The sequence below is a fragment of the Peromyscus maniculatus genome, chromosome 12 (assembly GCF_049852395.1).
Source record: "Peromyscus maniculatus bairdii isolate BWxNUB_F1_BW_parent chromosome 12, HU_Pman_BW_mat_3.1, whole genome shotgun sequence".
In the NCBI taxonomy this organism is placed as follows: Eukaryota; Metazoa; Chordata; class Mammalia; order Rodentia; family Cricetidae; genus Peromyscus; species Peromyscus maniculatus.
This window is the reverse complement of record NC_134863.1, coordinates 28,794,739-28,938,917: the sequence shown is the minus strand read 5'-3', so window position 1 is coordinate 28,938,917 and position 144,179 is coordinate 28,794,739. Positions and strand designations below refer to the sequence as shown.

Genomic DNA, 144,179 nt, shown 5'->3' with positions numbered 1-144,179 from the left:
AGCGGTGGTGCATGCCTTTAATCCCAGCACTCAGGAGGCAGATTTCTGTGAGTTCGAGGCCAGCCTGGTCTACAGAGCAAGATTCAGGACAGGCACCAAAACCCAGAGAAATCCTGTCCCCAAAAACCAAAAAAAAATAAATAAATAAAAAGGACATTATGAAATGTGGGACTGTAAAGTTCAGACTGTCTCAGTGTTGGATTCTGGAATAAACAAATAAACAAATGGAGACTGACCTTGGGGGCAAGATGGTTAGAGCCTGTACCCACAGGCTGCGGTGGGAAGAAGCAACTCTCATAGAGGAACAGGTTCTAACTCTATTTTCTCTTGTATCCAGCACGCACAATAAATGCTAATACACACTTAATTTTTGAAGTTGTGTATTCAATAAATTCAATAAACATATAAGCAGTGATATACCAAATACAGGCATTATAAAGTTTTCTTTAAAATAAATGTTTGTTTAGAATAAAATGCTGTCACAAAAACCAGAATTGGGTCTAATAACACAATTTAATAAAATGAGGCACAATGTTTAAGGCAAAATTCATGAAGAAGGTATTTAAAGTTAATCTAAGATCATATTTTTTCATGTCCTTTGGAGGAGGAGGCACAAGAATTTAAATAGTTTAAACATTCTTTTTAGAATATTAGCCATTATAAGGTAACATAAATTTGATACAATAGGACTATCTTTTTCAGAAAACAAACTCCATTATTAATTCATATTTCTGAGTTACATTTTAATTATGTATCTACTTATACATATATTTCTAATACACAAGACTTTAGGTACTGAAAATTAAAGAAGTTAGAACATACATAATAATTTGACCAAAGTAACATCTTTCAGCATCTTTTGTTGGTATTTGAAGCCCCCAACTTTATGAAAAGTTAAGGATGGTTATGCAGAAAGTCTTTCCCATTATGTTCTGTTTCTAACGAATACCAAGTGGGCTCAAAAATGCAACAAACCTCAACATAAGTCTGCTAGGACTGTGAGAAAGTGACTACTGGGTCAACACTGTTTCTCGGGAACACCAGTGCTGAGCACGTGAACTGTGAGAACAGGGGCCTCGACCATCCCTGTACACAACACCAACCTAGTTACGGTTCCAATAACAGCAATGCCAACCTCCTCCTAGTTTCTTTCCCCAGCTTAAGTTTTGAATAATACAATTTTATTCAATTTATTCATGGTCAAAAGAATAAAGTATGTTCTAGTGAATGCAGACAGTTAATAACCTTCACTAAACTACTACTAGATTTTATACATACATAATACACACGAGACTGAAGAGTATGCCAATGACTGAGGCTGACTGATGCTAAATAAAAGCCTAGCAGCACCCATCAAAACCACCTTCTAACGTGTTCAACTTTGAGTTAGTGGAATGCTTCTGAATCCAATCCTTAGTAAATATCGATCAAGAAAAATGCAGTAAGAATGGTGGCACTTATACATATTAAACTATCCCCACTTCGGTCTGTAAGGAAAACTGGTGATAAAACATGCTAAACCTCAGTGACAATATTTTCCTAAGATGATATAAATATGACAGCAGTGGAACTTCTGCTGTCCTTTGTGGGAGCATATACATCTAAATAAAATACTATATAAAAGGTACACCTTTCTACTGGGGGCAGGGTGGTGGTGGTGCTTGATCCTTGGTTTCAGTGGGCTCTGATCTCCTGGCACAGTATGATTAAGATTCCCTCCCCAGAAGCCCTACACACACAGTGGGCCCTGTTGTGGGCAAAGGAATCCCTCAGGATCAGTTTTTCTTTTCAAGTTAATACAGAAGATCACACAGCCATCACCGACAATTTACCATATAATATACGTTCTTTCCCATAGTTCGGGTTAAATGGAAGACTTAAGGCACTTACTTTCAGACCACAAAGGATATCACTACCCACTATACTACCAAAAAGATCACACTATGATGAAAATATCAAACTGCATGCTACTGAACTAATGTTATATAACATGAAGTGCTTAATATACAGACAGTGAAGGCTAACTAAATACTTTTCTAAGCAACGGAACAGAACTATGTGCTACATGTCACACTGCCTAAAGCCTACACAGTACCCTTCACCAGGGTTACATGCCTAGTCTAAGTCAAAAACACAGTACTTTGGACTAAATGGAGAGCATTATTTATAATAAAATCTCTACTTTTATATGAAAGGCAAGTCATTTAGGTAAAAATTAGGCACTTCAAAACTAAATGCAGCTAAATAATTTTACACATATACTTTTACTAGTAAAGTTGTATCTACAAGCACTCACATGGAAACTCACATGGTTTTTTTATGTAAATAGCCACTACTAAATACTTGATTTGCACTAAAAAAAAAAAACCCCACACAAAACAAAAAAGTAAACATTCACCAAGGCTACCTGCTGTATTATAAACCAGACCAATGAAGAAATACTTTCCAACTCTGGGAAAAGCAAGGCTGAAACAGCTTGCTGGCTCTGCTTTACCGGGAGCAAATGGAACAGCCTCCAGCAGCGGGGACCGACAGAATAACAACAATAACAGTAATAAACTTAGTGATAAGGTTTCTTGGTGGCAGCAGTAGGCCATTTTGCAAGTCAATTTTAAAACAATTCCTTATTACTCTACAGGTCTTTGTTGGCTCAGGGATTTCCCTGGTACCTATGACTTCTCTTTCCCTATCCTTTGCTGCTTTTCAAGATTTGTTTTACATTGTAGCAAAGGGCCTCTTCTTGAGTCTTTTTAAACCCAGTATTTCCAATGTCTGTTAGAACTGTGGTGTCTGCAGGAACATGTTGCACTATTGAGGGCTGCCTTTTATTTTTATTTGCATCACCCCCAAACATCTCATATTTGAAGTCAACTTACAATGTATGTTTATTTTTAATATTGGCAACAAAATTTTAACATGGAGATTTTTAGGCCAAGAGGCACCTTTGGCACATTTCCATGTAAAATACTGAGCTGGGCTCATGGTTTACACTTGTGATCCCAGCAGCTGGGAAGCTGAGGCAAGAGCATTACAAGCAGGCCAGACTGGGCTACATAGTGTGTTCAAGGCTAGCCTAGGCTACACAGCCAGGCCCTGTCTTAGAAAACAAAACAGCTGTATTATGAAAATTAGCTCTTGCTGATTCTGAAACTCTAAGAGTTCATTAGCTGGATATACATGGGGCTTATAACTAGCGAGACAGACTACCACTCAAAATATATTCACTGACTTCAGAAGATGATCATATTTCTAGATGGCCAATTCCTATCTCACCAAGTGAATGTCTATAATCGGTTTTTAAAAAAAGAAAAATAATGAAAAAGAAAGAAGAAAATTTTTAAGCAATCACTGGCAATAAAGGATAAGGCCAAAGATGAGCAAAAAAGGAAAAACAAAAAGGTCAAACAGCTACAAAAGATTTCACTGAAAGCTATACATGCTCTGCTTGGACTGTAGCTTGCTCAGCATGCACAAAGGCCTTGGGATCTATCCCTATAATCCCTACCCCTGCCAAAAAGACAGCTGCACACTGATCTGGTATACTGTTCAGAGTTTAACTATACACATAAAAAACCCACAATAAACACTTTGTTGAAAGAACACCATAGGATACATCTATATGCCACAGGCTGGAATATTTACATTTATGAAAGATGAAACAGTATACCTTCTTTCTAGAAGGCTGGAAAGAGTATGTATGGTTAGATGCTCTATTTACAAGGCTATTTACAACAAGTAATTCCTAAAGGGCTACTCAAGCTATTACTTAGGTCAAGATGATTATTACAAGTATTTAAACCAGAAGAATGTGGTCCCATCAATTTGAATGTTTTCCGTGAAAACATTCTGTTATTTAACTAAAGTTATCTAATTTACAGTTTACAAAGCATTTACAGTATGACACTTGGGTACGGCCCAGGCATCTGTGCCTTTCCTAATCTTGAAGTCTACAGCTTACAGTTGTTCACTAGGTAAAATATAAACTTTGTAACTTCTATTATACAATTATGTTAGCAGTAGAAACATCACTTCTATAAACACAGGATGAAAATTTCTAAATCAAAAAAGAAAAAATAATCTTACTACACTATTCCGAGGGAAAGGTAAGGGGACTCACTATAGCAGCGTTTCACAACTGCAGCCACGAAACTCTCGTGTTTCATGACGTAACACACACACACAAACCCTGAATTACCCTATAATCTACTAATATAGTTGACTAAAATAATCTACTAAAATAAAAATGATATATACAGGAAACCTAACATGCGAACATTCTCAGCACACAGTTGGCCTCTAACAAAGCACTCTTGAAGAGATCACCTGACACCCTAATGCAATCTGAAACTACCTTTAGCACTTACCAAGCAGCCTTCACGCTATTACAGGTTGCTTACTTAATCATCAGTAGTGAGAGTTAAAGATTTTCTAGTGTCAATTTAGAATTTTAATATTAGCTTTTATCGCATAATCAACTAGTTAGTAAAATTTGTTAATGTTCAATGATAATAATTTGTTACTATTTTTCTCCCACACCTTAAGGATGCCAGTTTCATTAGTGTTTTCTTTTCTGTTTTCTCGATAACCTCTTTCTCCATGTTCAATGGTTACACCAACTTTGTGAACTAGTCTATTGTGGATGACCATCATGAACTCTACTTCTGACTCCCTTCAACTGTCATGCTATCTAGTTGTCGTTTGTCTTTCAAATGCAGAGACAGTTTTGGTTTAGTATACAACAAGCAAAGATGACACATTTGACAGTTAAAACCCACCCCACCCTAACCCACCCCCACTATGAGACAAGTTTTCATGTATATAGCCCAGGCTGGCCTCAACTTCACTATGGCGCCTAGGCTAACTTTGAACTCCTGACCTTCTGCTTCTACCTCCCAAGTGCTGGTGTGGAGGTGTGCACAACCATGTCCAACTTTTCCTCATTTAGTCCATTATTATAAAGCAGCTTTTCTCAGATTACTTGTCGTCTAGATTTTTCTGTCAAGAACGATGATTCTATCTTTTGGCGAATAGATGGATCTGACTGTATAGCCTTGCTTATACAAGATCACTACAGTTAACAAAATGAAGTTAAGATAGCCATGGAAGCAGGTGGTGGCCAACACTTTAATGCCAGCACCAGGAGGTGGAGGCAAGTAGATCTCGGAGTTCCCGGCCAGCCCATTCTACATCACAAGTCCCAGGCCTGCAGGACTCAGGGACTATCTATAGGGTTTACTTAGTCTGTGAAAGCATATTTCCAAGTGTTTTGCTTGCATAGTGTCAGGTTGTAGGCTGCTCTAAAGTCATTTCTAGACTAAGCTTCCACATCCTTGCTAGGCTTAAGGCACTGTAACACATTACATCACAGCTAGACTGCATAAGGTTAGTAACAATCACACCAAACAAGAGCTAAGATTTAAACAGTCCATTGGAAAGTGATAGTCCTTACTGTACCAGTTAGTTGGTCAGAAAGGCTCAAGTCAGCGGTGACACAGGGGAAGGCCCAGTCTATCATGGCAGAGTGTTCAACACAAACCAGGACAACTCTGGTAAGTACAACTGTCATCAAGTCTTACTTTAGTCAACCCAACTGCCCCAAGTGACACCACTCCAGGCTGATGATGACTGCTCTTCAAGGTGTACCATTCTGCTAGTGTTTCATCAAAGACTTCAGTGAAAATTGTGACCAACCAGCTGAACTGAATTGTGAACTGCCATTCAGAATAAATTACACTCAAAGAATCTAAACGTGGAACTGGACTCAATCTTGCTGAACAGATAGATGGAATGCAAAACCTTTTACATCACTGCAACTCTTACATGGACATTCAAGATGAAAACACTAAGGTTTCCAATCAACTTCAAGCTCCATTTTCTTTTTAAGTATCTTTGTGTAGTGTTTAGTATTTCTCAAGACCCACTGCCGCTCAACCTAGAAGAACTTTCTGCATTCTGTGTGCAGCAACACTGGCTTCATCTTCCGAGTCGGACTCACTCTGGGATGTGGAGCTGTGGGATGCAGAAGTACAGGGGGAAGAGCATTCTGGAGAACACAAGTAGTGCATCAGGGGGAGGCGATACTTCCCACAGAAGTCCACAAACTTAATCTGCCTGACACAGCAGTCAAAATAGACGCCTAGAAAGAAGAACATGAGAGTCAGTGAAAGGAAAGAGCCATAGTTTTTTCTAAAACAAAACCAAACCAGAACAGAACGAAACAACCCTTCCCAGCCTTCTGGAGAAGCTTGACCTGCTCCTTCTGCCTCCACCTCTCCCAAGGGCTTAGGATTAACACATGTGCACCGCCACCGGGGAGCAAAGCTGATGAGACAAAATGCCATCTTACATTTATGCAGGCTCTAAATCTGGGATTAAGTTGATGATCTCATTCAGCGCATACAAAATCAAATACACTTTGGTAGACTCAAACTGGTAATTCCCTTACTTGGTTCTTAATTCAGTGCTCCTGAACTACGCTTCTTCAGTGAAGCAGAGCTACAGCCAGAGCTGAGAGGAAAGCAAAGGTCACTGTGTTCCCAGACTCTAGCTGGTCCTTTAGCGATACCTTATACATCCCAGTCCATCCCTATGGCTGCAGTATAACCAAACTGTGAAGATCTGTGCCCATTGTCTCTATAAAGAGAAATCTCAAACTTCAAACCTAAGTTTCCCAATTACTCTCTATCACACGATGGATAGACCAAAACCAAGTGATATGGTCTAATCAAAGGAAAAATTCCCACTGATAAGATCCCCTCGATAATCTTTTTACTTATCTATTGACTATTTAAAGGCAGGATCTTACTGTGTAGCCTTGGCTGGCCTGGAACTCTCTGTGTAGACCAGGATGGCCTCCAGCTCACAGAGCTCCACTTGCCTGTGCCTTCTGAATACCAGATAAAGGCATGTGCCACCAAGCCTGGATTTTCCCTAACCCTTTATGGTTTACTACTCTGAACAACTTAGAAAGTAGATGCATTCAATAGGTTTATAATAAATCCTCATAACTACGTTAACTTCCTGTAGTACTAGTCATCTCTAAGCTTTCAAACTATACAAAGAGAAAATGTCTCATAAATGAGATGGTTTTTAACTTACATTTCAATAAGGAACCTGGGGTGGTGGTGGTAGGAAAGCATGTAAAATGATTGATTTTTATTTTATTGATTTATCGATGTTATCTGAAAATTTAAACTTATAATTTTTAAGGCATTCCTAAGATAAACAGCTCTTTAGAATCCTAAAGAAGTCCATAAAAACCCCAGTGAAGAGAAGAGAGTACTTTTCTCTTTAGAGGCCCATTTCTAAGAGGACGGATTCTGGGCACACTGGATTTCACAGGAAGCAATGATGTGAATGCTGATTCTTACACGTCTTCATACCCTAGTTTCAAGAGTCCCCTGCCACTGCCAAAGCTACTTCACAACAGAGGCCCACAAAGACAGCAACCCTTGCTTCTGAGCAGAGGTGGCCAAACCAGCTCAGAGAATGCTTTCCTTATTTATTTATTTATTTATTTATTTATTTATTTATTTATTTATTTATTTATTTATTTATTTATATTTTTATTTGTTTTTTGAGACAGGGTTTCTCTGTGTAGTTTTGGAGCCTTTCCTGGAACTCACTCTGTAGACCAGGCTGGCCTTGAACTCACAGAGATCCACCTGCCTCTGCCTCCGGAGTACCGGGATTAAAGGCGTGCACCACTACTGCCCGGCTGTTTTTCTTTTTAAACCCAGTCTTTTTTAATCTTGCAACAATCTTTGAGAAATGTAACTTTTGTTTTCCTCTTATACCTGTAAAATAATCTTAAGACAAGATGATACTTTCTGGGAAGTATCTTACCTGGCTTTGATAACATTATGCAACATTTTCTAGGTATTTACACTCATCCTCACACTAGTTCCTTTCTATACTCATTAAAAATGGACTTATTTGGGGGCTGGAGAGATGGCTCAGCGGTTAAGAACATTGGCTGCTCTTCCAGAGGACCCGAGTTCAAATCCCAGCACCCATATGGCAGCTCACAAATGTCTGTAACTCCTGTTCCAGGGGATCTGACACCTTCACACCAATGTACATAAAATAAAGTTAAATAGATTAAAAAAAAAAAAAAGGACTTATTTAAAAGTAGTATTTGTCTCCAAATGTCCTAAATGCAAATCTTGAACCATGGATTTAAAGAATATCAAGTTCTTTTGTACATCCAGAAACGGGCACATACTCAGTCTGCTCACACACATCTTTGAGCATACCCTAACTCTATCTCATACAATGAATAGTGAACCTTCGCATAAACATGAAAGATGGTCAAACATTTAAAAACTCTTTGAAGAAATTAGAACCATTTATGCTCTTTGTGTTTCTTTTCATTTTGTCATCTTGCTTCCAACAGAATGTTCCAAGACAGGATGAGATTTCCTGGGTATTTTCCTTGTGTTTGAAGCCAACTTTATAGTATGAAAATAATTTTTAAGAAGGAAGGAGGCTCAGGGGTTAAAATGTCTTATTTCCTAGTAACCACTTTTGTGTGAAAGAAGCTTCAGCTAATTTAAACAGCCCAACATCCAAGTTTAAAAACAGCTAAGTGAGGGACGAGACCAACACGAGACTCACTTACCACCACACTTTGGGTTTGGGCAATTACTGGCTGACCCCAAGTATCTAAGAAGATTCCCAGGAAGATCATAAGGAGTGTAAGAAATACTTCGGATCTTAATGGTCCTTGCAGCTAATTCCAGAAGAGTTGGAGGGTCATATGTTAAATCTCTAACAAAACGAACAACCAATGGATTTCCTCGCAAACTCAGCTCTTCCAGATGAATGAGGTTGAGGATCTCTCGAGGCAGATATGTCAGCAAGTTATTGTGGAGACTGAGGGAACGAAGTGAATGCAACCTGGATCCAACACAACACAGAAGCCAAAGGCAACCAGTAAGTAAAACCGCTTAAGAAGTTCCGTTCACATACATTTCTGTATGGACACAAACACGGCTATGTGTGCACATACAGGCTCTGAGCTTCCATATGAGTGAACAACCAACCAGCTCAGAACACAGTTTTGTAAATGCTATCACAGACTTTCCCTCTGGGATCTTAAGAGTACTTAAAACATTTACAAAGTATTCTGATGTCCTAGCTGAGATAAATGATCGATTTAAAGACACTTGAGGGCTTATTTTATCACTTACAAACCTAAAAAAGATTTTACAGGTAAAAGAGGAAAACAAAAGACTGTGCTTAACATCAAATACACATTGCCAAGTTCCACAAGACCCAAGGAAAAGCTATGCCAAATTACTACTCTTTTTATTTTTAAAACAAGGAGCAAGGTGAGGGGCTGGGTCAGTCAGGAAAGGCTCTGCCTTTCGTAAGGACCTGAGTTCAATCCCCAGCATCAATGTGAAAACACCAGCAAAAACTGTCAAACAGTCTTTTGTTTTCCTCTTTCACCTGTAAAATCTTTTTTAGGTTTGTAAGTGATAAAATAAGCCCTCAAGTGTCTTTAAATCGATCATTTATCTCAGCTAGGACATCAGAATACTTTGTGTGGTGCATACTTGTAACCCCAGAGGTAGGTAGGTTCCTGGGGGCCTTCTGGCCAGCAAGTCTAGCCTAATCGGGGAACTTCAGGACACTAACAGACCCCTACCTCCAAGGAAATGAATGACATCCAGGTCATTCTCTGGTCTCCACACAAGCATGCATACCTGCACCTACCTGCATATGCGCGCGTGCACACACACACACACACACACCCCAAGTTGAGCAAATACACTTAAACCAGAACACTTAAAAGTAAAATTAAAAATTACTCCTCAACAGACTTGATCGTGACTGCTAAGCACAGAAGCCTGCGTCTATGAGCCGAGACTACTTACTGTGAAAGCTGAGGAGGCACACTTTGGATTTTGTTGTCACACAACACCAAGTAATTCAGAGAAGGTAGATTTGCTAATTCTGGTGGGATTTCTTTAATGAAGTTTCCTCCAAGGTATAAACATTCTAAACTGCAAAAGCAAATTTTTAAAAAGTAAATAAATACAAGTTGGTCAAGATACTTCACTGTCACTACTAAAATGGACACATTTCATCTACTCATTCACCAAATGTCTTACTCAGGATTGCTATAAGCTAGCCAGTGGTCCTCAACCTTCCTAATGCTGTGGCCCTTTAATACAGTACCTCATGTTTTGGTAACCCCCAACCATAAATTATTTTCATTGATAAGTCATAACTGTAATTTTGCTATTATCAATCGTAAGGTAAATATCTGATATGCAATTGGTCTTACACTAGCCCTGTGAAAGGGTCGTTTGATTAAAGGGGTGGCAACCCACAGGTTGAGAAATACTATGCTAGGCAGTCTCCAGAAAGAGAATGCAATCCCCGGGGAGCTTATACCTTATCTTGCCAGACAAGACAGACACTGTATGATTAAACTAGCAAAGCAAGAGGCACTGACTGACAAAGACTAGGAAGGGTCACAGCAGCTCTTGTTGGAAAAGCTTCCCCAGAGTAGTGCGAATCCAGTTGAGCTACGAACTTAGCCCTTAGAGAAAAAAGAGAATATTTCCAGGTACAGGAGGGGCTTTAAAGACTCAACAGGTACACCCGTTAATAAAAGAGAATTTTTACCCAGACAAGGCTGGAGACACCAGATCACAGGCAGCCTGAGATTCCGTGCTGGCATGTTTGTATTGATGCAAGCACTAATGGCAATGGGAAAACCAATCATCCTGTCCACCCTCCAGAAAGGGCAGAAAACCATATACGACGAACTTTCTACGGTTTTTTTCTTTACTCTTAATAAAACAAGTACATTCTTCGGAGGCAATCTGAGTAAATTATGTAACACCAACCATTAGCATGAAGTTAAACGTTCTAGGTGATTCTGTTTACTTAACAAAATAACATCTTAGATGCAATACCATTCTCTGGTGACTTTAGAAAGGCTCCAAAGGGTTTTTGCAGGGAGGAGGTAGTCAGCTCTTACAATAGTCATAAAAATAAACAGAATGTACACACACAATGTATCTGGAACTTTCCCACTTTCTATTGGTTTTGCTATTCTGCTCAGAACTATCATTCTTTCAAAGACGTTTAAATAAAACAAGTAAATAACAAAACAACAGCTCTAAAGCGGCTACCACACTGTTATCCAAGACAGGAATTATCTGGAGGGCATTTCATTTTTTGCATGTATGTGTGTGCACATATGCAATGTGTGTGGAAGCCAGAGTGGACCGAGTCTTCCTCCACTGAGCCCAGAGCATGCAGATCCGCCTGCTCATCAGTCATCTTTGGCGACCCCATTTCCACCTCAAACCAGACCCCCTTGCCACACTTTAATTTGTTGGAAATAATTTGATGGTGTGAAAAGGTACTATTCTGCACTTCCCACCCACAGAGCTGCAGTTTTGTAATTAGTGAAATTCAGTATGTCTTTCTGCATTTCTGGTCATTCACATATCCTCAGAGCAGTTCCTGTTTGTACCATCTGCCCATTTTCTCACGGGTTAGACAATTTCTGACTTTGTGGAGAGCTTGGCTGTTAAGTATGTGTTCTGCATAGCTTTGCTCCTCTGTGACCTCCTTTTGCTTGTTTTATATGTATTACAAGAATTCATGCTGACTTTGTAGAGGAGCAATTCACAGTATAAGTTCTGTCATCTGCCTTCTTACTGGATGCTAGTCTCCTACAGAACCATGGCCATGTTCCCTTCAGGTCTGTCACTTCTGCTCCCAATACACAAAAGCTACACGGCACAAACATCCAGGTTTCTGACTCCTAAAACTTCCTGTTAGAGTGTTACGAAGCATTTCTTTGTTCCTTTAAATCCATCTTGCTTTGAAATCCACTCCCCCTGATTATCAATACTGCTTCCAGCTTTTGTTGTAGCTGTTAGCATTTATTTCATTCAATTCTACCACTTATTGGCATAAAAATCAGGGCCAGTTACTGGATGCTTATTAAGGATAGCATAGAATTATAAAGCACATAAAATACCCAGTCAACAAATATGAACACCTACCATGTGCCAGGCACTATTTCAGGGACTACACTGTCAATTGGTTGTTGATGAGGCAAGTCTCTTAGGGCAGATAATACTCCAAGGAAAATGGAGTCAATCAGGTTGTAATGGGAGATGACTACATGGGTGGCCAGGAAAGCTTTCCCTTAAGAGATTCTGAAGTGTGAGCAGAGCTGAGTGAGCTGCTGTGAGCCCCAGATGGAAGGTGGTCAATGCAGGGCGAAGCTGTGGCACAGCTGGTGTGGGCAGACCAGACTGAGGTGGAAATGAAGTGCTCAGAGCTTGGTAGTCAACAGGTAATCCGGGAAGGTCAGATCAAAAGCCTCACAAGGACTTTGGATTTTATCCTAGGTATGGTGGGTGGGTTTTAATATTTAATTTTATGTGTTTATGTAATGCATATGTGCTCAGAGAAGTCAGAAGTCACTGGAGCTGGAGTTACAAGCAGTTCTGAGCCACGTGACCTGGGTGATAAGAATCTAACTCCAACCCTTTCCAAGAAGACTCTAAACGGAGCCATCTCTCCAGTCTCTGGTAAATGGGTTTTACATGAAAGCTAGTTGCATCATCTCACTCAGTTTCGAAGAATCACAATTGGCTGGATGAGTGTGTATGACTGGAACCCAGTGTAATTCAGTTGAGAAGCAGTATCTTTTCACTTTTAACTTACTAGTGTTTTTAAGTCCTCTCATGTACAAACGGGGAACAACTTGATTGCTGCTATGTTAGGGTGTAGGTTCTACAATGGTCTATTTCAGGATACTGTCTCCTTTCAGTCCTGCCTTTTGTCACTGGCAGTTTTTCTTTCTTTCATCATTTCCTCTACTGTTCTGAGCATATATGATCCTTCTATTTGCTGGCAGACGTCCTCCAATCTCCTTCCACATCTGGCCTCAGTACCTCTCATAGTCACTGTGACTGCTGCTCCTTGGTGGCTGACCTGTTTCTTTCTAGCAGCCCTATGGTCATCTGTAGTGGCCCCCACGTGTTCACACTGTGAGAATGCTTGGTTCCCAGCTGGTGCTGCTATTCTGACGGTTCTGGAAACTTTGGGAGGGAGGTGGGGCCTAGCTGAAGGAAGTGGGTCACTAGTGGCAGACCTCCGAAGGCTAGACTCCTCCTCTGGTTCTTGCCATTTACCATGTAATAGCCAACCTCTACCACACATTCCACTGTGAGCTGAGCTGACACTGTCTGCAACTGTGGGTCAGTTCTTTGTCAAGCTGCTTGTGTCAGGAATTTTGTTCCAGTGAAGCAAAAACCATCATCAAGTAAGTAAGTAAGTACCAGTCAGGAAGACATACAGAATGAGTAAGGTAGATAAAAGGTGGACCAGACAGCAGAGAGCAAGGCGGGAATCAGGGACTGGGTATTACCTTCAAAGCCCATTCAGGTTTTGGATGGGGCAATTTGAGATTTCATCATGATACTCAGAATGAGCTGCAACTTAAAAATTATGAAATGTTTATTTCTAGAATTCTGCATGTAATATTTCTGGGCCACAGTTGATTGTAACTGGAAGCCAGTAAAGAAAATCATGAATAGATTTGAGAGGCTACTGTATACTTTTCCCAAGAATTTTAATTGTGTTTTTCATAAATGTCCATTTCAAAACTCCCCTTACTGTTCCACTGAAAAGTTTCTTCCATTCCTTCCGAGTTAGGAAACACACTTCAAGTCCTTTACTGGTAGCCATCCATCAGATATTTTCGGAGGTATAATCGCTCCCATCTATTAAATTCCATCTGCTTTTTATAAGCTTGCCTTCATTTGCTATGTGGTGATTCTAACAGTTAACCTGAATCCAAAGTTGTCCTTTAACTGTATCAATGGTATTCTCTTCCCTATTTCTGATTATGTAAAGCTTTTCAAGCTTGCATTTCTCTCTAGACATATTGTAATGCTTGGAAGAGTCAAGCAGATAGGTATTCTGTAGTGTTTATAGTTTTCCTTCCTAAGATTGCTCTGTAGAGAAAATACTACAACAACCCAACCATCTAAACAAAGAACCACTTTGGTGCTAAGGCTCAACTTTTCTAGCAGTAAATGTCTAAGTATTGATGAAGAACAAAGTCCTAGGCAGTGGCTTTGTGTCTACCAAGTATGGCTTAAGTGAATGCTCTGATTCTCAGAAAACCCTACTTTTCAATGGCAGAGCTACTGGAAAAGAACCAAGTACTGAGCAGAGCACAGAGGTGCACGTCTTTAATCCAGCATACTGGGGCAGCAGCAGGCAGACCTCTGTGAGTCCCAGGTAGCCAGGGCTACATAGTGAGACTATGTCTCAAAACAAAACACAACAATAAAACAGTGTTCGGAGTTCAGACAACAAAACTATCCTAGAAGAGTACAAGAACACTATTGGGGAGAAAAGTTTACCAAACTTGGAAGTTTTTAATACTGGATTCCACAGTGAAATGGCAACATGCTCCAGGGCTAGGGTAAGTATGTCCTATTTACTTGGGGCAGTGTTAGGAACTGAATGCTGTCTTCCCAGGTTTGAAACCCTAACCCTTAAGTGGTGTCATTAGGAGGTGGCTGTCTCTGGCGATTGGTTATCACAAAAGCTCTACATGTAGGCTGGGGAATGATGCACACAGAATAGATGCCATCCACCAGTGGCTATTATGACTTTGACAGAGAAGGATCTGAAATTCTAATATATAACCAGGCCTATGATTTTGAAACGATGTACTCATCAATTCTCTTTTGCAACTCATAGATATCACTAATCAGGTCATGGTCAGAATACAAAACTTACACTGTCAGAATTATTTCTCACTTTCAAACTCATATAATCTCCAAAGTTCTAGGGACTTGAAATCTTTCAATGGTTTATGAGAATTAAGCTTCTAAGCAAACTGTTCCAAACATGCTTTCCTGTAGTTAGAAAGGCAACTGCTGAATTTAAAGCCAATTGTAGTGTTTAAAAGTTCTTGGGGGCTGAGGAGATGGCTCAGCAGTTAAGAGCACTGGCTGCTCTTCCAGAGGTCCTGGGTTCAATTGCCAACACCCACAGAACAGCTATCTATTAACTCTAGTTTCAGGGACCTGACATCTTCACAAAGACATACATGTAGGCAAAACACCAATGCACATAAAAGTAAATAAATTATTGATATATATATTATTATATATTATTGATATATATGTATATATAATATGTATAAAAGTTTTTACATCTGTCAGCCTTGACCTATTCCATTAGAACAACTTCCCATGTTGACATATGCAGAAAACAGGAAAACAATGCAACAAACTTATGGAATGAATTTTTCTTTCTTTCTTTCTTTCTGTTGAATACTAATATACCAATCCTGAGTTTGTCCCTGAATGGTTTATCATCTTTTCAATTATTAGGGATAGTGAAGTGGGTATCTTTTCTCTGTTGAGGGTGAATGACTCACTGGAAAAACACACTGGGCACCCCCATGCCTACGGTCCCTTTAGCCAGTTATATATAGGAAATGCTCTTTGCTTCTTCAGTAAAATAAAGATACACTAAATGTAATTAGAGATATATATTAGCTCCATATTGTATGGCTGGTTAAAGAAAAACTGAATTGAAGTGAAAAAGAAATGTACAGAGTTAGAAAACAAAAGAGAAACACACACACCAAGATTCATACATTAAAAAAAAAAAACACCAAAAACAAACCCAGGCTTCTTGAAGTCACATCCCTGTGTTGTCATAGATCTTCATATGCTATCACCTTCAACAAGTAGATACAAAAGTAGCTACAGAAAGGGAGGGACCAACACACAGTGACACTGTAGGAAGATGATCTCTTCCTAGTTACTCATTTCTCAATCCAGCTGACCAGCACTGACTGTCCCAACACAGCAAACACTTCACTTTAGTGGCCTTCAACTCAAAATATCCAATTGCCCTGATGTAGTTTTTAAGGGACTCTCAAACTTCCCTCTGCAACTTCCCAAGCCAGGCCTCTATTGTCTGCACTGCTCTCGGGTTTATCTTCTTAGTTTCTAAAACAGCTCACTAAGTCCTGAATATTCAACGGGTTTTCTAGTTCCAAGTTCCAAAGTCCTTCCACAGTTCTCCAAAAAAACCCAAGTCAGGTCTGTCACAGCAATACCCATGATCCTGGTACCAATTTCCATCTTAAGTAGGGTGTCTATGGCTGTGATAAACATAATCAAAAGTAACTTAGAGAAGTAACAGTCCATCACTGAGGAAGTCAGGGCAAGAACTTGGAGACAAGAACTGAAGCAGAGCCATTGAGGGATGCTGCTCACTGGCTTGCTCTCCATGGCTGGCTCAGCCTGCTTTCTCTCTCTCTCTCTCTCTCTCTCTCTCTCTCTCTCTCTCTCTCTCTCTCTCTCTCTCTCTCTCTTTTTTTTCCTTCCTTTCTTTCTTTTCTTTAGGCTTTTTAAGACAGGGTTTCTCTGTGTAGCTCTGGCTGTCTTAGAAATCATCTGTAGACCAGGCTGGCCTTGAACTCAGAGATCTACCTGCCTCTGCCTTCTGAGTGCTGGGATTAAAGGTGTGCACCACCACCTGGTCTCTTTCTTTCTTTTTAGTAGGCTGGTATTATAACATTTATTAAAATAATGCTACGGGTTAGTAGAAACAGCAAAGAACCCAATTTAGTTGGCTTTCTTGTAGCATCCAGGACCACTATCCCAGGAGTGGCATTACCCAGGGAGCTGGGCCCTCCCACATCAATCATCAATTAAGAAAATGCAATCTTGTGGGGGTATTCTCTCAATTGAGATTCCCTCTTCCCAAATGATTCTAGCTTGTATCAAGTTGACATAAAACTAGCCAGCAGAGGCCGGGCGGTGGTGGCTCACGCCTTTAATCCCAGCACTCGGGAGGCAGAGCCAGGCGGATCTCTGTGAGTTCGAGGCCAGCCTGGACTACCAAGTGAGTTCCAGGAAAGGCGCAAATCTACACAGAGAAACCCTGTCTCGAAAAACCAAAAAAAAAAAAAAAAAAAAACTAGCCAGCAGAATACCCCAACTAGAACATACTGGGGAATAGGTGCTCATGAATGTTTTTCTTTTTGAGTTGTGGTCAATGGTGTCTTAGAGACCCCTAAATATTACAGGCTATTGTCATTGCTTTTGACTGTCCTCCAGATCTTGATGGTAAGACCATACTGCTGAGGACAGTATATACTTGAACCATAAAACATGCAGAAATCAAATGGGTACTGACCTGGGAGCTTCATCTCTACTGGCTGGCTGGAAAGTGTTATGTTCGATACCAGAAGAGAAAAGTAATCATCAAACTCACCAAGCTGTGAACCCTGCAAGCTCCAGTAACTGGACTGGCAAGACATGCCCACTGCAGTAGTGGTATGAACGTTACAAACAGGAAGAGCATTGTAAGCAACTTCCAAAAATGACAGAGACAGCTGCCTGCCACGTGATAGGATTAAGGGCTTTCACTGCCTGATTTTTGTTTATGACTGGCTATGTCCTCTGATCTCCAGGCAAACTTTATTAACATACAAATAAAATATCACCACACCCACCAGTAGCTGAGGAATTAGACATTTGATGGCCGCTGGGAGGGAAAGGGTCAGTTTTCTTTAATGGTGTAACCCCCAGTAGGCCAACCACACTCCAGGCCAGGCCCCACAACCAAGAGTAGCAGGGTAACATGAACAGGGAACTTGGTGGGTTTAAAAGAAAAACAAAACCAAACCATCAAAAAACAAAACAAAAAGAGAGAGAAACTTAATTGCATGTGTAGGTAGTATTGAACCTAGTGTGTGTGTGTGTGTGTGTGTGTGTGTGTGTGTGTGTGTGTGTGTGTGTGTGTCTATCATCAAAATACATGGTATGAAATTAAAGGAGATCAGCACAGGGAATCTGACACCCACAAATTCAGTGTAAGGTTTTAACTGGGGAAAGTATTTTACTTAAATGTTAGCACATTTTCCTACTTGGTGAGTTACCTCATTCCTAGGATAACCACTGTAGACTAGCTTTAACATTCCAGGGGTTATTTTTAGCTTTTCTTCTGTCACAATCCTCATATCTTTATCTTTGAAAACCACATTAAACAGACACCAAGCAAAGGTCACTAAAAAAGAGGACACTGCTTTTTTAAAAAGATGGGAAAGGGACCCACAAAACTCACTTGGCTCAGATTCAGTCTCCAAATAGCATCCAGGATGCCCTACAACCCATTTCCTGAGTGTGGTGCTCAGCAAGTAAAAAACCAAGCTCTTCCTCAATTAACGTCATTAGAAGAAGAACCAAGGTGTGAGCCACTCCCACAGCACTGTAAACAAAAACAAGCCCGCCTACACAACGCAAAAACCTTACACTTGTTTTCTGAAGAAGCTCATCTTTAACAACAGAATTTGTATTCCTATGATGGCCTGATATATTCCAGGGGAATGAAGTCAGTCATAAAATAAACAAGACTTCCAGCACCCATTTACTTGGTTTTTAAAGTCATCTTAAAGAAACTTTTTTTTTTTAAAGTTTCAAAATTTTGCCACTAAGGGAGGAACCCAGAAGCAGAATGAAGACACATTTAAGACCCAGAAAAACCTGAGAGGCCGATGGCACATAAGCCAAGATCTGTTACTCCTTCCTGGAATGGTGACAGGCAGAGAAAGGGGGAGTTTTTGTGGACCATATGTCCTGTGTAATTTTTAAAATTATTCTTCTTAACTGTTCTTTAAAAGGACAGAATCTTCTTCATGTGCCAAAATATTCGAGTTGGCTCAAGAAGTGGCTCTTGCCTAGCATGTGGAGGGTCATGTGGTCTCCCCTCAGCACCAGAAGGAGAGGAGCAGGGCTGCATACCACAGCACACAGGACAGGTTTACCGCGGAGAGAATTTACAGATCTGAGGAACACCACCGCTCCATTTTGCAGCCTTTCAGAATAGTTAGCCGTCCTGAGAACTGAACCACCGAGCTCTCAGTGTGGCCAGGACTTTGCTCCAAGCAACTCATTCATATGAAATCTCGGCTTCCTCATCCGTGAAAAGAAGGGACTGAACTAGGTCATGGTCAAAGCTGCTTCTTTCTTTCTCTAGAACAATTCTGCATGACCCTTTGGCCCACATCCAACTAGAATTCATTCTCTAAACCTCTGCTGATTCCTATCAGTAGAGAAATACAGCACAAGACTGAACAACAAAAAACCCACAATTTCTCAAGTCAAAGCCACAATGACTAACTGACCACCTTGAGTGGCAGCTGTCAGGCCAGAAGATCAGGTCAACCAGGTGTAAGTGACCTGAACCAGTCCTCTGGATCACATATGCCAACGCAACAGAAGCTAGAGACTCAGGGCTGGCTGTCCAGCCACTGTGGGAAACCTATGGATTTGGTATCAGAGACCTCAGAAGTCAAACCCAGTTCCACTACTTAACGGGTTTGTGATCTTGAGACTTCGCCTCTCTGAGCCTTTGTTTCTTCCTCTGGAAACAGAATCTCATCTTAGACTCACAGAGAATGTTAGAACGCCTATGACAGGGCCCACCCACCGCACTGCATAGTTTGAAGTTTTCCATACATGGAATTTTGCCTACTTCTTTTTCCATGTGGAGATAACACTCTCCCTGGGTTCCTCTTAATAGGCTGGAATTGAAATGAAAAGCTTGAATTACATAATATCACAATTAAAGCCTGTCAAATTAACATAAGCCTCTCCTTAACTGCCCTACACCCTATCTTTTCCTAGGACTCCTGTCATAGACTACCATCATTTCTGTTCTACCACAATGACCTCCTCAGCAGCCTCAAAATTCCCCCACCTCTTCAGCCTCTCCCCACTCCCCAGGGACAAGACATGTGTGCACTCAGAATGCAACTCACACTCTGCGGAAGCCTTCAGGCTGTAATGCAGCCTGAGTGGCCCCAGTTTTTTATCTGTCCTTTTCTAGTACAATGCTCATTGTTCATCAGTTGGCAATTATTCTCCTCCTTGCTTCTGGCTTTCACATGCACTCTTTACTTGGATTGATCCCGATGGCTCACACTAATTAGTCTTCACTGTTACTTCCTTCCAAAGCCTGACTCAAATAACACTTACTCCAGGACCAAACCAGGTCAAGTCCCTGTTATTCTGTCTCAAGGTGTTCCCACATCCCAGGATTTATTTCTTTCTACGCACTGTAATTTAATAAGGAAATCTATAAATCTTTAGCATTTCTACCCTTTGCCAATATAATTTGTTAGATCCACATGGGCAGGACATGCTTACCAAGTCTCCCCAGAACCTAAGAAATGGACACATCAAGCACTCTGTAAACATCTATCAAGAAGCAAATTAAGGGACACGGTGGGTGGCCTGCCTAAGGCTGAGATGTTAATTTTTATTCTCAGGTCAATGTTTTCCCTGTTAACTCAAAGGTTCTTTCCTGCTCCACATTCTTTTATCCTGACTTATCCAATAAAAGAGCTGAAAATATTTAACAAATTAACAAATGGAAGATTCTTCGTTGTTGCTGTTTTACTTCCAACTCCCCTGGCGGGCACCCTAGGGAACTTTCAAAACCTTTTCTGTAGCTCCTCATTACATAATTCTACATTGCTGAATGACCTACTAGGTGAGACAGACAATCCCTGTAAGGAAGAAATTACAGTCAATAAAATAAATACAATGGTGTGAGTGAGACACAGAGAAAGTCCTCTGGCTGTTAATTGTCCAGGGGACAGTAAAGAAAGGAGTCACAAGCTGGGTGGTGACAGGCAGAGGCAGGGAGATCTCTGCGTTCGAGGCCAGCCTGGTCTAGAGTGAGTTCCAGGACAGTCAGGGCTACACAGTGAAACTCTGTCTCGAAAAACCAAGAAAAAGAAAGAGGGGTAGAGGGAAATCACAGAACCAACTCCTAAGATAAGATTTTGACGTGTGAGTAAGTTCCCCAGGGTCTTCCCCTGTGAAGAGGCTTTGCCCCCACCCAATCCGATCCACATTTAGCTAGCGACAAACTGCCTTTTCTACACGGTGGGGGAAGTGCAAAGCTCATTAACTCCACAAATGGTGCTCCGAGTAACGCAGGAGAGAAGAGGGAGCTGGAAATAGAAAAACAAGGGAGTAGGTCAGAGCACCTCCTACGTCACGTTAAAGGGCCCACTTTGATGCAAAGGCGTGGAAAGCCAGGAAGAAATGGACCACCTCCGTTAATGGGTGTCCACCCCGCTTCTCTAGACTCAAGAAATAAGGCGAAGCCGGATTTCGAGGCGCACACCTTTAATCTCAGAACTTGGGGGGGGGGGGGTAGAGGCAGGTAGATCTCTGTGAGTTCGAGGCCAGCCTGATCTACACCATGAATTTCAGAGCTCACTGTGTGTGTGTGTGTGTGTGTGTGTGTGTGTGTGTGTGTGTGTGTGTGTGTGTGTGTGTGTGTGTGTCGGGGGGGAGGCACGACTCGACAAAAAGAATGCAGCGAAACTGCTTCGAAAATCTGCGCAGGCCAAACCCAATGCAAACGCCATGATCCACTCCACCTTAGTTGTTCGCTGCCACTGGCGATGGCCGTGCAGTCCTTTGGTGCCACGGAGCTCTCGGGCCACCGCCCTGCTCTCCACCCCCGTCCCCCCATCTTCCCCCCCCGCCCCGCCCCGCGTCCCGCAGCCTCTCACCTCTGCAAGTTCTCGATCTCGGCGGGGATGCTCTGCAGCTGGTTGCCGCCCAGGCTGAGGGTCTGCAGCGCCCGCAGCTCCAGCAGCGAGGGGGGCACCTCCTGGAAGCAGTTGCCGCTGAGGTTGAGCACCTGGAGGCTGCGGCAGAGCGGCGACTGGGCCAGGCCCTTGGGCAGCGAGCCCGGGCCGCCGAGTCGGTTGTTCCTGGCCAGCAGCGTGCGCAGGCCGCTCAGCGTCAGCAGCTCGGGCCCCAGCGCCGTGAGCGCGTTCCCGCTGACGTCCAGGAGCTGGAGGTGCGGGAAGCCGCTGCCCAGCGCCCGCGGCAGCGACGTCAGCCGGTTGTAGGGCAGCAGCAGGCGCAGCAGCGCCTCCCGCGAGCCCCGCCGCTCCTCGGCGCGCGCCTCCAGTTCCGACTCCAGCGCCTCGGCCGAGACGCTGAGGCGGGACCAGTTGAGTTCGGCATCTCCGAGGGCGGCCTCCTCCATCCCGCCCGAATCCCAGGCCGCCGCCGCCGCCGCCGCCGCCTCCGCCAGCGGACGCCGCGGCGCGCCCCGGCACCTCCAAGCGAGCGCTGCGTCGGAAGTGGCGCGCACGGCCCGGGGGCGGCCGGCCGCTCACCCCGCGCGCCGGCCCCCGAGTCACGCGATGCCCAAGCGCCGGGTGCGCGCGCCGCTCGGGGGGGGGTGGGGCGGGCTCCGGCTCACGTGGCGTGCGGCGCGGTGTCCGCTGGGAGCGAGCCGAGGCCAGGCGAGCCTTCCCGGCTCCCGTCGGAGGGAGCCGTCCTGGCTCCGGGGCGGGCTCGGCCTCGTCGGGGGCTCCGGGTGCAGGGCGAGCGGAAGCCCGTGGCGCTCTGCAGCCAGCGCGCTACTGCGCGTCCTTTATAGCCGGGCGGCCCCGCGGCCTTGGCCGGCCTGAGTAAACAGCTCCGGGGCTTGACGACCCCGCCCGAGGGCGTGCGCGTCACCGGGCGCCGCCTCCTTTGTTCTCGCTGGAGAGCGGGCCCCCACATCGGCTGGATCGGGAGAGCGCAGCCATGACAGGGACGGAACCCGAGAATGTAAAGGCTGCGGGAGGACCGGCCTGGTGGCGCACGCCCCTGGTCCCTGGACTGAAATGTAGAGTCGGGTGTGTTGAGTTCGAGGCCGGCCCGCCCTGCATAGCGAGTCCCAGGCCAGCCAGGGAACAAAGCCCTCTTCCAAGCTAAGGCCCCAATCAGAAATGAGCTGGATTGCAACTGCCCCATCTGGAAAACATGCATCAGGACCTTCCCTACTTGCCCTTCAGGATTTTTTTTTCTTTTGTCTGTTAAAGCAGCATTGTAAAAGAAATGTGTGTCGAATAAGAACTTAACCCACTTCAATTACAGAATCACTCGCGTGGGCTTTAGTCTGATCTTGTGGTTGGGGATGAGTCTGGGGACTGGATTGAAGAGGTCTCTGGATTCGAGCTAGTTTACACTGAGCTCTCTTTGAGAAAGCACTCAGAGTCCACTGCAAGTGAGAACCAGAATTTAACTGGGAAACTCGTGACTCAGGCTCGGATTTAGTAATTCCGGTTCATGCATTTTCATCCTTATCCCAATTTCAATCTTTTCTGAAATTACACTTTGTAATTTTAATGGAAATGAGGAAAATACTTAGTTTTGTTTCTTACTGAGCTTAAATACAAGAAAAACCAATGGCATTAAATTGCTTTCCTCCTAAAAAGAAAAAAAAAAAAAAACAGCTTGTCATCAGTCATGTAGGTGAGAGACTTTATGCTTCTTCACAGTTAAGCTTTTACAATTGAGTTGTCATAGGATATAGTCTGTCAGTTTAACAATCTATGGGTGTTTTTTTTTTTTTTTTTTTAAAGTCTGTGTTGGGCATAGGGAGGCAGGAGGATCTCTGAGTACGAGGCCAGTCTGGTCTACATAGTTTCAGAACTGCCAGGATAACATGGAGAGACTGTATTGAAAAATAAAATTTGTGCCACACCTTTAATCCCAGCACTCAGGAGGCAGAGGCAGGCAGATCTCTGAGAACAGCCTGGTCTACAGAGTGAGTTCCAGGACAGTCAAGGCTACACAAAGAAACTCTGCCTTGAAAAAATGAAAATAAAATCTGCAAGTGTCTTGTAGACATCTGATGTGAAAGTTTCTTTTTTAAAATGGACCTTATTTCAGATCAAACTAACATTCTAGAAGGAACTCTACCTTAATCATCAAAAATACTTAATGCAATTCATGCTTTAAAAATGTGTATCCTTGATCAAACAAACAGCAATGTTTGTTTGAGTTTGATCAAGGATACACATTTTTAATGTGTAAATGTAAAAAAATGTGGTTCAGGAAAAGAGCTAAGATTACCCATGAGGTAATGGGGCAAAGACGACCTCAATAGTAGAAGTTGAAGCTGCGTATAAAGTTTTGAATGGGACAGAAACTAAATTCTTCTAAATAAACAGTGAAGGACAGAGGGTAGAAAATGGAGCTTTAGCAAAGAAATGTGCAAACTGACAAAATTTTAAGGATATACTGCTTGCAGAACTGAGGTATGACCCATTTTAATAAATATTTGAACTATTGATCTATTTGTTGGATTTAGGATAAATGTAAACATCTTTGGCCAGAAACTATCTTCTAAAAGTTGAACATGGTGTTTTTGAAGCTACACCAGGCAAATTATAAATCTTAGTGGAAACGGTATAGCTCTTCAATCAGAACAGGCTCCCACATAGAGAAAAGCTCTTTATTTCTTTTGTGTACACACCCTATATTCAACTCCCTACCATTGCAAGTATGATTTCTTTTATGATTATTTTTATGTAAATGTACTATGTAACGGGTTTCTTCACGACTTTTTCATACTTGTATATCATTGTATTTTGCTCCTTCAATCCACCATCACCTTCCCTTGCCCCCCCACAACCCTTTCTTCCCTCCAAACTCTCCCCTCTGCTTTCATGTTATGTATGCACGTGTTCTGCATTTGAGGGTGTGCAATATGTCTCTTCCCCTTCCCCTCCCCTTCAGAACAAACCTTCCTTCCACTCAGTCCCTTTTCTACACACACACACACACACACACACACACACACACACTCACACACATCTATCTATATATGTATCTTATCTACATATGGAGAGAGATTGATTTTAAAATACAGATTCATGTATGAGAGAAAACATGGGACGTTTGTCTTTCTGAGTCTGGTTTATTTCCTTTTACACGAAGCTCACCAGTCTTCCCTACTTTTGTTGTTGTTGTTTTGTGGTTTTGTATTTTTTTTTTCAAGACAGGATTTCTGTGTGTAACACTCCTGGCTGTCATGGAACTCACAGAGATCTGCCTGCCTCTGCCTCCTAAATGCCGGGATTAAAGGTGTTTGCCACCGTACCTGGCTAGGCTACCCATTTTTACAGGTGTAATTTTTTTAAACTTATTTTTATTTTGTGTTCATTGGTGTTTTACCTGCATGTATGTCTGTGTGAGGATGTCACTTGGAACTGGAGTCACAGACAGTTGTGAGCTGCCATGTGGATGCTGGGAACTGAACCTGGGTCCCTTGGAAGAGCAACCAAAGCTCTAAACTGCTGAGTTATTTCTCCACTCGCCAGGTGTAATTTCTTTCAGATAATTTTCACTGATTGGACTAGTGTGTCTGACTTACCTGGTTGATTCTTGTTTTTAATAGATTGGAAGGTCCCTGAGAAGAGCGTCTTCATTTATGAGTATCTCTCCAGCCCCCACAGTGCCTAAGCTTTTGAGTAGCGGTATATTTATAAATATTTTTAGTTGAAAGAGGACTGACATTAAAAATCCGCACTTATCAAGAACTTGACATTTAATTTGATTTTCCACATCACATCTAGATAAATTACATTTCGAACAACTTGTAAGTTTGATGTAATTTATTAAAGTGGGGAGCTTTTGTCCCCTCTTTAAAGGGGAGGAAATGTAAATGGAGAAATAAAGAGTAAATGCCTTCTATGACATAGAGAGTGACAAGCATGGTTGAAATTTAGCATTACGTCTGTGTGACTCCAAAGTCCGTGACCTTTAAATTACGACACACTGAATCATTGAACCTAGTCTAGTGTGCCCTTTTTTCCTATTCAGAATGATAAGATTGTTCAAACAGTGAGTAGACAGGATTTCAAAAGGTATCTACCCATTTGTGGCATTTCAAAAAATATTGTGATTATTAGAGTTATAGGGCATTTGTTGAGGGTGGAGATTTTGTGGGCGTCAAACACACAGCTAGAGTGGACCACTTAGCTGAAAACAAAGTTTGAGGTGATGTGCTTTTGCTCTGTGCCCATACTTCAGGACCACAGGCCTGGTGAGTACTGAGCCAGACAAGCCCATCTCTAGACTGCCTGGAAACTTGTCATTTGTACAACAGTGCCCCAGTGAAGAGACTCACAAGTGTGTAGCTGTGTGTATGTGCAAAGACTTGCTGAGGTCTAGGGTTATTGTTGCCTGTCAGATGAAGGTCCAATGCTCAGATGGACGCACAGGGTTTTGAACTATTTCCATGGCAGAATCTTTTTCCACTTTGGCTTATCTACATACCCCTAGGATGGATTAAAGTTCTTTCATCTTCTTATCACTGTGGTTCAAGTCTTAAAAAAAATCAGTAACTTGGAGTCAGGCATGCTGGTACATGACTTTAGTCCCAGCACTCAGGAGATAGAGACATGTGGATCTGTGTGCATGTGGGGCAGCCTGGTTTACATATTGAGTTCTAGGTCAGCCAGGGCTATGTGGTTATCCTGTCTCAACAAACAAACAAACAAACAAACAAACAAACAAAAAACCCAGATCACTAACTCCCTATCTGAGGCAAAATTAAAGGTAGACTTTAGTGATTCTTTTCCTTTTTTAATATTATTTTTAGTATGTATACAAAAAATGGATTTCTTCATAATATTGTGCATATCATTGTACTTTGCTGTAAGGTGTAATGTGCCAGGTACTGTCCTATGAGCTTTGTGATCAATATTTTACTTAATCCCATCTCCAAACTATTAAGTAGATAGCATTATCCCCATTTTACATACAATAAAAATCAAGATATGGGAGAATTAATTAATTTTCCAAGTCACACGAAATGATGGAGCTGGGTGCCAACACAGAAGAACTTAATTATAGTGATCATATTTTTTGTTAAACATTCAGTCACTGCCCGGCTTAGTTACTTTTCTGTTGCTGTGATAAAACACCATGACCAAGGCAACTTATAGGGAAAAACTGATTTGGCTTATAGTTTCAGAGGGATAAGAGAACATGTTGGCAGAGCAGAGGTAGCAGTTGGTAAGCAGCCAGAGCCAAGAGCTCACATCTCAGGGACTCCCAACAGAAAACGTAAAGAGCGCACTGGAAAGGCTGCATGACCTTTGAAGCCTCCAAACCCACCTGTTGCAGGATATTCGATCACACTGTGATACCCTGAGACTGTGTTAATAAAGTTAACCTTGAATAAGGGGGCAGAGCCAGTGACTAGCTGACCGGAATTAGCCATAGAGAAGTCAAGAATACGGATAGAGAAGATGCGCAGGAAGGAGTAGGGAGACGCTTGGAGATTTTGTGTTCTTTTCCATCTGGGAAATGTGGAGAGAAGGTCAGCTGGTTGTTCCCCTGCCACTTCTTTGATCTCTCAGGTTCTCACCCCAGTATCTGACTCCCAAGTCTTTATTGGTCATATTAACAATTTAATAAACAAATTAAATAAACACAACACTCACCCCTGGTGACATACTTCCTTCAGCAAAACCACAGTTCCTAAGCCTACCCAAATAATGTCACCAACTGGAGACCAAGTATTTAGATGCCTGATATTATGGGGGAATATCTCATTCAAAATACCACACTGCCTTTAAGGGACTTCCTGTGTATGAATAGAAAGAAAGCACGGATCATTGAAAATTTCAATTTTAGAAGGGAAGAATGTATGTATCACTCAAGCACATGAAAAGGTGATACACATTAGTCATTTGGGAAATATGAACAAAAGCCACAGCCAGCTACTCATGTGTTGTTTTCTGTCAGTTTAGTGGCTACACCTGAATCTACTGATATTTTAACTACCATCTACAAACCCTGTGACCCCACAGACAGCGCCCTGCAGCTCAGGCCTTGGCCTGGTGGGATTTCTGGTCTCACTGGCACCAGCTCTGCCTCAGCTGCCAAATATAGTTTTTAACTAAGTCTCTATCATTCCATTTACCAAAAAAGACTCAGGAGTCAGATGTTGGGGTGAAAACCTGCTAGCTCAGAGAAACTGAGAAGCAACCAATTGACCTTTCTTTTTGCTTGGAAACCCAGCAAGAGAGGGTCTCTTCAGCCATCCAAACCAAAAAAGACCCCCCAAACTCCAAGTCCCTCCCTACTCCTTTCTGTGTGTCTCTCTATCCATCTTCTTAGTTTCTCCATACTCTCTATGACTAATTCCTGTCAACTAGTTGCTGGCTCTGCTCCCTGATCCAAGGTTGATTTTATTAACATAGTCTCAGTTTTCACAGTGCGATCATATATCCTACAATACTCATGCCCACCTAGAAAAGCTAAAATAAAATGGTGATTAATGTTGGTGCATATGTGAAGAATAGCCATTAACCCTCACAGGCTGATGGTGGGGTGGAAAATGGTGTAGTCACTTTGGAAACCCGTCTGGATGGTCTGAAAAGGTTTAAAACTGGGGTTGTCATATGATTTAGTAATCCCTCTCTCAGGTCCATACCAAAGAGAAAATGAAAAAGTCATCACAAGCATGTACACACAAATGTTTGTAATAGCATTGTTCATCACAGTCAGGGTGGGGGAGAGACAGATGGAATTAACCCTAAATCCCTAAACTGATAGAAGGTAGATAAAATGTGGTAGATCCATACAGTGGAACACTGTTCAGGAATACAAATAAAAGAAATGCCAATATATGTTACATGGATGACTCTTGAAGACATTATGCTAATCTTTCTGTGAAAGAAACCAGTCATAAATGAACAGGTAGTATTTAGTCCTATATGACTCCTATCTGAAGGCCTCCTACAACTGTCTACATGAAAAGAAAAGTTTCACAAAGGTTTACCTTCCTCTCACGGGGGGGGGGGGGATATAAGAAATGTGGAAGTATTCTGTTTGGTGTTTGGTTTTGGGTTTGTTCATTTTGTTTGTTGTTTTGTTTTTCCCCGAAAAAGACCTCGGTGTCCTGTCTCTGTCTTTATTGATCACTGAAATCAGCTTTGGAAATCATAAACCTGTACCCAGCCAGCCACACACACACACACACACACACACACACACACACACACACACACACACACACACTGCAGTGGTCATGTTAATAGGCAGTCTGATCTATGGAAGTTGGAGGCCAGCCTGGCCTACAGAGCTAGTTCCAGGACAGCAAGAGCTGCTACACAAAAAAGCACTGTCTCGAAGGAAAAAAAAAAAAGTTTAAATTAAATAAATAGACATCAACACAAATAGAATTCACCTGGGATGGGATCAGATGAAAGCAACAGACAGGACAGAAATGCTGGTGAGGGAAGTCATTAAAACTCCTTTTTAAGTAATTGATGTATTCTTATTTTATGTGCATTGGTGTTTTGCCTGCATGTATGTCTGTGTGAGGGTCCCCTGGAACTGGAGTTACAGACAGTTGTGAGCTGCCATGTGGGTACTGGGGATTGAACCCGGGTCCTCTGGAAGAACAGTCAGTGAGTGCTCCTCATGTTATTTGCCCTGCTATAAAGAGTCTGTTGACTGACAGGTGAGCTCACTCCCATCCTGGTTCATAGTTCTGAGGGTCAGGATGCAGTCAACCCAGTTAAGATGAGATAGTAGTTTATGTGCTGTGTGGATGGGAAAGGAAAGAGATGTCTTAATAAAGAACTCCCCACTACTGAATATGAGTCTATAGGTTAATGGATGAGGCTTCATAGGACACAAACCATCTTACCAACAAGAGGAGGAACCCGAGGACGAACTCTCCTTTGCTCACTCTTCTCTGGACCCTCATTCTCTGTGCCACAGTAAGTGTAAAAGTCTGCCACTCTGCTATTGTCCCACTTACAGTCTTTGTTATAATATAATAGAAAATGTCACCTGTTCAGGAATAAGCAATGAAAACACTAGAATTGCAATCCCACCATCCAGAAATAATCCGTTATTATATGATACATTTATTTTCTTCCTCCATGAGCGCACATTTCCCCTCACAAGGCTGACATTGTATATCATGTTATCATGTGCATATAAAGTTTCATACTTTTATTTTTTTCACCAAAATTATATAGTAAGCATTTGCCGCATGCTATTTTATTAGTCTTCAAAATTTTGATTAATAAAATGAGTGCAGAATACTTTCCCAGCAGAGGTTTTGAGCTTTCTTTTTGTTCTTGACATAACACCTTGAAAGACGTTTTAAGCTAACAATTCTGACTGTACAGATATCGTCTCACAGTTCTGTACTGAGCATCTGTGGCAACAGGTTGGTAATAGCAGTAGCTCCCAGCCGTCTCCCTGAGGACTGCCGCCCAACTATCCCTTCAAAGACGTGCTGGCTCTGCCTCACTTGCTTCGGAGCTGGCTGATCAAAGAAACCAGCTGGCATACAGGTAAATGCGTTGCCTGAGGAGACTACTTGGGAGGAATTGCTGGCCAGTCAAGCGACTCACAGCGTGACTGAAGTGTTGAGGTGTCTCTGCCAACTGTGTCTTGTTCCTTCACGCTCACATCGCCACAGCCATGCTTCACAGACTTCTCTGTGGTTTTTCCGCAAATCAGACACCAAGAAGGTACAACCCCTAGAGGCAAGGCCTGGCGACGTGACTGGAATTTTCTGTTTTAGGATAATTTGCTCTCATTATTATTGGTGCATAGATCTCTTGCTTTGTTTTGAGTTTTGGGGGGGGAGGTTGCTGTTTTATTTTTTTCCCCTTTATGCAGTGAAACTTTGTAAAAATCTTAAGCCAGATGCATTTCATTCTATTAATGAATACTTATTGGATCTAAAATATATGGGCTACTTTGATGGATATTTAGAATAAGAGGAGTGCCTAGTCCTGTTCTTGAGGAATGAGCAGCCCAGTAGAGCTGTAGTTAAATGTGAATGTAAACAGCTGTAAGACAAAGCTGATAAGCTGAGGGTGACTTTCATATTCTTGTCTATTACAATGATTTGTACATTAAGCCTGTGTTACTGTTAGGACCATTGAAAACAAGCTTTATTAATTGTGTAAGAGGATCACACACCAGTGCAAAAAGCAGAGGAGTGGAAATTCTGTCTAACTGGAGCTGAAAGGGATCAGGAAAGCCTTGCAGTTTCTGTCTCTCCTAATGATGAAAAGCTTTCGTATCCAAAAGAGTTGACAAAATTCTGTGAGTTATAAAAAAACACATGTTGTATTTTTAGAACCTTTTTTCCATGTCATTTGCTTATCCCTTTTCTCTGTTAACTACAATAGCCCTAGTGGCTGTTACTGGTCAGATTACCCCTTCCATTTTTATTAATTTAGGTCTGGGTTTGAAATATCTTGCTGTATCTTCCCATGGAGAGGTATTTGACACACAGTTATACTTATAATGTATCATAAGTAGCCCTGGGGGGTAGTGGTGGGATTTTCCCCTGCTTAACAAAAAACAGGAAGTAAGGAGGCAAGAACATATACTGAGAGGGAATCTTTATCCTGCCTTTCGTTGAAATAGAAAGAGATAAAGATTATGTGAAAAAATAACTGCCTATAATGTGATTTGTGCAATAAAATTATGCTTAGGGTGATACAGAAAGAATGATTACCTGGCTGTAAGGTGAGAAGAACTTCAAGAGGGCTGCCTTAAACTGTGTATGCAGGGGGATGAGGTCAGGAATGGTACAGGCAATGATGGGGGTGGGGTGGGGTGGGGTGAGGTGGGGTGGCACCATGATGTAGGGATATATTAGTGGAATTTAAGTGTGGAGAACTAGCCATGGCAGTGGTGGAGCACACCTTTAATCCCAGCCCTCCAGAGGCAGAGGCCAGGCTAGTCTATAGAGTGAGTTCCAGGACAGCCAGGGCTACCCAGAGAGACCCTGTCCTGAAAAAACAAAACAAAACAAAAAACAAACCAAAACCAAGACAAAAAGAAATAAGGCCAAGTGGGAGGTTGGGTTCAGTTTGAGTGTTGTGTCTTTATCTGCATACAGACGTACTTCTGTGTTAGAAGTCCTTGAAGCGGCGGAGTTGTCACTCAGGAGACACTGGCACATGGAGTACAGGTTATGGGAGCCTCTGTCAGCCGAGGGTACCTCTGCTAGGTCTGGAGGGTAGAGGCGGTGCTGATGAAGAACTGTGCCCCCCCCCACAATACACACACACACACACACACACACACACACACACACACACACACACACACACGGCTGTGGCTATGGGACCCAGATTATCTCTTATCTGAAGCAAATTTCTGCCTTTTTGCTTCCACAGAATGGCTTTCTTTCTGATGTGGGCCAACCTGCTTCTACTTCTTCATGGTGCAGGTGAGTCGTTCTTCAGAAACGTTGTATTTCGGGAACCATTCTGGAGACAGTGAGGACAATGATGGAGAGATAAGGAACAAAATCAAGCAAGCAGGCCACCAAACATCACGACCAATCAAGCAAATGATTTAACCTCCTCAAAGCTCAGTCTTGTTATTTATTAAATGTGAAAAGCAAATACTGTATTTGCATTACAAAACACGAACTATGTGGGAGAACATAACATACATTTTGTAACATTAATTCTATGTCCTAATGAGAAACCCCTCCCTCGAGTTTAGGTTTGTCCATTTGAAGCCGTAGTCACATGACCAACTTGACACCTATGTTCATTGCAAACTTCCTGACAGAAAAAGAAAAGACCTCCAGAACCCCCACCTTCAAGTGACTTTGAAAAGTACCAAATTTTAAGCTGGGCGGTGGTAGCGCACATCTTTAATCCCAGCACTCGGGAGGCAGAGGCAGGCGGATCTCTGTGAGTTCAAGGCCAGCCTAGGCTACAGAGTGAGTTCCAGGAAAGGCACAAAGCTACACAGAGAAAACAGAGAAACCCTGTCTCGAAAAACCAAAAAAAAAAAAACAAACAAACAAACAAAAAAAAAAAAAAGAAAAGAAAAAGAAAAAAGAAAGAAAGAAAAGAAAAGTACCAAATTTTATAATTTCAGAGTATTTGAAATCAGTCCTGTCCTAAAAATTCTGGATGGTCACACCACACAATTTTTTAAATTTAACTTTCTTGTACTCAAGTCTGCAACACTGTCAGTGGTGCATCAGGTGCAGATTTTGAAATTGTTAATCTAATTGAGCTAACATGGGGCATGTGATAGAAAGTTTCTAAAAAGGTACTGTGCAGGCCAACCCTGCAATATAACTCCTCCACTCAGAGACCAAAGACAGTCCTCGGGGACACGCCGTCTCACAGGAGCCCACAGCGGTTCTCAGAGCTGGCGGGCAGCCGCAGTGTGAGAGTGTCCTTAGACCTCAGAGACAACTCAGAAGTTAGTGCAAGTCTGGTTCACTGGGTGATATTTCTTGGCTCTTTTCACTTGATGAGTGAGGGGTGTGTGTGTGTGTGTGTGTGTGTGTGTGTGTGTGTGTGTGTGTAGGTAAAGGGACAAAGTCACTCACATTAAAAGTGCTACCAAAAACATTAAAAAGAATGAGTGTGAAGGTAGTTGAGAATGAGGAAGGGACATCACTTAGGAAGGTCCATCTAATAATATTTTATAACAATATCATCAACCTGGTATGATGGGTCACGTGCTATATAGCAGGGCATTAGACAACCATCATATTTCTGTATACTTTTCAAAGAATTTTTCTACATTTTTAGCCTTTTGGTGTGTTTTTGTCCTAGGCTTTTAGACCTGGGGGAGCTAAAGACACAACAGTTAGAGACAATAGTTTGAAAAAGACAAAGGACGCATTTACACATGGCCTTGTGCAGCCAGGCCAATTAGACACTGGGGACCTCCATCCTCAGCCGATCCTGTCTCTTAGATTCCAGAGTGGGAAGCCTTTTCTTCTAAGACCGTAAATGGTACAGCTGTAGCAAGAGCTCAGAGTTTGAACCCTAGATGATATAATCAATGATCCAGCAAAGAATAAAATTTTCCTATAGTCTATTATATAAATATAACACGTTCCTATGAGAGAGACTGGGATGAGTGCAGCTGCACACATCTGTGCTCCCCCCCACCCCACGCGCCCGCGCCCCCCCCCCCCCCCCCCCCCCCCCCGTGTCCCTCTGGAAGATGACTGAGTCGTGTCACATAAAAACAGTCACTAAAATCCCAAGGTGTTTCACAACCACCTGGAGCAGGTGGTGTCCTAATTATATAGACAGAAATAAATGCAGAGAGATGAAGTTGCCTGAAGCCACATGATTAGTATGGGGTTACTTAGCACTAGAGCTTGGATTTGTAATTTTTCAGACCAGGACTTTAGAAACCACTATTGGAAATGTGCGAATCCATCCTTCTAAACATGGCGTAAACATGTGCTATCCCTTCTATATTGCCTTTCTCTGTACTCATTCATCCGTTTCCTCGGTAATTGATTTGTCAACTTTAGAAAGAATGACTACTATTATCTGAAAGAGCACATTTCAGATGGAGAGCTTCGGAACCAGAATCCTGAGACTCAACAGAATCTACTACCGCCCACAAAGTGACCTGTGTCCCTGAACAGCCCACCTCCTGGTGTTAGATAGTATCTGCGTAATGTAGTCTGCAGATTAAGGTTAAAACCAGGAAAGAAAGGTCTTACAATATGTTTAGCATATTGTAAACACAAAATAAATATAAACTGATAAAGTCAGGGCTCTTTAGCATGAACACAACACGCATCACACACACACACACACACACACACACACACACACACACACACACACACACACACAATTAGGGGAGGTGTCTCAAGAAAGCCAGAGGTATGATTCTGATCTGAATCCAAAGACCTGAGACCCAAGAGGAGCCCATGTCTCACCTCAGGTATGAAGGCATGAAAAAGATTGCCCAAGCATTTGGGCAGGCATTCTTAATACTGGTAGGACAGCCGGCTGTTTAGGTTCTGTTCTAGACTCGGATAGAATGGGGACCACTCACCTTAGGGAGGGTAACTGCTTTACTCAAGACTGCCCTTTCAGTTAACCTAATACAAAAGCCCCCATAGACACCCATAGTAACGTTTTACCAAATAGCTGACAGCCCCATCAGCAGCCATCAGGTCCCTGCGAGCTGGCATGGGCAGACTGAGTCGTCTGTCCTCTCGGATGTCCTCTACTGGATGTCTGGCTGGCTGCATTTTGCTGATGGCTTAGAAGCTTCCTTGTCCACTTAATGTGATACCCAGACTTGCTCTTAGTGCTTAACTTATTTTTCTTCCATTTTGTCAGAGCTTATTTTTATATCAAGCCACACTCTTACTGAGACCCCCCACTCACCAATTCTTCCTCCTTTTTGGAGAGAGACAGAGACACAGACAGACAGACAACAAACAGATGAGGTGGGGGGGGGCAAGCAAGTTGAAATCCTACTGTTACAGTCTTCAACTGTTGCTGGTAGCATAGGTAGGATAGGTTAGTTTACTGAAAGATTTTCACGCATAAACCGTCTCTCTGCCATGCCAATGTGCCTTTCCCGGATTACTGAAGCAGAGAGTAAGGAACGTCGTCAAGATTGCCGCGACATTGAGGTTCTGGGAGTGATGCCCGCTCTGTCAGTCAACTATGTTTACAGAGAGGCTGAGCTGGCCACCGACCGAAGAGATGGAAAGGTTATGGTGCCCAGTGCATGTGACAGTTTTCTTTCGCCGGTGTGACTCTGGCAAGCACCGCGTGGGTTTGGAGCCAACGCCTGCGCAACCCAGCTTCCTGCCAGGTCCACTCTGACAGGACTCACTTTGCTGTGTCATTCTGTGCCTAGCCGAACGCAGGGGCGGGCGGGGCACACGTCGCAAGCCGCACACTCCCTGCACATCTTTAGGCTCCTTTCCCCAGCCTTCTAGTGATTTTATACATGACCAGCCCCCTCCAGTAAATCCTTCTCTGACTCACCTGCTGTTGTCCCTTACCCGATGCAGTGGTCATTGGCTTGTGTGTGTGTGTGTGTGTGTGTGTGGTTTTTCGAGGCAGGGTTTCTCTGTGTAGTTTTTGGTGCCTGTCCCAGATCTCACAATGTAGACCAGGCTGGCCTCGAACTCTCAGAGATCCGCCTGGCTTTGCCTCCCGAGTGCTGGGATTAAAGGCGTGCGCCACCACCGCCGCCTGGTCATTGGCTTTTACTAACTCTATTTCTTCTTTGACAATCCAGTGTCCACAGAAGAGGTTCGGGCCCACCCGTTCACTGATGTGACCCTGGACTGCGAGTTCTCCTTTATAGAAAGCACAGAAAACCTCGAGTTTTACTGGGAGAGAGAAGACATAATAGAGGAATATGAGGTGGAAGACCGTGACTTTTATCGCTTTTTTAGGTACTATGACTTCTTTCAAGTGTTCACAAAGGTGGTTTACCAGTTTTACGATAATGCGGAGCAACTTGAAGACCAGAATGCCTTGTATGAGGGAAGAGTCTCTGTGGATCAGAGTGAAATCTCGGAGGGGATTCTGTCCCTTCTGCTACGAAACGTGGATTTCATGGACGAAGCTTTGTACAAGTGCTCAGCTGTCGCCCCCAGCGGTAGAGGGGAGAGTACCGTTAAGCTCATAGTGGAAGGTAAAGGGACGTCGTGGACGAACTTGGTTTCATGTTTGACCTCTGTTCATAATATGCTCTAAATTTTCTCTCTGGGTGCTCTCATTTTCCTAACCCAAATGACTTTATTCCTATTATAAGAGTAGTGGAATATCAATTTACTTCAGTTAAAATTGTTTCTCTGAACAAGAGGTGCCATGTCTGTCCCAGGATGCATCACTCACTCGTTAATTTGAATGAACTGAAGGGCAGCCAAAGCTGCGCTGGTTGAATCCCAAATGTTACACATTGTAACTATCCCCCTACACACACACACACACACACACACACACACACACACACACACACCCCTGATACAATAGTCCCACAGGAAAACGCTAAGGTCAGACATAGTTTAATGTGAATGGGGCTGAACTGGGAATCAGGCGGCTGGAGTTGTACATCTGGATGACGCTGGGCAATCCATTAGCTTCGCTAGGCTCCACTCTTCTCACTGTAAAGCATAGGTTTCAGGGCTGGAGAGATGGCCCCTTAGTTAAAGCACTGGTTCAATTCCCAGTACCTACTTGGTGGCTCGCAATCATCTGTAACTCCAGTTCCAGGGATCGAACCACTCTTCTGGCCTCCATGAGCACAGGGCATGTACATGGTACATAGATATATGTGTAGGCAACACACACATATAAAATAAAAAAAATCTAAAAATATAAAAAAACAGTTTGAAAAACATTGATAGGGTTGAATCCATATTCCCCCAGTATTGCATCCTTACCCTCCAGTGTTGCATGGAAAACTATGTCCCTTTGACAGAGAGCCCAGGGGGCTGAGTCCTCCCTCCAGGGTAAGAGTTGAAAGAGATGGAAGGTGATGAGAATTGTTTCTCACTTTTTTTTTTTTTTTTTTTGAGACAGGATCTTTCTATGTAGACCAGTCTGGGCTTGAACTCACAGCAATCTTCCTGCCTTAGTCTTCTGAGTGGTGGAAATTACAGGCATGTACCACTTCCCAGTTGTATTACTCTGCTATGATTCCCCCACCTATGTACAAAGTAGGCCTGGCTGTGCTTAGCCTCCGAGATCAGATGAGATTGGGTTCGTTCAGAGTGGTGTGGTCACAGACTCTTCTGTGATTCTCAGTTGGGGCATCTGAGGTCAGTGGAGAATCTGGAGTGAGCCCACACCAAGAAGAAAAGATTCCCCCAAATAAAGACAGCATCAGTAGGGGCCTAGGTGTCAGGAGAGTCCCGTTTTTCTCTCACTGTGCTTGGGCCAAAATTTTAGCTACAGTGAACCTGGGAACATGTTTTCTCCATCAGGGTTAGCATAAACACCAAGAGCTTGAGCCTCCTGGGACTGAAACCAAAAAGGAACTAATTATTATTATTATTATTATTATTATTATTATTATTTTCCAACCAGATTCTGAAATGCCCCAGGTGAAGTTTGAGAAGATTGATGAAGAAGATGTGGTCACATGCACGTCTAAGGGCTGGTATCTCACCCCCAATGTGACCTGGTTAGACCGGGGAGAAAGGGACCTTAGCAACCACAGCACAGTGGAGGTCTTGGAGGAGCAGATGAATGGCTTGTACAGAGTGTACTCCGTCCTCAGATACCCAGTCAAGTTAAATGAAAAATATGTCTGCCACATTACAGAGACAAATGAAAACAACCGGCCCATCAGATCCATCCGGCGGTACCCAAGTAAGTGTAGCTCCCAGGGGGAGAGTGACATCGGACCGCTCTTCACCACACAGAAGCCACCACTCATTAATATTTACTGAACGCCAAATGTAGCAGGCACTTCGGAGCACTTTGGGGATTTAAAGATGCGTCAGGAACAGGAGCTTGTAGCCTGGGGTCAGAAACGGGAGTGAGATGAAGTCTCCCTGGGTTTGAAAGAAGACTAGGCTTCAGGGAAATGACAGCTCTTGTCCAGACAGAGATGGTTGCCCCTCCCAATGAGGCTCCTCTTCCTCTGCTTCCTGGGGTGACAGGCTGAGCGGTCATCGCACCCATCTGTGGGCTGCTTACCATGTGCCTGGAACTTTACATATGTGCTGTGTGTGTGTCCATGTGTCTGTGTGTGCATGTGTGTTTGGGGTGCCTGTGTGCATGTGCAAGTATGGAGGCCAGAGGTTGATGTTAGTATTCGTCCTCGGTCGCTTCTTCACTTTATTTTTTGAGATAGGTTTTCTCACTGAATCTGGAGCTCACCGATTCAGCTACACCGACTGAGCACCAAGCCCCAGGCATCTGCCTGGCTCTGCTCCCCCAGGGCTGGGATCACACCTGGGCACTGCTGCACAAAGTCTTTATTTAGATGCTGGAGACCCACACTCAGGCCTTCGTGCCCATACAGCCATCTCCCTAGCCCACACTGCTATTTTTAAGTCCTTAACCTAGCCCTGCCAGATAATTGCTATTACTGTCCCTTTCTATATGAAGAAATTAGAACATTAAATAATTTGACCAAAATCTTTTTTTTTTTTTTTTTTTTTTTTGGTTTTTCGAGACAGGGTTTCTCTGTGTAGCTTTGCGCCTTTCCTGGAACTCACTTGGTAGCCCAGGCTGGCCTCGAACTCACAAAGATCCTCCTGGCTCTGCCTCCCGAGTGCTGGGATTAAAGGCGTGCGCCACCACAGCCCGGCAATTTGACCAAAATCTTGACTAATGAATACATACTTTAAATTTTTGGTAACCAATAATATCATCTATATCTGAAATTTATTGATATTACTTATCAAATTTAACTAGATGCCCTATATTTTGTCTGATAAAATATAGTAATAGAAACATTTAGTGAGAGCAGGAAAAGTTGATGCTCAGGGGTGATAGAGATGGAGCATCCATACCTTTGGAAGAAGAAAAAGGAGATATGATAAGACTCTTTGCCTGGTTTAGAATGCAGGCAATTGTGCAGGGTAGTGATTGCCCAGGCCAGCAACACTGTCCCCTCAGGGAACTTGAGGATAGGTTGGTTCTCGGGTCCCCTTGTGACCTCTGCAAAGTAAATCCTGGGGGAGACTCAGGGCTGAGTTTTGATATGGCCTCAAGGCGATTCTGACCCACGCTCAAGTCCAAGAAGCCCTGGTATAGGATGTAAGCTGTGGTGGGTGGTAAAGACACCCAGAGCACCTCTGTCCTCCCATGCAGGGGGCGGGGGGGGGGGGGGATAGGGTGTGGTCTCCTCAGAGCGCTGTCTATGAGGTGAGGGAGGCAGAGCTCCTGCTGCCTTCTCTCAGTCCAGCAGAACAGGACAAACCAGACAGACTCATGCATTTAAATTTCCCACATGAGCTGTTTTCCTTCAAAGGGAAAAGGGGGAGAGGGGTGCTCACTTATCTGCCAGACTTCTAAGTCTTTCCCACATTCGGATGAGCTTGGTGTCTGTGAGCGTTACCGTGGGCCTCAGACTTCCTTCTGAGAACACTAGGATGCATTATCAATGAGTGGGCTTCAAAAGAAATACTCTTGTTTTTATCCTCTGACATTTCAACACCCTTAAAATGTCCCAGAACTATCTAAAAAGTCCTTGTATTTGACTTCTCTCTCTACCCTCATCTATGTATTTATAGGAGACCCCTGAGATCCGGCATCGGCCTGTGTCCCCAGCTCCAAGCTGCCGTGTCTCATGGCATAGCATCACTCACTGCTCTGGGCTTACCACGTCCTGTGGCTTTCAGAATGGATCTGGTTTTTTTGTTTTGTTCGTGGTGCCAAGCCTTTGTGCAGACTCTGCCTCTCTTGGGATACCTCTCTTCTCTTGATCTGCCTCATGCACTCCTGTCCATTTCCCAAGACTTGGCTCATATTCTCTTCTGCTCCTTTCTATTTGTTCAATATTTTGTTTTGTTCATTTGCACATCAAATATTGGTTGAGCTGCATATCCTCTTTGTAGGTGCTAGATAACACCAGTGAATATAATGAGTTCTTACATTCGAAACTTTCCTACTGTTAGTGGGAAAGAGATACACAGTAAACAGATCATTAAAATGTGTTATATGTCACCATACGAACCCATTTATATGAAATTCAATACCTGGAGGGCAGGAGGGCAATGGAAAAAAATTCATCTGTGTTGTGTGAAGTCTGAAGAGTGGTATTCCTTGGAGTGGGGAAGATTTCTAGGGTACAGATATCATTCCACTTATTGGTGTGGGTGCTGGTTATGTGGTAGTATTCAGTTTGTAAGAGATTTACATTTACAATGGTGCTGGACACTTACATACTTTTCTATATGTGTTTTTCAATATAAAGGAAAAGGTGTATAATATATGGTGACTAGTCACATAAAGGAAACAAAACATTGGAAGCAGATCAGGAAGAACGGAGTAGGGAGGGAGAGTTGTAACATTAGACTGTCCGTAGACAGCCTCACTTCCATGCTAAGTTTCAACAAAGGCTTGAACAGAGATGTGGAAGCCAGGCCCAGAGGTAGGCAGGCATGGTGGGTTTGAGGGGCAGCAAGGAGGCCGGGGTCGGAATGGAAAGAATGCAGGGCTTAAGATGAGAGGCGGCTAGCATTGTGTCGTTTCTAGTGGAGCACTGTAAGGATTTCTGGATTTTCCTCATCCTGTGAGGAAGATGCAGAGCCCCTGGTGGCCTGACACGGAGGAGTGAAGTGGTCTGGCCGGCATTTCACAAAGCTCTATCCTGTTACTCTTGAGGGCAGACGCAGAGAGGCAAGGGGGACCAGGGGGACCAGTTGGACTGTTAGGATGATCCAGGTGAGAGAAGAGGGTGTCTTGACCCCAGGTGTTAGGAGTGGAAAGAAACAAAAAGAGACTGGGTCATGTTTGCATTTCTGGAGGTAGAGGGAACAGAGTTTGTTGAAAGATGAAGTGAAGGGTGTAAGGGAAGGAGGAGTCCGTGCTCACTAAGATTTTCTCTCAGGAAGAGAATGGGTAAATTCGTATCTGTCTAGGAAGTCCTGGTGTTTCTTTTGGGGGCATCTTTAGTTAGAGAAGCCCATGTGAGCCATTGGAGGGGAATGCTGAGTATGTAGTCACACATTCAAGTAAGAGAAAGAGGCAGCCTCAGAAGCAAAACCTGGGGGCTGTGAACTAGAGATGGGATTTGAAATGCTCAGACCATGTGTGCTCACCATGGAAATAGAATGTAAAAACATTAAAAAAAAAATAGAATGTTCAGGTGCTGAAGCTTGGGTCCCTTTTTTCTGCCCTTTACTCTCTCCACATCCTTTGTGGGTGAGGAAAATGAAGGGAACACAGTAAAGGAGGAAAAGCCATGATGAGTGAAATAAAGTGGAAACCAAGAGAATGTCATAACCAGAAAACCAAGGAAAAGCATTTCAGAGAGCAAGGAATGTTTAACTATGAGAATACGACCGAGGAATCAAAAAAGATGAAGATGGAGAATAGATTATTTGAGAGAGGAGAAATTAACTAGGAGTCAGCTCATGAGCTGAGTGTAAAGTTAGCCATGCCAGTGTTGGGAAAGATAAAGCAAGCAACTAGGAGAGACTAACTAAAGAAATAGGACAGTTTTTTATTTTTAAGCACTAAAAGCACTTTGAAATTCATGATCATTACATTAAAATGAGGAAACCAGGCACCACTGTGTGTTTTTCTCCAATCTCAGTTATTTGAGTGTCGACGACACACAGTGGTAATAAAGTTGGGTCAACCAGATGTTAGAGTTCTGGATGCTGCGTGACAGATGGAGACAGGTGGGTGTGGAGTGGTAGTATAACGGTCAGCAGTGGAATTTAAGATGAGCTGGGAAAGATGAAGGATGGAAGTGCAAGGGCAGAGAAAAGGTGGTAGGAGGGCTGGGCTTGTATCTTGGTGGTAGAGCAATCGCCCAGCAGTCATGCGGCCCTGGGTTCTACCCCTAATATCTCCCTCAAAGTGGTAGAGTCACTGGATTCTAGGTCATGGCGGCATTCAAAAACTCTTCAAGCTGGGGGACTTGAGACGGTGAATTGGAAAGATGCAGGCAATGATTGGAGAGTAAGACCCTTGACATTGAGAAAGGGGAGAAGTCGTAGTTAACCCTGGGGAGGGTGACTGAAACAAGATGTAGGCAAAGATCTTACAGGAGAGGAGGTTAAGGCTCACGTGGACGGCGTACACATGGGATAACAGCATTGACTCCAAGAAGAGGGACATCAGGAGGTCGTACCATGGAAGGGTAGTGGGTAGTAAAGTTGAATGACATTCAATTCTAAGCTCGAAGTTCGTAGAGAGATAGGAGGAGGAATGTTCCAGTCTGCAGTCTTTCCTTATCTGGGATGATTTTCCCCCAGAGCATTCTGGAATGTGATGTGAGTTGCTGACCTATGACATCAGCTTCCTGGCCATCTGCCCCAGTCCCACACACCTAACAGACAAAGGAAGGCCGCCCTGAGGCTCGGGTCTATTTTGCTCTTTTTTTTTTTTCTTTTTTTTTTTTTTTAGTATTATTATTATTTTTTTTTCGAGACAGGGTTTCTCTGTGTAGTTTTGGTGCCTGTCCTGGATCTCGTTCTGTAGACCAGGCTGGCCTTGAACTCAGAGATCTACCTGGCTATGCCTCACAAATGCTGGGATTAAAGGCATGTGCACCACCACCAAAGCTGAGGACCGAATCCAGGGCCTTGCGCTTGCTAGGCAAGCACTCTACCACTGAGCTAAATCCCCAACCCTCTTTTCTCTTTTTATCTCTGAAAGTTGATAGGAAATACTATTTTTTCCCTTCCTGTTTCCTTTTTTCTTCTCTAATTGTTCTCTAAAAATATTTGTTGAGTGAATGAATAAATGAGCTAGTAAAACCAAATTTCATCTTCTAAATGGACAGCAATCAAGAAAATACTTTTAGAGTATCTTTAGAGTCCCTTTAGAGGGCTGCCATTCTTAGAGGAACAAAGAATTCATGGCTACAGCTTTTCCTTCTTGTGCGGCTCTAAGAACGCATTGCAGCTGAACTGCTTCCAATACAAAACTAACTTATCTTTCTCTGTCCACCCCTCCCTTTTTCCTTCAGAGAAAAGGTTCGGTGAATATGAATATTGAGAGATCTGAATGCTCTCTGCCCAAGAACCTGCTGTGCCTTCAGTCAGTGGAGTTGCTGGTTTCTCTTGTGAGTGATGTTCATTTTGTCCTGGACACTTACTGATCATAAACCAAAAACAGGAAACAAGGAGTCAACCAGTCCAGATTGTTACATATTAACAGAGTCTTGCCTCTTGATCTCTGCTTCTCTCTTTTGTTTAAAAGATTTGTTTTATTTAATCTCATTCTCCCAACGTGTTAAATTCTGAGTCAGTTTCCGAAGTCTTCAGTGCAAAATGAAAGGAGATTAAAATCCTGGTGGACTGAGTGTCATGTGTCAGTTTCGTGTGTACTTCGGTGTTGAATGACTTGGTGAGTTCAGAGCAGAGGGAATATGTTTCCTCTATGTCAGGTTTTTGTTTCCTTTTGGGGATGGTGTTATTTGGGTCCCTGGCCAGCCAAGAAGAGCCTAAGAGGTACCTTCCCCCAAATTATCATGAATATGTTTGCTAAAGTCCTTTTATGCATTACTGCGCAAAGGCTGTAGAAATATCAGACATTCAAAGGTGAGGCTAACTCTTTTCTGTTTGTCTAGTGACTTTTATTTTCATTATTCTTATTTAGACACACATTTGCTGATTTAGTCCTCAAAAATAACTAACTGAATAAATAGTTACATACTACTATTATGCCAACTTAAAGTGGAAATGGAGACACAGGAAGCTGAAAGAACTTCCAGAAGCCTAAGATGTAGGAGAAGCAGGAAACCCAATGGAAGAGGGGGAGGAAGGATTGTAGGAGCCAGAGGAGTTGAGGACACCAGGAGAACCTAGCCCACAGAATCAACTAAGCAGGGCTCATATGGGCTCACAGAGACTGAAATGGCAGTCACAGAGCCTGCATGAGGCAGTGCTAGATCCTCTGCACATATGTTATGTTGTATAGCTTGGTTTTTTTGCGAGTCTCAACAGTGGGACTAGGGTGTCTCTAACTCTTTCGACTACTCTTGAGACCCTTTTCCTCCTATGAGGTTGCCTCATCCAGCCTTGATATGAGGGTCTGTACCTAGTCTTATTGTAACTTATGTCATGTTCAACTGATATCCCTGAGAGGCCCACTCTTTTCTGAATTAAAAATAAAATGAATCTTTAAAAAAAAATGGCTAAGTAGGGGCAAGTGAGATGGTTCAGCAAGTACAAGTCCTTGTCATGGAAGCCTAGAAGCCTGAGTTCATTCTTGGGACCCACAGAAAGATGGGAGAAGAGAACAGACCCTATTAAAGTTGTCTTCTGACCTCCACACATGCGCTATGGCACGCATGCCCACACATGTACATAGTATGCATACACACGTAGTAGGTAGCTGTTCCAGTTTTGACCTGGAAGTACTACCCCAGTAAGGTTTCTGGTAACTGCCACGCCTACCTATGTCCTGCCCCTGGGGCGGGGCCAAGACAGGAGCCCTTAAGACCTGAGATCCGGATGTGCCAGGCTGTTGATTCCTGGTGATCCTGGATGCTGGAAGACAGACCTGTTCAGAGTTCTCCAGAGAACCCCGCTGGACCACACCTCACTTCTCCTGGATCCTGTAACCAACTCCTGTACTGGCTGTAAGTTACCCCAAAATAAACCTCCTTTTTAAGTACATGGAATTGCCTTGATAAATCCCCACATTATACACATACTAATAATATTGATAGTAATTATTATTTTATTAAAAGAATGATTAAATGAAGCTCGTGACTTTGTTTACTAACTTATGAAATACAGAAATGACAAAAAACGATGTCAGAGACGGCTCAGCAGGTAAAGGCACAGAACCCACACCGTGGAACAAGAAAACAGACTTTCATAAGTTGTCCCCTAACATCTGCCATGTGGCATGGCTCCCCACCACGTGTTCACCAAAAAATAAATAAATACAAAAAGATACTTAAACAGTACAAAACAGTCATCCCAATGAAATACACCAGGGGTTACAAGAAGAGAGAGAAAATTAAGAAAGGCATTTGTGAAAGATAAAGAATACAGAAAAAACCCTGTTATCTCGACACTTTGGAAGCTGAGGCAGAATTGTGAGGTTGCAGCCAGCCTGGGTTGCAGGGTAAGACTCTCTCTCTCTCTCTCTCTCTCTCTCTCTCTCTCTCTCTCTCTCTCTCTCTCTCACACACACACACACACACACACACACACACACACACACACACACACACATTTCATAATCTGGATACGGACCTAGAGAAAGAATTTTAGAGCAAGCACAGCTGCCTCAGCTTCTTTGAAAAGGAAATTCCGAAAGTTTGTGTATTTAAAACTAGGTCAAGAACTGGGAAGATAAAGTCCCCTTTCTTCTGTAGGCAAAATTTTCTTCTCGCACATTCTTCATTCTCTTGACAATTTGTCCATGTTTCTGGGTTAAATAACACATTCTTACCTCACTCCCTAGCTTGCTGTTCTTATTTGTCCTGGCAATGCATTCTTTTTACAGATCTGCATAGTTTCAAGTTTCTATTAGTTTTCCAGTTTTTATTTTTATTTTTAATTAATTAATTAATTAATTAATTTATTTATTTATTTATTTTGGTTTTTCGAGACAAGGTTTCTCTGTGTAGCTTTGCACCTTTCCTGGAGCTCACTTGGTAGCCCAGGCTGGCCTCGAACTCACAGAGATCTGCCTGGCTCTGCCTCCTGAGTGCTGGGATTAAAGGCGTGTGCCACCACTGCCCGGCCAGTTTTCCAGTTTTTATTATCTGACCACAGTAGGTAAGACCTATTCATCCCAATGCTGAGCACCAGGGTGTATTTTCCTCTTTGTTTGATCTGTTTGTCAGCAGAGTTGTGCTATTCCACTTGATACACGGATGGTGATGCTTCCGTGCCAGCTTTGACCTCCCAGTAAGTTTCAGAGGTTTGTTTTCCTATCTGGATTCTCTACATGGGATGTTCTTAAGTATAAATCCGATGAACTGCATGATGTTTCTGTGAATGCTTTCTGTTGATGAGGCTAGGAGGATGCAGGAAAAACATATCTAGCATTTCTCAAGAGGTATTTTTCCTGATAGTCAGGAAGCTGAGACAGGAATATCTGGAGTTCAAAGGCAGCCTAGGCTATACAATGAGACTCTATCTCTAACAACAAAGAGTACAGGAATTTAGTAATTCGTCATAAGCCTGCCCAATTCAGCAATGTCCTCTCTCGATACATTTTCCACGGCTGCCATCTCGTCTCTAGCACCAGATCTAGATGGGCAGCCTAGATCTCCTAGCACCTTCATATCCAACTTCAAGATGTGTCCATCAGGACATCAAGACAACTCAGATTCAGCATACGGGAGATTCCCATGACTTCTGTCCCCAGCCAAGTGTCTCAGAAAATGGCACTGTAGTCTACCTAGTTGTTCCGGTAGGAACCTTGAAATCATTCTTAGCCATTACTTCTATTCCCATACCCATTTACTAGCCAAGAACCAATTCCTACCGAGGGTATTACCTTAAACTTCTGTTAACCCCGAGGCCATTACCATAGTTCAAATCACTATAATGTCTTCCTTCATTTCTGTAGTTTCCTGACTGATCTGCTGGGCCTTGCCTCCTCCTACCTCTGCTATCCCTAATAGAAAAGCTGAAGCTGGCCACGCCCTCCTCCGACCATTCACCTCCATTAGTTTTCTGCTGTCCACAAGATACATGCTGGCTGTACAAACATCTACGCCACAGGGCCAGCCATGACTACTTTTCCCTTTGGCAGTTCACTGTCTGCCGAGGCCGTAACATGTTTGCTTCATTTGGCTTACACGGCAGAATTGTTCTTTCCTTTCTACAGGAAAGGATAGCTTGTCACCACAATGAAGAACACCAAATACTTAGCATTCAGCATTCAGGACTTTTACATTTTCTGTATACTATGTATTTCATTTTGTTCTCATAACAACTCTATAAAATACAGATGGTTATTATCTCCGTTTTACAAATGAAGAAACTTAAAGCCCATCTGTTTGATGTAGTATAATAATTGAGTACAGAGGGTGGGATTCAGAGCCGGGTCTGAACCTGTAACTCCTCTTGCTTCTCTGTTTTCATGTCTCCATACATGCTGCTCCCTCTGAGCAGACTCTAGGAAAATCCCACATGCGCAGAGTTCAGCCTGTGGTTTGTGGTGGGTTTCTTTTCTTTTTCCCATCTTTTGAGACGGGCTCTCACCCTGTAGCACAGTTTGGCCTTAATTTTGTAATCCTCCTGCCCCATCCTCCAGTGTTCTGATGTGTTGGGGTCCTAGGCAGGAAGAAAAGGAATGGACAAAGGGCCTCTATAGCTTCCAGGGGACCACCGGAAGTATGTCAGGATCAGTGGGCCAGAGTTTAGCCTTTGCGGATAATATTCTCTAGTGCCAATGACAGAATCATTGGTGGCCTTTGATGTAGACAGCAAATGCTTCATGTATCTGGACAAGGTCTGGGGTCTCCTTTGATGTAAAAACTCTACTGCCGTAGAAACAAAGTTCTCTTTTACAACCAGACTAAGCCCAAAGATGAGAAGGAAATGACACTTGAGGACAGGATAAAGAAATGGGAAGAACAGTTGTTCCCCAAAGCCCCACCCCTTGGGGCAGTTGCTCATGACCTTCACTGCTGGTTCTGCCTGCTTTCTTTCCTCTCAGAGATGGCAACCTTCAACCTCCTCCTCTTGCAGCTGCCAAGGTCAACAGCTGTCTGCTCTGTTGCTCAGGACACTGTCCCTCTGACTCTGAGAAACTGTCCTTGAGCGCTTCACTCTGTTCATTAATAAAACTAATCTGTGTATATGAAAATGACTAGGACTCCGTGTGGTCATGCTGATTCCTTCAGTGCCCACCCCCTTCCCTCCCTGCATCTCCCCAGCACTGTGGTAGAGGCATTCATTCACCACTGTGTCAAACCTCAGACTTGGGTTTAGAAAACTCCGCAGAGCTGATTGCTGTTTCCCAAACAAAATGTGTTTGTCTTTTATCTTTGTTACAATGCGCTCACGAGATAACACAGCCTGCTGACAGAGTTCCCTAGGAGAAGGAGCTGGTTTTGATTATACTGGTCGTTCTTACTCCTTTCTCAGAGCCTGATACCAGGGACTACAGAAACATTCGCTCAATTCTACACTTCCTTTATCTGTTTATAGACTTCCCAATTCCCATCTGTTAGCGATGCACGTATCCACCTTTCTCTTCTACAGAATTCAAATGATGTCTATGGACCTAGAGCTCTTCCCAACAGGAATCCAACACTCCTCCTTCTATATCAGAATCATTGTAGGATCCACTTCCTGGGTAGCTGGATGTGCAAACGTGTAGGGAGAACAATTCAGGTGGGTTTTAAGGACTGGGCACACACACAGCGTGAGAAGCACCCACTGTTTCCGCTTCTACTTCCTTGTGCCCTTAGAGTCTTTACATGGTCTTTCCATGCTGCCAGAAACACTCTCCTCTTCCTTAACTCCTGTCGCTTCCTGTCACTTCTTAGGGTGTGTATACACCGTGTTCTCTCTCTCTCCCCTTCATCCCGTCAGACTGACACTCCTCTTCCGTTAACCGTCACCCATCTAATCTTTTCCGGTTCCTTTCTGTACATTCTCTCCCAATGAGGCCTGCCTTGACCCTACTCAAAGTCTGAAGCCCAGATGCTCTGGCATCCCACATTCTCTCAATCTCCCTTATCACTTCCTAATGTATGGAGTCTACTTTTTATTATGCCTGCTATCCAGCGCTCCTTACTAGAGTATGTATGGGCGTCACAAAACAGATCATTACACCCCCCTCCCCCGACACACTGGTTCCTGATGCATCCAAGCACTTAAAACAGACACTTGGAAAATGTTTGGACCATGATAAAGACACACAAAGTAATCACTAAGTGAACATAGATGGTATCGATCTTAGCCTCTACTTTATCTCACGAAAGAACTAGAAATCACTATTCATGAGTCATGAAACAGAGCAGATCTGAGAATGACATCACTCACTTCAGATCCTCTCCTGAGCTTCTCATATTCTGTTCTGGAATGTTCCTGAGACTGCAATTCTAAATTAAGTTTATGCACGTCCCAATTCTGGTAATGACTGCATCACACCACGTTCTGATTTCCCTCCTGGGAGCATTTTCTGTGTTCATTCCGAGGGCTTTTGAGTTATCTTGTGTTTGTTTTCTCTTCTTGGGCTTCTCCAGTGGCACACATCTTAAACTTCTTTTGTTTTAACAACAACGGGAAAGATGGATATGTTGGCTTATACACGCAGTGAAGTTTGTGACAAGACAAAGAATAGCCCACATAATGTCAAAGCAGGAAAAAATAATTGCTAGTGCTAGGACACATAGAGATGCACAAAGGAGATTTATTTGCCCCAAAGGGATGAAGAGCAGGAAATAAGAAACAAAGACAGGAGGCAGAGGACAAGGGAGAAGGGGACGGGAGCAAAGGAGAGGGGAAGGAGTATTTGTCTCAGAGGGGGACAGAGGACTCCTCTGGATAGAGAGGAGACAGATGTGACCCATAGACAAATGGCCGTTCATAAAGGTAAAAGGGGAAATCCTGTGTTAGGATGAGGTGTTTGATTTTTGATTGGGCATGTTAATTAGGGCAGCCAAAGGGGCCTTTCTGATTGCTGGACTTCATTTGATAGCTGGACCTTGGTAGCCAGCCTTAGGAGGAGGAAGCGTCCAAATAAGGGACTTGACCTTGGTGGTGGTGGGGTGGCTTTAGGAATGTAATCTAATGGTTTTTAGTAAGGAAGAGGGAATGGGGGTGGGGGAGAAGGGCACGGCCCGCCATTGCCGTATTTACCATGGCCCAGCCTGTTCGAGGTCCTTCATTTTCAGTGGGAATGTGTATTGTATGACCTCTTTGAAGGCCGTTACAAGCATGTGTATGAATGCACATGTTCGCTAAGATGGTGATTTGATCTGTTATATTTTCTTTGAGAGACTGTAAGAAATATTTTTATCAGGCACACATATCTAATTGACAGGAAGTCTCCTTTATTTAGACAGCAACATTTTACCTGCTACATCACACCACGGAATTGTGGGGACCGGATGAGGTCCTGAGTTAGTGAATGCGTGCTGTTGACATGAGCATGGCCATGACAAGGATGCCAAATGTGGATACTCTGTGCAGAAAGTATCTACCGCGGCTTCTTCCTCCTCCCAGATAACTACGGCCTGAGACTCCCCTGCCAAGGCTAGCTAACTGCCTCCTCCTTCAACTGTATACAATAAACGCGCCTCCTCATTCAGACACTCTGAGTTTCTGGACAGCTAGTGCATCTCCATCAGAGTGCACAGCCCACTCCACTGAAGCATTTCTGTATGTATTTCTTCATTCCATGACACTCTATACAGGTCAATCCCAATTCCATGCAGGATTTGGCAAGTGGTGCCTCAACAGGAACCTCGATATGGGGCACTTACATTGGTCAGGCAAGGGCCCGTGAGAAGGGCACAGATAAAGGTAAGGAGAAGGCATTTTTTATGTGTTGGGTTTAAAACATGGGACAAGCATGATCTGGAGAGAGGCAACTACAAGTTAGTACTTTGAAGGAGATTTTTGAGGAAGCATGGAAGTAAGGTGTTGCTGGAGACTTACTTGTTCATACGGCCATTCCACTGTGCCAATAAAGCCACCTTGAATCAAAGGATGGAGTCAGCGATTGGCTGACTGGGATCAGCCATAGAGTTGCTGGAGGCCTGAGGAGAGACAGAGGAAACAGGAAATACAAGATGGAAGAAAGGTAACCGTGTGGTAGACTATAGATTTAAAAATATGGGTTAATTTAAGTTATAAGAGCTAGTGGGACAAGCCTAAGCTAAGGCCGAATTTCATAATTAGTAATAAGTCTCTGTCGTTATCTGTGGGCTGGCAGCCAACAGGAAACTACTACTACAATACGGTGAAGATATTTCAACTCCATCCATTCTCAAATGATGCTCAGGAGATACATTCTTGGTTTTCAGAAGAAGGGGACAGTAAGTTGGGCTATGTAAAAAAAAAAAAAAAGCAGCAGAAAAATTAAGGAAATTTAAATACAGCTGAAGCCTCTGAGTGCATTCCCATGTTTTTTTTTGTTTTGTTTTTGTTTTTTGAGACAGAGTTTCTATGTGTAGCTTTGTGCCTTTCCTGGATCTCACTCTGTAGCCCAGGCTGGCCTCGAACTCACAGAGATCTGCCTGCTTCTGTCTCCCGAGTGCTGGGATTAAAGGAGTGAGCCACCACTGCCCAGCGCATTCCCATGTTTGACTTTTGGTTTATGGAGTTTTAAGCTCTGGTTATGAAGGACTGACTGACCCTCTGTCCCTGAGAGACAGCCACAGAGAGTGACAGTGCCACAGCAGCGGCTCTCACCATGCCACCCGGACCCGCAGAGACAGAGACGCAACTTTGATTCACATGTCCTGCTTGCCCTGACCTGCCCGACACCTCAGATGCTGATCCTGGGGACGGTGATTACAAGGACGGGGTTACCCAACCCACAGCATGATTTCACCTTGGGTCTGGGCCACCGAGAGCTTTCAGGGAATGTAGTCTCGCTCCTTTACAGCAGCCTTGTCTTGGGGGAAGACACTACCCGTTTTAACTACTTTCCCATGTTTGTGTGATCTGACCCACAAAGTCCAAACCAAATGGTGCATTATCAGGAGACTCTGCTTTTCAGATCCTTAAAGGAAATCAAACACGTCTGTACAGCCTATGGGCCGATGGCTCCATGTGCACACGGATTTATTCAGAGTCTCCTGGGTGACAATACCTGGCCTTCTTCTGATTGGCTCAGCGTGGCAAAATATTACCTCAACTCAGGGGATTACCTGTTATTCAAGACTGGGTTTGCAGAATTATGTCAGGGCCAGGTGCAGTGTAATCCAGTTCATGGAGCAGACATGCTCCGTACAGGACCTTCGGAAGGGACTAGCAACCAATCACACTATCCTTTGCAAGCTTACCGACAAATTAACATGGCTGCCTCAAGGGCATGGAGAGAGAGATGGAGAGAGACAGAGAGAGACAAACAGACAGACAGAGACAGAGACAGACAGAGATAGACAGAGAGACAGAGACAGAGAGAGACAGAGACAGATAGAGAGACAGAGACAGAGAGAGACAGAGACAGAGAAAGATTGCCCACTAAATGAAAAACAAAACAAAACAAAAACCAACCTGGTGAGACTCACCAAAGCCTAGAATTGCACTAAGACTTTTGGCCTGGCTCTTACAAACCAACGGCGAACCCAGAGGCAGGAACGGTGCTTCCCCAAACAGCTGGCTTTTGAAAATGCTAGCAGGATTTGAAGGAGGTACTTAAGGGTTTGAATAAGCACTTACATTTAGGAGAGAGAGGTTAGACTATGTACAGACATGGATCCTCGCCATCTTCAAGGCACGGCTCTGACAAGCAGCCTCCAGAGAGGTGTGTTGCTGTGGGAGAACCTCACTGGCTTTCAAGTTTTTCCTGTTTTTGAGCAGAATGACCCGATTAACCTAGGCTAGAGATGGAGGCTTTTTTGTTCTTTCTTTTAGTCCGTTCTGGACACCACATAGAACTCCTGCTGGGTTAGAAGTTGAGCTGCATCAGGAGAATTTAATAGCTAAGAAATGGGGAGACCTGGGGAACAGATGAAGTTCCTGAGTCGATGTGTACTGTTGACATGAGGCCACATCAAGGACACCTATGCCTCAGACCTATGAGAGTGTCCAGGCCTTTCCCTGGTCCATGTGTAGATGTTGACAGTATGTACAGAGAGTGTCAACCACAGCTTCTTCCTCCCAGATGACTGTAGCCTGGGATTGCTTCCCTAGCAGAGACCCTCTGCCAACGTTAGCTAACCTGCCTCCTCCTTCAGCTGTATATAATAAACACACTGAGTTTTCAGGATGCTTGTGCACCTTCATCAGAGTGCATGGCCCATCCCACCTCAGCTTTTCTGTTTATGCGTCTGTATGTCTACATTCCCTGTCACTCCAGCCAGGTCAATCCCAAAGCTATGCAATTTTAAACCTCTGATATGACATATTGTATGTTGTAAATATCTGCACTTACTTACTGGGCCAAGGTCACCTGATATGGCCTCGAGGAATTAAATTAGGCCATTTGGAGGGCCCATAGCAAAACTTAAGCTGTGGCAATTATATTGAGAGTGATCAGACTTCTTATACATTACCAGAAACATATAATGGCAATTGCCAGGATCAATACAGGTATAGTTGCCAGGATACAGTGAAGTTTGCAAGCCATACAGGGTACACAAGATTAATGTCTAAGATCAATTGTCCTGCCAAGCTTCCATGCCTCTATGACTACCGAGGGAACATACAGAGAAACATAAAGCAGCCTGAATGATTCACTGCCTGAGGGAGTGTGTCTGTCTCCCAGGAAATGGAAGGCACATTGTGCCCCTGAAGCCATGGACGCTAACCTGAAAAACCTATGATGCATGACTCTCAAGGCAGCTCGTCCAGGCCAACCCCATGGTTCCCTGCACTATGCATGTATGAATATTGAAGAATTCTTTGAAAAAGAGACTCATCAACTATAATGCAGTCTTCTGAAGGGCAGGATTGGTGAAGATGGGGGTGCATGATGAAAATGGGAGACAGGTACTGCTTATGTGTCTTAAAACCGGAGTGAAGTACATACACCATCTAGGCCACCTACTATTCGGTCTGCTTGGAAATGGTCATCCCAACAGGACGTGTGTGTCATGTATTTAACGTTATCCCACTCACCTCTGACCATGCTTCCATGTTCCCCATGTCACTTCCCCAAATTGATTTGGGTTCTCGTGTAGGTTTCCCTGTAGTCACCGTTTCAATCTCATAAGACTCATGGTGACCTTAGAAGATTTTAGAGGGTAATAGTTTGGGGGGGCGGGGGGGAAGCACTTGCTTGGTATGCAAAAGACCCAAAAGGAAACGAAAGAAGAAGATGAGGTGGATGCACTGTGTTGGGTCTCAAACAAAAAACTGAGCATGGTGACAAAAGCCTGTAATCCCAGCACTTGGGTAGCAGAGGAAGGAAGAAGATCATTGCAAGTTGGGAACTAGCCTGCTCTACACAGCAAGTTTGAGGCCAGCATGCGTTATATAGCTAGAATCCTTAAAATCATTTCATTTAACCTTTCCCCAGTTACAGAATGCTTTCTGCTATAGTCTGGATATGCTCATCCTTCAGTTCACAAGTTCAAACCTAATGTTGAGTTCTCTACCATCATGAATAATATTTAATGTTCCTATTAAAGAGGCCCAATGGGGCTTAATCATCCCATCTACTCTCTGAGGACACAGCCAGAAAGCACCATTTTTGAGAGAAAGAGAAAGCCCTCAACAGACACCACATTTACTAGTGCCTTCATTTTAGACTTCCCAACCCACAGGTTATGAACAATAAATTGTTTTAATTACTCAGTACAAGCTATTATATTATAGTAGCCTGAAAAGGTCAAGAAACTATGGTGTGTTCTTTCCTCAGCATTGAAATAGTCCTTCCTGGTGGGAGAAAGGAAACTCACAAGGTACAGGAAGTTCATGCAACTTACAAGATTGAGGATGTTCACCAAACTACCAGATTCAAGTCCACTAATCCCTAGCCCCAGGTTATTTAAGTGGTTCATGATTACAGGGAGAGAAGATAATTTCTGTGATGTTATAATGTCAGTTGCATTAATGTCCTAGTAAGGTTTCTGTTGCTGTGATAAAACACCATTACCAAACAACTTGGGCATGAAAGGGTTTATTTCAGCTTATGGTTGCAATCCATTATGAAGGGACATCAGGGCAGGATCCGTAGCAGAGGCCATGGAAGAATGCTGCTTTACTGGCTTGCTCCCCCTGCCTTGCTCAGTTTGTTTTCTTAGAACCTAGGACCATCTGCCCAGGGATGACATCACCCACAAGAAGCACCAATCGAGAAAGTGCCCCACAGCCTTGCCTAAAGGCCAACCTGATGGGGGCATTTTCTCAATTGAAATCCCCTCTTCTCAGATGACCTAGTTTGTATCAAGTTGGGAGAAAAGAAAACCAGGACAACAGGGAACTCCTGTGTAGCTAGAGTTTTCCTGCCTTGCCCACAGTCAGGACAAATCTCTGTCTCCCGCCAGTCCCACAGCCGCTCAGACCCAACCAAGTAAACACAGAGACTTATTTTGCTTACAAACTGTATGGCCATGGCAGGCTTCTTGCTAACTGTTCTTACATCTTAAATTAACCCGTTTCTATAAATCTATACCTTGCCACACAGCTCGTGGCTTACCGGTACTTTACATCTTCCTTGTCCGGGTGGCTGCTGCAGGCAGTGACTCCTTCTGCCTTCCTCTTCTTTTATTTCTCCTCTCTGTTAGTCCCGCCTATACTTCCTGCCTAGCCACAGCCAATCAGGTTTTATTTATTGACCAATCAGAGCAACTTGACATACAGACCATCCCCCAGCACAGCCAAGTGCAGACCATCTCAGACACCTGCACTCAGGCCCATGGTCCTAATCATCCTCTATGCTGACCTGCTGGGTAAAGCCATGAGGAACCCAAGAACAGGCTCCTACAGGACATACAGAACACCCACAGCACTCCCCCCCCCCCTTTTTTTTTTCCAAAAAGGAAGGTTTTAACCTTAACAAAGTAAAATTACATATAATTTGGGAATTTGGGCATAGCTTCTCTTACTACTTTCTGCTGGAGGGCGGGGGCGCTGTATCTTATGGGGATACAAAGAAAATTTTAGGATTATGGAATAGTCCATGAGGCTGTATTGTCTGAGCCAGTTGCCTTGAATCTGATCTGGACGCTGGATCATCTGGGCCATGGTGTCATCAGAGACCTTTCAGGGGGTCTTGGCTGGTCAAACCTGATGTATCTTAATCTGGAACAAATCCATAGCCTCTTGCTTTCTGTGAAAACAAAAGCAGAGTCTCCTTTCCAAAGTAACACATCCTTATATCCAAATTTTTTTTTTTTTTTTTTTTTTTGGTTTTTCGAGACAGGGTTTCTCTGTGTAGCTTTGCGCCTTTCCTGGAGCTCACTTGGTAGCCCAGGCTGGCCTCGAACTCACAGAGATCTGCCTGGCTCTGCCTCCCGAGTGCTGGGATTAAAGGCGTGCGCCACCACCGCCCGGCCTTATATCCGAATTTTGAAGTCAAGTTATCTTTAATATATACATATTGGTTTAACTCAACATCTTTTTTTTTGTTTTGTTTTTTTGTTTTTTTTTTTGTTTTTTCGAGACAGGGTTTCTCTGTGTAGCTTTGTGCCTTTCCTGGAACTCACTTGGTAGACCAGGCTGGCCTCGAACTCACAGAGATCCACCTGGCTCTGCCTCCCGAGTGCTGGGATTAAAGGCGTGCGCCACCACCGCCCGGCACTCAACATCTTTTACGATCAAATGTTTTTCTGCAGTTAAAAATCCCAAAGACATTATAATCCAGACTCTCCATCTTTACATGGCTTATTTTTTATATTACTTTTACTTTCTCTTTAAAGACTTTATTTTTTTTAAACTTTCTATTTCTTTATATAACTGTCTATGTTCCTTTTCCTCTCTCTTCCAAGCCTATGTACATTTTTACACACATTGTAAAGCATTTAAAGTCTTGTTCCATCTGAATCTGTCTTATTGCTTTAAACTGCAGCATTTATAAGCTGAAATGGCACTATGGCTGCCGGCTCCGCCCACCTCAGCTTCCCAACATGGCGGTGTTACGTTTACCGCCAGCTCTGGGAGCCATCGTGGGTCTATGCTTTTATCCAAACAGCGTGTAGCCCAGAAACCTCCTTTTTTTGTTTTCTCCTAGCAAAGGCTAAATCCACCACGCAGCTTAAGTGTGCCACTTGCAGAGGCTTCATTCCCGCCATACGGCAGGTCCAGCGCACATGCTAGGAACGCACCAGTAGCTCAAACCAGCAAGCTGCCGCTCATTTGAGAGACACAATTAGGAAGCTGTTTTTATCTCCGTTTTAGAATCTTTTCTCAGGTTTTAGGTGGAAACTCTTGCCCCACGTTGGGCGCCACTCCTGTGAACCAGCTTTGGTACTTCATCACACATGCTGTGGTGTGCTCTCTGGTGATGCAGCTGTAAGAACATAGCCTCTTACCCACGTTCCTGTAACCCCCCAAAACTTACTGGTTTACCTATCAAGATTTGAGAAGATTTTTTTAAATCTGTTATTTGAAGTGAAGAGATTTTGTCTCCACAGGAAAAGTCACACAACGAGAACCCAAGATAAGTTTGGGCACAGCAGTTTCATGACTGCTGCTATGCATAAGACAAGCAAGTGAGTTGATCTGCCTAAGGGAGGAGCTTCCATACACAACACCAACATGGCCTCCTTTCCACCTCTTATGGGATCGTGTGCCTCTTTGCCAGAGTGGCAGTTGTGTGGCCCCTGCTGTGGATGAGAAGACATGCATCTGAGGCTGAGCTGAGGATGGAGCACCTGCAGGGGAAATCTTAGTGTGATCCTCTTCCTGGATGTAGTATGGGATGTAGCATGTGACTACAGGAATGCCCCCTAAAATGGCTGATTGTGGGAGCCCAGCTCCCACATTTTACGACATGGTACTCTTGAGGAGAGAGGGATAAGAGATATTAGATAGAAGGATAGAAGGGAGAGAAACAGATAGAAACACAGGATAGCCTTGGGAGGGCCTGGATTATTATCCACCGGCCCCTTCTGTCTCTTCTAGAGGGCTATTTATAGGAATACCAAGGGGTGCAGCACAGACCTCCCCCTAGCTCAGCCAAGTGTAGATAGACCCTTCCAATCACATTGTAACCACGCATATAATCAAGCAATCATCTAATGCAGCCCTGCAGGATGAAGCAAGCTCAGACCTCACTAGGAAACCTTTATGGGCCTCCACAGCTGATAGACGAAGGGATATATTGCAAGCCCTGAAAAGTGGTACTCATCTATATAGGCAGGCTATGGCAGGACATACATGACCCCAGCTGTGGGTGAGAAGACATGTACCTGAGGCTGAGCTATCTGCCAGAAAGAACTTGCCCTCGTAAGGAAGGCACAAGAGAAAGGAAATCAGCAAGGACTATTGCAGATGCTGTTCTCTGCAACAGCCATGGATGAGGCAGGAAAGGTAAGAGAAGGGAGGATGAAATGGAGGTGTTGTCTTTGTTCTTATAGCCAATGGGGCCTGAGAGAGAGAGAGAGAGAGAGAGAGAGAGAGAGAGAGAGAGAGAGAGAGAGACTAGTGATTAGATCTGTGCTAAAGAACGCTTCTTTGGGGAGATAAGAACTTGGAACCCAGGGGAAGAATGGGACAGTGAGGCAGAAAAGACTAAGGAAGATGTATTAGAAGATGGCTGTCAGGGAGCTGGGCCTGTCGGTCAGTGGCAGCGCATCTGCCTAGCATGTGCAGGCTCCTAAATTCAATCCCCAGTACCGCTCCTCCCTGTAAATGATCATTTAAGCCAGGCATGGCGGCATATACCTGTAACCCCATCATGGGAGAGGTAGAGGAAAGAGGGTCCGAGTTCATGGTCTCTCAGCTTCATAATGAGTTTGAGGCCAGCCTTAGCTATATGGGATCTTGTTGATATAAGCCCAATCCAACCTTTATTATGGAGAAAGGGGAAAAAAAAATCTATGAATAAGCATTTATATGAGGGCCCTGATCTTGTCTGGTGCAGGACACTATGATAGTCAGGCAGTGTTCTGCTTTGAATTGCTTGAACTACGAGACTTTAAAACAAGAGATGAAAAAAAAATCTTTCCTTATCCACTCATTAGTCAATAGACTTTGAGGCCAGTCCTGTTTCTTAGCTACTGTCGACAGTGGGTGTGTAGAGTATGTACCACATTTTCTTTATCTATTCATTGGTCAACAGATGAGACATTTGGAGGGCTATGGAGGCGGGAGGCTAAGCAATGAGACAAAGGCTTCATAGCCTAAGGCAATATTAGGGAAATCAGTTCTGGCTGAGGTCCCTGTGTGTACCAGGGACTGGAAGACAGTAGTGGGAAGACAGGCATCACTGAACTGGGCATGAGAGAAGCAGTGTTTGATGTATAATCCGTGGTCCAGATAAGCCTGGGTTCACAGGAGAGTTAAGACAGATGTTAAGTCAGCAGGAACCTCGAGGCTGGCATGGGGTTTCAGGGACTTGACTGAGGCACGTGGTAAGTAGGTGACGATGTTCTGGCAGATCTGTGTGATTTAGACTGGCATGTAAATTGAGCTTATCGTGTGCTGAAGCATGAGCAGGGCATGAGAAGAGAGGAAAGCTAACGATGGGAGCTATTCAAGGTCGCTCAAAAGCAAACATAGCAAGATTGGTGTTGAGCCGGAGTTCCTAGGGTGTGTCAGGGGAGGTGGGGGGAGGGATAATAGAAAGAACCAGCGGAGCACTGGAAGGCTTCACATCCTGAGCAGCAGTTCCTCAGGGTGATGGAAGCCAGAGCGGTGCAGGTGAAAAAGTGAGCTTGTTCTGGAGGTCGTGAGTAGATGGCCAGAAGATGCTGTGGGCATTGCTCCTCTGTAATGAAGTACACCAGAGTGGTATTAGTGGCTGACAGTTCACCCAGACGAAGGCCCTTTCTGTAGCCAAGTTCAGTCAGACTCAGGGAACCTGTGCCAGCCGTGTGTATGATAGGCGAGGGCATGGCCTGTCCCCAGGGGTCCCGGGCCAGAATGAGGAGCATGTGCTGTTCTTCCCTAGTCTGTCAGTGGGTGGGGGCATGTGTGAGAGACCTATGGCAGCACCCCAGGAGGAGAAGGCCACGTTCATGGATAATGACTGGATTATTGAGTGCCAAGTGGGGTCCATCCATGCAGCTATGCCCAATATTTCTCTCTTGACAGAACAACTGATGTGAATAATGAGATGTTTTCCTGGTAGATTTGAATGGGATAACATTTATGTTTTTGTTTTCTTTAATTAAAAATTTGAGGCAGTGTAGGAAGAAATGCGTTTCATTATACCATTTCGTACACATGTCACTTTATTTATTGTTCATCCCCTTCCTCCATTATCTCCTCTTGTCCCCTCACCCCCTCATGTTGGCTCCCTTCCTTCCTCAAACAGTTGATTTTTATGCTTTTATGTCAAATGAACCCCATTCCCTCTCTTTTACCTCTTCCTTTGGGAATTTAGGAGTTTTCCTCCTTTCTCATAGTAGCCCTTCTATTTTTAACACACAGACACACACACACACACACACACACACACACACACACACACACTTTAAATTTAATTGCTGTATATGAGAGACAATATGCAACATTTTTGAGTCTGGCTTATCTCACTTAACATAATGATTTCCATCCATCTGTTTCCCTGCAAATGTCATGATTTCATTTCTCTTTAGAACTGAAGGGCGTTCCTTGTACACATGTACCACATTTTCCTTATCCACTCATTAGTCAATAGACTTCGAGGCCAGTCCTGTTTCTTAGCTACTGTCGACAGTGGGTGTGTAGAGTATGTACCACATTTTCTTTATCTATTCACTGGTCAATGGACATGGAGGCCAGTCCTGTTTCTTAGCTACTGTCGACAGTGGGTACATAGAGAGTTACTATGTAACTAAACTGCAGTTCTAGTCTTAATTTATTGAAGAACTTCCCTGCTGCTTCTGAAGTGACTACACTAGTTTCCACACCCACCAGCAGTGGAGAAGGGCCCCCCCTTCCCACATCCTTGCCAGCGTTTTCTGTCATTTGTTTTCTTCATCATAGCTGTCCTGACAGGACTGAAATTACTTTTTGCACTTCCCTGAGGGCTAAGAGTGTCGAAGACTTTTGCCGTCTGTATTTCCTCTTTTGATTTTTGTTTTTTGAGACAGGGTTTCTCTGTGTAGCTTTGCGCCTTTCCTAGAACTAACTCTGTAGCCCAGGCTGGCCCCAAACTCACAGAGATCCTCCTGCCTCTGCCTCCCAAGTGCTGGGATTAAAGGTGTGTGCCACCACTGCCCGGCCGTATTTCCTCTTTTGAGAACTGTCATTAAGTTCCTTAGCCTATTTATCGATTTGAGTTTTTTTACCACCTACATTTTGCAGTTCTTTATGTACCCTGGCTGTCAGTCTCTTGTCTGATGTGTAATTGGTGGAGATTTTCCCCAACTGCAGGCTACCTTTTTATTCTAGTAGAGCAGTTCTCAAACTGTGGGTCATGATCCATTTGAGGGTCACATATCCGATATCTTCTATTTCAGATATTGACATTATGATTCATAACGCTAGCAAAATTACAGTTATGAAGTAGCAACAAAATAATTTTATGGTTCCAGGTCACTACAGCAAGAGGAATTGTATTAGAGGGCTGCTGCATTAGGAAGGTTGGGAACCACTGTTTTGTAGATATATGTTTAGTTCTTTTGATCTATGGTGTACTCAGAAGTGTCTTCATTGATTCTTAAAATGTTTTTGTTTTGTTTGGGTGATCTATGTAAAAATGAGAGTGGGTTATTGAAATCATTCACTTGGGAGGATCAATCAGGAGGATTGCCACGTGTTTGATGCCAGTCTGGTTTACAAAGTGAGTTCCAGCTAGGGCTTTGGAATGCAACTTTGTCAAGAAAGAATAAATGTGTAAATAGTAAATGAGTGAGACCAGGGAAACTAAAGAGGAAGCAAGGTTAAATGAAGAGAAGGTAAGAGAGTGGAGAAGAATGGTATAAAGAGAAAGAGAAAAGAGCAGGAAATGCCAGAAAAAAAATTAAAAAGAACAAAACAAAAAATTCCTAATAATGAGAACATTTGAAAGCAAAATTAGATAGATATAAGGAGAATAAAATATAAAAATATAAATTTAAAATATAATAAAAGAAAATTTAAAAAGTAATAAGCATTTGGGGGGGGGTTGGAAACTCAACAAAGGGGGGAAAGTAGGGAAAAGATTGCCTAATAATGAAAAATACTGCAGAAACCGATTTTGATATATGAAGAATAATTTTAAAAATTCTGGGGACTGGGATTAAAGGCATGCGCCACACTCAGGAGGCAGAGCCAGACGGATCTCTGTGAGTTCGAGGCCAGCCTGGGCTACCAAGTGAGTCCCAGGAAAGGCACAAAGCTACACAGAGAAACCCTGCCTCGAAAAAAAAAATCTGGGGACTGGAGAGGTGGCTCAGAGGTTAAGAGCACTGGCTGCTGCTCTTGCAGCGAACATGGTTTTGATTCCTAGCACCTACATAGCAGCTCACAACTGTCTGTAACTCCAGTTTTAGGGGATCCAATGCCCTCTTCTGACCTCCACAGGCACCAGACAGGCATATGACACACAATTATACGTGTAGCCAAAACACTAATATAATTAAAATAAAATAAATAGATCTTAAAAACTGAAGATATATAACGAAGGGGCTGGAGAGATGGCTCAGTGAACCACCCACTGCTCTTGCAGAGGACCTGATTTTGGTACACTGCAGTACCTATACGCAGGCTCACAACCATCTGTACCTCCAATTCCAAGGTATCTGACCTTCATGGGCACCAGGAAGACATAAGATGCACATATGTACATTCAGGAAAACATTCATACATATAAAATAAATAAGTAAAAAAAAAAGTACTGCTAAGATGTAGGGGGTTTTGTTTGTTTTTTTAAAGCAAAATATCATCACAACTTCTTTTTAGTTGCTCAGAAATTGAAGGCTGCATTTTCTGCATGGGCAGGTGGGGTCTCTTCTTTTAATGTGGTTTATGCTGTTGTTGTGTCTATATTGGGCAAGTGTCCAATGTCTACTCAAGCTGTTTTCACTTTAAAAGGTTCTCTTCTTTTTCTACCAGGGACCTCTTCAGACCTCACTTAGCTTCCCAGTCTGTTGACTGCAGAGGTTCTCCCACCACCTTCCTGTGCAGGTTCTCCCATCATCCTGTGCAGGTTCTCTCTTCCTCGTGTGCAGGTTCTCCCACCACCTTCCTGTGCAGGTTCTCCCACCACCTTCCTGTGCAGGTTCTTCCATCCTCCTGTGCAGGTTCTCCCACCACCTTCCTGTGCAGGTTCTCCCACCACCTTCCTGTGCAGGTCCTCCCATCCTCCTGTGCAGGTTCTCCCACCTTCCTGTGCAGGTCCTCCCATCCTCCTGTGCAGGTTCTCCCATCCTCCTGTGCAGGTTCTCCCACCTTCCTGTGCAGGCTCTCCCACCCTCCTAAGTCTCTCAAGACTGTCCCTGTCAGGATGGCAAAGTGCATTGGGAATATGGTAAACAACTGGGCACTGAGGCAGCAGAGGCCTTCTCTGCATATTTTAAAGTCCTAAGTAGTCATTACCCTGCTGGAGAGATACACTTTATAGGTCTTGGTTTACTAAAGAGCTGAATGACCAATAGTTAGGGAGGAGAGGCGGGACTTCCAAGGACAGAGAGGACTCTGGGAAGAAGAAGAAAGGCAGAGACACTAGGAGATACAGAACAAGCAGCATATGCAGGAGAAATAACAGCTACAAGCCCCAGGGCAGAATGTTGATGAATATAAATGGGTTAATTTAAGTTATAAAAGCTAGTTAGAAACAAGCCTAATCTATATGCTGAGCTTTCATAATTAGTAAGTCTCTGTTATTATTTGGGAGCTGGCGGGATAGAGAAAGACTCGTTTACATCTCATGGCATGTCCTGAGGGCACAACTGCCTTTCTTGTCACCAGAACTAGCTAGCTTACCTTTTGGATGGCATTTCTTATGGGAAGCTGTGCTGGTTAGTTTTATGTCAAGTTGACATAAGCTAGAGTCATCAGAGAAAGGAGCCTCAGTTGAGAAAATGCCTCCAGAAGATTGGGCTGTAGGCAAGCCTATAAGGAGTATTTTCTTAATTAGTGATTGATGGGAGAGAGTCCAGCTCATTGTGGGTGCTGCCATCTCTGGTCTGGTGGTCCTGGGTTCTATAAGAAAGCAGGCTGAACAAAACACAAGGAGCAAGCTATTAAGCAGCGCTCTTCCATAGCCTCTGCATCAGCTCCTGCCTCCAAGTTCCTACCCTGCTTGATGGAGTTCCTGCCCTCACTTTTGAACTGTTTTATGGGACTGTGAGTAAAATAAACCCTTTCCTCCCCAAGTTGCTTTTGGTCATGGTGTTTCATCACAGCAACAGTAAGCCTAATTAGGACAGAAGCCAAATGATTGGAGCTGTGTTCAGCTTGGATTCCTCTCAACACATCTTTTTCTGAGCACATTCCAGCTATTTTCCCATTGTGTTAGTAGATCTCTCAAGCTCTTGTTCTGTCTCTTTGAAGCAGACTCCAATCTTAATACTAACTCTTCTCCTTAACTGAGCTAGACAGAACTATCTTACTTTAGCTGCTGAATCCCAAAGACCACTGGCACATGCTTCAAATGGACAGTAATCCGTGTAAAAAGAAGTTTCATTACAGAATTATAGTCTTTGAGCGCCTTACAGATTTGCTGCTGAGGGAGAGGTGTTGCACATAATACTTTGTAGTTATGGACCAGCATGCTGCACTGCCATCTTCCAGGCAAGATGTGCCCACTGGTGCAATAGCAGCATGACCATGACTGGTGCAACCAACCATCATCTGGTTGGCTTTAAAGCCCGTTCCACAGGCAGGGACTCATGTCTGGTACTGTAAACCAAAGTGGGGGGAGGTGAAAGATCCCGGTAAGGAAGTTCCTGCTATTGTTCTCAGCAGCTGTGATGTGCCTGTTAAACTGCCTTCTAGACAGTTCTTCACAGCCACAGATTTCTGTTGCTGTCAGCCTTGGTCAGCTACGGGCAACAGTTATTGTGGAAACTTGTAACTGGACAAACTGCTGAGAATAAATGATTGTTGCCATGCAGGGTGGCCCAATGCTTAACATGAAATAAAAGGAAATAATTATGTGTTTCATATCACTCCCACCAAGGCTCAGAGAAACTCCAACCTACTCTTATGTGGTAAGAAGTAAACACTCTCATAATTTCATTTGGCCTTCATTGGAGATAAGGAAACCAACAAAACTTATTTTATTTTTATTTATTAATAGTAACAAAAATCAGAAATTACAAAAACAAGTTAAATGAAATATGGAAGCACACTAAATACAAATGAATTTTCATAACCACATGGGCAACAGAGATCTGTTGAAATTGTTTCCTGAAGTTTAACTATTTAGATCATAGGCATAGAAGGAATTCAGACTGTTCACATGGACTTGGTTACAGAAGGAGCCTGCTTTCCCAAGACTGACAGTAGTAGTATCCAGAGTCATGGCATATGTGTATGGGAAAACCTCCTTCGGCTTTGAATCTTAACAGACACTGTTGTTTATTAAAAACAAAACAAAATTCAGAAGGCCCAGGGAGCCTGCAGTCTTGGCTTCTGGAGGCTTCTGGAGGACTGTAGGGACTGAACTTGAAGCAATCCTGCTTGTTGGTCCCATGCAAAGCTCTACCTAAGGCTCCCCAAACTAGGCTACTTAGCAGCTTTTCATGAATGGTTTAGGTATCACATGGATCTATGGTGGTGTAGACAACAGCTGCCTTACACAGAACTCCAGAGGAGTGGGAGCTTGCCCTTGTGTATTTAGTGTTACTGGGTGGGATAGTCTTGGTTGAAAACCACTGTTCTAAAGATGACTGGTGAACAGACACTATAGCTACTTGCTTTGAGCAAACTGATACTCCTGCCCTCTCCCATCATGTCCAAGAACTGGCAAAACTTTTGGTTAAGGCATGCTGCTGTGAGTTCTCCAAGGCACTTGGAGAGGAAGTTGAAATCCGGACTGCACAAGGGGTTCAGGGAGCTTTTGAATGGGGTGGTACAAAAAAAGCACAGGCCACTCAGCAAGGTGGAGTTGTCGCCTTTCAAATGAGAACAGGAAAAACTATTTAGGAGGAATTCTGCTTCCATCCCAACTTTCCACACTATTCAGGGAAATCTCAGCAATTTATTTGGAGGGTCTATAGTTTGAGTTTTGCAAATGAGATAAGGTTTTGATTTTTGTGTGTGTGGTGTTAAATACACATGAAACATGGCAATAAGGGAGTTTAAGAATCAGAGGTCAAAGAAAGGACTGACTTGCAATAACTGAGTAGTTTCCCCCACCTTAAGTACTAAGGTTTAAGATTAAACTTCATTTTTAACTGCTTTCAAATCTGAAAACTTTTATCTTCATCTGTATGGGGGAAATCTCTGACTCCAACCAGAGATTGCACTCATGTGCACCATTTCGAGAAGGTTGGAAGTTCTCCTTCACGCTCGCTTCTTGGGCAAATTGATCCATGAAGTCCTCACCCCAGCCACCTGAAAAGATCATTTAGACCAAGGCAAAACCTCACCATGCTGTTACTGGCTGTCTTTTCTTGTTGTGTGGTTTCATCTATCCTAAGGAGAAAGATGGGAGGTCACAAGACCCTAGCTCCCTCTGAACCAGTTACCCAAACCACAAACTGTATCATTTCTTAAATCCCAAGATGCATTCTTATCAAGTTTACAATGGAAACTGACACCTAGAAGTAGGAGCAGACCTAGAGGCCCCCAGCCACTCTGCCAGTTAGCCACAGATCACAGATCACAGAGTGTTGGCAGGCTGGGGTAGCCTGGGTTCTGTCCTTTGAACTTCTTACAGGAAACAAAAACAAATGAATTCTTTGGATCTCAACTGTCTATGAAGACGTTTCTTTCTATGGCATCTGTCTGAGGCACCTCACGCTGCTTGGCATGCAGCTGACCTTCTGGAAGCCTGCGGTGGGGTGGTGCAGCTCTGGGTTGCATCTAGTCTAGTATGTGGCAGGGCAAAAGGCCTTCTATGTTACAGGGTTCCCTGTACCCAGAAAAACTCCCAAACCCCTTTCACCTCTGATATGAAAGGCTACTGAAAAAAAAATTACAAAAGCTTAATATCTAGTCAAGAAAATGAAAAACTAAAAAATGACAATAATATAATGATAATAATTGAGGAATGAAGTCAGCTTGCAAAAAGAAAAGTCTTTTATAGAGAAATAGCACCTTTGGTAAAAAAAAAAAAAAATGTCTTCTAAAATTTTGGTTAGGTCTCCATGGCGCTTGAAGTATCTAAGTATCTGCATCATTTAAACACACCCTCCTGAAAAGTCCATCCAAATTTGAGGGACACAGGTAACTAGTGGGATGGCTGTGGATTCAGGTGACTGATAGGACCAAGGGGGGAAGTGGATATGCTGCAGTCTGTCATGCCGACAGTGTTTCCCTCTCCACAGAGCTCCCAACCCTTCCTCCAGCAAAGCCGGCTCAGCTCTCCCCCGCAACATCACATGCTTTTCCTGTAGCCTCCACACAGCTGCTGTGCACCCAGAACGGACTCATTCAGACCTGGGTCCGCTCCTCTGCCAGCCTGATGCAGTTTCCTTCCTTGCTTCCAGCCCCAAAGTGCCCGTTAGTGTCTCTTAAAACACTCCTAGAAATGAAGGTTGTGGCCTTCCTTCGCTAGCCAGCCAGCCTCATTTCCTTCATGGCAAAACAAACAAAATAATATTCATCGCCATACAAGCAAATACTGGTGGTTTGGTGATTTCAGCAGACGCTCGCTCCGTGTATACTGGACTCAGCGCTGAAGAGGAGATGCTGGGCTCCAGACACGGTGCTGTGTGCGCTTCTTGTTAGATCTCTTTGGTGTTTACCTTCTTGGCCTTTTCAGCTGTTTCCTTTGAGATGGAAGAGGAAATAATCATTATACAAATAATAAAAAGTTGATGGCATTTATTCAGACCCTCCAGACTTCCTATAACATCAACAGACACACGATTATGCTCGATTTTAGTTGTTTACATGTACGGCTCCTCCTTGTGTGATAAACGGCATGAGGCTATATCCAATTTGTGGCATGATCATTCAGGGGTTGTCTACTGAATTAAGAGCTGACCCTAATAGAACATCTTATGAAAATTGTTCCAGTTTTAAGGAAAAAGGATACTAAAGGGATAATGTTCTGAATCCATGTCCCACAAAATTACTAAAATCAACAGGTCCTAGAGGCAATAAATATGTCTGGGCTTGAATTTGGCTTGTTCAGCTTTCCTAGTGTCCTTGGGAATATTTTGAAATCTACACCTTAACATCTTCAACTGTAACACCAGAGCAACACTGTACCAGATCTTACAACAGTGCCTGACACAGTTGTCCAAAGATGTACAGATAGCCAATAAGGACACAACACCATGAGATATTAGAGGAATACAAAAGAAAACATAATGAGATACCATGTTGGGGAATATTTTTCAAGGTGTGTTACTTTTGTTTATATTGCATTTGTTTTAACTCTCTGAAGCTGTGTTACTTTGTCTAAAATATCTGATGGTCTAATAAAGGGCTGAACAGCCAATGGTGAGGCAGGAGAAAGGATAGGTGGGGCTGGCAGGCAGAGAGAAATAATAGAAGGAGAAATCTGGGAGAAGAAGGATCCAGAGAAGGAGGAGGATATCAGGAGCCAGCCACCCAACTACACAGCAAGCCATGGAGTAAGAATCAAAGAAAAGGTATACAGGAACAGAGAAACATAAAAGCAAAAGCTAGATGGGATAATTTAAAGTTAAGGAAAGCTGGCTAGAAACAAGCCAAGCTAAGGCCGGACATTTATAATTAAGAATAAGCCTCTGTGTATGATATATTTGGGAGGTGGATGGCAAGCTGCCCAAAAGAGTCAAAGAGGAAAAACCAACCAACAACAATACCACTACACATCCATTAGGTCTGATGAAATAAAGAAGAGTACTAACAGATGTTGGCATGGATGTGAAGAAAATGGAGACCTGTTGGGGAGGATATACCATGAATGGTGTTTGGAAAGCAGTTTGGCAATCCCTCAGGGATTTAACACAGCCCGATTTTATGACCTGAATTCTATTCCTAAAATATATAGAGGGAGTGAAAACATGTCCACATGGGAACTTATATAGTAACGTTCATAGCAGCAGCATCCATCAGAGCCAGAAGTTACCTAAATATCCATCAACTATTGAATGCATACACAAAATGTCATATATACATATACATATATATATATATGTCATATATGACTCACATAAAGAGGAATGATGAAGATTCACGCTACAAGAATGAACCTGAGAAGCACTATGCTAAGTGCAAGAAGTCACACAGAAAAGGAGCATTCTATACGACATGCCCAGATCAGGCACATCTACAGAGTCAGAAAACAGGTTAGCAATTGCCGGGGGCAGAGGGAAAGGGGTGAAAAAAGGAGTTGCTTCTAGTGGGCATGGGGTTTCTTTGTGGGGAGGTTACAACACTCTGGAATTAGACCATAGGGAAGGGCTGACTATCTTAGAAATACACTGAAAGTCACTTGGTTACATAATTGCATATTTTAAAGGGGTAAATTTTATGTGAATTTGACTTCAATTTAAGGACTGACCCTAGGAAACTGCCTACAACACTGGCTGGCATCTATCAGGCACAGTTGGTACTCCATGTCCAGCTGCCTTGCATTGAACACTCCACAGTGAACACTGGCTTGACTTCTCATGGCCTACACCTGCTTCTCCGCCTTGGGGCTTTCTCTGGTCTTAGGCATCCTACCCACACATGCTGGAGGCCAGAACTGCTAAGAATCATTTCCTGGTAGCAGCTCTCAGATGATGGCTGTTGGAAGGTTTTATAGAGGCACCCCAGCCCCTCCCACCTCCAGCACAGTAACTCCTTCAGGGAACGGTCTGTATCCCAGGTTGGTAGCTGAGGTGAGGTAGCATCCTCGGGGATCTGTGTTGAACAAAGTGTGTTTCCCTCATCTCCTGGGGGGCACCGAACAGCTTCGAAGTGGTGTTACGAGCCTGGCAGCAACAGCAACCTTTGAACCAGCACCGTGGCTCCTCACCTGGTGCTTCTGGAGTTCCTGGGCATATCTGGTCATCTCCTCCTCTGTCTGGGTCTGGGCCCCCTTCTGATTCTTTCCTGTAAGAAGATCCAAAAGTTCAGAGCAGTGGGGGCTGTGGTTAGCCAGGGAGGACTCCACCTAACAGACTCTCCACTTAATCTGTGGAGGAGAGTTGAATGGCCCACCTCTCTCTGAGCATTAAGGCATCCAGGGTAACACAAAAAAGCAATCTATCCTAACTCTCTGGCTTCTGTTCCTGCCATTCCCTTTAATTGACATCCACAAGACAAGCCAGTCCTACAGAAAAACAGTGGTGCCAATCTGAGTCCTGGCTCAGGAAATGCCTCAGGGCGGTGATTCTCAATAGTTCCCACACCCTCACAATGTCCCAGAGAACAGTTGCAAATGTAATTTCTGGCTCAGGATGTAGTTCATTGGCCGAGTGCTTGCCTAGCATGCAGACTGTGTACCCCACCCCCATGTTCAACCCCCCAGAACTGCAAAACAAAAAAACAAACAAACAAAATCTCAAATCGCCTGGCTTTTAACTGTAGACATTTTGGTGTAATTTATTGGGGTGGGAGGTAGCTGGGTACTAATGTTTTTGCTTTTTGAAGGAGTTCTGTACACCCAGGGTTGATAACTACAACATGTAACAAACGTTTCTCAAGTGCAAAGGAAAAAAAAAGTAAAAAACAAAACAAGACAAAAACCCTAGCAAAATAAAATAAAATAAAACAACAACAACAACAAAACCCAAACAAGCAACCAAACAAACAAGCAAACACCCTACACAGGTCCCCAAGATGTTCTTTTTGTAGATTACAGTCTAGAAGGTCTGGAAGGGTGCCTCGGAATCCATTTGCTGAACACAACATTTACCATTAGGAAACAATAGACACAGGTATCCGTCTGTTCCTCAGAGCCAGTTCTCATGGCCCTGGCCCTTCCTGGTGCTACCTCAATATCCTGCTTGTCCCTACTGGTAGTTTTGAGATACTGGCCTGAAAAAATGCCTCTTCAATTTCCTCTTATGTCATAGCCTGTACACCAAGATGTGCTGAGGCCCCATAGGCCGAACTGTCCGTGAGGTTGTGCAGTCCACAGCATGGCTATAGAAACTAACAAGGTCTTATGGGAGTGATATGTTGTCTGATGCACATGGATTGGCTTGTTACCTGGACGTTTGTGTTTAGGGTTCCCTAAGTCAGGGCACACTCACTCCTGCGTCTTAGAAATGGAGGAGGAATACCTTTCCGAAGTGAGGACAAGAGCAGTTAGATACGTGAAAAGAAGCTTGGGGAAGACACCCTGGGGGTGCTTCCTGGTTGAGGCAGGCTGGGTCGCATTTAAAGATGCCCTCTGATGGCTTCAGTAGTTATTGCGTGTGTGTCTGGCTATCGGTTCCAGTATCTTTTAGAAAATTATTGTTCTTAAACAGCCTCTTCTGCTTTCTCATCCACCCCTATGGTTAGGCTGGACATCTATTCTCTCACACTGAAGCAGACTTGGACCTATGAAGGTCACTGAACCTATGGGTAACACTGGCTCCCACGTACACCGTTGGCATTCTGGGCTCCCTGGCTAGAGAGCTTCCTGGGTCTCTGCTGTCTCTCAGTGACCATCTTACCCAATCCCTCTGAACATAATTTTAAGTACCTACTTTTTCTTGCCTCAGTTAATTTCTTAAAATACAAGCTCAGGGTCATTCCTGCAGGTATAACCTTTAAGTCTGGTTCCACTCGTGTGACTCCCATTCTGGACCTGACTTTAATACCTTCTCTGATTTGCTTTTATCTGACTCTTTGCTTCAGCCTGACTTTCATGTAAGTTCCCGCTTGATCACTGACATCACTGTAGCTTAGGTCTCTGATGGGACGTGAGTGGTTCCCTCTGCTCTGCCTCCCAAACTCCGACACCTATATGTTCCCAACCCATCTTGCCCCTGTCTCTCCATGATCTTTTTTTTTTTAATTTTTAATTTATTTTTTTTTACATTTTTCATTTGCTTTTTTTTTTTCCTGCATGGCATGGCAGATTAAGTCCTTTTGACTTCTGACCACCTGACTCTTTTCTATAGAGTATTTCCTTAAGTGTCACAAGGATTAAGTTGGTTAACAGGCATAGGACCGTGGAAGGATGCTGGTACACATTTCTCACCGATCAGCGCTTTCTTTCATGATGATTATCTCAGTCTCATGTTGACATTCATTGGTGCTCTGGATCACCATTCTCTCTCCTTTGATGCCTCTTGATTTTTATATCTGAGGCATCTAGAGCAAGTGCTCCACCCACTGTGCTCCCCAGGGGGGTGGTAGGGGGGGGCTGTGGGGCACCACTCACTTCCAGTCCCTGGCCTTTCTTTGCCCCATCACACCCATGTCACCTCCTCTCATTCAAGTCACGGCTCTGCCCGCTCCTTCTGCCCTCAGTACGGCTCACCATCACAGGTCATTGCCGTGCAGACCCAGTGTCCACAGGAGCAGACACAGCGGTTACAGTCGACCTCCGTCTCGGCTCCATCTGCATAGGTTTCGTCCTCCAGGGCACACTCTGTGGGACCATAGACAAAGGCAACAGTTGGGACACGGCGGGGGTGGGGTGGGGGCACAGGGTGGTGTCTCTGGTACAGTCTGAGCACCCATGTCCCACTTCCCAGACAAGGACTGCCTTGTCTCTCATGGTCAAATGCCCCATCAACTCATGGCCTTAACCTCATCATAGAGACGATGGATGGGCAGATGACGGCCCAGTATCATGGACGGGGGCTAGCTCCGTTCTCTCTGGAGAATTCTACCAGTTATTTCTGGCCTGCCCCTTCCTTCCCCTGTAACGCTTCCATCCCCAACAGCACCCAGTTTCTAGGTTAGGCATACTCTTCTCAGGAGGGTTGAAGGACGGGTTGAGGCACTTGAGGAACTCCTGGAAGCTGAGTTTCCAGTCAGCGTTCTCATCAGACAGTTCAATGAGAGCATCAACACAGAGTCCTCTGAAACAAAACACAGGAGAGACGCCATCAGCAAGGCCTTGGCTTCTTCTTCCCTAAGAAAGGAATTGAGCACAAGGCTCACAGACAGCTGGAGTCCCAGACAAGGCGACTGTCCATGTCTCTCCTTTGACCTCTCACACCATTACCCAGTTACTCCCGGAAACATCCAACCTTCAGCTTCTTAGACTGGATATCACAGCACGTAGGCTGTTCAAATGCCCTCCCCCGCCCCCAAAGACAAATAAAGTTTTGTCCACCTTTATTAGCAAATGCTCTCACTATTGGCCTATCTTCCTCTAGATTGCCTTTCCCCATGGTATGACTGTCAAGTCAACCAGTCCAGAAAAACCAAAGCAGAAGAGATGATAGATGACCTGAAAGGAACATAGGACTGGAAGGAATATTAACTTCAAGCGAGAGTCAACACCATCACCATTCCAAAAGGAGTTCTTTCAGGAGTTTTTAGGACTCTGGCTCCATCACCCCCTCTGTTGACTAAGACTTAGGCCCTGGCTCAGCCACTTCCCACTCAAATGTCCTTGAGCTAGTTTTTCCATCTTGCTGAGTTTATTTTCTCACCTCTAAAGGTAGGGGGGAAAGTCCTTCCCTCACTGGGATGTTTTGAGGATCAAAGATTTAAATCATCAAATTACCTAAATCCAGGTTACTGAAATATGAGTCCTTAAGGTCAAGGACTATGGTTAGGAAAACTCATAGAAGCTACAATTTGAACTTGTTTTGAACAAAAGAGAGTCACCTTTCCCATGTTTAACTCTTACTGATGTACTAGTGCCATGCCAGAAACTTCTTTGTTTATTCATATTTATTCTAAGATGATACTAAAAGAAGGGCATACACTTATAACAATTATGGAACTCTACATGGAACCACACTGATCATCTTAAACACCAGGAATGAAATAATTTGAGGTCTACAATGAGAGAATACATTAATACAGTTCCGTCAGAAGATCAATGAGTATCAGCTGCCACACTCAGAAGCCATGTGGGTATGGCATGACCTTGATAATTTATTCTAAGATTACTATCTTTTTTCCTTGCAAGTTCTGACCCCAAACAATAACTGCTTGATCAGATATGAATGTTGTTTGGTATCCCAGTTTTATAATGTTCACAGACTAGATCACGACAGAAATCCTTCTTTTCTGTTTCTTTCACATTGGCACTGGCAGCTTCTCTGCTGGTGGAAGCAGTCCAAGCCCTTTCTCCCAGGCAACCTTCCCCGGGGACCATATGGCCAGGCCCTCACTTCCCACCTGAGCAGTTTGTTGTTCTCCTGATCAGCGTAAGTGGTGATGTTGATGGCTGTTTCATTCTGCTCCACAAATTTCAGGAATTCACTGGAGTCCAGGTGAGAGTCACCATTATCAAAGTTCTAGAAGGAGATGAAGAGATCTCTCAGGAGTGTTTAGAAAGCCCGTTTTATTGGTGCACCCTCGGCCTGACCCCTCAGTTCATTGTATTCTTAATACACTCCAACCTTGCTCTCGCCTAGCTAAGGAACTAAGTAGTAATTAGTGGCTCAGATTGGTGGATACCCAAACTAGGAAGTGGTACTCCAAGATGAGCAAGCGAAAGTTCCTGATTAGAAGCCATCATTGGGGTTCTTTCAGTATGGATTCTGCTCAGGAGGGCAGCATGAACAGATGTCTGCATTACCTAAGAATACCCTGTGACCCAGTGCTGACACTGTCCTCCAGGCCATTGATAAGGTCATTGCCTCACACCTCAGCGAACACATAACAAGGTGTGGCATTCTAAGCGGTCAATGAGACTCTGGGAGGATGGAGCCCTGGGTGTATGATCCTAACAGGATGCTCAAGAGAAGCAGCAGTGCAAGAGATCTTTCAGGCTCCCCTGAGGACCCACAGAAGTCTATCTTGCTGTTTAAGACCAGCCTCCCTCCTCCTCTGCCCTACACTGCAGTGGCTGTACTTATGTGTGCACAGGTCCTCAGTCTCCACCGTGCAGGCTGATGACCTGTGAGAGACAGCCCAAGAACACAACTGAACAAGGAGTTGGTGGACAAGGGCGGGCATTATTCCCTCCAAAGCAAGATGCTAAACCAAGACCTCAGCCACCTGGAACCATTCAACATGCCCAAGGCCTAGCCACAAGGGGAGGCATCACCTTGAAGGCTTAGACCAAATTCCATGTTGGATGCTGCTGCTATCCTAACTAGCTCTAGGGGGACCCCTTCCTTCCCCACACTTTTCTTAGGCTGCCCTGGGAAATGGGCAGCATCCCCATGTTCCTTTCAAGTTGGTTCCTTGCACTGTGAAAAAGAGTCTGGAGGAAATGTCTGCCTAGACTCCTAGGCTGGGGGCAACACGTAGTCAATTGTTCACCTCTCATGACTACCACGTGTCACATGTGAAATGTCCTTGGCATAGACAATGAGGGGAACACAAGAGACAACCATTACGCCTTTGCTTAGGACCTGTTTGTCACGCTTGCCCTGATTCTCAGGGACAGGTCTGAGACATTCTTTACGCACTCACGGTACACTTGCCCTGAGGAAATCTCCCCACATTTCCACTTGTGAGGTTCTGACTAATTAAAGATGCCCAATTTAATAAGCTTGATCAGACAGGAAGCATCCTGGGGACCAACGTGCTTTCCTGAGAACAACTAGAACACAGCCCATCCCCTGTCTGGTGACAAGTGTGAGCGTAGGAAAACAATGGTCCTGCGGTAGGTGCGCAGCCACTGACTGGGCACGCTGGACCTGGTACCAAAGTCAGTGTTTCGTGTGCACGCGTCAACTCCCAGGGAACCTGAAGGCAGGCCTGAAACTCAGGGGACATCCCAGCTCTTGTCAATCTCATCTCTTGAGTCTGGGGCCTGCCCAGAAATAGCATTGAACCCAGTGGCACCTGGCCAGAATCCAGCATAATTCACTCAACTGACTGCAAAGGCTGGAGATACTTCTGCATGTCTATCTGTGGTCAGACAAAATGTCGGAGACAGTAACATTTTTCTTTTCTTTTCTTTCTGATTGTCGGATTGTAGAAAGAAAGGGAGAGGACTGTTTTGAGATCCATGCCAAGGAATCATTCTTGTATGCTGACGGAGTGTTCAGAGGAGGTGGGCTGAGCATGGCATTCACTCACATAAAGCAGCTGGGGCAATGGGGTCTATGATGCTAGGGTCAGGGAGGTAAGAAGGCTGGCTTCAGTTTTAGTCCCTCCCTCTAGGAGTCTCCCATCTAGTGCCACAAGGTATGAAGAGCACGGGTAGGAAAGGCTCTCCCTGCCAGGCTCCCCTTTTATTCTGTTCGGAGTTCATCAGAGAAATGGTGACTGGACCATTGGGAGAGGAAAAGCGGGGTGGGCCTTACTTGAATGCTGGTTGGATTTGCCATCCAGCGGTCTATGCCAGGGTGGGACGGCATCTCTCTCGGATGTCTTGGAAGAGGAGCGTTGTGTTTGTAAGCTGTGAGCAAGCTTTCTGAGACGGGAGAATGCTCCAGAGAAAAGCTGTTTTCCCAAGTGGCTGTGCTGTGGGTTTTTCCCCCCTAGGAGCCTGTAAGAGTGTTACTGCTTGGGGACATGGAAATGTGTTGAGTGGCACTGTGGCCTGGATACTTGGCAATCAAATTTAATGGCAGGTATCAGAAGTGCCCGAGGCCAGCTGCCATCTACAAATGGTTACAAGATCCCAAGTGGCCCCTTGGAATTAGTGTCCTCTGCCCAACAGCTCCATACTGTAAGGACAGGACAGAGTGAATGCCTACAATAAATCTTGCAGACATTACTCATTTGGCTTTGGGAAAAAAAATATTTTCTTTAAAAAAAAAAACAAAATTAATTAATTAATTTGTTGTGTATGTATGTGTGTGTATGTGGGAGTGTCGTGACATAACATGTGTGTGGAAGTCACAGTTTGCAAGAGTTGGTTTTCTTCTGTCATGGGTGTCCTGGGTATTGAGCGCAGGTCTCCGGCCTTGGCAGCGTTCCAGCCCCAAATCAATTTCTTTATGTTTCTCTCTGCTCCTGTCTGTTTCTCCTGCTCAGCCAAGTGATGCCATTTTCTAGAGAAGAGGAACTGCCCATGTCTTCAGTGCTCTGTCACGTGGCAATGGCTGAGACACAGCAGAGTGGGATGAGCTCTGCTTTCTCTCCAGTGTAAGATTAAAAACTAGAGTGGAGAAAACTTCTATCTAATAAGAATAGTAGGCCGGGCGGTGGTGGCGCACGCCTTTAATCCCAGCACTCGGGAGGCAGAGGCAGATTTCTGTGAGTTCAAGGCCAGCCTGGGCTACCAAGTGAGATCCAGGAAAGGCTCAAAGCTACACAAGAGAAACCCTGTCTCGGAAAACCAAAATAAATAAATAAATAAATAAATAAATAAATAAATAAATAAATAAATAAAGAATACTAGAGGAGATGCCTTCAACAATCAAATATCCATTTCAACCCAACCCAGCGTCTCTTCATCTGTGGGTATCCATAATGTCAGCTAAAGATTCCATCCACAGACTAGGATGGTGTGAAACATATTTGCGTGGCCCGAGAGCTTCCAGGAAGTCCCTTGCATGTATGAAGCTCTAAGTCCTGGCTGGCTAGTTGTGGGGACAACAGGCATTGTGAGCACGCACTGGGATGAGTGTCCGAGGTGCCAACTTAATATGTGCATCTTGAAAGTGCAGGGACTTGGTGCTTCTGTGGGAATGCAGTACCTGAATGTGTGGCTGAGTATAAGAAGTGTCTGTGATGGGCGTGTGTGGTTTCTGTGTCTGGAATAGTGTAGGTGTGTGTCTATTATGTTCTTGTCAATTAGCTAGTAAAGTGCCCTTAACGACTTTTCCCAATGACTCTCCAGTCTCCTGAATGATCTCTGTGTGTGGTACTCATACCCACTGCCAATGATTTATCTCCTCACTCATTTCTCCTTCAAAAGCAGTTATCTTTCTGGGCCTCCAAATGGAACTCTGATCTCTTCTACTTAATACGGTAGATAGCAGCACTACTTGGATTCTGGAACAGTCTCCAATCCCACGTGTTCCTTGACTCGTCTCAGCCGAGAAGCTGTGACTGGCCAAGTTAGTGACGAGGAGAAATGGGTGGCAAGCTGGGCAGGAAAGATGCTGACGTGGGCCTGGTCTACCAAAGGTGCTCTGCTCCAGCCCCTGAAGCGTTTGTTACACAGGGCAGGAGAGAGCCTGCCTTTCCTCATGGCAGCTCCTTGAGACTTCGGTGGTTCTAAATGCTCAAAGGGAACAGCACATGCGTGTTGGACCCCAAAGGTCAACTGCTGGTCCCCACTGGTCAAGCAGATCTCAAGGCAACTTTCATAGCTCTGTATAATAACTGGTGATGAGGGCACACTCAGGGACTCTAAGGAACTGTGTCTCCCAATAGTCACAAAAACGGAAAGAGGGAGTCCCCCTTTCTCTAGGACGGAACACTGTTGACCTCAACCCTGATTACCTTGAAGTACTTGTCCAGGATCTCACTGTAGTTGCTGCCTTTAGAGAACCAGCCATCTGGAATGATCTCAGCTTCCAGCCACTGGATGATGCGACGCCGGAGCTCATCACGGTTAGCTTGATAGCAGACAACTGTGGGGGTGGGGCGGGGTGTGAGGCGGGTGTGAGGAAGAGAACCCCGGAGTCCTCGGCACCCACTGCCCAGTGTCACTCAGTTCTGCATGTGCCATCCTATTCGGTCTTCACAGCACCCAGAGAGGCAGGATTATGGCACCCAGAGTGCAGAAATGTGTCTACCCCAGGAAGCACGCTCACATGTGAAAAACACCCATAAAGATTAGGACAGTAGTTCTCGACCTATGGATCTCAACCCCCTTTGGGGCTACATATCAGACATCCTGCATATCAGAGATTTACATTACAATATGTTTTGTCACATAACAATAGCAAAATTACAGTTATGAAGTAGCAACAAAATTAATTTGATGGTTGGGGGTTATCACAACATGAGGAACTATATTAAAGGGTCACAGTGTTAGCAAGGTTGAAAACCATAGGACTAGAAACTTGAAACAATGGTGAAACAGAGGCATGGTTATTTAAGAAAAAAAAATAAGGAAGAAAAAAATAAAGGATGTTTTTCATGAATGTGAAGGAGCAAGGGAGAAAAAAAATCATTCACTAAAGTAACTCTTGGTTCTGAGATGAGCTGAAAGTATTAACAAATCAATAAATGAAAACATTCATTATTCATGTTGCTGGATTGCTGAAATTCTCCCTTTCTCACCAACTGAGCCCTTTCAAAACTTTCTCCCATCATCCTTTATTATAAACAACAGGAAACCAGGCCAAGGAAGGGCCACGCCTCAGCCCTGTTCTGAGCAGCTGTTCCGAGCCATGTAGGAACAAGAGGGAGTCAAGTGGGCAGAGAGGCAGGGGAGAGACAGCTCCGGCCAAAGGAAATTCCTGGAAGACAACACACGCTCGGACATGAAGCGGGCGGGCACAGGGCCAGGGAATGAACATACGGGCATTTCCCACTCTGTTCTTCCACGCTGTGTGATTTAGGGGAACTGACTCAGTCCTGTGAGCCTTTATACCTAACTCTAAGGTGATTACAGCAAGACCTGCAAGGTTACTGTGAGGTCTGGGCCTATAAACCACGTTGACATTCGAATACATTTTGATAGAAAGCTACGGCAGTTGCCATACTGGCATTTCCAACCGTCCCCTTACAAGAAGAGCCGTGTCTTCTGATTTCACTGGGTCCTCTACAGGAGCATGTCTTACGAGGCCCTGAAGGAAGGGCTCCCTGGCTGTCCCACAGTGCATTCACCTCTCAGCAAAACTGCAGAAGAGTCGACATTTAGACCCAAACAGCTGCTCTGATCGGCAGACACCAGAACAAATGAACATTTAAAAAAAGTGCAGGCTAGTGGTCTGACTGAGCCGTGTTGCGCTCAGACCAGATCTGAATCAAAAGTCCTGACCCCACAGATGACCCTGGCAGCTCAGTGGGGACCTCGGAAGACAAGTCGCTTCCTCCATGATAAGTCTCCTCCCTAAGATGCGCACACACTGCAGAAAGGTCAGGTACTTACTTGGGCTGGCAGATGGACTCACAGACTTCTTTTCTGCAAGAAAAAAGAAGATGTGTGATGCAAAGTGAAGAATAAAAGAATATGTCAATGATTTTTGAAATTAAAACTCTGAAGTCTTGCAATCTTGTCATCATTTTGTCTTAAATTCTTTTTTAAATTAAGATTTATTTTTATTTTATGTGTATGTGTGTTTTGCCTGCATGGATGTCTGTGCACTATTGTGTATGCCTAGGGAGCTGAACCCAGGTCCTCTGGAAGAGCAGCCAATTCTCTTAACTAGTGAGCCATCTCTCCAGTCCCCACCTCCAGTTCTTATATCCTTTTCTTTCTTGTAGGGTCGGAGGCTGGGATCCTTCCTGCCTGTGGACAATGGACTGCCCTTCCAGATTTCTATTTCTTCCTTCTGGGTTGAACAGTCCCTGGGATTTCAAAACTTCATACAGAGATTAGTTTTGCCCAGGGACAAAGACGAGACTGGTGTCTGGAATAAAGCTTCGTGTTTTTCTGGGGAAAGTCAAGGATGGAATGGCTGGGCAGGCTTGGAAAGGTCTGGTGCTTGGGAATTCTCATGCTTGGGAATCCATCTTTCCAACTGATCATAAAGACAAGAGTGAAAATAAAGGAGGCGTGTTACTAGGCTGAGAAATCCCTAAATTTTAAAAGCAGGAATTGGAGAAATTGCTCAACTTTTTCTAAAAGGTGTGGAATTCCTTTTAAGGACAGTTATACCATTATTGATTATTGATGCAGTCACCATATTTACTCTCTGGCTGCAGGTGATGCTGAGATCGTACCCAGGTCTGATGCAGGAAACACAGGGCAAAAGGCCCTAGCAGGCTTCGGAATGTTAGGAAGGAGCATCTCCAAATGGTTGTGTGGTCACCAGGCCACATTGCTATGGTTTCTGTCTTTGTCTCCCTATCACAGGACCTGCCATTCAGCGATGACTGCATGCCTTACCTTTGCAGTGTCCATCATAATCAACCTGGATCTTGGATCCAGTGAGGCAGGCATCTCTGTGGAGCTCACAATGGTTGAGGTAGGTCTTGCCATTACTGCCACACACAGGCCTCTTGTGAGGTTTGCATTGCTGAAACAGATCGGCAGGGGGATGTTTGTGTAGCCAGGCAGGCTGGAACACGCACTCACACAGCCATCTTGTCGGGTGACTCACCACCAACAGAGATGGAGCATGTACATAATCACCAGGGCCCAAGGAACCCCAGCTCTAGTCATCATCGGTGACTCTACTCCACTTGATACAACAGGCATCCTACAACCTTGAGTTCTCCATGCCCCTCCGTCCATCCTGGTCCAGTGCCAAGATGCATGTACACGAACACCCTCCTTTGGCTGAAATGTCGAATTGCACGTATCCCTAGTGCAATAGCACAGAGAAGCTAGGCTTCCGGGAGATGATGACGTCACCAGAGCGCCTTCCTCAGGAACGGAATTAAGGCCTTTCCAAAGAGGTTTCACACAGCATTTGGCCCTTTGGCCCTTCTACATTTGCCATGTGAGAACACTGTGCTCAGGGGTTCCTTTGCAAGTAGAGACCAGGCCCTCGACAGACATTAAATGAATTTGTTTTGATCCTGCATGTCACAGCCTCCAGAATGGGGAGAAGTATACTTCTACGATTTAGAACGTGCCCAGCTCAGGCATTCTGTTATGGAAACAGAAGCAGAGTGATCCTACTTTCCATGATAGGAAAGAGTCAGGGCTGAGAGTTGGGGGCATGGAAACTACATGCACAAATGTATGCAACCGCCCCCCCCCCAATTCTTCCAGGGCCAAATGACAAAGATTTCTTGTGCTCTGTAGTGTTTGGGAGCCGTTCAGCTTTTGACCTAATTTCCCAACCACTGTTGTAAGGCTGACAATGAGGGTGAAAGATTACAGGAAGTCATTATGGACAGAAATGTGGACTAAAGCTCATCTGGCTTGTAGGCAGACTAGGGCTACTAGAGGTACAAAGACAAGAAAACAGATGTTAAAATGGTTGGACCCCCTTCCTGAGTCAGGAAAGAAGTCCAACCCCTCCGTTTCATACATGAAGAAAGGTGAACTTCATTTATTCGTTCAGCCAACATTTACTGTAGGGTGCTTGCTATGATGCTTTGGGTGCTGAACAAACCCAACATGGGCTTATCTTTACAGCAATTCCTGGGAATTCATTTGCTCAAAAATCACACCGTTATCTATGGACACGCTGAGACTATTGTCGGAGTCTAATTTACGTTACCACATGGTGGTCAGCATCCTTCTAGTGCAGGCTGCCAGGGTGAAGGGAACCCAGTGGGATCAGGTTGTAGGATTCAAGCTGGTACACTCTCCATTTGGATGCAATGAGTCAGGGGCCAGAGACTAACGGTAGTATTTACAGAAAAGCCCATTTCCAGGGTATGGAGTGGCTTGATAAAAAGGGAGAAAAGAAAAGCCCATGGCCAGTGCTATTTACATTCACATTAAGAATGAAAATGTATTAAAGTCTTGCCTAGTTCTCAGAGGCTCATTTTGCCCTTCAAATGCCATTTAGAAACAAAACTTCAAAGCCCACATTCTGTCTGGTAATTTAAAAATTTGCATATCCTTTGACCCAGCAGGCCCCCAGTGGCCTTCAACACTAAGAAATAAAGGCGACTGGCAAAAGGATGCTGTTGTTGTGGGGGTAAACAACCCAGACAACCACTTACGTATCCATCTCTAAGGAAACCATGAATACATTTACATCACTAAGTACTATTCGGCTGCTTAAAAATCTTAAAATCTGTGTTCATCTGGGAGGCCGCCACAGGCACATTAAAGAGTACAATGTACACATTGCATAGGCCTATGTGTGGAAATAGTATTTTGTATAAAATAGTGGAAACTCTGGTGCGTAGAAAAGCTGTTAATGCCATGTCCTCAGACTAGTGAGAAGTGAGAGTTTTTTTGGTAGTACAATGTCCAAATACCTACACTATTTGACACATAAAACAATCCTTAATTTAATACCATCCTTCCTCACCTGCTACCACAGTTTAACACGACTCTCTCAACCTCAGTTTTACCTTTTAGACCACACCCACTCGTATACCTCTTTACATTGTTCGTTTTCTTTCTGAGTTTGAATCGCCTTACTTAATATCACACCTTCCAGGTCCATCTATTTTCCTACAAATGCCACTTTCCTTTACAGCTGAATAATATTTCATTGTGTTCATGGACTACAGCTTTCACCATCTGTCCATCTGCTGGTGGACATCTAAACTGGTCCCATTTCCTTGCGTGTGTGTGTGTGTGTGTGTGTGTGTGTGTGTGTGTACACGCGTGTACACGCGCACATGTGTATAGCAGCCAGAGGTCCATATTGGGTATTGTCCTTGGTTGTACTTTGTATAATTTTCTGAGATAGAGTTCCCATTAAGTCTGAAGTTCAGGATTTGCCTAGAATTGCTGGTCAATGAACTCCATGGAGTTGCCTCTCTCCCTCAGTACTGGGGTCAAAGACTCCTGCTACCACACCAGGCATCTGTGTGGGTCCTGAGGCTTTGAATACACCAAGCATGTTTCCTACTGAGTTAGCTCTCCAGCCTCCCTAAACATTTTTTTTTTTTAATAAATGAAAAGCTATCTCTTTTAAAATGTAATTAAAAATCAGGGATTTCACTCTTAACCCTAGGGGAAACCTTTCCATGTGTCTTTGGGATAGACAAGCTGTGTGTTTATAGAAATGATGGGATCCCTGGAACTTTCCACAGTCGCTGTCAGGACCTACCTCAATGCAGAGGCACGTGGGCTCCCCCTTCTCTGTGACTGCACATTCCCGGCCAGCTCCACAAAACACATTGGCACAGATCTTGGATTTGCTCCTTGGCTCTTCCTAAAATACAAATCATAAGGGAAGCCATGTTACTGAGACGAGCCCACCACAGGGTAAAACCATGGTGGTGATGACCTTTCAGGCTTGGGACTCTGGTCTGCCTAAAGTTGTCCTCCAATAATGGACACCGATCTCACAGGCATTGTTCTGGCTCAGGTTCAGGAACCCCAGATTGCTCCCCTAAGAGCAAAGCAAGAGAGACTTTCTTGCATTTTTCCTCATTTTAAAAAGATACACATTGAGCGTCTGTGAGAAAGCTAGGCCTGTGCTAAGGCCTGAGATACAAAGGTCAGTCTTTGACCTCGTGAACTCTGTGGCTCCCAGCGAGGAAGTATCTAAAACACACATATGGACGTGGGACAGCGGTAGCCCCAGGGAGCAGAAGTGTATGAGAGAATCGGTGAAGCTGTCTGAAGATTCCACACCCTTAACTGATTCTTTAAGTATGAGAAGACTAAGCCAGGAAGAAATGGAAACACTGGAGACACATCCAGACATTTTAACACCAACAGATGTTCACAGCAATACCATCCCGGAGGCCAAGAGAATGGCTAAAAACGTGGACATGCTATTGTTTGATCATTCAGCCACTCTATGTGCCCAGGCTGTAAGATAACAGGACCAAAGCACCCCGAAGAGAGCAGAATGGCCCACAAGCCTTTTGCTGGTCAGGATTCCTGTTCAGACACATGGAACAGAACGGCAAGGAAAGGAAGGCCCAGGAAGGCCCGTAAGCCACATGAAAATGCGGCTTTGGATGGGCACCAGTTTGTTGGCGGTACATTGCTTTACTCCCATTCACTGGAGGTAGAGGGCCAAACTCTTTGACCATTCAGCCCCGCAGTCGCGGTGGATAAACAGAGAACAGGATTCCTCCTTGGCCCTGTTCTCAGCGAGGCTGGGCAGGCTGAAGTGCTACAAGCTTCCGGGCCTAAGCCTGCTGGGCTGGAGCTGGCTACGCAGCAGCCAAAATGGAAGAAGCCTAGGAATGACCGGGGTAAACGCAACGTTCATGCTTCTAGCCCACGCCTACCGTGTCATCTAAAAACTCATATCCACGAGGTTGTAACAGAAGATTTCTTAAACGGGGAACCAAGAACAGGTCAAAAACAAACTAAAACAAAGCCCCAAAATTGCAGAGCTTGAGATCCGTGAGACCGGTCCAAAAATAGCTGCTCTGCTGCCACCTGGAGGCTACTTTGCAAACTCCAGGTTATTCTTTTCTCCCTCTAAGCCAGCTTGCCCGCCGTGCAGGGCTCTCATTGGTCTAGAGCTCATTTGCATTTTCACATCTCATTGGTTTTCATGCTGTTGCTAAACCAGTTTTTTTTGTATTTTTCTTTAATATTGCTAAGTAGAATTCAAAAATGCTGGCAGTGAAGAAAAGAGGAAGTATTTCTCTGAAGGTTGGAGGAATGGATTCAGAGCTCTGTTTCCTAAACGGGGCTGGGGGCTGGGGGTAGGGAGTGGGAGTGTGTGTGTGTGGATAAAATCCAGACAGGGCCCTCCCTCTTGTGGGAGCTGTGCCTCGGAGCACAAAGCAAAGCTAGACGGGAAGGGAAAAAGCGATTGCTGGTTGTTGTAAAAAATAACTCGGGTGGTCTCTTCCCCACCCAGAACTCTAACCCACGGGCCCATCAAATGAGCAAGAGATGCACAAATGCACACAACAGTGAGCCTGGCCATATGTCTGCACTCAAAACGCTCCCCATGTGTCCCTAATTAGTCCCTCGGATTCTTCTTCCAGCCATGCATTTCCTCATCTGTGAAACAGGAGTAAATATAGCACAAAAAAAGTGTGATCAATGGGAATAGCTTACAGGCTGCTTGCAGAAGAGCCCGGAGCATTGAGAGCATTTTGTCTCGTGTGTGTGTGTGTGTGTGTGTGTGTGTGTGTGTGTGTGTGTGTGCTTATTGTGTATTTATCTGTGTGGGGTAGGGGTGCACCCGTCAGGGTATGTGAGGAAGACAGGGGACAGCTTGTGGGAGCCGGGTCTCTCTTTCCATCAGGTGAGTCCCAGGGATCGAACTCAGGTTGTCAGGCTTGGCCGCAAGTGCCTTTACCCACTGAACCGTCTCACCCCACCCCTTTTTGATAAATACTACAAATAAAAGCTGTTCTGGGGAGGCTGGATCCAACAGAAGTCATTTGCGGAAGTAGTTCTCAAAAATATGTTTGGAGAAGAATACCTTTTTCTTGCACCCTAACAACTAACGTTTGAAGAGTACGATTAAAACTTGCAAAATGTTTTCATACACACAATTTCACCTTACTGCATGGCTAACCCAATAAGAACATGGATAGTATTACTGGCCCCATTTTACCAACGAGGACATTCAGGCTCCAAAAGGTCAAATAATTTGCCTTAGGTCCCAAAACCAAAAATGACAGGAGCCTGTATTCAGCTCACTGATGACTAAGCACCCATTCATAACCACCTGGCATCCTGCAAAGTGACCTACCACAGGTGATGCTGCTCTATTAAGTCCCTAGTTCTGATGCCATATTATCCCCATTTTACAGGTGAGGAATCTGACCTTAAAATGACAGCGTTGGATTTTCCTCCAACCAAAGGGAAATAATTCTTCTACATTTAGTTTATTTTAAAGTCCGTATGACTTAAGGTTAGGGGAATTATAGTGGGAATATGGGTGATACAATAGGAAGTGTAAGGAGACCGTACTGAGCACATTAGGCATTTGGAGCTGATACCCGACTCTCATATCCACCTCTCTTCCATATCCGCCACGGTCACGGCCATGAGCAAGGTAGTCTCTTCAAACCTGTTTTCTCAGGTGCAAATATGAAATACTGATGGTTAGAACTGTGCTGAGAATTAAATGGGACATGCCGTGTGCTATACAACTGTCACTACGGTGGGTGATTGATTTTCAGTTTCCCCCCTGAAATGCTGTCACGGCCACCTTGGACTGTCATAGCCGCATTTTCCCCTGTTTTCACAGTGGAAAGATACCGCTGAGTGGAGGGCCCAGCAACCCCTGGGGGGCCTTTGACAGAGCTCAGGGACGGGGAAGCTGGGAGTTACACAAGCATTCTCTCTGCAGGTGACGCGTCTGTCGATAGGTGGCAATCTCTCTCTTTGTCTCACACAGCCCGGAGCCGCAATGCGGAAGAGCCTTCCTGGCCGCTGCAGCTCTACCCAGCTCTGTCCTCCCTGAGGAGTGCAGGGATGAGGGCGAAGAGGGTGGCCACGGGCAGAAGGATGATCTGCCAATCTGGGGAGGCAGTCTAACCTGTGTCCATGTTGCTTTCTGCATGTGCACAGCAAGTCAGACTTGGAAGAGCTTAGTCTCACGGCTAATTTTCACACTACCAATTCCTCTGGGCAAAGGAATGCCCAACCGCCCCGCCTTTTACCGGATGAAAACGTTCTCTGTCCGCTCTTGCATGTTAACGCTGCTGCGGGCTTGCACAGCACTTTTTAAATCAGTTTAAACTTAAAACAGTTTCTAATTTATGCATTTGTGTGTATGTGCATCCTGTGTGAGGACATGCTGTGGGTACCCAAAGATGCCAGAAGAGGGTACTGGATCCCCTGGAGCTTGAGTTACAGGTGGTCATGAACTAGCAAGTTGGGAACTGAATTCGGTCCCCTGGAAGGGCAGCAAGTGCTCTTAACCACTGCTCAGCAATTTTGATAGGTTATTTTTTGTATTTTTTCTCCCCCCCATCCCCACCCCTTTGGCTCTCTAAAAGGAGCTTGACTCTAGGCTCTTCCAGATTTGAAATCCTGACATGATGACTGTCCTCAGGTGACACTATGCCCTGGCCTCCAGCTCTCAACTGCAGCCGCTTTCCAATGAACCACTCTGTCTACAAATCAAAGCCAAGAAAAAGATCATCTTCAGCCTGAGGTCTTACAGACCTGTAATGATTTTATGTATTTATGTATTTATTTATTGGCAAGCAAATGGAAAAGGAGGTTATTTGCAACCCCAGCAGAGGTGATCCCGAACAGCACAAAACACACATGGAAATGTTTCTGCAAAATAAAACAGTTTCTGCAGGAACCATGTGCTCTGGCAAGGATGGAAGCTTATGAACAAAGCCATAAATGTCAGCTTAATACAGCATCACTTCACTAATTGGAACTGGGTCAGGACCATCTTCTTAGTTCTTTTCCCCTTTTCCCAGTGCCCCCTCCCCCACCCTCACTCTGTCCTGCTAATGCCAAGGTGGATATCCAGCCCCATTTGCCACTGTTCTGTGGCAGGGCGGCTTTGTGGACACAAGAAGGGCTCTCCTTGCTTTGCCAGAACTAGCCATGGAAACTTCACGAGACTCTCCGTGCCTCTCCGAGGCAGAGTGCCACGGAGGTGCGGACATGGGGTCGGGGGACACAGGGGTCCTGGAGTACAAGCCCGTAGTACAGCTGGATAACGTGAGGAAGGAAATGAAAAACCTCTTCCAGCTGCTAAAATCTAGCTGGAGCATGCATCACATGACCCCACGCAGTCTCTGCTCCCCTGCTTTGAAAAGGAATGTGCTAGAGCACCATGGACCGGAGAAGCGGAAGAGGGAAGAGACGCTCTACAACAGTGCTCCTGATTGGCTAGGCAGGAGCCAAAGCGTTCGTGCCAACTCCACACTTAAGTGTCCTTTGCTTGGGTGCGTTCCCAGCCAGTGCCTTATCTCAAGTTTAACATACCAGGGCCATATGCGGGTTTTGAGAGGCCGAAAAGCCTGAATGTTTGGGGAGGGGGCAGTTTCTAGAAGAACACGCAACTGTGAATACAAAACGGAGCCCAGGGTTCTGGGAGGGGCCTGCCAAGTCAAAGGGCTGAAACAGATGCTTAATTAGCATCCAGGTCAATCCAACTCTCCGTTTGCTCCATTGTTTCCTTCTTGAACAAGACCTTTCTAATAGTGGTTTTGGGCCTGTAGTCTGTCAGAGCCGCGCAGAATAGCCTGTGCACATGAGGCTTATCTCAAGCCAGTGCTAAGTGGCTTGCATACTTTGGCTCCCACAGACCCTCTCTCTCAGGGAACAGTTTTCACATTAAATGGCATTTGGGAATACAAAGTTTCAATTATACAAGATGAGAAGTTTCTGCAGACTATGGTATAAATATATATACTTTAAACTACACTGTAATGGCTGTTTTTAATTCACAGAAAAGGGACTTTCAATCTTCTCAGGGCATGCACACAATAGTAACTACTTCTTCGAGGTAACAGATGTCTTCATCAGCTTGACTGTATATGAATATAAAAACACTGGGCTGGAGAGATGGTTCAGCTGCTAAAGGCTAGGCTCACAACCAAAAATACAGATATAAAAACCATCAAGTTGTTTGTCTCAAATACATAAAGTTTTTGTATACCAAAGTTCAGAATGCCTGGGTGAAACTTCCAAGCACAGAACACTTATCTGTTCCAAATTTTCCTAGTAGACTTTCACAAGAGATTCATTTTCTGTTCTTCAGCCTTCAGCCAAAGATTTGTCCACTTTAACAGCCAATGTAGGGCATAGACATAGTTTTCCAGGCTTCTTCAAGCAAGGAGAGTAAATAAACAATTTAAATGCATTTAAAATTAGAACCAATGAATGCCCATATTCATTAAAGAATGGTAACAGCACACAACTGCAAACCCAGCACTTGGGAGGCAGAGGCAGGCAGATCTCTGTGAGTCTGAGGCCAGCCTGCCCTACACGGAGAGTTCGAAACCAACCAGGGCTACATCACAAAGACACAGCTGGGTATGGTGGTGAGCACACCTGAACCCTCCAGCTCTGAGTGAGGAAAATCACCTTAGTCTGGGAGTTCCATACTAGCTTAGGAAACTGTGGGGGACCTGCTCCCACTTTTCCCCCCAGGGTACCCTTGAGCAAGGAGAAGTGAGAAATATGTAGATAGAAATATAGAGAAGAGAGACAGATAGAAACACAGGATAACTCGGGAGGGCCTGGGTCAAAACCCACTGGCCTCTTCTGTCTCTTCTAAAGGGCTTATAAAGGACAAAAGACACCCCCCCCCCCAGCACAGCCAAGTGTAGATCATCCCAGACACCTGGTGACCATGCACGTGGTCAAGCCATCCCCTAATATAGCCCTGCTGTGTAAAGCAAGCTCAGATCTCACTAGGAAACCTTTGTGGACCCCAAGACAAAACAAATTGACACTCTGACTCAAAACAAGCAAACAAACAAAAAACAAAACAACAACAAAAAAACCTAATCAAGATAACAGTCTGTGACCAGCATGACACAGGGACATAGCCTAAGTCTAAAAGGAACTGAGGATGTGGCCTCTGTCTTTGTGAGGTTGCTAATGCAGCTGGGTGGTGAGATTGTCATGTAGACACCTGCGAGACTGCAAACAGGGGACCCACTCTGAAGATGGGGCTCACACTACTTCCTGCAGGATGGCAGGGTTAACCCATAAACCCTGTAGACACAGGGAGAAACAGAGAAAGGATTGGGAGCACTCAGAGACCACCTCATGGGAGGAGGGTAGATATACGGTTGAAAGACATCCAGAACTTTCTAAAGAGTATTGAGGCCTGGCAATATACTGGGTGTAGGGGAAGGAAGGAGTGAGCCCGAGAGCTGTGGAGGAGGCCTTTGGTTTTGGGGGATCAGCCAGTAGAGGAATGTCTCTGTCAGAGAGGCAGCCTTGGCAAGAGGGTAGGGTGAGCACCAGACAGGCAGTGACGAGTCAGGTGTGGGTACATGTCTAAGCAGACAGTAGGACATCCATCCCACTGACAGCTAGAAATAGGGACAGAGACGCACATCTGGATGTCATCTGTGTAGGAGTGAGGTGGGGGAAGAGGAACACATGGGCTCAGGAGGAAAGGGTGGGGTGGAGGGCTGAGGAGTGCTGGGGAGGGAAATCGGAAACAGTCCAAGGATTGCGGAGCATGCGCCCATCAGCCCACGAGGGGTCTCTGCAATTAGAAAGGACACCTTCCCTCCGGGCAGATGCAGGGGTGGGCCAGGGTACCGGGCTTGGCAAGCACAGTACAGGTTGGATTGCATTGGATTGCAGACTCTTTAGTTTCTCTGCAATCAATAGCCTGCCCCAGCACGGGGGCTCTGAAGGTAAAGCAACCAGAAAAGTGGAGGAGGAAGTTTCAGGAAGCCGGGGAGAAGCCCGGCTAGTTGAGAGCGAGCTCCAAAGATGAATACGACGGCAAATGAGAAGTGATTTGGTAAACGGTAGGATGGGACGGTGAGAGCATCACAGCTCTGAACCAGTCCCCGAGAGACAGACCTGAAGCAGGACCCTAGAAGTGTGCCTGCCTCCTGGATGGTGTGACCTAGGGAAGAAGCTTAACATCTTCGAGCCTCAGTTTATCAATCTATGATATGCAAGGGTTGGACATGATGCCCAGGTCCCTTACATTGTTTGAATTCCATTAACTAGCTCATACATTTACCGCTCCACGTGAGCCTGAATATTAAATGTGTATCTCCCAAGTAAGCTCACTAGAATGCCCCCACTAAGAGAAAGGTTTTCTACAGACTTTTTGAGACAGGGTCTCACTAGGTAGCCCTGATTTACCTCAAACACGCCATGTGTATAGGTCAGGGTTGGTACTGAACTAACAGTAATCCTTCTGCCTCAGCCTCCAGGGTACTGGGATTGTAGGCATGTCTGCCATGACCAGCTTGTATACATGCCAACTTGATGGCATTTCAAGGCTTTTTGCTGGAGGCATCAGAGTAGGTTCTTAGAATCTAAGGACTTCATAAACAATGCTTTTCCACTCCCTCTTGGATCACTCTAGAGCAGTGGTTCTCAACTGTGGGTCATGACCCCCTTTGCGGTTGACCGATCTTTTCACAGGGGTCACCTAAGATCATCCTGCATATCAGATATTTACATTACGATTCATAACAGTAGCAAAATTACAGTTTTGAAGAGGCAACGAAATAATTTTGTGGTGTGTGTGTGGGGGGGGGCGGGCGGTCACCACAACATGAGAAACTGTATTAAAGGCTTGAAGTCTTAGGAAGGCTCAGAACCACTGTCCTGGAGGGAAACAACAATGGATACCAAGTGGGCTGAGTTCCCTCGTGAGGAACCCGCTGGAACTTTCTACCCCACTAGAATGCTACTAATTAAGTTTTAACTCGACTTATGTTTGCCTTGTAAGAAAGAGTGGGAGAAGAAAGAGAAAATGGCTAACGGAAACTCACGGGCGATGCAGAGCCTCCTTTCCTGCCAAGAACCTGTCACTGAAGTATGTCTCACGCTGCCAGGCCTCACATTTACTCCGCATTCATGCTCTAATTATTTCCACATGGAGTTCAAGAAAAATGGTTGGTCTCGAGTTTCTTTAAAAAAAAAAATTCCCCACACCTAAATCCCCAATACTCTCAATTCTGGGTGGTGAAGGCCCCAGGATGGGCTGACTGAGCCATCCCAGACAGCCAGTTTTAGAAGCATCCATCCCCTGCAGGGAGAGCCACATCTGGACCTACATCCCTGCTTGCTCTCATTCCCAAGCTGACCCTCCATCTCCCCAGGCGTCCCTAGCCAGGAACCAATTAGTATTCATTCTTAAGAAATCTGAGTGGAATGCAGAGTTCTTTGTTCTGATTTGGTGGGAGGGAGAAGGGAGAGGGAGAAAACCAAGAGGCATCTTGCTCTGTTAGAAGATTCCAGCAGTACCTGGGTGGCAGTTGTTGGCAACACACACTTGCCAGGGAAGGAACTGGCTGTGGCAAAAAAAAACCCACAGTAGCTATCTTGATTGGGGAGTAGTGTACTCTACCCCTCACCCCTATCTGCAGCTTAATCCCATTATCCCAATTTGCATACGGCTCCCTGTCTCAGTGTTGTACTGCTGTGAAGAGACACCATGAGCAAAGCAACTCTTAGGAAAGAAAGCATTTAACTGGCGGCTGGCTTACAGCTTCAGAGGGTTAGTCCATTATCATCATGGCGGGGAGCATGGTGGAAGGCAGGCATGGTGCTGGAGAAGTAGCTGAGTGCTAGAGAGGCTCTCAAGGCCCACCTCATGACACAGTGGCACACTTCCGCCAACAGGGTCACAGACCTTCTAATCCTTTCAAATAGTGACTAAGCACCCAAATCTAAGAGTCAATGGGGGGGGGCACTCTTACTCAGACCACCATACTCCCCTATACTGAAGAGAAGCCATTGTCCTGCACAGTGGCTCCCATGCACGTTGGATGCCTGACTCTCATACACCAGTCTTCACTTAAGACACGTTAACAAGTTCACAGCTTGTGGTCTGTCTCTCTCTCTCCCTCTCTCTCTCTCTCTCTTGTGACTTCACTTTGAGTGTGGTCTTGGCATCCTTGGCCTCATGGCCTTTTTAGACTCCTTGACTGTGGAGAGCAGAGGGAGGGACCTGGGAGTAGAGTAAGTGGCCAGGACAGGTGAAAGGCACAAACCTGGGCTCTCGGGGGTTTCCAAGTCCACGCGAGAGCTCATGACCCTTTGAAAATGTCAGTGCTATGAGAGATTGCTAAGTGAATCTTTAGCTTTCAGATGGGCAGAGAATGTCCCACGAGACCAGCTTAAAAATAAATAAATAAATAAAACAACACTATCACCATCTGTGAAGTCTGATTTATGGTCTGGCTTCCTTAAATTCTTCCTGTCCTTCAAGGTTTAGCTCAGGCTTCCTCCTCAACGAGCCTTTCTTTCTGATTGTTATGAACGCCTCCTTCCTTGCCTGATTTGCAGCCCCCCCTCATATGAACCCATTTTGATAATTTACTTAAAAAATTAGTTGACTGTATATATATTTTTTCTTTGCAGCTGAGCTACAACCTTCTAGGGGACAAAAATAAAGCTTTAGTGCTGGGCAGTGGTGGCGCATGCCTTTAATCCCAGCACTTAGGAGACAGGCAGGCGCATCTCTGTGAGTTCGAGGCCAGCCTGGTCTACAGAGTGAGTTCCAGGACAGCCAGGGTTATACACAGAGAAACCCTATCTCGCAAGACAAAACAAAACAAAAAAGCGTTAGTGTCCTTTTGTAGGCCCTAGTATATCACCCACATCACTCAATCAACCTGAAGTAATAGTTAAAGGCAGACTTTGGTGGCATCGCTCTGGGTTGGGGCAGCAAGGCTCAGTACCAGCTCCTCTCCTGGAAACAACCCAAGGGTGGATTCTTCTGCAGACAGAGACGGAAGACCCCACATATCTCCACCAGACCATTATTAGCATTCAGCCTGGAATTCTACCAATCTGAGCCTGTCTGAGACCCACACAAGACGCTGGCAGGTGTGTGTCTCTGTGGGCACACGTGCGCAGATGAGGCATCTAGAGAGGCACTGGATGGCTGGAATGCCTTTCAGTCGTGTCTCTTGTCTATGATTCACGTATGCTCCAGCTGAGACATGCTGAACGAAGAAGGAAGGAGAGAAGGAAGGTGGGCGAAGTCTGGTGGGACCACAGGGTGTACATTCGGGCAGGGAAAAAGTGGCCTGACACTGTGGCGGCCTGGTCATGGGGGAAGCAGAGGCCAAGATCAGCAAGTGAGACGAGGTGAGAGAAACAGTGGGATGGGTGGATCCCTTGGGGCAGCTGTTTGGCGACCTCTTCCTAGGAACCCTGTTCCTTCATTATCCTAGGAAGTGAAGGGAATGTGCTGCTCAATCAACTGAAGCCTGAAATGAGGCTTGCCTTGCTTTGGTCCCTTCTTTGGGGGCAGAACATTCGGGTCTCCTGGCTATTGGCAGAACATCTGGGTTTCCTGGCACAACCTCCCGACCCTGACTCATGTGCTTTCCTCACAATGGGCTGTAATTTACTGGGAAGAGAACTGGAGGGGAAGGTCTGGACTTCAGCTGGACCTATGGAGGGTGTTTTCCCTGGGACTGGGTACTGTCAAAGAGATTGTGATGCCCACCAAGACTGAGGCCTTCTGTCAACAGCAGGGGCTAACAGGGATGTCAGGGAGGTCAGAGAGGCTGAGCAAAATGGATCTAGGAGACCTGGTGTAGTCTTCAGTTTAAAAATGGGGACAAAGCCCTGAGACTCCTTTGGGGGATGTGGGGCCGCAAAACAGCTGGCGAGATTCCCGCATCCCAACAAGTTGTTTTTCTAGTCTAAAAGTGTCGAAGGGGTTAACACTCAGAAACCCCCAACTAAATGAAGTCTCCATATGTGTGTGGCTCAGTAGGGTTCTAGGAGAAGCAGACAGATGTAATTAGAAGTGCTCAGACACTGTGTTGCCATGGAAACTGCTGGCCAGGAGAAACCTGGAGTTCCAGGAATAGTCTTCCCGGGAATCGCGTGAGGCAGGTGGCACTCCCACAGCTTGCCGGCTTCCAGGCTCTTGGGTCCTGTCTAGCTTCTCCCTGTCTCCCTATCCTTCCCTTCAGAGGCATCCCAAGGAAGGGAGCAGGAAGTTGTCGGAGGGAAGTTCTCTGGGCAGTCTGTTTCTGCGTCTGAGGCTGAGGGTCAGGCAGGGGAGGCCAGGCCACAGCTTCGTTTCTGTTTCAGTACAGCCAGGGACGCTGGGAAGACAAGGCAGGACAAGCCGAAAAGGGTCTGTGGACGTGGCTTTCAGTATCTATCATTTCTGAGACAACCGAGCTCCAGTCAGAGGGCAGGCACAAACTAAGACCCTAATCACATTGATCATGAGGTCTATGGGGGAAATTACAGAGTAGGAACTCTAACCTGATATCTGTGGGTCCCCAGAAACCCAGTTACAGATTTGAGGACTGGATTTCAATGGGACATAGAGATACTAAAAACCCCCAATGGAACTCTCTATGAACTTAGGAACAATGAGAAATCTAAGCAATCACTTCTCAGGATGTGGACTGCCTCTTGTGGCCCTGCTTCAACTAGATTCTTAGAGGTTTTGCTACTGGAATGCTGGGAAATTTGGGTGAGGGGAATACCTATCCTTCTAGGTCTTGGTCGTTATAAATCCTCTCACCTATCTTCTCTAAAAAGATAACCCCATTTCATACATTGTCACCAAAGGAGGATGGTTCCTCTGAAGCGCTTCCTGGTGATAAAGTAGTTAATCATTCCCAGCAGGGAGGCTTAATAAATCTCCCCCGAAGAGAGGTCATTTCTTGGGGTACATTCTTGCACACTCCTTAACCAAAAGCTCTGGGATCCTGTGGTCAGGAAGTGCAGAAAAAGGTCAGGGTTCCCCAGGAGAGCAGCAAAAATGACTATATTTTAGGCATAATAGATCCAGGCTGAATATTATGAGCATCTGGTTCAGCCACAAGCACAGTTACAAAATTGTAGGATGTTTAGAGGGTAAGGCCCACCCAGGATGCATCCTCTAGTAACGTCCCAGATGCTAGCAATTCCAGCCATCTATCTAATAGGACTTTCTGACATAAGTTACTGTGTAGCCATGCTGGTGTTAGCCCTGATCTCCACTCTGGCTTGCGATTGGAAGCCCCCGGGCTAGCATCCTCATTTACCTGTACCCATGCTCAGACTCTCAGACTGGAAAAGTGGGGTACAGATCTCTGCCAAGTCCTGGACTTCTTCAAGATTTCTGAGGTAATAAGGGCGCCTTATGACTTACAAGGATCAATGTTTAGCCATAGCTCTCTTTCTCTGCTCGGCCAGGTGGGAAGATCTGGCAGTCCCCAGGATTTTAACAATTCTGATTAGAGAAATGTCGATCTTTCTAGAACCAATTAAGAGCTACATAAAACCAGTTCCTGTGGAGACAGGGAAGACTCTAAACACAAATGAATCTTTGAACAAGCCTTATGGTTGTCCAAGGTGAAATGAGTACACTCCATTTCCAAGACAGTGAAAAAACAAAAACACAGGCCAAACAATCAAGCACTAAAATGACAGACACATTCAAACACACACACACGTAAACACACCACACACACCATACACCACACACACACACACACACACACCACACCACACACACACACCATACACCACACACACACACCATACACCACACACACACACCACACAATACACATACACCACATACCACACCACACACACCACATACACAGCACACACACACCACAGCACACACACACCACATACCACACCACACACACACCACATACCATACCACACACCATACCACACACACACACACCATACACCACACACACACCATATCACACACACCACACACACACACACACACACACCACACAATACACATACACCACATACCACACCACACACACCACATACACACCACACAACATACCACACACACCACAAATACACCACATAGCACACCACCCACACACACATACACCACACACATACCACACACATACCACGCACACACCACACAACATACCACACACACAGCACACACACATACCACATACACCACACATACACACACCACACCACACAACACACACCCACCACACATATACACCACACACCACACCACATACACCACATACCACATCACACACACAGCACATACATACACCACACACCACATACCACACCACAAACACACACCACATACCACACCACACACCACACACACACACACACACACACACACACACACACACACACACCCTCTCTCCCCCAAACCACACTATGCCCATGTGCCGGAGGCTCAAAGAAGAGCACAGCACATGTTTGAAGAGCTCATAGTTTGGGTGAAGAGTGAACACAGATGTGGGGTTTCAGGGAACAGAAACACCATGGTCTAATAATGTGATTCAAGACAAGGCACGGCCAGTGCAATCTATGGCTAAGCGATGCTGTAGCTCAAATCTGAAATGTCTCCACCCCAGGCTCACGTTTTGAGTATTTTGCCCTTGGCTTGTGGCACTGTTTTGAAGGCCATGGAGCCCTGATGAGGTAGGGCCTGGCTAGGAAGCAGGTCACTAGGGCAGGCCTTGCAGATTAGACGGTCCCTGATTTGGTCTTTTCTCTGCTTCTTGGTTGGTGGCCACAGGAGGCCACAGGAGCGAGTTCCCAGCACGAGGGGCTTCTCCGCTCCTGTCACCCTGCCTTCCTCGCTGTCATAGACTGAGCTCTCTGAAACTGTGGGACAAAGGAAGCCTGTTCTCCCTGAGCTGTTGCTGGAACGTTCCAACTTGTCAGGTATACCAGCTGACCAGAAAAGCAGCCAATGTAAAGTGACCGTTGTCTGGACCACTTCTTAACTAACAAACATGGAATACCAGCTTCAGAATGTTAAGTCATCTATGAATTCAATACTAGCCACTTTTCTGAAAAGCCAAAAGAAGCATTTTGCAAAAACAAATAGAAGCAAAAAAAAAAAAATTAAAGCCATATTTCCCAAATGTTATCATTTCAATGTATTATTAAGAAACCTTACATATTTTTTATAATTTATTTATTTTTATTTTATTTATTTTGTGTGCATCGGTGTTTTGCCTGCATGTATGTCTGTGTGAGGGTTTTGGATCCTGGAGTTACAGACAGTTGTGAGCTGCCATGTGGGTGCTGGGAATTGAATCCGGGTCCTCTGGAAGAACAGCCAGTGCTCTTAACCGCTGAATCATCTCTCCAGCCCCTACATATTTTTTTATACTGTCTTTTGACTTCATTTTTTTAAAAATAATTTATTTATTTCTATTTTATGTACATTGGTGCTTTGCCTGCATGTATGTCTATGTGAGGGTGTCAGGTCCCCTGGAACAGGAGTTACAGACAGTTGTGAGCTGCCATGTAGGTGCTGGGAATTGAACATGGGTCCTCTGGAAGATCAGCCAGTGCTGTTAACCATGGAGCCATCTTGCTAGCCCCCATTTTTTTTTCTTCGAAACAGGGTTTCTCTGTGTAGCCCCAGCTGTCCTGGAACTCGCTCTATAGACCAGGCTGTCCTCAAATTCACAGAGATCCACTTCTTCTGTCTCCAGAGTGCTGGGATTAAAGGTGTGCACCACCACTGCTGGCTGTTAATTGTATATTTTTAAAAGATATTTTTATTACCTTTCTCTTCTGACAATTTCCCACACGAGCATAATGCATTCTGGTTGTCTTTATCTTCCTTCCATTCTTTCCTAAATCCCACCCATGCCTGTTACACGCCCAGTTCCCGTAAGTGCCTCCTGTATAGGTCTTTTTGTTATGCTTTGTGATCCACCAAGTTTAATCAGGGCGAGCAGTGTGACCATGAGTTTGGAATTGTCTGCTGGAGCCTGGTGGGACCATGGGTATATGACTGAAGACACTAAGTGCCCTTTCCCCAGAATCCACCAGTTGAACAGGGGCAGAAGGAATGCCTCTGCCATCCCTGAATGATGCCTGACAGACCTAGTCTTCTGGGGGCCCACTGGAGGCAACCTCAGCTCCCTCGATGTCATGATGGTGATGGCTGAATCATGACCAGAAGACAGTATTTTGCAGGCTCTACCCCAACTTCTGGCTCTTGCGGTCTTCCTGTCTCCTCTTCTACAATGTCCCCTGAGACTTACAGAGGGTGATATCAATGTCCTGGTTAGGACCGGGTACTCAACTGCTCTAGGAACTTAGAGCAGCCATGGATCTCTGCAGTCACCACCACTCACTGCAAAAAGATGACCCTCGGCTAAAGGTTGAGAGCAGCGTTTGTCTATGTTTGTAAACAAATATTCTGAAACAGTCTGGGATCATGTAAATTCAGCCACACAGCGGTAACTTATCATCTAGGACCTCAGACCTCCTCAAGCGTGGATTTTTAACTGGAATTACAATGCCAAGCATGAATTCCCTTCTGTGGAGTACTGGTGGGTCCATCTCACCTGACAGGCTGTCATGGAGGTCTGTAGGATTCACAGTTGGTTAAGATCACTGATGCCTTTCGCAGCCTGCGGAGTGTGTTTTGTTTTGAACTCTGAAAGCTAGACATCTGGAAGGAAGCGTCCATCTTAGTTCCAGCCTGATGTCTCTTTATCTTGCTGTGAAAGTGTGTGGTGCCTTCAGCAACAGGATCTTATCAACTAGTTCTGGTGGGAAACACAGATGAATGGCAAGAGCCTGTATCTGAGGGGTGGTGGTGGTTCTGGGCTCATCTGATGAATAACAACTCATAAGAAGATAATTGGATATTTCTCATTTGAACTAGCCACACTGGAGGAGTTGTAGCCACTTGGCGGCTAGAGAAGCTATTCAAACTAAATAGCACAGCTCTCAACAGTGTTCAGTTCCGATCTTACTGAATCAGAGGCGGGGTTTGCAGGGGAAAGCAAGATTTTATGAGGCTCTGAATGTTCTAGAACTGTATATATAACTGAAGTCCACAGATGATATGAACATATGAGCAAGGCGGTAGACTGAGCTACGGAAGTACTGAACATCTAGATTTTGCAGTGGGCCAGTGCCATGGGCACACAAGCCTCACTTGGGCCCTGCTTTCAATGCCCATGGCCCAGTTACTTCAGCGTATGGTTTCCTCTATGAGAAAAATGTTGGGTCCAGTGAGATGATACAGCGGGTAAAGGAGCTCACCACCGAACCTAGTGATTTGTGTTTAATGCCCAAGCCCACGCTGCAGAAGGAGAGACCTAACCAGCAAACTGTCTTCTGACCTCCACACAGCTTAGCTCACAATATGGATCACATAAATAAAGGGCTAAATAAACTACATGTTTTGAGCTTTCGTGGACTTGACAATGAAGTGGATATATCTTGTCAAAACTCTTCCCCCCATTGTTTTCTTAGTTATTCTCTCTCTCTCTCTCTCTCTCTCTCTCTCTCTCTCTCTCTTTCACACACACACACACACACACACACACACACACACACACACACACACTGCTGTTAGTGTTCTGAGATTCAATCATTGAAAACACACACATCCTTTTATTGCAAAATTTCTGCCTTGCATTCTTCCCTTGGAAGAAAAAGCTGGAAAGCCGGCATGTGCTGGTTAATCAGACCAGGCCTTGGCGGACAAGGGAGCCTAAAGAGAAACTGTAAGGAATTCAGTTCCATCGCAGTAAAATCCTCCGTTTTTTCCAGGGAGTAAAACCCCACGAGACCCCCGTGTTGTCCTGACAATGCACAAAGACCCCCGTCTCTGGGCAAAAGGGTAACCAGGGTAACCACAGCTGTACTGGTTTAGCTGTTATGGCGGGATCTGCATTTTTGGGGGAAAAATATCCCGATTACTATGTAACAGGATAGTTCTGAAAACTACCACTCTCTGTTTAACTGACCCACACTGGAGGCATGCCACATATTTAACTGCTTTTGGTTACCCTAAGAGACTTCCAACCCCACTGAAAGGTGAAGCAATGTGCTGCGGTAAGTCAGGAAGAAAACTGGTCTGTGGGTCAAATGTAAGAGTTTGGAAAGCCCAGGAACCAGACGAGGTGGGGACTGGAAGGTGCAGCTTCCTGCCCTCCTCCAGGTCTCCATTCAGCGCTGTTCACTGTGCTGTGGGGTGGGACTTTTTCTGGAATAACGGAATTCTTCCATGAGACCTGAACGTGTCCATCTGGCACTGAATGCTCTTGGTTTCTTTGGAGACATCACGCCCATGGCTGGTGTGACATATGAGTGCAAATACAGGGAGGGCTTCCCCAAAGCGAGGGTCTCAGTACATGGCAAAGTCAGGAGAGAGAGAGAGAGCGAGAGCGAGAGAGAGCGCATAACTTGTGGGCTACAGGAAAAGGATCGCCAATAACAGAATGCAGCACTTTATTCTATATCCCTGGGGGCATCTGCTTCCTCTGGGAAAGGTGCCCAGTTATACCAGAACTGCTGAGCTTGTAAGTTAAAGAACAGAAATATTTACTCCTCAGCTAGCCTCTGCTAAAATCTCAGCTTCTTTGGGGCCCGAAAGGCTTAGAATCCAGGCGTCCGGTTAAGCGAAGTCAGCATGGCTAGGATGCTCAAGGGTAAACAAAGGGTACCCGATGGGCAGGTGCGGCCAACCGCTTTCCTTGGCACAGGAGACACCTGCAGACCGACACCGAGATGGGACGCACAATAAAAGTCAGGGCACCACGTGACACAGGACCACAGCCTCATCGCTTGTCCAGTCAGTGGGGAATTCAAAAGCACTTACTAGGTACTGTTGTCTAATAAGCACAGCTCTAGGAGCTGCGGACTCATTGGTGAACGGAACAATCAAGGTTCTGTTTTCAGGGGGTATTATTCCAGGAGGATGATGAGCAGACACACCGAACCGAGCTCATTTCCCACCAGGGTGTTGGAGGACAACATGGTATGGCTGACTCATGGTATGAAAGCTGGCAAAGAAGGAGCCTCCGCTTCCTAGGCTCGGTAACGTTCAAGCTGAAAACAGGGGAGGAAAGCGCAAAGCAGGATGGGATTTGTTATGCTCCCAGAACAGGAAAAAGGCCATTGTGACTGTGGTACGGGTCACAACAGGAAGAGAGAGGGGGCAAGGGCTGGCAAAGGCCGGGGCATCGAGGGCCTTAGAGCCGCTGAGAAGATAAACAATACAATAAGGGACACTGGAGGGCATTGCACAGAAAGCGACGTGTAGATGGGCGTTTTACAAAGGCTGGGGACGCTGCATAGAGAAACAGATGGCCAGACGCTACAAAGAAGAGTGTCTCAGATGCTCCTGTAGTAGCGCTATGATGGTGGCTTGGACTGCAGTCGTGACAATGGAGACAGAGGACAGCCAACACAAGTGATCTATTCTGACAGTAGAGCCTGTAGCAGAATTTGCTAAGAGACTGGAGTATGGGTCATGAAAATAAGATACCAGAGAAGTCCAGATGTGGTGGCACACGCCGTTAACCCCAGCACTTGGGTGGGTTCTAGATCAGCCTGGACTGCAGAGTGAGTTCAGACCAGCCGGAGCTGCCCCTTGAGACCCGGTCTTTATTCAGAAGAAAATTCTTGAATACTTTCGCTGGATAACCCAACTATCCAGAAGTGGCTACAGACAGAACCATGTGGATGGCATCAACCTGAGTCACTAGCAGAAGACTTTTCCACTGGACTAGCTCTGGGCTCCAGATAGGTCTTATGTCATCCCCATGAAACGGGTTCATTAGGAAGCAAGTTCCCCATGACCTGGGGTTAGATACAGATAGGCTCTGCTTGTAGAAATTTGCCCAGATTCACTCCTGGAACACTAGCCTTGAAATATTCATGACAGTTAGGCTTACACATAATCCTAGCATTTGGAAGCAGAGGATGGAGGATGGCCCATGAGTTTGAGGCCAGCCTGGGCTACAAAGTGATTATATATATATATAGTATATCTATAATATGTATGTGTAATTCATGCTAGTTTTTGAAATGGTGTTCTGTGGAGAAATGGTTGAAAATGGTTGGAAAACATTGCTTCCTATACCTTCCTCCTGACGTATCCCGATACTGGCAAAGCTCTGGAACCCAGCACAGACTTCAGCATCGCACAGCACACAGTCCAGGGTCAGGCTCCGTGCCTTTTCCTGTGGTTCCCTGCCTCCCAGAACTCAAGCAGTGACAAGAGCTGAGCACTGACCGTCCCCAAGTCACTCTGAACCCACCCCTCCCTGGCTACACCCTCTACACCGGTGGTATTTTAATTTACAGATTTACTCTATCACTTCCCTTGAAGTTTTCCTTCAGACCATATATTAACTGTGCAAAAACAATCCACCCACCCCTCCTCCCACGCAGGTATCTTTCCCGTCATTCATTTCGTCCACAGTGTTCTCTCACAGTTTATTCTCAGGAAACACTGAAGGCAGATGGTAACTCTTCACTCCATCACCTCCCCTTCATTTGTTTAGCCACGGCGCCAGCGTTTCCCACCTGCTCCAGAGCGTCTCTCCGTTCCCTCCCATCTTCCTCCTCATCATTTTCTGGCTTCCGGTTCTGACTACTGTGTAAAGCACTGGGTCTCACTATGGCAACTTCACACAGACTTTGCTGGACACTTGTGTTGCCCCTCTTTCCCCGGCCCCCATCTCCTCCTGTTGGCCCCCTCCCACCCCCTGTGGTACCCATTCTGCTTTCAGGCTTCTTATCTGCCCCACCCCACCCCCATTTCAGGGACAAGAATCACCGTGGAACAGTTCATGGTTTGAATACTCCAGCCGCAGAAACTCTTAACCTTTGTTTCTCCCTTAAAGGGAGTGTTATGGCTTTCTGAATACCGCTCCTGTCACATCTGAAGCCACAGATTGGCAGTCTAGAGCCTATAACAGTATTCAGGTACCCAGGATCCAAACACACTCACATTACCCATGAATGAACATGCACGCATGCACGTACACACACACATACACACGAGTCAAAAGACCAGTCCTCCACACATGAAGCCAGCCCCGCCTCCCCCCGCAGCAGAAGCAGAAAGAAGACATTTGCTATAATTAAAAACCAGCCACCTGGGAATGAGGAGGTCTTCACATCCCAGGTCACTGTAACATGAGTAATTAAAGTCCCCAAGACAATTTACACTGAGCAAAACGACAGTGTCACCTGTAAAAATAGTCCAGCCAACCGAGGAAACAGCCTGTGTGGAAAGCAGGCTCCTAATTAAATGGCCACTCAGTGGAACAACTTAAGCAAGATTTGGGGAGCCTTCTGTTTGATTAAACATGCGTGGAAAGGGATTCTGAGGGGAAATGCAATTTCCTAAGCTGTAAAATGACTGAACCAGTTCAAAATCCTCAAACGTTAGTCATTCTAGCAGGACTTTGTATCACCACTACGGCTGTTTGGGGGGATTAAAAATGCCTACACCAAAGACGTCAAATGCACAAACAAACAGTACCATAGCTCATCTCGTCACGCTATATAGGTCCTTTTGTAGAAAATAAACAGACTTTTTCCCAGTTGTATTTCTAGGAGAAAGCTGTTAACTTTATAACTATCCTGAAAATAATATGGCCACTAAAAAAAATTAGGAAATTTTATTAAGAAATAAGGAGCTGGCTGGGCAGTGGAGGCACATGCCTTTAATCCCAGCACTAGGGAGGCAGAGGCAGGAGGATCTCTGTGAGTTTGAGGCCAGCCTGGTCTACAGAGCGAATTCCAGGATAGCTAGGACTGTTACACAAAGAAAACCTGTCTAAAAAAAAAAAAAAAGAAAGGAGAGAAAAGAAATAAGGAGCTGAAGAGAAAGCTGAGCAGTTAAGAGTGCATGCAGGTTTTTCAGAAGACCCAGTTCAAACCCTGGTATCCACATCAGGTGACTCACAACCACCTGTAACTCCAGTTCAGGGAACCAATGCCTCTGACCTCCTTGGGCACTTACACAACACACACACACACACACACACACATACACACACACACACACACACGAATAAATAAATAATAAATAAATAAATGAATAAAAATTTTGAAAAGGAATAAGCCTGACGTTATTAGCTGGAGTTATTGGGGACATAACCCCAGCCCTGGCAAGCCCTGAGATAAGCCAGGCTGGGACTCCCATCCTCAACAAACCAACCACCAAACAAGCAATAGTAGAAAGTAGAAAAAAAAAAGGAGATTTATTCAATTAGGAAGAGTATTACCCCCCAAGGCCACTGTCAGGATCCTAGTGTGATATTTAGGTTTAAACAGAGGAGATAAGGTGTGCTAAGCAGTACAGATAAAGGTGAGGTCCTGCCCCCCATCACTGGCTCCGCACACTCCCGCAAAGTGGTCTGCCAAGCTGTAAGAACTGTGTGAAGTCTCTTCTAGGAGACAAGGTCCCCCTCCGGCTGCCACCAGGCTTCAACCTTTTCCATCATGAGCTTCCTAGAGCAGTTCCATTCTCATGGGGCCAGTTGTTTCAACAGTCTGATAGCCAAAGGGTAGGGCACAAGTGTGGAATATCGTCACTCCTGCCATGACGGCCACACAGGGACAACTGACCTTGACCCACCAACCCTAGTAAGCACCTGGATTCCAGCCTCACTTTTCTTCTTCAGCCGTCTTCCAGAAGGGAACCGAGGAGACCAAAGTCAGCGGTTGTTCCTTGGCTGGAGTTTTTCTTGGCTCTCGGCCAGCCCGTGGTGCACTGCAGAAATCTTGATGAACAAGATGCAGACACCGGCCGATGCAGAAAGAGAAAGTCCTGCCTTTCAAATAAATGCTGACCCAGGAAACCTGATTCCCTGCGTGCCTGCCAGGAAGGCTGAGACAACCCAGGCTAAGACAGGAAAGGAAGTGGAAAATGAAGGAGCGAGGAGAAGGGGGAGGAACAGAACGACGGGCACATTCACATTCTTCAGATTCTTGGGACCAGAAGAGCCCACAGTTTCCGGGGTAGCCTGGCCCTGCCCTCCTTGGCCATAGCATCATAGCTACAGCATTTTGAGAAGCCTGTTCACACCATTGGTGAATGAACCGGTGCACACCTATGCCTCACGCCTACAGAAGTTTTTGTGAACTGAGTTGGGCCAGCAAGAAGCTTCCCTGGGTCCTCAAGACAGAGGCAGTGTGAGTGAAGGGGACCTGGGTGTACGAGCGCCTGCACATCTGCTTGACCAGCTGCAGCTGTTGCAGCAGAAATGCCTCCCGTATCAATACCACCCCAGGGTTTAAATGATCCAAGCATCCCTGTGTACAGAAACCAGGAATTCCTCGGGACTGTCCTTGAGTTCCTTATCCGTGTTCTTGCTCTCTTACAAATGTTATACCCCAAACATGGACCCCTCGCCAAACTTAGTTGGCTTAACTAATTGCAGGTATTCTGACCATTTTTGGTTAAAGTAGAATGACTGACTGACATATGCGTTCACTAGCAGTCAAGTTTCATAATCACAAAAACAAGCACTGTACTTAAGCTTAGAGTGTCGACGTGAAGTCACACAGTAGAACAGGGCAGTTAAACAGAGGAAATTCCAATACACACTTGCCCCTCCCCATTAGTTTCCATAGGGATTTGTTGTTGAGGTATGTCTTACTATGAGATACTGGCAGATGGCTATGTTCGCCGAGGGATGAAATTTAAGTCAGTGTGCATGGGTGTGCATGTGCAAATGTGTGTACATACATGTGTCCAGTTCTAACCTATACAAGAACCCTTATTAGGAAGGACACATACACTGCATGAATAGCCCCTACTCGGGACCAGAAGTCAGGGCAATTGAACACCTGGCTATCTACGAGGGCTTGGACACAGGACCAGGGCAAGGCACCAAACACATCAGTGGGACCGAAGCGTCCATGTTGGTCTTGGCTTCCTGACGAAGGTCACTCCAACAAGTCACTTGATTCCCATGCCTGAGAGAGTCACAAACACTCATCGCTGACTCAGAGATCAAGGCCAGGGGATCAAGGCAGGACATTCAACACCTGCTCAGGAACTCCTGGATACTGGTCAAGGGCCAGGCACATGGTGAGAGGCAAGAAGGATTCCAGGCAACTTTTCTACATAGCTATTTTGTAAGCCATATGCAACACGGCAACATTTTTTGAAGGAAAATGTGAACATTTAAAAAGTCAGAAGAAAGTTCCTTTTGTCAAGAAAATCTCACATTGGGCAGTTGGTGGCGCATGCCTTTAATCCCAGCACTCGGGGAGGCAGAAGCAGGCAGATCTCTGTGAGTTTGAGGCCAGCCTGGTCTACAAATCGAGTTCCAGGGCAATCAAGGCTACACAGAGAAACCTTGTCTCGAAAACCCAAAACCAAAACCAAACAAAACCTCAAATTGCACTCTTTAAATTTTAGATTGCTTTTCATTTTTTTTTTAAAAATCTTTCCCTCAATGCCAAGGGGATTTGGCATCTTCCATTTTTTTTTCTTGGTGTTGATTCACAGTGTGGCCACTTGAAGTAGAAAAACAAAGGACTCCTATCTGTAGAGTAGTCAGGATTCAGGATTCCGGGGCATGAAGACTCTTCAGGCACCACACTCTGGACCTCTGTGCTGCACTCAATAAGTAAGAGCAGGACCCAGGGGCCTCCTGCTTTCCTCATCCTGTTTTTACTCCTTAGCCAGCCTCTCTTCCCAGTGGTTCCCCATAGATGGAAAATTAAGAGCTAATCAAATACCGTCTAAACAGAGTATTGTGACAATCCAAAATGGGTGGATTTTAAACCGCAGTTCACTCTCACTCTTTTTGGGAGATGAGGGGCTAAATGTGTGTCTCAGTTTGCCATTGGGTCATTCATCCCAGCCTTCTCCAGCCAAAGATGGAGGTTCCCTTGATGCTAGCTTCCATCTAGGACACTTATCACAGCCATGTTGCCAACCAGTACTTCTCAGTTCAGAACCTCACAAGGCAGCTGAATTCCTGGGCTCATAATTCACTCCCTCGCTTCCTGCGTGTGTGGGTACGTGCCATCCCCCCCACCCCCCCCCAACAAGACAACTCAGGGCTGACTTGGAGAAAGGCAGGAAATGAGCAAGGAGAGGAATCAGAGCGATCACCGCTGAGGCAGTCGGGGCTGCAGAGCCCTGTGGGCTGCTGGGAAGGCACGGTGCCAAGCAGCCGCTGTCTAGACTTTAGCTGGCCTCTCCCAGTGGAGGGGCGAATGAGGGAGGAGGGGAGCCAGGCCAGAAAAGTCTGTAGCTCTTTGTTCGGCTAATGCAAACACATGACACCACCTCTGGAAGGCTCCAGGCTGGGGGCTCACTCTATCTAAGACATTTCTTCCCAGGGGCTGGAATCCAGCTATAAGCCGAGGAAAGTTCTGGTAATCCAGCCATCAGAGGGGAGCTGGGGATGCTTTACTTAGTTCCCGAGAACTCACAGTTTCTCCACCCAAACTGAAGTGAGCAACAGCCAAAAGAGGCACTCTGTAGGGGCAACTAACCATGCTTTAAAATTCTTTCCAGTTGTGTTATTTTAGCTTGTCGGTATGAAGGACTGGCTTTCGATGGAGGCCTCATAACTCTGATGAAACCAGTTGATTAAAACTGGTACAGACAGAAATGGCGACCACAGTCCCACAAGCTTATGACTCTGAGATAATGTTGGCTTTGGGAAGCTTTATGAACCAGTTGGTGGGGAAAGGGGCCTTTTCTGCTGGGTGGCAGAGGGGCGCTGTGCCGGGCCCCCCGGGCCAGTGAGTACAGTGCAGGATGGAATTGGCCCCCTCAGGCCCCTCAGCCAGGCGTAATTTGTGCAACAGCCACACTTAGCAACTAGATCGGAGCCATTGTGCAGTTTGGCCTTATGTGGTAAGGAACAGTTGTGAGTACATCTCAGGAACAGAAATTCCCCTTAAAATATCCCGAGTCACTGGCCATTAGCTGCCAATGCTCCCAAATAACTGCAGTTCAGCATGCATCAGAGAAGCAGTTGGGCCGGACTCAAGCCATGCTCACATTCACGTGGTTGCAGCAGGCAAGGCTGCAATATCAACTCAGGTACCAGGGCCGTTCAGCAACTGACGTATCTTGGAGAGTTAGTGACGAGGTCTGTACGGGGCTGAGTCCACACGACCAGCAAAATCTTTGGTGTGTTTACAGAGTCTGACTTCCAGAAACAAGACACAGTAGCACAGACCCCTGAGCTTTGACGTTGGGGTTTCAAGCCCCGGGTTTACATCCTGCCTCCAGCTGAGGTGGGGCAAACTGAACAGTCTCTTCATGCGTCAGATGAGGACTTTTTATCAGTGTGTGGGAATTGTGCAGAAGTTCTTTCTCTTTCTGCCTGAGCTACACAGTGGGTCCCTTTCCAAGCTTAGCTGCAGGCTACTTCTGAAAGGCTTTCCCGGGCGATTCTCAGTCCTGTCCTGCTGTTTCTCACACTGGACCATTCTGAGGCTGTGATGATCTCTGCCTACTTCCCCTACTAGACGGAAAGCTCCTGGGTGGCCCTTCTTCACCAGCATTAACTTAGTGCCCCACAGGGGCCCGAGTGGGTAACCTTTGCCTCTCTTTCTCGTGGACTTTGAGAGAATGAATTGTTTCAGATGAGTGATAAAAGCAGCCCGTGAGGGTTGGCGGGTTTAAACTGTGTGAAGACGAGTAGGAGTCTGTAGGGATTTGGTCAGTTCCAGCACCCCAGGCATTTTGGGGGTGATGGCTAGAAGGGAAGCAGGAAGAATATGGGGGGGGGGAGGCGAGACAAAAGAGGTGAGAGGGAGGGAGAAGAGGACAAAGAGGAGCCCTGGCCTGGGACTGGGTAGCCGTGAGCACATGAAGCTGCAGTTAGGCCGGGCTCTGGATGGAGCCATGCTTTCCTAGCAGGCCCAGTTTCCTTCAGAGAAGCAGGTACTGTATTCCTGTCAGGAAACACTCCCCAGGACCTCCATGCCACGGACTGTTTCATTACACAGTCACCTTTAATAACAAAAAGCGCTCTGTAATGGGGTCTGTTTAAAAGACAGGCTTGGAGGCCAGACATGGTGGCACCGGCCTGTCATCTCAGCATCTGAGATGTAGAGGCAGGAGCATTACACATGCAAGGCCAGTCTGAGGTGCATAAGCAAGATTCTGCCGCAAGGGCTGGGGGGCATGATCGGTGGTGGAGCTCTTGGCTAGGTTGACTAGGCCTAGGGTTCAGTGCTTTCGCATAAGGAAAACAGATAAACAGGCAAAACAGACTTGGAGGTAGCTAGTTTGACAACAAGAGACAATGTAGCACTCGGGGAAGAACCTCGGAATGACAAGGAAATGGGAAAACACCAGAGCAAGGAAGAGACACCATTTCCGATAAAGTTCTGCACAAAATGCTGCCATAGCTTGTTAGAGTTTAAAGGAGGGCAAAAGGGGGGTGGGTGGGTCACACCATACAACAGGGCTGAGGATGTATCCTGTCAGGACCCCAAGAGCAGGCCAGCACAGGTGCCTGAAGGCTGCCCGAGCGGCCACGCTGATACAGAAGCCAAGGTCGGGAGGCAGAAATGACACCCTCTGCCCAGGGGCAGCCTCGGGGATTGTGGGTGATCCCACTGCTGCGACTCAGAATTGTCTAAACCAGAGGCAAGAGGTGAGGAAGGGCTGGCTACTCCTGCCGGGGCTCCCTGACGGCCAGACCCATTTGGGCTGGAGACCGTTGGTAATGGAGGCGGCATCTCCAGGAAAAACCCACCCGTATAGTCCTATCCGTCTCCCGCTGCTGCTAATGGGGAGAAATGTGATTGATATCACACCCCTGTAAGGGCCCGAGGCTTCTGCGGATTAATAAGTCATATTATTAAGGCTCACAGAAGGATAAATGAAAAACTGGGAAAAGACATTTTTTTTCCCCTCACACACAGGATTTTAATTTCGAAAATAACAAAGGAGCAGAGTCACTTTCCCTGTGTGGATTCAAATATCCCATTACACACACACACACCACGCACACATACACGAGCCTGCAACACAATGTAGCTTTTGCCATATATCACATGATTCGTTTGGCAATGTCCTAATTGGGCACAAATAGTGCCTGGATTATTCAGGACATATCAGGTGGCATAAATTCAGACTTAATCCTGGGAATAGCGTAAGAGCGATTACTTCCAAATGAGGGCATAAAAAGTCCGTGAAGAGATTACACGGAAATCTTTCAACCACAGCAGAAGATGCAAATTTATAGGCTCTATTTTGTATTATAACTATCCAGAGAACACTCTATTAGCAAGTTATGGCCAGACCCTGCTAATGCAGAAGCTGCTATCTATGACAGCTGCAGCTCTTTGAGGCTTAACCAGAGCCAGCATGTATTTCATTAGGGCAGCCAAGACAACTCTCATTGCCACGTCTTCGCTGATAGCCAGCGTGAAAGGGTTTGACTTACTTTGAGGTGTTTACAGTCACCCAAACAACTTAGACGCTTGGGCCAGAAACTGGTCAGTGGCTTCTCTTGACATTTTCAACCTCAGGTCCATCACCTCTTGTTCACTGTGTCAGGCACACCACCCTGAACCCACTCTTCTTATTATCCTTCCTTATCCTTCTTCTTATATTTCAGTTAAAATTTGTCAGTGCTTGCCAAACTGGATTGAGTGTTCCAGCAGGAATGACAATCAGGCTCTGACTGATTGCTAATGGCTACATGGAATATTGTTGAATAAGATTTTCAAACCTTCTCTGAATTCAGTAGGGAAGAATTCTACAATTGATTAGTAATGTCTGCCATGGGTAGGGGCAAGTCAGGACTGCATGTATGCTTTGTTCATGCCAACTCAGCAAGCCATTTCTTCCAGTGTTGGGAGGTACTTGTTTTCACTGCCTATGGTGTTTAATAAGATCATCACATACTACCAATTTGATCAATTCTCTGGAAGCTATAGAGCACCATCCACCATATTCTCTTAAAACAATCCCTGCTAGTTCTACTCTTTTGATATTTCATCTAGGGCCTTGACATTGTGAGGATTCCTGTCACCTTTTCCTTTTCCAAGAGGAATTTATCCTCCTAAGGTAATTTTACTTAAAGAAAAAGTTAATGCTGGGCTGGGGAGACGGCTCAGTGGAAAAGCACTGGCCATGCAAATGTGAGCAATGGAATCCAGATGCCCAGAACCCACATACATGCTGGATAGACATCCAGCATCAACTTTGGGTCTCCATACACATTCAGACACATATGCATGACACCCCATTAAGTGTCCACACACATCAATACCCACCCATACACACAGATCACATGCACATAACGTGAGAAAAAAAGTTAGTATTATATTCTCATGAAACATGAAGCTAAGATACACTCACAAAAACTTAGAAAAGGTAGGAAAGACTAGAACAATGAGTGAAATTACCTCCAGTCCCACCACTTACAGGTAAGGTTTTGAAACACAGCCAGAGTGGCACAAACGGCGTGCCCTCCTGTCTCCTATTAGATGTCAGGGCAGTTCTAAATGTACAGCTGTTCTAAATAACATCGTTAGCATCTTCTGAAGACTCTCTTTAAATATAATAACTACAGATTCAAATACTTACATAACATCTAAATTGCAAGACTCCTGGGAGAATTAATTAGCCTTTTCACTGATTTGTAAAAATTCATTATTGCTAAAATGTGGACTAAAAATTTGCCAAACATTACCAGACACTACGAGACTGATTAAATGAAAACCACTGTTCAACAAGGATTGATTAAACGTATGCTGGGCCGAACCCTTTCACACACTATTTCTACGGTGAGTCTTTTTGACCCTGAACTTAACGGCCTTTCTTCACCAACTCCCTGTCTTCACTGGGTAGTGGCTACCTGGGAATGTCTGGGTAGAAAAGTTTATCAAGCCACACATTATAGATGTGTATATTATACTAATGTAGAGGAATTTTCAGGGGCTAGAGAGATGGCTTAGTGGTTAAGAGCACGTGTTCTTGCAGAGGATCCAGGTCTGATTCCAAGCACCTACCTACACGGCAGGTTACAAGCATCTCTAACTTCAGTTCCAGGGGATCTGATGCCCTTTTCTGACCTCTAAGGGCACCAGGTTCACAGGGGGTGCACAGGCATACATGCACGTAGAACACTCATACACATAAATAAATCTTTTTAAAAAGAATTTTTTTTTTTTTTTGAGACAGGGTCTTACCTGTCTGGCTGGTCTAGAACTCTCTGTGTTGACCAGGCTGTCCTTGAAATCACTTGCTGATAATGCTATTCTAACCTACATTTTATCTGTTAGCACTTAAAGCTCCTGGCCTGCCAGTAGACCTTAAGGAATTGGAGGGCAGAGACCAAGCCTTGCACATCACCCTGGATTCTGCTCTGGGCACGTGTGCAGAGTGAGCTTGTCCTGAACCAGACAATGCTATGTCTGACGGAGACAATGAAGGGAAACCCTGTGCCGTCCACGGATCACTCTTGGAGAAAGCACCCTTGCCAAAGCCACGGGGTTTGGAATTGGGCAACCGGGGAAGAGAGACGCATTTCACTTTCACCGCCTGACTTACAAAATGCACATATTACATTTTTTTCTAATAATATGATACCTGATATTATGACGCCAATAAAATAATGTCTGTGGTTCCCCTGGATGTCCAGCTATTTGAAGAGGAGAAAGAAAAAGAAACTCTCACATTTCCAATCCACCAATGTGGCCCTGGGTATTTACAAGCTTATCGTTCACGTTTTCTTCTCGCCCAGGCCTGTGCTGCTGCCCAGCTGCCCAGTTCTTTGGGATATACTTCTGGGGTCCTTATATCCGCCTCAGCCATAGTCCCAAGCCTCTTCCTATGACACCTCTTCAACTTGTTTGCACGAGCTTCCTGTTACCCTACTCACTAGGACAGGAACTGTGACAGGTCCACCTTCTGAAGACATTGGCAGCTGCGTGGTGCCTCCATCTGCCAGGCGCTTGCCCATCTGTTTTGGCCATTCAGCGGTGTCCGTGCTATGTTTTAACTTCTCAATTTCCTACAGTGCCTTCAGAATCACAGCGAGTGGTTTATTTGCTACAGGATTAACAGGAGATCGTTTTGGTGGCTGATGTGCAAGCCCCAAGTGCTTAGGACCTGCATGCATTTGGGGGTGTGTGGTTACCCTGTAGGCTCAAGAAGAGGTTCTATAGAATGCAGAGGCGTTCCCGACCCTTTCCAGCCCGGCAGACACTGCCCTAGTGCTTAACTACATGCAGGTGGGGAGGTGTAAATGACATTAAGCAGTGTGGCTTCCCAGGGACAAAGCCCCGACAGTCTGCTCGTGTGGGATGCCTACAGCTAAGCACAGGGCATCTGTCGGTGGAACTGTTATTGCTTCTCTACACCAGTCTCAAGAGACACATTCCCAGCTCACAGCTCAAGTGTGGATCCTCTGCTGGAATGAGTGATCTCCTCTGTAAACCTGTTCCTTGTATATGTGATTTAAAAGAATGAGTTTCTAGACCTTGAATGCCGGGAACCACAGCAAAAATAAGCCAGGGCGCACACACAGAGGGGCATTTGGACACTTCCCAAGACGGTCCTCCTGAAGCAGGCAGTTGGGCCATGTGTCCCCTGTCATGTCAGAGGAACTGAATTACACTCCAGACTCCAGAGGCCCACAAACTGCTGTCATCCCTCTATTGCATTACCAAGGCTTCCCAAAGAACTGTGGTTGTTCTCAGTGGGAGGGGGCCTGGAAAGAAAGAGCAGGTGGGGGTGACCCTTGGTAGAAGCCGCTGCTGCCCCCACCCCAGCCTAAGTCCTGTGTAGCTAGAGACGTGCAGCGCTCTGAAGGACCCGTGTGTGTGTGTGTGTGTGTGTGTGTGTGTGTGTGTGTGTGTGTGTGTAATACCCTGGTGGTAAAGTGGTGGCAGTACAGAGGGAGGGAGGGAACAACCACAATGTCACTGCGCTGAGGTGCCAGGTGTGACAGACACCGCTGAAAATACGGAAAACAAACCTCCCTCACTGAGATTTGTGAATAGTTTTTCAAATGTAACCAAACAGATTTACACAGTAGCGTTAAGATCATACTAGCCACCCTTCCCCGATTCTGAAAGGTGACTCCCAAGGCTTTGGGTTTTCCAAAAACCAACAGGAGTTGTTTCCAAAAACCAACAGGAGTTGTAAAACCATCACCTTTTTTTTTTTAAGTGAATTAAAACCTTGGGTTTGATTATTCCAGCAAAAAAAGCACCAAGAAAGTTCACTTTATTGTCTATGTTTCATGTTTTGAGAGTTCAACCATATTTGCACAGTTGCAGCAGATCTACATTTTACTAAAATGGACTCATGCCAAAAGGCCAGAAATACCGTATTTGAGTGTTTGCTGAATGTTCTTATGGTTAACAAGGGGGAAAAAATTCAACTGCAAGTATCATTAACTGCAAATACAGTGTTTAAAATGTATGCCAAGTCACGTCTCCCATGGAGAGGGTTAATTTACTTTTTCAGCCACGATTAAAGATGCAGGATTTAACACGTGCATTAAAACTTGCCAAGAGTTACCTGAAAGGTCAGGCAATAAAGGCCGAGTTGATTATAAGATCATAATCCTTAATAAAGTGAGGTCTTGAAATACAGCGTGGCCGGGGCTCATGTCTGAGATCCTCTCCATGGTGTGTGTGTGTCCTGACTTCACAGTGTCTTTTCTGCACCAGCTCCCTTGGTTTTCATGCCTCAGCACTTCCCTCTGCTGCCCCCCTCCACCTCTACCCCTGCAGGTTTGCCTGGGAACTGAATACTGGATGTTCTTCCATAGAGCTCCAGCAGGAAATTGCAGCCGAGGGCCTTACTACCTGGGGTGAGTTTTTCCCTGCAGCGCAGTGGGATGAGGAAGCCAGCGTGAAGTGCAGGTTACCCGGGACAGGTCACAGACCTGGGGACACACTGCCTTGTGCTAATGAGTCACCACGCCTGCACCCCTTACCTCGGCAAAGACGGCTGTCATTTCACAAACTAGTTGGCAATTCTTAAACTGGTGGTGAAACCAACCAGCCATTAACCTCATCTATCACAGAACAGCAGCTGTCTTTTTTTTATTTTATCATCATCATCATCATCATTATCTAAGACAGGGTCTTACTATGTAGCTCTGGATGTACTGGAGAATTCACTATGTAGACCAGGCTGGCCTCCCAGATATCCACCTGCCTCTGCCTCCCAAGTGCTGGGATTAGAGGCAGGCAGCCTGAGGGCCATAACAGGGGTGGAGGAGTAAGTCTTCTTTAACCAGGGCTAAACACCGGGGCTATTTCCTCCATTCAAACTCTGAAGAAAAATGGATGCAGAGCAGGCTGGGACTCAGAGAGGGTTTGCAGGGTAGAGGGAACTGGGCACACACTGATTTCCTTGCAGGACTCACCAGCTATATGAATGTGGACAATTTAACTAGTTGCCTTAACTTTGTTCCCTGCTCTGCAAGATGGAACTAACAAAGCCCACTCACAGGGTTGGAAAGGCTTTAAAAGAAATGATACAAGTGATACACGCAGTCAACGTCTGATGTCAAAACACTTGGCAAAGTTCTAAGCCTTCATACTTGCTCACAAGTGGGGTCAGGCAGTGATTAAGAGTCTGGGGTCTAGAGCTAGAAGGCTTTGGTTTCCATCTTGCCCCCACTATGATAACTGAAGGCATTTGATAAGTTACATAAACTTCTCTGACTCAGTTTCTCTATGATTAAAAGTAGAATTTTATCACAAGTGATAGCTACCTAATAAATACTTGCTGCTTTTATTTCACTGGAGGAGCTTGTTCCTACTTCGATCAATGATGCATCGAATGAAAAGAAACATTCGTCCAGTGTGTGCTTTTTCTCTTTTTTTTTTTTTTTTTTTTTTTTTTTTTTTTTTTTGAAGTAGGAAGACTGTATGCATTTATGAGTTCTGGGGCAGAATCAGGCTGCCATACAAAGGGTGGGGCTAAACTGTAATATGAAAGGAAAACTCAAAAGGGGCTGTAAACCACCCACCAGGGAGCTATTTCTTTTGTAATGTGCATTCCATTTCTTCTTTCTCATGCTTTTTAATTCCTTCCACATTTCCTGCCGTAATTATCAAATGTTTAGTTTCTGACCTCACTTTTCTGGAGACTGGAGCCCGGGGAATTTAGAATTGTTTATTTTCTGTCCATAAACCTTTGAGTTAATGGAGGGGCTTGTGAGCATAGGGGTTTGTTGGTTTGTTTGTCGTGCCCCAGGAGGGTCACTGGAGTTGAAAAGAAAACATGGGGGGGGGGGGCGGAGAAAAGAAAGAAAGGAAGAAAGAAAGAAAGAAAGAAAGGAAGGAAGAAAGAAAGAAAGAGAGCTGCTGCATGTTTTAATGGGAAACCAGAGGGCCCCAAAGGCAGTCGCAGAATCTCACACTTGCTCAACTGAGTTTAAGGGAAAATTTGGACTGTAAAAGGCACTTATGGAGGCCAGATAATAAAAAATAAATAAATAAAATAAAATTTAAAAATCCAGGACATTTTACAAAGAAGAAAACGCATTTTGGGGAATCACAGTTCACTCTATAAAAGAGGAAGGAAATTTCATTTTGCTATTAAAAATCTTTTGAATCCTCCCCCGCCAGGAAAGACTTGGAGAGGAAAAGTCCGTAACTGTTCGCAGTCTCCTCTGAAGTGAACAGAAGAACTCAAGGCGCCTTTTTGAACTCGGCTGCAGCTCTGGCCGCCGCCTCTGCTCCTATCCGCCCAGCCCATGCCCTCTCCCCACTCCCCAGCTTCCCTCCATATTAGGCGTGGTGGGGCTCCAGCTCAGTGGCCCAAACTACTTCAGAATTGAGATTTAAGTTTGTTAAGTAGAATTTCTGCTCGGAGCGCCCCAGACTCCCACTCTATCGCAAGGATGGGGACCCCAGCCCCACCTCCAGAGAGCATCCCAGGGGCGCTCGCCGGGCCGCCGGGCGCGCAAACCCCAGAGACCGGTCACCTACCTCGCCGTGGACCAGGGCGACGGCCACCAGCGCTAGCGCCAGCCAGCGTTTCCACATCTGCGGAAGAGAGCAGAGGGTGAGACTGAAGGCTCTGGGCCCCGCGCGGACCCTGGAAACTTCCTCGGGTCCCGCAGACTCGTCCCCTCCTCCTAGCACCCTCGGCGCCCGCAGCCACCCAGCCTCCTCGCCGCGCTCACCGTGCTCGGGTCCGGGGCTCCGGAGGGCGCGGGGTAGGGCAGAGAGCTGGAGTCGAAGATGGGATCTTCGCTGATCGCCAGGCTCCGAGGAAGTCCGACCTGGGCTCGCCGCCCCTTAAGACCCCTCCTTCCCCGCCCGCCGGCCCCCCAGCTCCTCCCCATTCTCCTCCCCTTCTGCAGCGCAGCCCCCGCGAGCGGCGCTCCCTCCTCCCGGCCCCCGCCCGGAGCCCAGGAGCTGCCAAGCACCGCAGGCATCCTTGCCCTCTCCCGACCCTCACCAAGGATCCTCAGGCATCTCAAGAGAAGGCACGAGGTGTCCATGTCTCGGGGGACCCTGCAACAAAGGCGGGGGAAACCGCGGAAACCCCATCCCCGGGAGGGGCGCTGGCCTGCGGCAGTCCGGGTGACACCAGGAACTAGCTGCGGGCTGCAGAGCCAACCTGGTGGACAGCACAGTGGGAGCCCATTCCTGAGCTGGTACTCGAACTTAAGCATCCCAGAGCCACCCCCATCTGTGAAAGGGATAGAGAGAGCAGAGGATGCGAGGGTGTTACTACAGCCCAAGTAGAAGAAAGTGGGCACTGGAGCTGGAGAAGGGCTGGTGAGCAGAAGGCTACTTTGCATTCAACTGTGGGTGTACTGGATAGAGGGCATAACTGCCCTGCTCTGCTAAGAGCCTGAGGGCAACCTTTTTATATCCTTCCCTCTAATCCAGGAACGTGGTCCCCTCTCCTCCATCCACTCCTCACCAGTGTTCCTGTTAGTACCCTTGCCATTTCTGGAATTTTTTCCCCCATATTTACTCATCCCATAGCGGTCTTCAAAGGTGTGCCGCCTCTGTAATGGTGCTGACCCCCTATGTTAAGAATCTATTTCCTGCCTTCACTTCCCTGTCTCTGGTGACCAGGAATAAATAAATCTATGTGTGACACTTCAGACCCAACATCCGGAGGCTGCACCCCACTTTCCCCCAGTTCAGGGGTTCCAGTCATTACTTCTTTCAGAGTTTGCCTCCCAAACCCCTGTGCTTTTCCCGTACCAGGTCTGTCACCATAACCTGATCGGTTTCCCGCAGAGATCTCCTATGCGGCCTGCAGTCCTGTGCCCATGTTTACTGCCCTATCGCCGTAAACTCTTCTTCCTCGCTCAGAAATTCAAGAAGCCGCCTCTGGTAGCAGATTGACTCCAGGCATACTCATTCTTGTCTGCACTGAAAAATAAAAAATTGCCATTTTCTTTCACTCTGGGGTTGAGACATTCAGGTTTCATGTCTTCAGCTACTGAGAAATTTCATCCACGTTCTTCTTCCACATCAAATGCAGACTTTCTGCCTTCCTTGTGAGCACTCCGTTACTCCGTGTGCCTAACCTTCTCTCTCTTCACCCTCTTCACCACACACCCCATTGCTCACATCACACCAGGTTTCATGGTGTCCTCTGAACTTGTCCAATTTGTCTTCTACCAATACCTACTGCTGAATTGTTAGAAGGTTTCAAAATCATGCCTAAATTCCACACTGAGATAGTTGCAGGTATTACATGGATGGAAAAGAAAATGTGGACTCTGTTGTTCCTGGTCAAACTGGAATGTTGGCCGCAGCTCTAGAGCTGACAGGGCAATGGGTCTGCTAGTGCAGAACCCCAGAACTGAACAAACTCCACAGGAACAGGGAGAGCTGGAAAACCTGCTTGTGTAAAATCAGCGGCACGAGAAAGCAAAAAACAAACAAAAACAAAAACCACTTGCTATTCTCTAAGAGGGATGTCCTAGTTCACCCTGACTATTGACTTGACACAGCCTGAAGTTACCTAAGAGAGAAGTGCCTAGCTTAGATGGACCGGTGTCTGTGGAGACACTGTCTTCATTGATAAATTGATATTGGAGGACCTAGCCCACGTGGGCAGCACTGTTCTTTGGGCATGTGGTCCTGCGTTGTAGAAAAAAGCTAGCTATGTATGACCTGCAAGCAAGGCAGCAAGCAGCATTCCTCCGTGGTTTCTGCCTCAGGTTCCTGCTGGCGGTTCCTTCTGCCGTGACTTCCTTCAGTGGTGGACTGAGACCTCGAAGATGAAATAATCTCTCCCCTAAGTTTCTTTTGGTCCGGTGTTTTATGGCAGCAACAGAAAGGAAAACCGAACAAGGGGAGAGTGACGCGTTCTTTGATGCACACCAGGCAGATATTGAATGCCTCCCAGCTTGTTGGAACAAGATGAGTAGGAAGCAGATGACCCCCATCATTTCCCCTGCCTGTCATCGTGCTGGGGTTCAGGGAGGGAGCTCGGATGGATTAGGTTTTGCTACTGTCCTCTAAGAATTAACAACGCTTTGTTCCCTTCAAAACTGGCGAAGCCCTTCCTCTACTGAAATTCGCTTTATTGTCTTCAGAACCCAAAGTGGAGTTTCACTGCATCTCTTGAACCTTTCTTGACGACAGCTTGGGGTAGCAGAAAGTGCTTGAGTTTGAAGTCAAACCAACCTGGCTTTCTATCCTGGTATAGCACTCGCCAGCTGCTAATGCTCTGTCCCATCCTAGGTTCCGGCATCTGACCAATGACGGTGATAATGCCCTTTAGGGGCTTGTAAAATTTCAAGTGGAAGGTTATAAAAAGTGCCTGGCAGATAGATAGTAGCCATCTATAAATGGTAGCCATTATTACTTCATCGATCTGCCTTGCATCTAAATTGTACCCGGTACTATGTGCCAGGTAAATGAAAGTATCCGACGTGCCATATTTTTAGTTCACTGTTATAATAAACTTGAAGGCCTTTGAAAAGTGACTTCTATCTTCCAATAGGAAAACTGAACATCAGAAAAATTCAGATATTTTCCCAAGATTAGATAGCTTTGCAATTTGGTATTTATTGTACATTATTATTCTCTGTGTAATACTTAGAACATAATTGTTCTTGATTCAGAGTATAAATATACAATCAAGCAGAGCCAAAAAGAAATAAAAATAACAGCAAAACAAGCTATAAGAGGGAGTTGACAGTTGTGTTTGGTGAGGGATATTTTTCACTGTGAGTGATAGATACTTAAGTGGCTTCTCTGAAGAAGCCAATTTAAATAAATAGCTGTGTTGGTAACTGTTATTTAGTGACCTGTGTAGCTGAGAAGTCCCAGGATAATGGCTGGATTTAGGCAAGTCTGCACCTACGAGTTCAAACATGTCCCCAAGGACTGATGATGTATTACATCCTTTGTTTCTACCTTCAGCAGCTGTTTCTTTCCTGGGTTTTACAGGGTGGTCCCGAGAACTGCAGTCTGCAGGGTGATAAGCTGACCTGTAGTGGTCTCATGGAGGTGAGGGAGTTAACCTTTTTCGGGAGATGTCATAGAAGTCTTAAGACATGCTTCTACAGTCCAAGGAGCGTTCCTTGTTCTATTTTTCTCTTCCTCCCTCCATCTCTTCTTTTCCCCTTCTCTCTCTCTCTCTCTCTCTCCCTCCCTCCCTCCCTCCCTCCCTCCCTCCCCCTCTCTCTCTCTCTCTCTCTCTCTCTCTTTCTTTCTTTCTTTCTTTCTTTCTTTCTTTCTTTCTTTCTTTCTTTCTTTCTTTCTTGACAGACTCTCACTTGTAGAATATTAGTTGAAGATGTGTTACATTTGTTCATGCTGTGGAATATTTGTTTAGTGATGCAAAGATGTGTTGCATTCCTTTATGATGCATTTGTTTAATTCTGTGAAGCTGTGTTACTGTGCCTGTCTAAAACACCCGATTGGTCTAATAAAGAGGTGAATGGCCAATAGTGAGGCCAGAGAAAGGATAGGCGGGGCTGGCAGGCAGAGAGAATAAGTAGGAGGAGAAATTTAGGAAGAAAGATCAGGGAGCAAGAAAAGGAGAAAGAGAGGAGAGCTGGATGAATTTCAGGCCAATGTGCAAAGTGGACAGTGTCTGAAGAATGTCACCTGAGGCTGTTCTCTGACTTTCACATGCACTCACACACACATGCATGCACACTCACACTCATGTACACCTACACACATACACACAGACGTAGAGTAGAAATAATTAAATGAAGAACAATATGATAAGAAGATAAAATGCATTCTTTAGTCCTCATGCATGAGTGGGATAGTTGGTCTCCCATGTCTCTAGGTTTTATAGAAATAGATTCCACTAATCACTAACAGAAATATTCAGGAAAATGTTTGCACTGGTAATGAACATGTTACAACTTCTCAACCTTGTCATTGTTCCCTAAATAATGTGGCCTAATGGCTAGTTGTAGTGTTTATATTTTGTTGGGTACTGTAAGCAATATAGATATGATTTAAAGTATATGGGAAATTATAAAATAGGATATATGTAAACACTGCACCACTTTATATAATTGATTATCTATGGATTCTGGACACTTCTGAGGGACCCGGGAAACACTTTTCCAGGATAACAAGGGATGACTGTATATGAATTGCTGTAGACAGACAAAAATAAAGGAAAACAGCAACAACAAATATTACAACAAATTATGTCTTGTGGGAGATTTGAGGTAAAGTAAATAAAAACAGGACTGTCTCAAGTGTTGCTGAGATTATCGCACTGGTTACCTCCAGGTTCAGTAGTGAAATCTGCAAAGAATTGCTATCTGATGAGCAATTAAGGAAAGCAGTTGCAGGATAATGTATTCTTAATAAGGCACTGCACCTTTAATGGAAACAGTATTTCTACAGGAGCTATGAGAATAGAGCCACACAGGGAGGGCTTCCAGGCAGGGGCTGTGGCCAGGCTCAACCCTGAAACCTTCATTGTATTATTAAAGAGAAGGGACTACAGCAAGGACCCCAAGGCTGGAGCTGCACAGTGTGGGACAAAAGCCACTGATATGGTTAATGTGACAGATTTCATACACCACCACACGGCAAAGTATTTGTCATACTTAGTAATGACATGAGAAGTGACTGGAAATATTTTATCCGTATTGATGCTCCCAGATGATCTTGGGACAGAGGCTTGAGATGCTGTGAAACTTGAAAATCTGCATCTTTATTTGACAAAAAGACAGCTGTTTCCAATTTGTTATTGTTTATTTATGTGTCAGCATGGTACTCCCTATCAGATTAAAATAAACCTGCACACAATCCATCATTTCAGGATAGAGAACAATGCTAATAAGGAGTGCTAAAGAGCAGTCACTTTTGGAAAGAAATATGCTATGGAGAAATATTTTGAAATTGGATTCATGGATGTATCTTATAATTAAGTGATTTTTGTCCAAATTAAGACTTTCACAGATGCATATTTGTTTTAAAACTCTGACATAATCTTCTAAGCGTCCCAGTGGCCTGTTTATCCTTTTGATAAAAATATAAAAATGCAACAACTTTTATTTAAATTGAAAAATGAATGGTTTATAGGGAAATTTACTCATCAAATTTCCACAAAAACCTTTGCAAGACTGATTCCTAGGGAGGAGAACTGAATATCTGAGTTTGGGGAGTGAACAGAGGGGACCCGTCTTCACTCAGATCTGTGAGTTGGTGAGTGTATTCATCCTGGAAGGTTACCACAACAGGAAACTGTGGAAGGAGGAGGTGGCATCAGCCACCTAAACTTATTTCTCACCATTCTGAAGCTAGAAGTCCAGGAATCTGGGTGGGCTGGTTGTTCTGAGGTCTCACTCCCAGGCTTGCCCAGCATCCCTCTCCTCAGTGGTCCTCATGTGGCCTTTTGCCTGCTGTCTGTCCCTCTTATAAGGAAGGGTACCGGTGGCACCAGATTAGAGCCTTCCCTACGATCTTACTCAATCTTAATTACCCATCCAAATATAATAAAAGTTACCTACAAGTTTGGGATAGATGCACTTCCAGCAACTACAAGGAATTCACCTCTCCCACTTTGAAGGCTTTAATGAACTGGTCTTAGAAGCACACTTGCAGCATGGCTTTGTAGCCATATTCAACAAATATTTCTAAATGGGATGATGACATCACACTTACTTAATTTATTACTATTGTTGTTGTTCCAATGAACTAAAACAATGTTTTGACTGTATGTAGCATGTATGAGGCACTTGGTTCAGTCCCCAGTCCCACACATTCACACATACACACTGTGGTGGTTTGAATGAAAATGGCCCCATAGGCCCATAGGGAGTGGCACTAATAGGAGGTGTGGCTTTGTTGGAGGAAGTGTGTCACTGGGGGTGGGATTTGAGGTCTTAGATGCTTAAGCCACATCCAGTGTCTCCTTCTCTTTCTGCTGTCTGCTGATCTGGATGTAGAGCTCTCAGGGATCTCTCCAGCACCATATCAGCCTGTGTGTCACCATGCTTCCGGACATGATGACAATGGACTAAACCTCTGAACTGTAAGTCAGCCCCAATTAAATGCTTTCCTTTATAAGAGTTGCTGTGGTCATGGTTTCTCTTCATAGCAATAGACACCCTAAGATACACACGGACATAAAAACCTTTTTAAAATGTGCATTGATTTCTCTTTAACTCCTGTGTCTCTTCCTGCTGGGATATGCTATAATTAGCCCACAGTTACTGGTGGTGGTATATAACTAGAAGCCTGAAGATCATTTGTAGCTGGAGAGCTTCTCTCCAGGTCCTACCAAGCCCCGGCAGTCCAACAGCCCACTTACAAAATAAACACACAGACGCTTATATTATTTACAAACTGTATGGCTGTGGCAGGCTTCTTGCTAACTGTTCTTATATCTTAAATTAATCCATTTCCATAAATCTATACCTTGCCACATGGCTTGTGACTTACTGGCATCTTCACATGCTGCTTGTCATGGCAGCGGCTGGCAGTGTCTCTCCCACTCAGCCTTCCATTTCCCAGAATTCTCCTTTCTCCTTGTCCTGCCTATACTTCCTGCCTGGCCACTGGCCAATCAGTGTTTTATTTATACAGAACGATGTCCACAGCAATCATTGGCTACAGAAAACAGAATCTCACATGCAGGACAAAAGGACTCCTTAAATACAATATTTTCATGGTTAGTTAATCAAACTCATGGTGACATTTTGACTAATCACTGAGAATACCCACGACAAGATTCTTTGATCAGTGACTTGGGAAAAATAAAGTATTTATTCAACATTTGATTGTTGTTGTGTCTAGTGCAGTATCCGTTTCTAGAGGTCAAGAGTATCTCAAGACACATACAATTACTTCTAAGTTATTTTCGGGAAATTTTACATGTTAGTTGTATACTTTTTCATATTATAGTCATAGAACTACGTAGGATTTTTAAATGTCAAGATATGCAGGACGTGCCCATGCCTTTTTATGTTGTGTGCTTCCGCTGCACTTCAAGTGACAGCATTCGCCTTCATTCCCATGCCACTCATCAGCTGCACATTGCACCTTCCCCTAGAGCAACCGTTCTCAACCTGTGGGTCGTGACACCTTTGGCAAACATCTGTCTCCAAAAATATTTGCATTAAAATCCATAACAGTAGCAAAATTACACTTTTTAAGTAGCCATGAATGAAAATAATTCTATGGTCTGGGGGGAGGGTCACCACACCATGAGCAACTGCATTAAAGGGTCACAGCATTAGGAAGGTTGAGAACCATTGCCCTAGAGGGAAAGACTTGGAGAAAACCAGTCAGCACATTTCATCCCCATGGCCACAGTGAGTTCAGAGCAGGCATCTGACTGAAGTCAGTCAACAGAGCTAATGAAATCCAATTCCAAGACTTGTATCTGTCCATCAGGAAGGCTGGCCCTCTGTGCTATTGACCTGGGTACTGGATGCCTGAGTTTGGATCTACCGGATTCCTTTTCCGGGGCCTGAAGACACAGAGACAGGAAGTGGAGTCAGGGACATCATCAGAGCCTCAACTGCTTTTGTCCCTGATTTGGCCCTTGACTTTTGGGGTTCTTTTTGTTTGTTTTATTTTGACACAATCAAGAAAACTGCAGCTGATCACCAGGCCACACAGACTGCTACAGAATATCTAAGACAATAAGATACTATAAACACCTTCACTAATCCTTTAAGTAACAGTTGTCAGAGTTCTGAACTAACACTCCCGGGAAAAGGGAAGTGAGTCTTCTCACACCTCCGTGAAGAGCCAAGGTTCTGTCCACAGCCCTTTGCGCCTCCTCCACTGCCCAGCCTGCTGCAGACACAGACCTGTGTGATTTAAGACATCTTTTCCTTGGCTCACGGAGCCCAGATCATGTTCATCAAAGCCCAAAGGAAACTTGCTGGCTTGGTGAAAGGCAGGAACCTTGGTGGCTCCTGGGGGGCTAAAGGAGCTGCTGGAAGTAAGTAAAATCTCAGAGAGCTGAATGAAATGTGTGATAGGTTAAAAAAAAAAAGTCCCTGCAAGACACACTGTTGCCTTATATGGCAGAAGAGTGAGTGTGTTCTTACACGTCAAAGAAGTGATTAAGGTCCTGAGCAGAGGAGGATTATCCAAGTGGGCAGCTCTAAAGGCGGCGCATGTGCATCGCTCGGAAAGAGGAGCGGAGCAATGTGCACAGGTAGACGAGGAGAAGAGAGGCACAGAGATGGGGAACAGGAAGACCGAAAATGGAGGATGGAGTGTTGCGGCCCCAAGCCAGGAAACGCCAGGGAATGGCTGGCACGAAAAACAAGTTCTTCCCGGAGGGAAGTGAACCCTAATGACATCGATGTGGGGCTTCCGGTCTCTAGCTTTGTGTGAGAAGGGATGTCTGCTGTTTTAAGCCGTTCACATTGTGGTAGCTGTAGGAAACTAATGCCAGACATAATGTTGTGAGCCAGTTAGTCTCTCTCTGTCTCCTTCTCCCCCTCTCCCTCTCCTTCTTTCCCTCTCCCCCGTCAATCCCCCCTCCTCCGATCTCTCTCTCTCTCTCTCTCTCTCTCTCTCTCTCTCTCTCTCTCACACACACACACACACACACACACACACACACACACACACACACGACTCTCATCTCATGCTGCTGTTTTGGTTTTTCCATGTGGCTGTAAAGAAGGCTGCCGTGTGGCTGAATTCCCATCTTCTCTCTGCCTTGGCATCCTACCATGAGACAAGCTTTTATTCTTCTCAGGCCCTAAGATCCATCCAGGGAAGGGTTCTGATTAGGCCCGCTTATGCCCTGTGCCCACCCCTTGGACAAAGCATACTGCCAAGGAGGAGGTTCTGGGTTTGGCAGTGTTTGGTCTTAATACCATCCTTTAGTAGGGTACCCAGTCTTATCACTAGCTTTACAGTACATATGGAATAGAGGAGGAGGGCTTTCCAAAGAAGGGCCATTAGATAACTCAGTATCCACTAAGAGGCAGTAGACCTGATGCCTGGGCTCTTACTCAGCTTAAGGACACCATGAGGACATAAAAGATTGCGGCAAAACAATAATAAACTTGTCCTGTGGACATGACAGGTAAGAAGTGTCTACTGGGGCAGCAATGGTCAGTCAGAATGGGGGCAGGGAGGGTTTACCATCCACTTTCTGATTGCGTCTGAGGCCTTCCCCACCAGAGGGAATCTACATCCAGTTCTGTAAGCCTAGTGAAAAGCCTGAAGCTGGGGAGGTTATAGGTTGTATTGGGGAAGCTGCTACTTTCGTTTTGCTAAATGGAAATGTGTTGGCACAATTGTTTTCTGAATAGTTGTGTTTATACCCATAAACCAGTGCTACCGTCTGCTTTGGTCAGAGAAACTCGCTTTTACAGGGGGCAGTGGTAGTTTTAGAGACTCAGCTGATGAGGACAACGGACTGCAGAATGCTGCAGTCATAAGCCACATGTCCGTGTCACTCTCTTACAAGACGAGAATGTGAGAGTCAGAGGTTGGAGCGGAGAGAGGCGAAGTACGACAGAGCCATCGCGTACCGGACATCGTAGAAGTTGTGATTACTGGACATAGTAGACGTTGTGATTATTAGCATAAGGCCTGCACAAGATTGGGCCTGTTGACAACTTGCCTGTGGTACGTGTGAGGGTGGGAGAACAAGCCACTCCATGACGACTGGCTAGATATCTGGAGGTAGGATAATGCTGGAAAGGGCTCACAAAGCCCTGCCCTCCCTGTAGGAGTTAATAGCCAGCAGGAGAGGGAGAGACATTCTTGCTGGGGGATGGTCTGTATGTCAAATCTGTTGCTCTGATTGGTCAATCAATAAAACACTGATTGGCCAGTGGCTAGGCAGGAAGTATAGGCAGGACTAACAGAGAGGAGAAAAGAAAGAACAGGAAGGGAAAGGGAGTCACTGCCAGCCGCCACCATGACAAGCTGCATGTGAAGATGCCGGTAAGCCACGGGACAAGGTATAGATTTATGGAAATAGATTAATTTAAGGTATAAGAACAGTTAGCAAGAAGCCTGCCACGGCCATACAGTTTGTAAGCAATGTAAGTCTCTGTGTTTACTTGGTTGGGTCTGAGCGGCTGTGGGACTGGCGGGTGACAGATTTGTCCTGACTGTGGGCAAGGCAGGAAAACTCTAGCTACACATTCTCTTCAGTGGCGTAGCCACTGTTGGGAGCCTGTACTCTAATAAGTAATCCCCTACCCAGGATTTTATAAGAAGCCCTAATAAAAGGCAGTGGGTCCCCAAAACAAAAACCAGCAAACAAGCCTCTCATCTTATCCTACCTGCCCCCTCCAAAAAACAACATGAAAAGAGCTGGGTCAAAGAAGATCAGCAGGGGCGGTTGAGGAGCAAGAAGAGGTAATGTGAGGTAGACATGATAAAATATACATTGTGCAAATGTGTAAGATGTCATAAAAACCTTATTATTATATATAATTAATGTGCATGCATAAAAGTACAAAAAATACAAAAGGAAAGGAGAAGAAACCAAAGCACTTGCTCTGAGCACAGGGAAGCTTTCTTTTCCAGAGCAGATAAAAACAACTCTTTATAATAATCCAGGTGCAGACCGAAAGCTGTTTGATTGATCAAAACGATGATTCTGCAATCCTAAATGCCACCATCAGAGCAGAGCTGTCCTCGGCCTGTTGAGTGTGGCCCCGTGGCTCCTGAGGTCCCTGGCAGTATCGTCTCTCCTGGAGGATTTTCCATGGCCAGACGCCCATGGCTGAGACAGACTTTGCCTCACTCTCTAGCAGTTGACTTTTCTTCTTTCTCTCCCCTTTTCCCCCACAGCCTCTCCCCCCTCCCCCCGCCCTTTAATATCTTCTCCCCCCCCCCTCTTTCCCACTTCCACTCTTGGGGGAAGAAGCAGGATGCTAATATGCCAGCCTCGGGCTTTGTGGAAAGCAATTTATTCTATGTTTTCCCCACTGAAAAGGAAATGCCTTCGCTTGTCTAGTTTAGGTGGAAGAGTCTGTTATCAGCATAATCACAGACATTTATCATAAAACCTCACTGACTGACAGTCTCTCAAGGGTCTGCACCACTCGCCGGGAGTGAATGTGGGGGAGCCATGAGCGACGGCAGGGTTTCTGTTAACCTTTGGGGTATCACTTTTAATTCATCACTGAAACGTAAAAATAGGTGAGAGGAGATGCAGTTACTCGGACAAAGTGACTAGTGCACAAGGGTCAGGTAGGAAAACCCAGCCCATCAAAGAATGTGTGGATGCAGCAGAAAACGCTCCTTCTTACCAGCTTTTTTTTTTTTGGTGTACAGAAACGCTGAGCCAAGCTGCTGAATAGCCAGTCCTGCAGTGTGAGCCTTTCAGGTAGCAGCCTTCTCCAGCTGGGGTCCACCCTGCCCTGTCTCTTCTCCCCTCATTAAATTTGGAGTTGCTCACATTTGCTTTCAGAGAAAGCTTTCTTTTTCGTTACTGTAATGAATGAATGCAAGGACTGAAGAAATATTTTTGCAGGGAACACTTAGAGTCTCTCTGTCTCTCTGTCTCTGTCTCTGTCTCTCTCTCTCTCTCTCTCTCTCTGTGTCTCTCTCTCTGTCTCTCTCTCTGTCTCTCTCTCTCTGTCTCTGTGTCTCTGTCTCTGTCTCTGTCTCTCTCTCTCTCATGAGGAAATATGCTACTCTCATTTGAATGGAAATCTCTACATCTGATTGGATGTATACTGGGGGGGCCCCCAGGCTACTTCAGATTCAGTGGTTTGCTGGGAGAATTCACTGGACTCAGCATGCAGGACTATGACTTATTACAGTGAGGGGACAAAAAGCAAAGTCAGCGAAGCACAAGGTGCCCGGGACAAAGGACTGGAAACTTGGTGCACATGCGGAGGCGGCGTCTTTACCCTTTGAGTTGTAAGGGAAGGTCGTACTTACTGGCACAAGTTTGTCAGAAACTCAGTGCTCAAAGGTTTTATCCGGAGCTGATCATTTAGCCACATTCTCTCTGCCACATGCCAGACGACTTGAAAGATGTCAAGTGTTAACATAAGTTTAGTGTGTGTGCAAACAGTTGGGGGGGGGGCTGGGGGGCGGGGGCTGGGGGACGGGGGGGGGGAGGGTTTGAACCCTTGGTCTCCAGTTGATGCTACTATTTGGGAAAACTTAGAAGGTGCGGACATGTTGAAGGAAGTGCTACTGGAGGCGCGCTGGGAGAATTAAAAAGAGGACGCCACTCCAAGGGTGCTCTCTGCTTCCTGCTTGCGATTCAAGATGTGAGCCCTCAGTTTCCGCTCCAGCCACCATGTCTGCGGTTTGCCTCGGTGCTCCCGGTCATGACAGACTCATCCCTCGGAACCTGTAAGCCAAGTAAACTGCGTCTACTGGTTGCCTTGGTTGTGGCATTCAATCTCGGCAACAGAAAAGCGACTGACGCAGGTACACGTGGACAATGTGTGGACTCTGCGATTCTAGCCACAGATGAGTCTCTGTGAGTCGTGGCTCACGGATTTAGGTTGAACAAGACTGAGACCGAGAGTTGCAGAGTCTGACCAATCAGGAGAGCGCTCTAATGGGATGAGGAAAACTGGCTCAGTTTGTTCTCTTTGAAAGAATGAGTATTACGGTAGAGGTGGGAATCTAAAGCTCAGACTGCGTGAGAGCCATGTTGCTGGCCCAGATTCCAATGAAAGATGCCCATGAAAGCCGCTGAGCTCTTCAGCCTTGAAATGCCACAGTAAGACGCACCGAGACCTCCTTGTTTATGTTCCTCCAATTGCCTGGCAACAAACACATTCCCTTCATGAATATGGGTGTGTCTTGCCCAAGAAGACTTGGAAGAGCCTGTTAATGCAGCTGTTAATGTTCCCTTCGTTGAGGTACCCAGACACTGAAGTGAGATTAGTTCTACTAGAGGGCATTCAAGGAAGTTGGGGAACACATTCTATCCCATATAAACGAGAAAACGGGAGTAGGTTTAAGAGGAGCTGTAAAAACTATCTGTGTGGCTAAGTCATAGGAGTGACACTGGGAAAAGTGACTGTGTGTGTGTGTGTGTGTGTGTGTGTGTGTGTGTGTGTGTGTGTGTGTGCAATGTCACCCACCACCTAGTTCTGGCACCCTTGTCACACATTCTTAATGAGGCAGGCTGAAGAAGTCAGGATAGTCTGAGATGGGACTCCTCTGTGTGGGGGACTCAGCCTCTGTGGAGGCGGCTGGCAGGGGCTGAGAAGTGGAAAGGGCCACTGTGGAAGCTGCTCCTCTGAATCTGCAGCCGGACTTAAGCAATAAGGTGACCACATTGAAGGGCCCCCTGGGAGGCAGTTGTCGACTCCAGCCCCTGGACTGGCTCTCAGATAGGCGTTCAGTGTATTTGCCAACTTATGGGCTGTGTCTGTCTCAAGAGCTAACATCCTCTGGCTGTGAGATGAGGTGGTTAGAAATGCATCAGATGGGCAGGGCGTGGCTGTAGAAGGAACCTGAGGACCAGCAGTTGGTGGGAGGGACGAGACCTGGTGGCTGACTCTGGGCCCACTGAGGTTGTTGACTGCTGCCAGACGATGATTGGGCAGGAAGGGTCCATCTCAACACCATCACCTTGTTTCAGAAAGGTTTCCTTTATCCGGCATGTGGCCTTTTAGTCGGACTCAGAGTATTTCAGTGCTTTAGCATCATCTTGGAGATAGTGCTAAATGGCAGAATACTTTTCTCTGTCCTTGAGGAGTCCCTAGTGAGTTTCGGCAGTGTACATGATAAGGGTTGTGTGAGAGCATCTGGTCATGGTTTGGGAGCCATTTCCATACTTTGTTGCTTTTTTTTTTTTTTTTTTTTTTTAAAAATGAACTTGTTGTCTTTCCCTGGAATAGGGACGAGGCAAAACGAAGCTTCCCTAGTATTGGGGCTTTGAATAAACAGTGCTGGTTGAGCCAACAGCATCTGAATTACTAGCGACCTGCAGCTTGCTAACTCACCTAAGTTCTTTGCTTCTTAGTTTCCTTCATCAAATGTGACTAATTAGAATAACAGTATCATCCATGGTTCTTCTGAGGATAGGATTGAATACTGAATAAAACATATATAAAAAATATAAACTGTAACAGTCCTTTCCTCCTGGCACAGCCCTAGACTTGGAGGTCTGGATTATAATTCCCACGATCTCCTCAGTTATTGTTTATGGCACAGTTGCTTTTTAAACTTAGCCTTTCATTCTCACTAGAATATCTGCACAGAAATAGCATGTTCCTCTGTTTAATTATAGAATAACTAAAATGAACAGGAATTTTCTATGCTGCTCCTTTAGAAACATAGGCTCAGAATTTAATACCAAATACTATGGCATGATTTTATGTCCTGAGTCTTTGGCGGCATTAGCTTCCAAGTCTCAAAATCCTATTCTTGCAAAGCTTAGTTTGAAACCCAAAAGTAAAGATTTGACGTCGTTATCTGCCCTGCAGTTGTAACAAACGTATCATGGGGCAATGATGACTTCAGGTCTAGGTCAAATGGAGACTGGTAGGGCTGTAAGGTGGAGTACAGGGGCAGAGAGGGAGATGCCTTGAGCTACACAATTGGTGTCTTGCCAGCTGTCTCCAGATTTCCACAAGGGATCAGTTTCAGGACTTCTGTGGACACTTCTACCACGTGTGTTCAAAGTCCCTTAAATAAAATACCATAGCATTTGCATATAATCTGTGCACATCCTAATACAACATACAGACCATGCACTTAGCTGTTACGTACTGCATTGTTTAGCGAACAATAATATACTGGTTAGTTTTTTTGTCAACCTGATACAAGCTAGAGTCACCTTGGTAGAAGGAACCTTAAGGGAGAAAATGCTTCCATCAGATTGGCTTGTGGGCAGGGCTAGGAGGCATTTTCTTGACTAATGATTGATGTGGAAGACCCAGTCCAATGTGGGTGATGCCATTGCTGGGCAGGTGATTTGGGGTTGTATGATAAAGCAGGCTGAATGAGCCACAAAGAGCAAGCTAGTTAGGAGCATCCCTCCACAGGCTCTGCTTCGTCTCCTGCCTTTGCTTCCTCCAGTGATGGACTATGACCTGGGACATGAAAGCCAAATAAACTGTTTTATCCTCAAGTCACTTTTGGTCACAGTATCTTATCACAGCAGAAAGCACACCAGGACAAATGACACAGCTTTCTGCTGTGATAAGACACTGTGATATATATATGACAAGCTCTATAGACACATATGCATATTAACTGCATTTCCCCATCTATTTTGGTTCAACCCATAGACGCAAATCCCACTATATGAAGGACCAATGTACACCAATATGTTATCCATGAATCTGGAAATGTAAAAAGTTCCTAGAATTTCCCTGTCAAAGTCAAGGTTTTCTTCTATGGAAAGGCAGGATGTATATATCCTTGCTGAGTTCTACTAGCCTGTAACATCTCATGTCCCTGAAACATGAGTTGGATGGGGCAGTCTCAATAATCCAAACAGAGCTGGGTCTTGGAGGTATCAATCGGTGTGGCTAAGTCACCAAGATGGTTTTCCATGAAGCCATACAGTGAAGAGTTCATTCATAGGTGTGGCCTTCAACCCTTCAAATCAAGTCTATTTGTTTTTATTTACATATCCACACACTCCGGTTATCAGATCCTGGGCTGGCACAGAGTTGGAGAGTAACAAAGGGATCTGACTGTATGTTGTAAACAGAAAAGCTACTGATAGCATAATGGCCATGAAGGAGGCAGACGAATAACAAAAACTGGCTGCAAACATTTCAGGCATGAATGCTGCCGGGGACTTTGTGTACATAAACTTCCTACTTGCTCCTGCTTCTAAGTCTTCAATTGATCACAGTGTCTTAGAGATCAGTGGGATTTCAGAAGAGGCCAATTGAATCAAGATGTATGAAAGTTATAATTTCACAACCTGACATCATAGTAATAGGATTTTGTGCCTTAGGGGCATTGGATTTTGATAACTAAAATTTAGCCTGTGCTGGCTAGTTTTATGTCAACTTGACACAAGATAGAGTCATTCAAGAAGAGGAACCTCATCTGAGAAGAATGCCTTTACCTGAATGGCTTGTGGGAAAGAGTGTCATGTATTTTCTGAGTTCGAGGCCAGCCTGGTCTACAGAGTGAGATCCAGAACAGGCACCAAAACTACACAGAGAAACCCTGCCTCAAAAAAACAAAAACAAACAAACAAACAAAAAGAAAAGAAAAGAAAAGAAAAAAGAAAGCAGGCTGAGCTAGCTTTGGGGAGCAAGCCAGTAAGCAGCTCCCTCCATGACCCGTGCTCTAGTAATTGCCTCCAGGTTCCTGCCCTGCTTGAGTTCCTACCCTGACTTCCCTCAGTGATAGGCTATGGCGTGGAAGTACACAAAGAGATAACCCATCTACTATCCAAGATGCTTTTGGTCATAGTGTTTCATCACAGCAGTAGAAACATCAAATAGGACAGGAATGATCTCAATATTTTGATTTTCCTTCAGAAGATCATAATGGTCCCTTCTAAATTCATGTTGAAGCTCTGACCCCCATGTATCTCAGAATGTGACTACATTTGCCCTAAAGAAGTGATCTGTGCCTATTCTGGATCTCACTCTGAAGCTAAAATGAAATTGTTGGGGGTTCTAACTCAATGTAACATGTACCCTGTTTATAAGAGGACATTTAGACACAGAGACACCAAAGTGTGTGCTTACAGAGAAAGAACCATGAGAGGACACAGGGGAGGAGAGCTGCCTCAGACCAGAGGAAATGCATTCTGCTGACTGTAGATGGTTGTTTTGCTGCTGCTGCTGTTGTTATTTTATTTTGTTTTTACTTTTTACTCTTTGGAGGGGCCTGCCACCCAACTCCCAAATAAATACACACAGAGACTTTTTCTTACTTATAAATGCCCGGCCTCAGCTTCGCTTGTTTCTTGCCAACTTTTCTTAACTTAAATTATCCCATCTACCATTTGCCTCTGGGCTTTCACCATTCTCTATTTCTTTTCTTTTCTTCTTATTCCATATCTGGTTGTGTGACTCTGTGGCTGGCCCCTTCTTTTTTGACTCCTTGGTCCTCTTGCTTTTCAATTTTTTCCCCCCAGATGTCTCCTCCTATTTATTCTCTGCCTGCCAGCCCGGCCTATCCTTTCTTCTGTTTTGCTATTGGCCAGTTCAACTCTTTATTAGACCAATCAGGTGTTTTAGACAGGCAAAGTAACACAGCTTCACAGAGTTAAACAAATGCAACATAAAATAATAGAACACATCTTTGCATCATGAAACAATTGTTCCACAGCATAAACAAATGTAACACATCTTAAAATAATATTCCACAACAGCTGACCTCTTAATTTTGAACTTCTGGCAAATTTTTTGTTGTTTAAGCTACCAAGCCTGTGTCATTTTGTTATGGTAGGCCTAGCAAAGCCATGCAGAGGTTTTTTTTTTTTTTTTTTTTTTTTTTTAAACCCACACACTAAGAACGGACTTCTATGTCATTTACACCATGGGATGGAAAGATCTGGAGGGTTTGCAGTTTCAAGGCTGTTCAGTGTGTTTCAAGCCTGTTCAGTGTGTTTGCCATGGTCTCTGGGAAGATACAGGATTGAAGTTAACTCATTTCACCTGGGGGCATGGTTTGATACTGCGGGAAGAACACAGGCTTCATGTTCAAATCCAGGCCCTGCCATGCACAGGATGGGTTGGGCTTGGAAGGGCCTGGAGTTCTCTGAGCCTCAGTTTGCACAGTTATGAGACACAGATGAGCTGTTCACGCGACAAGAGCTTATGCTATCTCAGGTTACACACCTAAAGTCCCTACACAGCAGGCAGGTAACAAATACAAGTCTATTATTTCTGCGGAGCACTATCCGATGTGACCTCCTGTCCTAGAGAAAAGTTGAAGTGACAGCTTCCTCTCTCTGTTAAAGGTCAGGAAGCTAGTTTAAAAATAGATTTTTGGCCTTATGTGCTGAGACTCCAGTGTCTTGGTGATGACAGGGACACACATTTGGTATTCACAATGCTTGTTATCTAGAAGTTTTCTCCGGAGACTGTCAGTGGCTGAGATTACAGTGTCAACGTGCTCTGTCCTCCAAACTGTTTCCAACTTCTATTTTAGTTCGTTCAGAGAACCCTAGTTTTCCCATACGCACCCTTTAAGGTGACCTTTAAAAAAAAGTGTATTTTACTATTTTTGATGTTTTCCAAAATGTCAATGACGTGTGTGTGTGTGATTTTTAAACCAAGAAAAATTTTTCATAAATCAGAAGATATTCCAGAATAAGAGAAGTACACAGTGAGTTAGGTCACTTGGCCACCGCTGGCTGTAGGGAAGACGTCTAATGATTGTGGTAGATAACTGGATGGCGGAGACGCTGAGGAGAGAGAAAGTGAGTGTACACAAAGATCAATGTACGAAGAGGAGCTGTGTCTGGGCAAGCCATGAGGGAGCTTTGTTTATAGGTAGAGAGGAAGTCAGTCCTGAAGAGCTGAGACGAAAAACATAGATGGGAGAAGTGTCGGCCAAGCGGTAGGAGGGACCAACTCTCGAGGTCCACACAGGTGGCAGGTAAACCAGGGACAGGACTGGAAACTCTTAGTTGGGACAGGCAGTTGGGAGGAGAGTTAGGATCAGTTTTTAGGTCAGTTTTGAGGAAGAGAGGGAAAACGCTGAGGAGCTCCTGTTTGTTAAACTATTTTCACGGGAAGAAATGATCCCAATTGCTGAGCTGGAGGGGTGGGCTAGAGAAGGGAATGAAGGAGATTCTATGGACCATGGTGGGATGGAAGGACAGGCTAGAGGATGGGATGAAGGAGACTACACAGACCATGGTGGGATGGAGGGGTGGACTAGAGAAGGGGGTGAAGGAGACTATATGGACCAGACAGTGAACAAGGCCATTAAATTGGGACCTAGTGAAGTCATGGTAGGTCAGGGCTGAAGTGCAGAGAAAATGAACATATAGAGACAATTATGTTACTAATTTTTTTTTAAAAGAGAAATATGAAGAAGAGGTATTTTAGAGATTTTTTTTAAAAAATGGAGGCAGAAAGATTGTAAGAGCTGAGGACCAGGAAGTTTGCTGTGAGACTGTATCTCCCAGTAATATTAGAAGCGATACCCATAAAGTCTTATGAACATGGCTGCCCAAATGTGAGCTGAACAAGGATGACACCAATGGACACGCCTAAGTGGACAGGAAAAAGCCCATGTTTCAAGTCTACCTAAAGAAATCTAGGCAACTGAGGGAAGCTGTCCTTCCCCAGGGAAGAGTATACCAACTGATTGTCCAGTGACACATGATCAGCTCTGAAAACATACATATTACATTATACAAACTGAACAGGCTATATTTAGGAATATATATGTACATACGTATACATATATGCACACAATAACAGTCAGTGGAAAAGAGGCCATGAATTTGAAGGAGAGAGGGGAGAGATATATGGGAAGGCTTGGAAGGGGGAGGGGGAAATGTTGTAATTATATTATAACCCCAAACAATGAATAAAAAAGTAGAGTTGGAGGATGGCGCAGCAGTTTATCGACTTGTTGCCCTTGCAGAAAGTCTGTGTTTTGTTCCAGAACCTACACGGTGCCTCATAACCATTTGCAACTCCATTCCAGGGACCCTTTCTTGGCCTCTGCAGGTACCAGGCATGCGTGTGGTGCACAGGAATATATCCAGGCAAAACACTCATTCATATAAAATAAAATAAATCTGGGAAAAAAAGAACCAGATGGGCAAGTGAACTTTGTTAAATTCTCCTTCTAGGATGATCGCTAAATGCAAGGAGTTCACATCTTGGTGAGTATAGAATGAAATAACAACAGAAAAAATCTGCAAAACATAACTAAACAGTAAGAGTGGAGCCAGACACGGTGGTATTTGCTCTTAATCCCAGCACTCTGTCAGCAGAGGTAGGTGGAGCTTTATTAATCCTAGGGCAGCCAGGGCTACATAGTGAGAAGAAGTAATAGTAGTAGGAGGAGCAGGTAGTGGAGGAAGAGGAGGAGGAAGAAGAGGAAGAGAAAGAGGAAGAAGTGACTTATTCCTTACAGTTGGTAAATAAAAATGGGAATGATCTCCAAAGCAAGGTCCTCTCTGAACAAAGGAAGCTTGGGGACTTCACTGGCAAGTCTTCACATACTCAGACACACGCTTAACTCAAGGTCACGGACAGGAACATGTCCCTGGTGGATAGGAATACTTTAGGGATATTCAGCCTGCTTAAGCTTGTTAGAAAGATGGCAGGCGCGAATGTCTCCAGGCATGCTCAGTTTTAGTTGAAATGAAGAAAGGCATTCTGAAGGGGCATTAATGCAGGCATTTGCCCACAAAGGTGTCTGCTTCACTGAACAGCTAGCAGGGCCACTAGCAATGAGGCCCAGCAAAGGATGCTGTGTGGGGTCCTCTGGAAGGGTTACCTACTGAAGCATTTATAAAAAAGAAAGCGTCAGCAAGTCGCATCTGTCTATCCCAGGCTGGCTCCCTGGGACACTCTGACCACAGATGTGAAGGGGACACTGGAAGACTGCAGGAGAGTCTTCAGACTTTAGTATCCCGTTCCTGTCAGGGTATTCAAGGAAGGCTTCTGGAGAAGACCCGAGGTTCTGGTTACCATGCTTTTTCCACACTTCTGAGCTGAAGCTCCCAGCGTCCCCCTGGAGACAGGCACCCCACGGGCTGGGCCCTACTCAGCAGGCCTTCCGGTCTGACATCCTGGATCCAGATAACTCTGACCTCTCCTTTTTGTTCTCTGTCTCTGGAGAGTTCTGTAGCTGCTTCCTGCAATGTTCAGTATATGCCAGCCTTCTCCTGGGATGTCCTCCAAGACCGCTCAGCTGGCTTGTTAAGGTAATGTCTTCCCAAAAAAAGGAACTGGTGTGGGTTTTGGTTTTCTCCTTTTCTTTTTAAAAATTAAACCCTTATCAGAGTGTTAATTAGTCCCCCCACCCCCAGGACTTCCATAACCAAGTGCCACACACTCCGTGGCTGTAGACATTTATTCCCTCAGCTCTCGGGGACAGAAGTCTGAAATGAAGGTGCTCACTGGGCTGGCTTCTCTGAGGGTTGTGAGGGAGGAGTATGGTATAGGCCTGTATCTTTGATTTTTGGTAACCATTTTCTTCCTTGGTTTACTCACACAGTATTATTATTATTATTATTATTATTATTATTATTATTATTATTATTATTATTAAGAGATTTTCTACTCATTTTACATATCAACCACAGATTCACCTGTCTTCCCTCCTCCCATCCACCAGCCTCCCCCCTCCCCCATCTCCCACAGTCATTATAGCTGGGTCTCTCTCCAGATTTCCCCATTTGTAAGGATACTAGCCACATCAGATTAGCCCTCGGCCTCACTATTTTGGTTCAAGTGGATTACCTCCATAAAATAAGGTAACATTCTGAGCTAGAGGGACTTGGGTCTTGCACATATAAACACCAGGAGCAGGGAACTGGTCGTGTGGTCATAATCCAGTCTGTTCTGGTCACCTTCAGCCTGGTGAACAGCAACGAGAGAACACTGCTTGAATCTTAACCAGCCTGCTCGTAGGCCCTCAAGCAAGTCACCGAGTCTCTCCAAGTCTGGATATTTTTAGGATCTATGAAATGGGTAGAGCAATTCCTAATTCAAAGATTAGATACTATAAAGACATCTGTTTCTCCATTTCTCCTTTCTTTCCTCCCAGCTCATTCTGTTTTTCTTACTTTATGGAGATGAAAAAATGGAGTTTGTCTGCTCACAATCACTCTGAGACCTTGATGCCGAGGGCCGCACTGACCGCTGGGAATCCACCCCTCCACTCCCAGTTATTTGCAAACATTTACTCTTCTGGACTCCCTCCCAGCCTGCCTTTGCTCATCCGAACTCGAACTCGTTCCTCCCCTCCCTTTGACATGGTCTGGGTGTGCCTCTGCTAGAGACCCCTACTTCCCCAAGCACGTCTCAGCCAAGTTTCTCACTGTTGACCACACCCCTGCGTCTTGGAGGAGAGAATGCTTTTCCACACACTACTCTGTTAAGGAAGACTTGTTCCTTGAAGCTGACAAGCTGGGAGTTGCTAGACTGTACGAGTTTGCCTGTGAACAGCATCACTACACACAGTCCCGTAGTAGTCAGCATTTGGAAACAGAAGAGCATTATTTAAATGACATTTTGAACAGTTTCCACCATGCAGGGGTAGAGTGAATGGCCTTTGTAAACCCGCATTTTATATTTTGAAAAGAAAGAAATGGGAATTTTCTTTTCTTTTTTTTTTCTTTTTTTGGTTTTCTGAGTCAGGGTTTCTCTGTGTAGCTTTGCGCCTTTTCCTGGGACTCACTTGGTAGTCCAGGCTGGCCTTGAACTCACAGAGATTCACCTGGCTCTGCCTCCCGAGTGCTGGGATTAAAAGCGTGCACCACCACCGCCCGGCGGGAGTTTTCTTTTTTAAAAGACAGAATCTTGAGCTCTTCTGCCTCTTTAGTGCTTGGGATTACAGGCATGGGCCTCCACTATCCAGATCTTCTCCAACTTTAACCTGACTAGGAATCACCTGAAGATCTTGTTAAGTGTGGGTTCTAGTTCCCAGGGTCTCCTAAGACATGATGAGATCCTGCAGTTCTATACTGGTTTCACATTTCCTGAGGTTCCCCAGCTGGCCACACTTAGAACTATCTAGAAAGCTTTACTGGTTATCTGTGCCTGGACCCCAGTAGGCAGACCTTCTGGTAATAGGTTTGAGGTAAAACTCAGGTGTCACCATCTCTCTTAAAAGCACCGAGTGATTCTAAAGTGGAGTCTGAGCTAGAAGGCATTGCTCTGGCCCATTTTAAACTTTAGTATGTATTGGAGGCACCACGAGATGTTGTTAGAAAGCATCTCCCAATTCACTTCCTCTGGTCTGAAGCCTGGGATGCTGGACGTTGGAAGTGCATCCAGGAGATGCCAAAGCTGCTATCGATGCGTCACAGTGGCGAGGAGTGGACCATTCAGTGTTTCTCAAAGTAACTTTGTGTAAATGGAGTATCCCTGCCCCACCTTGTCCCACATCTGCTTCCAAATAAACACTCGGGGGCTTATATTAATTATAAATACTTGGCCAGTGGCTCAGGATTATTACTAACTAGCTCTTACATTTAAACGAACCCATTTCTATTAATCTATGCATCACCACATGGCCCGTGGATTACCAGTCCTTCGGCATCTTGCTCCATGGGCAGCTGGCTTGCGTCTCCCAGCTCCACCCTCTTCATCCCAGTACTCAGCTTGATTTTTATACCTAACCTTATTCTGCCTGGCTCTTGGCCCAAACAGCTTTTCTATCAACCAATGGGAGCAACACACATCCACAGAGTACAGAAGGACCATCCCACAGCAACTTTGGGGCAGTTAACTGCTCGTGGTGGGGACTGTCTCTTGCATTATGAAATATTTAGTAGCGTCTCTGACCTCTATCTACTAGGTGCTGTTTGTGCTCACCCACCACAGCCATTTGGGGCAGGTAAATATGTCTCTAGACATTGTCAGATATCCTGAGTGGTCAAGGAAGTGGTGGTGGGGCAAAGTAACTGTCACCACGAACATCACTGTAGTGACCCAATTCAACATGCTTATTGTGCTGGCTAGTTTTGACATCAGTTTGATACAACCTAAAGTCATCAGAAAGGAGAGACCCTCAGTTGAGAAAATGGTTCCGTAAGGTTGGGCTGTAGGTGAGCATGCAGGACATTTTCTTAATTAGTGATTGATGGGAGGGGGCCCAGCCCATGGTGGGTAGGGCCATCCATGAGCTGGTGGTCCTGGGTTCCATAAGAAAGGCTGAGCAAGCCATGAGGAGCAAGCCAGTAAGCAGCACCCCTCCATGGCCTCTGCATCAGCTCCCGCCTCCAGGTTTCTGCCCTGCTTGAACTCCTGCCCTGGCTGCTTTTGATGGTGAACTGTGATATGGAAGTGTGAGTGCAATAAACCCTGTTCTCCCCAGGTTGCTTGTGGTCATAGTGTTTCATCACAGCAATAGAAACTCTAACTAAGATACTAATTTATTGGAAATGAGAGACCAGAAAATCCAGTGTTGCAATGTCCCTATCTTCTAAGAAGCTCCTAACCTCCAGATATTGGAAGCCTCACAAATTGCAAAGCTAACCATCACCTTAAATGGCTAGTAGATAATTATATCCCTTGGGAGGTCTGTGTTTGAATTCTCAAAACCTATTTTATGAGTCTGTTTCTCTGTTCTATAATGTGACACCTGAGGCAACTAGCTTAAAAAGAAGTAAGATTTATTTTGATTCACAGTTTTGGAGGTTCCAATCCAAACTTAGATGGCCCTATTCTGCTGTGGGATGTTCTGTATGCTAAATGTGATGTTATGATTGGTTAATAAATAAAACACTGATTGGCCAGTAGCCAGGCAGGAAGTATAGGCGGGACAAGGAGAGAGAATTCAGGGAAATGGAAGGCTGAGGCAGAGAGACACTGTCAGCCACCGCCATGAAAAGCAAGATGTAAGGTATTGGTAAGCCACGAGCCACGTGGCAACTTATCGATTAATAGAAATGGGTTAATTTAAGATATAAGAACAGTTAACAAGAAGCCTGCCACAGCCATACAGTTTGTAAGCAATATAAGTCTCTGTGTTTACTTGGTTGGGTCTGAGCGGCTGTGGGACTGGTGGGTGAGACAGATTTGTCCTGACTGTGGGCCAGGCAGGAAAACTCTAGCTACACTATTCTTTGGGCCTCTGAAGATGGCTGAACATCATAATGGACACATGTGATTGAACAAATGTAGCATGAATCTCGCTGAATCCTCAGCTGGTCTTGTTTCCTCAGACTGGAGGGTTCTGAGTCCTCATCCGGAAGGGGTCTCAGCTGAATTGCTGCTCAAACGCCTGAATGCTTAACCAGGCCAAATGCTTAACTAGGCCAAATGCTTCTAGTTTCTGGTCCTCACGCCTTATATACCTTTCTGCTTTCTACCACCACTCCCTGGGATTAAAGACTCGCTTTCTGGGATTAAAGGCGTGATGAGTCACCATGCCTGTCTCTATCCTTGAACACTTGGATTTCTGCCTCTGGAATGCTAGGATTAAAGGCGTGTGCTACCACTGCCTATCCTTTATGTTTAATATTGTGGCTGCTCTGTCTCTGACCCCAGATAAGTTTATTAGCATGCACAATATTTGGGGGAATACAATACCACAAACAAACAGCTTGCTTCACAGTCAGAAAGCAGAGAGACTGACAGGGGTTCCACAGTACTCACCAAGGGTGAGTATTATCCCCTAAAGGACAATACCTACCAATATTGGTACCCAAGGGACCGAGTCCTTAACACATGGACTTTTGAGGGACACCATCTTTATTTAAATTGTAGTCCTCTGAACATGTTTCTCTTCTGAGTGTCAGTATGTGAAGGTTTGTTTCAATAAACCTGTAAAGGTTTTAAATAAACCTTTAAAAATTTGCAAAGAACATTCATGTATGAGTCGTTATATGTATATACATTTTAATTTTTCTTTGACAAGTAATTGAATAGCTGGGTTACATGATGGGTTTGTACCAGTTTTAGGAACCAGTCATAGTTGGATGCCCCCCCCCCTTTATCCATGTATCTTTATGTTTAAGTGTTCATTGCAAAGAGTCCTTGGTCTGGTCCCAGGCCTCTGGTTTCTGCTACACTATGGAGGCTGGGCCCTCACTGGAGCTCCCCTTGGTTATCCTGCTGTTGCTCTGTGTTGTGGAAATCCTGCAGCT

At 45.1% G+C, this 144,179-nt stretch overlaps 3 protein-coding genes and 1 long non-coding RNA gene across 4 annotated transcripts; 1 reads left to right on the top strand and 3 right to left on the bottom strand.

Annotated features, from left to right (window-relative positions):
* Positions 1-440: 440 nt before the first annotated feature.
* Positions 441-22,181, bottom strand: Lrrc58 (leucine rich repeat containing 58). Its single transcript, XM_076548844.1, has 4 exons — positions 21,614-22,181; positions 9,882-10,010; positions 8,621-8,898; positions 441-6,136 (listed from the first exon to the last, which is right to left on the bottom strand). The coding sequence occupies exons 1-4, from the start codon at positions 22,096-22,098 to the stop codon at positions 5,928-5,930; spliced, it is 1,101 nt and encodes a 366-aa protein (XP_076404959.1). The 5' UTR covers positions 22,099-22,181; the 3' UTR covers positions 441-5,927.
* A 9,334-nt stretch (positions 22,182-31,515) lies between these two features.
* LOC107401085 (V-set domain-containing T-cell activation inhibitor 1-like) lies at positions 31,516-43,634 on the top strand. The gene is made up of 4 exons (XM_042259285.2): positions 31,516-32,115; positions 35,931-36,332; positions 37,730-38,014; positions 43,299-43,634. Exons 1-4 carry the CDS (start codon positions 32,064-32,066, stop codon positions 43,325-43,327), a joined length of 768 nt encoding a protein of 255 aa, XP_042115219.1. The 5' UTR covers positions 31,516-32,063; the 3' UTR covers positions 43,328-43,634.
* On the bottom strand, positions 36,690-37,095 carry LOC143268117 (uncharacterized). The gene is made up of 2 exons (XR_013043731.1): positions 36,878-37,095; positions 36,690-36,804 (listed from the first exon to the last, which is right to left on the bottom strand). It is a non-coding gene; the product is annotated as an uncharacterized LOC143268117 (long non-coding RNA).
* A 21,586-nt stretch (positions 43,635-65,220) lies between the features above and the next one.
* Fstl1 (follistatin like 1) lies at positions 65,221-118,435 on the bottom strand. The gene is made up of 11 exons (XM_006975729.4): positions 118,225-118,435; positions 118,028-118,084; positions 83,871-83,975; positions 81,071-81,200; positions 80,111-80,143; positions 78,511-78,641; positions 74,335-74,453; positions 72,946-73,058; positions 72,512-72,622; positions 70,070-70,146; positions 65,221-67,883 (listed from the first exon to the last, which is right to left on the bottom strand). The coding sequence occupies exons 1-11, from the start codon at positions 118,384-118,386 to the stop codon at positions 67,839-67,841; spliced, it is 1,083 nt and encodes a 360-aa protein (XP_006975791.2). The 5' UTR covers positions 118,387-118,435; the 3' UTR covers positions 65,221-67,838.
* Between the last annotated feature and the right edge of the window lie 25,744 nt (positions 118,436-144,179).

What these genes read in the sequence shown, in the direction of transcription:
- Lrrc58 (XM_076548844.1), bottom strand. Translation starts at nt 22,098, where the DNA reads ATGGAGGAGGCCGCCCTCGGAGATGCCGAACTCAACTGGTCCCGCCTC. An exon ending in GTGCCTCCTCAGCTTTCACA is followed by an intron (nt 8,899 to 9,881) that starts GTAAGTAGTCTC and finishes TGTTGGATCCAG; the next exon opens with GTTGCATTCACTTCGTTCCC. An exon ending in CCCAAACCCAAAGTGTGGTG is followed by an intron (nt 6,137 to 8,620) that starts GTAAGTGAGTCT and finishes TCTTCTTTCTAG; the next exon opens with GCGTCTATTTTGACTGCTGT.
- LOC107401085 (XM_042259285.2), top strand. Translation starts at nt 32,064, where the DNA reads ATGGCTTTCTTTCTGATGTGGGCCAACCTGCTTCTACTTCTTCATGGT. An exon ending in TCTACTTCTTCATGGTGCAG is followed by an intron (nt 32,116 to 35,930) that starts GTGAGTCGTTCT and finishes TTGACAATCCAG; the next exon opens with TGTCCACAGAAGAGGTTCGG. An exon ending in CGTTAAGCTCATAGTGGAAG is followed by an intron (nt 36,333 to 37,729) that starts GTAAAGGGACGT and finishes TTTTCCAACCAG; the next exon opens with ATTCTGAAATGCCCCAGGTG.
- Fstl1 (XM_006975729.4), bottom strand. Translation starts at nt 118,386, where the DNA reads ATGGGGAGGAGCTGGGGGGCCGGCGGGCGGGGAAGGAGGGGTCTTAAG. An exon ending in TTATGATGGACACTGCAAAG is followed by an intron (nt 80,144 to 81,070) that starts GTAAGGCATGCA and finishes TTTTTCTTGCAG; the next exon opens with AAAAGAAGTCTGTGAGTCCA. An exon ending in GAGAACAACAAACTGCTCAG is followed by an intron (nt 73,059 to 74,334) that starts GTGGGAAGTGAG and finishes GTTTTGTTTCAG; the next exon opens with AGGACTCTGTGTTGATGCTC.